This window comes from Gopherus flavomarginatus, chromosome 4 (genome assembly GCF_025201925.1).
Source record: "Gopherus flavomarginatus isolate rGopFla2 chromosome 4, rGopFla2.mat.asm, whole genome shotgun sequence".
In the NCBI taxonomy this organism is placed as follows: domain Eukaryota; kingdom Metazoa; phylum Chordata; order Testudines; family Testudinidae; genus Gopherus; species Gopherus flavomarginatus.
The window spans coordinates 28,714,949-28,855,975 of record NC_066620.1 but is presented as its reverse complement, the minus strand read 5'-3'; the positions used below and the strand labels follow the sequence as shown (position 1 = coordinate 28,855,975).

Here is a 141,027-nt window from a genome sequence, read left to right as displayed (position 1 = left end):
GAGCCAGCCCTGCTCCCGTGACAAGCAGGGGCGGGTGCAGAGCATGGCAGGGCAGGGAGATGACATCTCCTCTAATAGCGGGGTACTTTCACAGCAAAGGCAGCACCTCCCCGCAGTAGCACAGACCCACCTACTCCTCCTGCTTTCTCCTGACACCAGCACCACCCTTCCCGGCACCGCCTCATGGCAGCATCTGCTTCCAGACTCGCACCAGAAATGGGAAGTCTGGGCCGGGCCTGGCAGCAGCTGTCAGGAAATGGAAGCAGGAGACAAGACCACTCCCATTGTGCTGTGGGGCCCATCCTGGCTGGTAGAAGATGGAGGCAGTGGACACTGCCACTCCCATGGTGCTGTAGGGTTTTCAGGTGGGCTGCCCCCCCTAGGGTTGGGTTCGAGGAGAGGTTTGGCATCTTAAGGGATTAATGGGGGGTTGCTTGGAGGAGGTTTGAAGACCATCAGCAAAGGGGAAGTTGGACAGTTGCCAGAAAACAAGGGACACAAGGCAGGTGAGGTGATACCTATTACTGGACCAGCTTTGGAGTCACACAGGGTCTTCTTCATGCAGGGGAAAGGTGCTCAGAGCATCAAAGTTCAGTAGAAGGTGGTACGCTCTGCCCCAAACACCAGACATTCCCCTACTTCCTGGAATGGGGGGGCTGTCCCCACTGTCCTGTAAACAGCCCCACCATGTAACCCAGAGGTGGTTGCATCTTAGCACCAAGACACCAGTGGTCACTGCTCCAGAGGAAATGGTACATACAGGCCACTGCCCTATGTGGCCACCAGATGTCACAGACTGTGCACTGTCTGAGCTGGCCCCACACGTTACTGCCCCAAGAGCTGAGGTACACACAAGCTACTACTCAAACTGGGCACCTGGGGTCACTGCAGCAATGGTTGGGGGGGATACAGGCAGGGCACTGCCACACATGGCCACCAGGTGGCACTGCTGCAATGGTGCAGGTGGGGGGGAGATGATAAACAGGCCACTGCCTGAAGTGGCCACTACTACAATGGCATGGAGAGAAGGGGAAGGAGAAAGCAATAGGGCACTGCCACACCAGGGCACCCCGGGGAGGTCACTGCTCCAATTAGTAGAGATACACATCAGGTAGTGCCCCAGCTGGGGGTCCTACACCAGAGAGCGAGGGGGCTGGGGAGAGAAGAGAAAATCAAAGGCCACTGCCTCACTTAGCCATCGGGGTCGCTACCTAAATAGGGGACACACACACACACACACAGGGCACTGCCCCACCTGACCAGCAGGGGTCACTGCCCCAATTGGGGGATATACAGAGGGTATTGCCCCATAGGGATGCCAGGGATCAGTGCCTGCCATACCTGGCACACGGGTAGAGGGGATAGGGTGACCAGATGTCCCGATTTTATAGGGATAGTCCCGATATTCGGGGCTTTTTCTTATGTAGGTGCCTATTAGCCTTCACCCCGTCCCGATTCTTCACACTTTCTATCTGGTCACCCTGGGGGGCGGGGAGTGGGGGCTATACAAAGGGCACTGCCATACTTGGCCACCAGTGCACATCCCTAGTGGGGGAGTGATACACACCAGAAGCAGGGCTCACTGCCACAAAGGAGTTGAAAGATACCCAAGGCACTGCCTGACACAGCCACCCAGGCACCGTGCCACCTTGGGGGAGGTGAAGAATACAGCTTGGGCACTGACTCCTCTGGCTACCAGTGGTCACAGGCCCAATGCAGGGGTTGCGGGGAGTAAATACACACGGGGACTGCCCCACCTGGGCAACACGAGTCACCGAGATGAGAGTGGGATACGCAGAGGGCACTGCCCCAATGGCTGATATACATACAGAGCCCTGCCTCACCTACCCACCAGCGCTCACAAGTGCAATGGAAATAGTGGGGGTCACACAGACAACTTACCTCAGTTGCCACCAGGGGTCTCTGCAGCAATACTAAGGGGGATACATGCCAGGCATTGCTGCCCCTCGCCACCAAGAGTCACTGCTTCTATAAGAAGGCACCTACAGGACACTCCCGTGGCCGGCCAGCAGAGGTCACTATCGCTGGGGAGGGGCTATGGGAGAAGCAAAGAAAGAGCAACTAACTGCAGTGGGGAAAATCACAATCTACGAGGGAGAAAGAACGGACTCTGCTAGGACATCACACCAACTCCGGCCAGGCTGGATACCAGCAATTCGGGGCTGGAGCAGCTCCAGCTAGAGGCTGGGCGGAGACAGGTGACCTCGGTTTCTGCGCTGAGCAGGCTGCTTTGGCAGCGAGGAGGGACAAGGAACCCCCTAGCCAGGGTATTGCTGCCCAAGGAGGGGGAGATCAGCGGCAGTCTTTGGAGTAGCTGGTTCAGCAGCTGTGAGCCACACTCTTCTCCCTGCCTGAGCTCTCTAGGAGCACATTACTCTTAAGGGAGCATCCGTTCTGGCAAGAAATCAGCTCTCAATGGCTGTGGTTGTGAAACCGTCATTTCTGTAGGGTTTATCTTTATGGCCCCCGCTTTTCTGTTGGCAATCTGTCTGGTCCTCTAACTGTTTCTGTCTGCTGCAGAATTAATTTTGCTGGGTGTAAGTTAATTAGGGGAGTGGGATGTAATTGGTTAGAGAATTCTGTTACAATAGGTTAGAATTGGTTAATTACATTTCAGTAAAATGATTGGTTAAGGTCTCGCTGAGAATATTACTATATAAACTGGGGTCAAACAGGCAGTGGGCGGGGAAATTGGAATCATGCTTGCTAACGGTGGGATGGGAATAGGGAACGGGGAACAGGAACACAGGCAAGGCTCTGCAGTGTCGGAGCTGGGAAGGGGGACGTAGGGTAAACACTCTGCAGTGTCAGAGCTCATAGACTTTAAGGTCAGAAGGGACCATTATGATCATCTAGTCCGACGTCCTGCACAACGCAGGCCACAGACTCTCACCCACCCACTCCTGTAACAAACCCCTGACCAATGTCTGAGCTGTTGAAGTCCTCAACTCGTTGTTTAAAGACTTCAAGGTGCAGAGAATCCTCCAGCAAGTGACCTGTGCCCTACGCTGCAGAGAAAGGTGAAACCTCCCCAGGGTCTCTGCCAATCTGCCCTGGAGGAAAATTCCTTCCTGACCCCAAATATGGTGATCAGGTAAACCCTGAGCATGTGGGCAAGACTCACCAGTCAGCACCCAGGAAAGAACTGTCTGTAGGGATGTGGGGTAAATGCTCTGTGGTGTCAGAGCTGGGAAGGGAACACAGGGGAACAGACTCTGTCCATGTATAGATATCAGCCTGACTGGTGTGAAGGGCTTTGGAATCTGCTTGCTTGGAAACTCACCCCAGTAAACATCCCTTTGGACTTCTGGTCTTTTGCTGCTTGCTGTCTGTGTGACAAGAGCCAGGGAAGTGGGCAGGGGAAAGGAAAGCCCTCTAACAATGGCTCCTTGCTCCTCTCCCTCCAGGCTCAGGGGTCAAGGATGGGCAGGACTCCAGGCTCTGCTTGAGGGATCCTGGCACAGGGGCTGGTGGGGGAGAAAGGATTGTAGATTCTGACATGTGCTCTGGAGAGGAGGTAATAAGTGAAGGGGCATTTTTGATTCTTCCTCTACTTCAATGTCCCCAGGGCTAGAATTCTACAGGGCCTAATGAGGGGGTGAAGCCATTTGGCTAATGAGAGCCAGCGCTCCAGGGGAGGTTTGAACTCACAACCTCAGCATAGGTCCTCTCTGCACTGCTCTATAGGCAGTGTGCGCTAACCAATTGTGCCACTGGAGCACCTGTTAAATGCTTGTCTCTCAGTCCCCTAGGTTGATAAAGGCGAGGAGTCACCCCAAAACATTCTCAGTGCGGTTAAGAGCTGGTATCAACAAGCATTGTACTTGGTGGTGATGCCAGCACAGGGTGCCCGAGGCAAGCAACAGCGGGGTTCGTTGCCCAGAGTGCGTAGCGCCAATAAACACACCAGGGTGGAGAAGCAAACAACCAAGTTTATTTGAGCTCAAATAAGGTGCAAGGGAGAAATAACAATCTCAAATCCTGCACACCTAAAACAAGCAGTTTCTTCCTTTTATATCCCAGTTGTTTACTACAAAACTTTTTCTTGCTGACTAGCTGATGTCTCACTCCCCCCTCCTTTCCCATCCAGCTGCAGTATCTTTTCTCATTCAATCGTTTGTCTTCCCCCTTCCTCCCCCCTCTCCGCTGCTGAGACATGTAAACAGTATTCAAAAACGACCTCGAGCTCTCTTCAGCGGGTTACAGCAGAAAACTGGCTGTTACAACCAAAAACTAACTGTGAACACTACATTTTTGCAGCTATTAGTACATTAGGTTACACTAGGTTACACAAAGCGTTTAACATGGAGGAACAATGGTTCATTGAGGCCTGAGCAGGAGGGCTTCATCAGCACTCGTGATCGTCCACCCTCCGGAGCTACTTAGATTTATGCCTAGTGACACCAACAACTCCCTCCTTTGAGAATACTCAACAAACTTTTGGCTGAGTGTTCTCACATTTAAAGGATAACATGCGATTAAGCTCTAGGGAGCTGCAGTGCTTTACAGCAAGCAAGGAAGAGGAGAGTAACGAGACACAACACCACACCAGTGAGCAGGAGGTGAACAAAGCCTTCCCCTAGTTTCCCCAGGTTGAGTAACCAGCCCCAGAGGGAATCAGAAATAGTGGGTTCCCTTTCCTAGGCTTTCCACTGTTCAAAAGTCTGTTCGGGTGACATGATGTGCTTGTTCATATCCTGTGCATTTTCTGGGACATAAGTACAGCATTCATCCCCTATAAGGGCGCACACCGCCCTGGGAAGCCACTCTTCCACCCAGAAAGTGTCCAAGTATGTCTCCATAATCACAGATCAGATGGTATTCCTGATGCGTCTGTAAGGGCAGTGGGCCAAGTCTGGTACTCAAGATCACTCCGAATGGCCATCAGCTGGTCATTCAGGAAATCCTGAATTCCTACACATACTAGATCCCACTGCAATCCTTCCCAGCCTTAGTGATATTCAATACCATCTTTCCTTGGTGTAGTACTATAATACACCTCTTATTTAACTATTCTCAGGTACTGTCAAAAGGCATTAACATTAATAGCATAGGAGGGCGTTACATTATTAGTCACTGGAATGATTTCAATACGGGTAAAATTTCTAGTGGCAGAACAAACTCTTTGGGTACTTGTTATTTAAAATCCAATTAGAGAGAGCAATACATGCTGAAGGATTTATCCAGAACACAGGGCGCAGCCTGTAGACTAAACCCCAAAACCCAATCAATACCACATTCCCAAGCATGGATCCTACAAATGTCCTCCAGCCAGTGTATAATTCTTTGCTTCTTCACCAGGGTCAGTTCTTAATGTCCTTTCTAGTCAGGAATTCCTGGACTTTGGCAATTTCAGTGGAGCGAGTGTTTCTTTTTCTTTCCCAAAAACAATTGTGGTGCAGCATCCTACAGGGGAGAGGTTACCAGCACATCACCCTGTAATGGTATTGCTTTTTCTAGAAAAATTCAAAGGCACAATAGATCTGTCAGTGGACAAGGGAGAGGTTACTAGCACTTCACCTTGTACTTTTTCCCTGCTGTCCAGAAGGCACAGTGGAGCTAGAAGGCGAAATAGGCTAATCATCAGTAGGAGAATTCTCCCAATGTGGAGGGGTCTTTTTGCAGTGAGAATCATAGGTACAGGCAGTCAGTCTTCGGCACTTCACAGCGGTGTTGGTAGTCAGCAGGACTTAATAAGGGCCTTTCCAGCATGGAGCCAAGGCAGTCTTTCATTGGTGGACCTTTACATCAATCCAGTTTCCTGGTTCCAAGGAGTGGCAGGGCTGCTAGGGTCTTTGGGTAGTGCTTCTTTACCTGTGAGAAAAGAAACCTAACACATTTCATTAGTGCCTGGCAGTGTTTTGCAAACTTTATAGCTGCGTGGGCAAATTCAAGCCCTCCTTTTCCTGGTTGTTAGCCAAGTCTTAACTGTGAGCAGTGTCCTTGAATGGAGTCAGTGTCTTATCTATAGCCTGAGCTTGCTAGCTAATTCTTTTTTTCCAGAACGCATTCTGTTCTTTTTCCTTTTCCCCTTTTTGGCTTCTTTTAACCTACAAAGGAAACTTCCACTTTTCACTTATATACCTTTTTCCAACAATGAACACATAAACATTGCCATTATACATTACATTAGTCTTATTATTTAATGAATGTATGCCACATATACCCTTCCACTAAAATAACCTTATTACAGAGCTTTGGAGCAACAAGCCAGGACAAGCACACCCACTTTGAGGAGTTCATTTAATACAACCTCTAGTCTAATAGCTTCCCACCATCCCCAGCCCTCTGGCTAGAAATCTGAGGTAGCCAGAAAGATCCCATGTACAATATGGGGAGTGGGTTAACTTTTCATGTCCTTGCTTTCAAAGACTGTTGGTATGCAAATTTTAACAACAATTTTTAATTAAAAGAGTTGGCCAATGAAGATTCCTTCACTTACTTAAGGAAATGTATTAGACTTTAGTATATCACATTCTCCTGATTCCAAACCAGACCATCCCATAAAAACACCAAACACAACAACTCCGGCCACGAGACAAACACCATGAGACAGAACACAAAACACAAAACACAATTCCCATTGTGCCAGTAAATGCATGGTACGTTGAATGCTGTTCAGCTGGCATCAGTTTTCTCTGATTATCTGAAAGACAAAAAAAAACAACAGAGGTCTACCCCTTCTGGACAGACAATCATCACTTAAAATATACAAATACCCTTGTTGACTTCAGGCAAAACAGAGGAATTACCCCATTTTTTTTTTGGTATGTGTTTTATAGGCAGCCCAGGTTTCAGTGGATCCTACCTTGTCAGTTAGATAATTTGCATTAATACAGATGCTTTCTGGCTTGCTTTTTACTTTTAACTCCTGCTTTCAAACACTGAAAGAAAACATCACCACTTATAGTGCCCTTAGAGCCTAATAAAATTTCAATTACATAGCACTGTCTACATTCTTCAGCTAATTCAACTAAATTGTTCATAGCCAAATGATTGCAATCCAATAATTTCTTTGCCTGCATTTATTTACAAACATTTCACAGACACCAAGAACTTTCCTCTTTAGCATTTTTACAAAGTTCAACTATTGTTCCCTCCTGCAACTACAGAGTTATCTTCTCACTCTCCCTTAAATCACTTGCTTGTCTCCCAACAGCCACTTTTATCAACTCAAATCACCATTCCAAGTAAGTCCTGGGTATTTGAAATCCCCATGCTTACACTTACTGACTCCTTCCTTCCAATACACCCTCAAAGTATTTCAACCTGTTTTCCAATCTCTCTGTCTGTTACCTGCCCACCTGGGCCCGATCCTACTTTTCTCACTGAACCGTCCCTTCCATGAGCACCAACTTATTCCACTACCAGTTTAGCTAGGAGGGTGGGTCTCTCAACTAGCCCCCACCCCTCCTGGTCTCTTCCCTTAAACATTCTTACTCACAAGACTACCCAAGTCCTTCCTCGTGAGGCTTGCCACCTGGACAAAAACACATGGCCCATTGGGCAAAGGCTATTTATTTAATATAATCCAAACCCCTTTAGAGGTTTTACCCAGAGACCCATCCATCTGTCTGCTGACATTTAAACAGAAAAGAGAATTACACAGAGAGCAGAGGGAATTACAGTTTAAGCCAGGTTTTCCCACTTCTTTACACTGACCGCTACAGGGGACGGGACAGAAGGATCTCAGTTCGACCTCAGAGCTTCCTCGCATGCATGGCTTCCACTCCAAGAAATTACGAACAAGACGTTCACCAATGCCCACACTCCTAATGCCCAAATGAACAGAGCAGAAAAACAACTGTAACTGGTTAAACAGAACAGAACCAGAACCAGATAGCGTTTCCTTATCCTATTAGGGCACACTTTTAATCATGATTTTCTCAACATATAACACCAACAGCACCAAGCAAAACAAACATAAAATAACAAGAGTAAAACAAATAGATGGTGTAAATTCTGCAGGGCTCCCCCCTTCTTAATTGCTCACCATACTGTGACAAATTTCTGTTACCAATCTATCCCTTGTGTCAGGTGATCAGGCTGACACTACAGGATCATTGGGAGAAGATAAAGAAAACACACCATATAACTGAATTTTAAAGCTTCATTAGTCAGGAAAAACATTAATGCCTCAAGCCCCTTTCATACTCACACACGTACGTCCAGACTGGCCACTTCTGTGTATAATGTTCAGAGAAGGGGGAGAGGTGGATGGGAGATTATCCTGTATACAGCTTGTCCAGAATTTCCAACATGCTTCCACTCTTGGGAGGGCTGTTCTCTTACACCCTGGAATCTCCTGCGGTGTCTCTTTCAGAGATTCCAGTCCAGGTCGGCTGCCTGTGGCTTCTTTGGTGTCACCAAGCCACACCGGCTCCGGGCTCACAAAGGCACACTGTTGGAGCTTACTGGACAGTTAAGCTTTGCAAATGTAATCTCAGTTCTGTAACTTGTATTGCCTTTGGTTCGCCTCTGTCAATTTTCCTTTCTCCAAAGCCAGCTGGAGCCGAAAGCAGTTTTTCTTTGTACTTAGCATAGTCTGCGTTGATTCTTGACCTTGAACGCAGAGCAACTTTCTTTTTATCCCTGGGCCAAGATGAATTTCAAATTAACCCGTTCCTTTCCTCAATAGACAAATTTGCTCATGCTATGTCAGGGCTTTTTGGTGATTAAATGCTCCTCTTAGATGTATGATCTTATCTAGATTGAAGTACCTTCTAGTGGGCATTGTTTAGATGGATTTTCACCCATGTAAATATTCTAATTCTCTAAATACCTGCAGGTTGATGAACCATAATGTACATACATGTAATATGCTGGGGTACCCTTAGGGAGTGAGGTGGAATGTTTAGGCTGTGCCCCCACCCATTTTCCACTTACACACACAGGGAGGGTGCCCTGTCCGCGCTAGCGGCTCATAAACTAAGGATTTTTCCCTACAGAGTACTCACACAGGAGAGGCTAACGAGGATGGTCAAGACCCTCCTACACCTCCCTTCAGCAAAGAGTGTCGGCTAGTCTCTGAGAGACGGTGCTGCTTACTCTGATTGCAGCCAGTGAGATGATCAGACTGTCAGTAGCCCACATGGAAAGGAAAAGGGAAGGGAAGATGGGTACACACACTCCTAGACCCAGGTAGCTTCCTCACCGGATAATGCCAGGCCGAGTCAGCCCACCACGAGTCGGACCTCCTAAAGATCCACTAGTTACCGGGCTTGCGTTAGAGTAGTCCTGGTCACGAGCTTTTGCTTCACAGGGTACTCTGGGCGTCTTCCAGTAACAGTCACTCACACTGGCCCCCAGTACCATTTTGCATCTGATCTTGCTTTTTAGCTACAACAGGGAGAGAGTGCACTAGGACATAAGGTCTCCCCTTTCTAGACAGGTCCCTCCTTTGTCCCTGAACTATCCCTAACCTGCTTTTGAATCCTTGCACTCTTCCAGACAGGGGGAAGAACAGGAGCTACGGTGGGGGATTTTTTTACAAGAGCTCTCCATACAAACAGCTTCAGAAGCTACCCGTTCGCTGACAAAACAGGAGTAATTGGAGGATCGTGTTATAATTAAGTGATCCTTCCGGTGGCCACCTTTTCTGGTCCTCTAGTTGATATTGAGGCCAGTCTACTATACAGAACTTTTTCAGTTTATGCTTAGTCATCGGATCCAAACCAAACACCTTCCAGTTCACTAGACTGCATTCTAGGGGTGTGCACCATGCCCTCCCCACTTTACTCTGTCTCTGCCCCATGCCGCAGGAAGACACTGGGAGTCCCCAGGTCCTAAGAGACAAAGTCCAGGCAACTGGACTGTTCCTACCTTATCCAAGGGAACGGTTCCTCACCATTGCCCTCAACTGCTTCTCCACTACTCGAGCGTGTTGCACCGTTGCGCCCTCTGAGGTCGGTCAAACTGCGTCTCCACCCAGGCCCCAGGTGAAGTCACCGGTGTGCACTGGGCGTCGGTTGTCGCCGCGATCCGTTGACCACCAGGAGGGATCCGGGCAAGGCTAATTTTAGCCTCGAGCCCACCCAGGGACGCCAAAACTGTTGCAGGCACAAAGGGTGCCAGAGGCGAGCAACAGTGGTTCATTGCCCAGAGTGCAAAGCGCCAATGAACACACACCAGGATGGAGAAGCAAGCAAAGTTTATTTGACATCTCGAAGCGGTGCAAGGAGACGAACGCCTCAAATCATGCACACCAACACAAGCGGCTTTTCCCTTTTTATAAGTTTTTTTTTCTCTTTCTTCTTTCTTCCCCCACCCTCCTCCTCCTCCTTCCTCCCCTGTAGCAATTAGGTAAGCGCAGGTGCATTAAGTAATCTTGGCTGTGGCAGCTCGTTAGTAAGTTTTCCTTCTGCAAGTTACCTTGTCCTTCTGCTAAAGGTGCACAGGCCTCATCACCACTGCTTTAGACCGGTTTTAGCTGTGCTGCAACTGATAACTTACTGTTACACATTTCATTTCACAGCTGCTAGCTTTTCAGATCAAGCAGAGTTCAACATGGAGGAGCTTTGGTTCACTGCAGCTAGATTTATGCCTTGTGACACCAACACTGGGGAACGGCCATTCCTGCGGGAGCGGGGCGCTGCCTTCCCTCCCCAGTTCTGTGAGGGGAATGGGAAACGGCCGTTCCTGCGGCGACGGGGCGCTGCCTTCATTCTCAGCTCTGCAAGGGGCCTGGGGAGCAGCCATTCCTGCAGGGGCGGGGTGCTGGGTCCCCTCCCCACCTTAGTGAGGGGACTGGGGACAGGCCATTGCCGCAGGGGTGGGGCATTGCCTTCCCTCCCCAGCTCTGCGAAGGGAATGGGGAGTGGTCGTTCCTGCGGGGGCGGGGAGTTGACTTTCCTCCCCAGCTCTGAGAGGGGACGTTGGAGTGGCTGTTCCTGAGGGGGAGGGGCGCTGTGTTCCCTGCCCAGCTCAGCCAGGAGACTGGGGAATGGCCGTTCCAGCGGGGCTGGGGAGCTGCCTTCCCTCCCCAGCTCTGCAAGGGGAATGGGAAACTGCTGTTCCAGAGGGGGCAGGGCGCTCCTTTCGCTTCCCAGCTCAGGGAGGGGACTGGGTAGTGGCAGTCCAAGCGGAGGCGGAGTGCTGCTTTCCATCACCGGCTCTGCGAGGGGACTGGGGAGCGTCCGTTCCTGGGGGGGTGGAGAGCTGCCTTCCTACCTCAGATCTGAGAGGGGACTGGGCAGTTATCATTTTTGCTGGGGCTTTGCGCTGGGTTCCCTCCCCAGCTCTGCCAGGGAACTGGGGAGCGGCCGTTCCAGTGGGGGCGGGGCGTGGGGTTCCTCTCCCAGCTCTGCGAGGGGAATGGGGAGCGGCCATTCCTGCCAGTGCGGGGCGCTGCCTTCCCTCCAAAGTTCTGACTGGGGACAGGGGAGCAGGCGTTCCTTGTGGGTTGGGGCGCTGTCTCCCCTCTGCAGCTCTGCGAAGGGACTGGGGAGCGGCCGTTCCTGCGGCGGAGGGGCGCTGGGTTCTCTTCCCAGCTCTGCGAGGGGACTGAGGAGTGGCCATTCCTGCGGGGGCAGGGCACTGTGTTGCTTCCCCAGCTCTGCCAGGGGACTGGGCAGTGGCAGTTCAAGTGGGGGTGAGACGCTGTGTTCCCTCCCCGGCTCTGCGAGAGGACTGGGGAGCAGCTGTTTTTGCGGTGGCAGAGCACTGCCTTCCCTCCCCAGATCTGTGAGGGGACTGGGGAACGGCCTTTCCTGCAGGGCTGGGCACTGGGTTCCATCACTGGCTCTGCGAGGGGACTGGGGAGTGGCCATTCCTGGGGGGGTGGGGCGCTGTGTTCCCCTCCCAGCTCTGCGATGGGACTTGACAGTGGCCATTCCAGCGGGGGTAAGGCTCTGCCTTCCCTCCCCAGCTCAACAAGGGGACTGGGCAGAGACAATTCAAATGGGGGCGGGACACTGCTTTCCCTCCCCAGCTGTACCAGGAGACTGGGGAGCGGCTGTTCCTGTGGGGGCTGGGCATTGCCTTCCTTCCCCAGCTTTTCAAAGGGACTGGGGAACCGCCGTTCCTGCGGTGGTGGGGCTCTGGGTTCCGTTCCCAGCTCTGCGAGGGGACTACGGAGCGGCCGTTCCAGCGGGGGCAGGGCCTGCCTTCCCTCCCAGCTCTGTCAGGAGACTGGGGAGTGACCGTTCCAGCGGGGGCGAGGTGCTGCCTTCCCTCCCCAGGTTTGACGGTGCTGCCCATGGGAGCCATCTGAGGTCGCTCAATCAGGGTGAACTGCAAACAAAACAGGGCAGACAAATCCCAAACACTGGTGGTTATTCCAATACTTAGATTTACCAAGGCAGCACAAAACAGCTTCTATAGTACCTCACTGGTTACTTAGAATTTCAAGCCATGCAGTTTCCTTCAAGTGCCCAACCTCAGGCATCCTTAATAAACCTCTGTCATGGTATAAATCCCCACTCTGAACCTTAGCGTCCAAAAGATGGGGTACCAGCATGAATTCCTCTAAGCTTAATTACCAGCTTAGAACCTGTAGCGCTGCCACCAACCAGGATTTCCAGTGCCTGGTACACTCTGGTCCCCCCAAAACCTTGCCCGGGGACCCCCAAGACCCAGACCCTCTGGATCTTAACACAAGGAAAGTAAAACCTTTCCCTCACCGTTGCCTCTCCCAGGCTTCCCCTCCCTGGGTTACCCTGGAAGATCACTGTGATTCAAACTCCTTGAATCTTAAAATAGAGAGGAAAATTCACCTTGCCCCCTCCTTCTCTCTCCCCCTCCCAGATTCTCCCTGAGAGAGAAAGTAATCTTAACACAGAGAGAAATTAACCTCTTTTCCCCCCTTCCCTCCTTCCCCCCCCCCAATTCCCTGGTGAAGCCAGACCCCGTCCACTGCGGTCTCACACCAGAATTAAAAAAAAAAAAACAATCAGATTCTTAAACAATAAACTTTTAATTAAAGAGAGATAAACAGTAAAAATTATCTTTGTAAATGTAAAATGGAATATGTACAGGGTCTTTCAGCTATAGACACTGGGAATACTCTCCCAGCCTAAGTATACAAGTACAAATTAAAATCCTTTCAGCAAATTATAAATTTGAACTCCTTCCAGCCAAATACACATTTGAACTTCTCCCAGCCAAATACACATTTGTAAATAAAGAAAACAACCATAAGCCTAACTCGCCTTATCACCTAGTACTTACTATTCTGGACATATAAGAGACTGTATCAGGAATTGGAGAGAAACCTGGTTGAACGTCTGGTCACTCTCAGAACCCAGAGAGAACAACAACCAACAACTAACAGCACACACAAAAACTTCCCTCCCTCAGGATTTGGAAGTATCCTGTCCCCTGATTGGTCCTCTGATCAGATGACAGCCAGGCTCACTGATCTTGTTAACCCTTTCCAGGCAAAAGAGATATGAAGTACTTTTGTTCTATTAACTCTTACTTATCTGTTTATGACAACCTCTCACTTCCATGCCAAGCCTCAGTTCTGACATAACTGGTGAGCTCATCACCTCCTCCCAGACCACTGGAGACGATGGGGTTGGCATTAGTCACTGCTCTGCTTACACCTTTACTTAAGGTGGCGCTGTTGTGGCTCGATTCAGCCTGGGTGCTCAGGGTAATGGAGTTGGCATTTACTGTGGCTCTCGGAGTTGCTGTTTTTGGGCTTCCCTTTAGGGTCGGGCAATCTGGTCTTATGTGGCCAAGCATACCACAGTGATAGCATTTAACTGGTTTTTTTTCGGGGTGAAAGTTCCTACCCTGTGGGCCCCCATGAGCCACCTTATAAGAGTCGGGGCCAGGTTACCTTTAAATCCTTCCCTCCTCTTGAACTGGGGAGAATGGTGGCTAGTTTTCCCCTGGGGTTTATACCCTTCTTCAGCCCTGTTTTGGGTATGGGCATCCACAATCTCTGCAGCCCGTAGGACTGACTCAGGGTCCCTATCACACACAGCTGCTCTCACATGGTCAGGCACAATGTTTAAGAACTGTTCCAAAGTTATTGAATTCAGCAGCTTTTCAAAACTCCCATGTGCCTTTGCTCCCATAACCCACTTTTTAACAAAACCCATCAGCTTATGAGCACATTCTACAAAAGTACAATCATTAGACATCTTAAACTTTCTAAACTTAACTCTGTAAGAATCAGGAGTAACCTTGAACCGCCTTAACACAGAATCTTTAAACCGCCCATAATCCTAGGCTTCTTGTTCCCCCAATTCATTAAATACCTCCCTGGCTTTTCCAGTCAGTCTGGTCAGCAGGACAGGCATTCGCTGATCATCGGGGATCTGGTACAGATGTCAGAGGCATCCAAAGGTAGACAAAAACTCCTCTATATCTTCAGTATCATTGTAGATGGGACACATTCTTTCCCAGGTCTTCTCATGGCGGTGGGTATGTGGAGTACCAGGTGGCGATGACTTTCTCCGCTCCTCTATTACTTGAAGCTGAAGTTTGGCCGTTTCCTGTTCCATCTTTCGAGCTCTCTCCTCCGAAGCCAGTAATTCCAGACGCCCCTTCCGAGCTGTTTCTTCTCTCTCATCAGCCTCTTTCTTTCTCTCAGCAGCTTCTCTTTCTAATTCAGCTATTTTTTGCCTTTCCAGCAATCGAAGATCTGCTAGTTTCTGTTTATGCTCCAGTTGCAGTTTATCTGCTGCCTTTTTTATTCAAAATGCTTCTGCAGTTTCTGTAGTATCAGGTAAGGGCTGTGCTCCTGCCTCCTGATCACTGGCCATTAACAGATCTCTCAGTTCTTGATTTGTAGCGTCTTTCTAAAGCTTATCCCCTTTTCTGAACACAAATCCTCCAGGGCTCATTTGTCAAGACCCTCATATGCTCTTTGCTCACCCATTGCAACTGCTCTTTAACCAACCAATCTCTCAATACCAAAATTCCAATTTGGATAGCGTGGGGTTCTGACCCAAAGCTTAATTGACCTGGTTCTATGGATACTAGCATGACTACGCCACTGTGACGGTGCTGCCCATGGGAGCCAGCTGAGGTCACTCAATCAGGGTGAACTGCAAACAAAATGGGGCAGACAAACCCCAAATGCTGGTGGTTATTCCAATACTTAGATTTACCAAGCCAGCCCAAAACAGCTTCTATAGTACCTCACTGGTTACTTAGAAGTCCAAACCATGCAGTTTCCTTAAAGTGCCCAGCCTCAGGCCTCTGTCCAGACACACCTGTCAGATATGATGATGATTCCTGAAAATCTTACTTCATCATATAAAAGAAAAGGTTCTTCCAATCCCAAAGGATCAGCCACAAACCCAGGTTCAATTATAACTTAGATCTTACCCACAATACACACTATAGCCAATTCTTGTTAACTAAGCTAAAATGTATTAGAAAAGAAAAGAGAGAGAGTGTTGGTTAAAAGATTAATACACATACAGACTTGAATTCAATTTTTGAGGTTCAGATACATAGTAGAGGTGAGCTTGTAGTAGCCAAAAGTCCTTTTAGAAATAGTCCATAGGTTATAGTCCAATGTCCATATTCAGGGTGGCTCCAGTCAATGACTGGGGATCTCAATCCTTGTGGCTTAAGGTTTCTCCTTCTTGAAACCCAAAGCAGATTTGAGATGAAGAAGGATTGTGTCCCAGGCTTCTTATACATTTCTAGCAGCCTTTCAGCCTTAGAAAACAATGGGCTTAATTCCTTCTCCCAAACATCCTGGCAATTAGAACAGAGTAATTTATCCATTAAACAATTCAGATACAGGTTACCATAACCTTCAAAGAGACACATAGACAATAATACTATTTCACTCAAGTATCATCTTAAATGCTAATTTTCCTTTTTTGATCTTTAAATTAAAACTATAGCAATAGACAAGACTTGTTTGCTTACATCACAAGATCTGAGGAAACACCTCCCCTTCTACCTCTAACAATGCAGACTTGCATTTCAAAGCTCTATTCATTTAGATATCTTGCTACCCAGTTCTTAAGGTTCACTCATGGGTCAGGTCAGTCAGTGAGGTGAGTTAATTAACTCTTTCTGGCCCTGTCACCTTTCAATGAGATATTATATTATACTCATAACATCACACCAGGTCTGCGAGGGACTGGAAAGCGGCCGTTCCAGCAGGGGCGGGGCTCTGCATTCCCTCCCCAGGTCTGCGACGGGATTGGGGAGAGGCAGTCCTGCGGGGGTGGGGTGCTGTGTTCCCTCCCCAGCTCTGCCTGGAGACTGGGGAGGGGCCGTTCCTGCGGAGCCGGGGAGCTGCCTTCTATCCCCAGCTCTGCAAGGGGACTGGGGAGCAGCCGTTGCTGCGGGTGCGGGGCACTGGGTTCCCTTCCCAGCTTTGCAAGGGGACTGGGGAGCGGCCGTGCCAGCGGGGGCGGGGCGCTGCCTTCCCTCCCCAGCTATGCGATGGGAATGGGGAGTGGCCATTCCTGCGGGAGCGGGGCGCTGCCTTCCCTCCCAGCTCTGAGAGGGGAATGGGGAGCGGCCGTTCCTCCGGGTGCGGAGCACTTCCTTCCCTCCCCAGCTCTACAAGGGGACTGGGGAGCGGCCATTCCTGCGGGGGCGGGGCGCTGGGTTCCCCTCCCAGCTCTGTGAGGGAACTGGGCAGCTGTCGTTCCTCTGGGTGTGGGGCACTGGTTTCCCTCCCCAGCTCTGTGAAGGGACAGGGAAGCGGCCATTTCTGCGGGGGTGGGGCTCTGTTTCCCTCCTCAGCTGTGCCAGGGGACCAGGGAGTGGCCGTTCCTTCGGGATTGGGGCGCTACCTCCCCTCCGCAGCTCTGCGAGGGGACTGAGGAGCGGCCGTTCCTGCGGGGATGGGGAGCTCGGTTCCTTTCCCAGCTCTGCCAGGGGACTGGGGAGTGGACGTTCAAGTGGGGGTGAGGCGTTAGGTTCCCTCCCTGTCTCTGCAAGGGGACTGGGGAGCGGCCGTTCCAGCGGGAGTGGGCGTTAGGTTCCCTCGCTGTCTCTGCGAGGGGACTGGGGAGCGGCCGTTTCAGTGGAAGTGGGGCATTAGGTTCCCTCTCTGGCTCTGCAAGGGGATTGGGGAGCAGCCGTTCCAGTGTGGTCAGGGCACTGCCTTCCCTCTCCAACTCTGAGAGGATATTAGACTGTGGCCGTTCCTGCGATGGCAAGGCACTGATTTCTCTCCCCAGCTCTGCGAGGGGACTGGGGAGCGGCCGTTCCAGCAGGGGCGGGGCTCTGCCATCCCTCTCCACCTCTGTGAAGTGACTAGGCAGCTGTCGTTCCTGCGGGGGTGGGGCGCTGGGTTCCCTTCCCAGCTCTGCGAGAGGACTGGGGAGCAGCCGTTCCTATGGGGGCAGGGTGCTGTCTTCCCTCCTCGTCTCTGCGAGGGGAGTAGGGAGCGGTCATTCCTGGGCTGGCGGGGCGCTGAGTTTCCTCCCAGCTCTGTAAGGGGACTGGGGAGCGGCCATTCCAACAGGGGACGGGGCGCTGGGTTCCCTCCGAAGCTCTGTTAGGGGAATAGGGAGTGATCGTTCCTGCGGGGGTGGGGCGCTGCCTTCCGTCCCTGAATCTGCGAGGGGATTAGGGAGCGACTGTTCCTACAGGGGCAGGGTGCTTCCTTCCCTCCCCAGCTCTGCGAGGGGACTAGGGAGCAGTCGTTCCTCGGCTGGCAGGGCGCTGATTTTACTCCCAGCTCTGCGAGGGGAGTGGAGAGCAGCCATTCCTGCGGGGGTGGGGCGCTAGGTTCCCTTCCAGCTCCGCGAGGGGACTGGGGAGCGGCCGTTCCAACAGGGGCGGGGCGCTGCCTTTCTTCTCCAGCTTTTGCAGGGACCTGGGGAGTGGCCTTTCCTGCGGGGCCAGAGCACTGGGTTCCCTTCCCAGCTCTGCGAGAGAACTGGGTAATAACCGTTCCTGCGGGGGTGGGGCGCTGGTTTCCCTCCCCAGCTCTGAGAGGGGACTGGGGAGCAGCCGTTCCTGTGGCAGCGGGGTGCTGGGTTCCCCCCCCAGCTCTGTGAGGGGACTGGGTGTCACGGAGTGTGGGGGAGTCCAGTCCTGCACCCCTCTTCCTGGGACCCACAGTAACTCTCAGCCAGCCGGTAAAACAGAAGGTTTATTGGACAACAGGAATGCAGGTTACAGCAGAGCTTGCAGGCACAGTCAGGACCCCTCAATTGGGTCCTTCTGGAGTTTCAGGGTGCTTGGGTCCAGCATAGGATCCCCTGAATTCCCCTCACCCAGCCCAAAACTGAAACTGAACTGCTCCTCCTCCAGCCAGCAGATTCCTTTGTCCAGCTTCCCAGGAAAAGGTGCTAACCCCCTCCCTCCTACCTGGCTAAGGTTACAGGGTTAAAGATCCTGTCCCTCACCTGAAGACATCCCCGACTCTCCCATCCCCCACACAGACAGCCCCTACTCCATCACACTGGGCAGCTGTCATTCCTCCGGGGGTGGGGTGCTGGGTTCTCTTCCCAGCTCTGCGATGGGACTGGGGAGGGGCCATTCCAGCGGGGGTAAGGAGCTGCCTTCCCTACCCAGCTCTACCTGGGGACTGGGCAGTGGCCGTTCAAGCAGGGGCGGGGTGCTGGGATCCATCCCCGGCTCTGTGAGGGGACTGGTGAGCGGCCGTTCCAGTGGGGGTGGGGCCCTAGGTTCCCTCCAAGCTCTGCGAGGGGAGTGAGGAGCGACCGTTCCTGCAGGGGTGTTGGTGTCACTAGGCATAACCCTAGGTAACTCGGGAGGGTGGTAGACCACAAGTGTCAATGAAGCCCTCCTGTTGTAGACCTCAATGAACCAATGTTCCTCCATGTTTAACACTTCGTGTAACCTAGTGTAACCTAATATGTTAAGAGCTGTAAAATGTGATGTCAGCAGTTACTTTTCTGATTGTAACAGCCAGTTCCCTGCTGTAACACACTGGAGCTGAATTGAAGCAAGTTTCAAGGTCACTTTTAGATACAGTGTACATGTCTCAGCAGCAGAGAGGGGGGAGGAAGGGGGAAGACAAAAGATTGAGTGAGAAAAGACACTGCAGCTGGATGGGACAGGATGGAGGAGTGAGAGATCAACTAGTCAGCAAGAAATAGTTCTCAGAAAGCAACTGGGATATAAAGGGAGGAAGCCACTTGTGTAGGGGGCTGGATCTGAGGCATGTCAAGTCTCCCAGCAGTGCTTTGAGAGCTCAAATAAACATTGTTTGCTTCTCCACCCTGGTGTGTGTTCATTGGCGCTAAGCACTCCAAGCACAAACCACTGCTGCTTGCCTCAGGCACCCTCTGTGCCTGCAACAGGGGTAGGGCGCTCTTTCCCTCCCCAGCTCTGCCAGGGGATTGGGGAGCAGCCGTTACTGCTGGAATGGGCTCTGCCTCCCTCCGTAGCTCTGCGAGGGGATTGTGGGGCCGCCATTCCAGAGGGGTGGGTGGGCTGCTTTCCCACTTGAGTTCTGAGAGGGGATAGGGGTGGCTGTTCCTGCAGGGGCGGGGCACTGTGTTCCCTCTCCAGCTCTGTGAGGGCACTGGGGAGCGGCCGTTCCTGTGGGGGCGGGGCGCTGCCTTCCCTCCTCAGCTCTGCCAGGGGACTGGAGAGCAGCCGTTCCTGCGGGGGTGGGGCGTTGGGTTCTATCCCCAGCTCTGCAAGGGGACTGGGCACCTGTCGTTTCTCCTGGGGTGGGGCACTGGGTTCTCTTCCCAGCTCTGCCAGGAGACTGGGGAGCTGCCGTTCTAGTGGGGGTGGGGCGCTGCGTTCCCTCCCCAGCTCTGCGAGGGGAATGGGGAATGGCCGTTCCTGCTGGGGTGGGGTGCTGTGTTTCCTCCCCAGCTCTGCGAGGGGAATGGGGAGTGGCCGTTCCTGCGGGGGTGGGGCACTGTGTTCCCTCCCCAGCTCTGCAATGGGACTGGGCTGCGGCCGTTCCAGCGGGGGCGGGACGCTATGTTCCCTCCCCAGTTCTGCCAGGGGACTGGGGAGCGTCCGTTCTTGCGGGGGCAGGACATTGGGTTCTATCCCCAGCTCTGCGAGGGGACTGGGCACCTGTCATTTCTCCTGGGGTGGGTCACTGGGTTCTCTTCCCAGCTCTGCCAGGGGACTGGGAAGCAGCCGTTCCTGCGGGGGCGGGGCGCTGTGTTCCCTCCACAGTCGTGCGAAGGGACTGGGGAGTGGCCATTCCTGCAGGGTCGGGGTGCTGGGTTCCCTCCCCAGCTCGGTGAGGGGACTGGGTAGTGGCTGTTCCTGCAGGGGCGGGGCGCTGCCTTCCCTCCCCAGCTGTGCGATGGGACTGAGGAGTGACTGTTCCAGTGGAGGTGGGGCGCTGCCTTCCCTCCTCAACTCTGCAAGGGTAATGGGGAGCAGCCCTTTCTGCGGAGGCGGGGCGCTCCCTTCCTTCCCCAGCTGTGCAAGGGGAATGGGGAGCGGACATTCGTGCGGGGGCGGGCGATGCCATCCCTCCCCAGCTCTGCGAGAGGACGGGAGAGCGGCCGTTCCTGCGGGAGTGGTTCGCTGGATTCCCCTCCCAGCTCTGTTAGGGAACTGGGACCCGGTCTTTCCTGCGGAGGCGGAGCGTTTCCTTCCCTCCTCACCTCTGTGAGGGGACTGGGAAGTGGCCATTCCAGCGGGGGCGGGGCGCTGCTTTCTCTCCCCAGCTCTCCAAGAAGACTGGGGTGCGGTAGTTCCTATGGGGGAGAGACGCTGGGTTCCCTCCCCAGCTCTGTTCGGGTAATGGGGAGCGGCCCCTCCTGCGGGGGCTGGGCACTGTGTTCCCTCCCCAGCTCTGCCAGGAGACTGGGGAGTGGCCGTTCTTGGCGGGGTGGGGCACTTCCTTCCCTCCCCACCTCTGCGAGTGGATTGCGAAGCTGACATTCCAGCGAGGGCGGGGCGCTGCTTTCTCTCCCCAGCTCCCTGAGAAGACTGGGGTGCAGTAGTTCCTACGGGGGCGAGACGCTCGGTTCCCTCCCCAGCTCTGTGAGGGGAACGGGGAGCGGCTGCTCCTGCGGCGGCGGGGTGCTGCCTTCCACCCCCAGCTCTACCAGAGGACTGGGGAGCGGCTGTTCCTGCTGGAGCGTGGTGCTGGGTTCCCTTTCCAGCACTACAAGGGTACTTGGGAGCGGTCGTTCCAGGGAAGGCGGGGTGCTTCCTTCCCTACCCAGCTGTGCGAGGGGAATGGGGAGTGGCCGTTCCTGCAGGGGCGGGGCGCTGCCTTCATTCCTCAGCTCTGCCAGGAGACAGGGGAGCGGCCGTTCCACAGGGGGCAGGACGCTGCCTTTCCTTCCACGCTGTGCGAGCGGATTGGAGAGCGGCCTTTCCAGTGTGGGAGGGGCGCTGGGTTCCCTCCCCAGCTCTGCCAGGGGACTGGGAAGCAGCCATTCCTGCGGGGACGGACGGCTACCATCCCACCCCACCTCTGCGAGGGGACTGTGGGGCCGTTATTCCAGTGGGGGCGGAGCGCTGCTTTCCCTTCCCAGCTCTGTAAGGGGACTGGGGACCGACCATTCCTGCAGGGGTGGGGCGCTGGGTACTGTCCCCAGCTCTGCAAAGGGACTGGGGAGCAGCTGTTCCTTTGGGGTTAGGGCCCTGCCTCCCTTCCCAGCTCTGTAAGGGGACTGGGGACCGACCATTCCTGCAGGGGTGGGGCGCTGGGTACTGTCCCCAGCTCTGGGAGGGAACTGGGGAGCATCCACCCCTCCGGGGGTGGGGCACTTCCTTCCCTTCCCAGCTCTGCCAAGGCACTGGGGAGCAGCTGTTTCTGCGGGGGCGGGGCGCTGAGTTCCCTCCCCAGCTCTGCCAGGGGACTGGGAAGCAGCCATTCAGGTGGGGGCGGGGCACTGGGTTCCCCTCCCAGCTCTGTGAAGGGACTGGACAGCGGTCATTTCTGCTGGGATGGGGCGCTGGGTTCCCTTCCCAGCTCTGCCTTGGGACTGGGGAGCGGCCATTTCAGGGGGCTAGGGTGCTGCCTTCCATCCCCAGTTCTGCCAGGGGACTGGGGAGTGGCCGTTCCTTCGGGTTTGGTGTGATGCCTCCCCTCCTCAGCTCTGTGAGGGGACCAGGGAATGGCCATTCCTGCTGGGGTGGGGCGCTGGGTTCCCGCCCCAGCTTTGCGAGTGGACTGGGGAGCGGCCGTTCCTGCGGGGGCAGGATGCTGGGTTCCCCTCCCAGCTCTGTGAGGGGACTGGGCAGCTGTCATTCCTTGGGGGGTGGGCCGCTGGGTTCCTTGTCCAGCTCTGCGATGAGACTGGGGAGCAGCCGTGCTAGCAGAGGTAGGACGCTGCCTTCCCTCCCCAGCTCTGCCAGGGGAATGAGGAGTGGCCGTTCCTGCGGGGGCGGAGCGCTGCTTTCCCTCCCCACTTCTGAAAGGGGACTGGGGAGCGGAGGTCCCAGTGGCGACGGGGGGTTGGGTTCCCTTCCCAGCTCTGTGAGGGGACTGGGAAGCGGCCATTCCAGCGGGGGCGGAGCGCTACCATCTCTCCCCAGCTCTGCTAGGGGAATGGGGAGCGGCCGTTCCTGTGGCGACGGAGTGCTGCCTTCCCTCCCCAACTCTGCGAGGGAACTGGGCAGAGATGGTTCAAGCAGGGGCGGGGCGCTTGGTTCCCTCCCTGTCTCTGCGAGGGGACTGGGGAGCGGCCTTTCCTGGGCAGGTGGGGCATTGGGTTTCCTTCCAGCTCTGCCAGGGAACTGGGGAGCAGCCGTTCCTGCGGTGGTGAAGTGCTGGGTTCCCTCCTCAGCCTTGCAAGAAGACTGGGCAGCGGCCGTTCCTGCGGGTGTGGGGCACTGCCTTCCCTCCCCAGCTCTGCCAGGGGACTGGGGAGCGGCCGTTCCAGCGGGGGCGGGGCACTAGTTTCCATCCCCAGCTCTGCCAGGGGATTGGGAAGTAGCCGTTCCTGCAGGGGTGGGGCGATGGATTCCCTCCCCAGCTCTGGCAGAGGACTAGGAAAAGTCCGTTCCTGCAGTGGTGGGGCACTGTTTTCCCTCCCCAGCTCTGCGAGGGGAATGGGGAGCGGCCATTCCTACAGAGACGGGGCTCAGCCTTCCCTCCTCAGCTTTGCCAGGGGCCAGGGGAGCAGCTGTTCCTGCTGAGGTGGGGCGCTGCCTTCCCTCCCCAGCTCTGCTAGAGGACTGGGGAGCGACCATTCCAGCGGGGGCGGGGCGCTGGGTTCCGTCCCTGGCCCTGTGATGGGACTGAGGAGCGGCCGTTCCTGCGGCGATGGGGCTCTGCATTCCCTCCCCAGCTCTTCCAGGGGAGTGGGGACCGTTCATTCCTATGGGGGCTGGGAGCTGCCTTCCCTCCCCAGCTCTGCGATGGGACTGGACAGTGGCTGTTCGAGCGGGGCGGGGACTGGGTTCCCTCTCCACCTCTGCCAATGGACTGGGCACTGAGTTCCCGCGCCATCTTTGCTAGGGAACTGTGGAGCCGCCTCTCCAGCGGGGTGGGGCGCTACCTTCCCTCCCTGGCTCTGCAGGGGGAATGGGGAGAGACTGTTCCAGTGGGGGGGGGGTGCTGCCTTCTCTCCCCAGGTCTGGGAGGGTACTGGGGTGCGGCCATTGCAGCCGGGGAAGGGCTCTGGGTTCCCTCCCCATCTCTGCCAGCGGACTGGGGAGTGGTTGTGCCAGCAGGGGCTGGGCGCTGGATTCCCTCCTCAGCTCTGAAAGGGTACTGGGGAGCGGCTGGTCCAGTGGGGGTGGGGCGCTGGGTTCCCTCCCCAGATCTGCTAGGGAAATGAGGAGCGGCCGTTCCTGGCGGGTGGGGCACTGCCTTTGCTCCCCAGCTCTGCCAGGGAACTAGAAAGCGGCCTTTCCACTGGGGGCGGGCACTTGGTTCCCTCCTCAGCTCTGCTGGGAGACTGGGCAGCGGCCGTTCCTACGCAGTCAGGGCGTTGGGTTCCCTCCCCGGCTATGCGAGGGGACTGGGAAGCTGCCGTTCCAGCGTGGGCAGGGCGCTGGGTTCCCTCCCCGGGTCTGCGAGGGTACTGGGGATCGGCCGTTCCTGGGGGGGGGGGGTGGGTCGCTGACTTTCCTTCTCAGCTCTGCCAGGGAACTAGAGAGCGGCCGTTCCACCAGGGTCGGGGCGCTGCATTCCCTCCCTAGCTCTGCGAGGGGACTGGGGAGCGGCTGTTCCGGCGGGGGTGGGGCACTGGGTTCTCTTCCCGGCTCTGCAAGGGGACTGGGGAACAGCATTTCCTGCGGGAGCGGGGTGCTGGACTCTTTCCGGCTCTGCGTGGGGACTGGGCAGCGGCCGTTCCTGTGGGGGTGGGGTGCTGCCTTCACTGCCCGGCTCCGCGATGCGACTGGGGAGCCGTCATTCCTGCGGGGGCTGGGCGCTGGGTTTCCTCCCCAGCTCTGCGAGGGGACTGGGGAGCAGCCGTTCCTGCGGGAGGAAGGGCGATGCCTTCTGTTGCTGACACAGAAGGTGCCTGAGGCAAGCAACAGTGGTGTGTGCAGAAAGAGTGAAGCGCCAATGAACACGCACCAGGGTGCGGAAACAAACAAAGTTTATTTGAGATCTCAAAGCGGTGCAAGGAGACGAACGCCTGAAATCATGCAGCCCTACACAAGCGGCTTGACCCTTTTTATAATTTTTTTCTCTTTCTTCTTTTTTCCCGCCCCCTCCTCCTTCCTCCCCCTTAGCAGTTATGTAAGCACAGGTGCATTATGTAATCTTGGCCACAGCAGCTCGTTAGTAAGTTCTCCTTCTGTAAGTTACCTTGTCCTTCTGCTCAAGGTGCACAGGCCTTATCACCACTGCTTTAGACCGGTTTTAGCTGTGCTGCAACTGATAACTTACTGTTACACATTTCATTTCACAGCTGCTAGCTTTCTAGATCAAGTAGAGTTCAACATGGAGGAGCTTTGGTTCTCTGAGGTCTAGATTTATGCCTAGTGACAACAACACCCCCATGCTACTGACTGTGAACAGCCCCCCCTACGGTCTGCCCAGTCCCTCCCCCTGGCTGTGTCCCCCCCAGCTCCCGCCCTGCCTCCCCCATGCTACTGCCTCTGAGCAGCCCCCCCTATGGCCTGGCCAGTCTCTCCTCCAGCTGTGTCCCCCCCCCAGCTCCCACCCTGTCCCCACCATGCTGCTGCCTCTGAGCAGCCCCCCCAACAGTCTGCCCAGTCCCTCCCCCCGGCTGTGTCCCCTCCCCCCCAGCTCCCACCCTGTCCCCACCATGCTACTGCCTCTGAGCAGCCCCTCCTACGGTCTTCCCAGACCCCCCCGGTAGTGTCCCATCCCCCAGCTCCCACCGTGCCTCCCCACCCATGCTACTGCCTCTGAGCAGCCCCCCCTAACAGTCTGCCCAGTCCCTCCCCCTGGCTGTGTCCCCTCCCCCCCAGCTCCCACCCTGTCCCCACCATGCTGCTGCCTCTGAGCAGCCCCCCCCCACTGTCTGCCCAGTCCTCCTCCTGGCTGTGTCCCCTACCCCCAGCTCCCATCCTGCCCCCTCCATGCTACTGCCTCTGAGCAGCCCCCCCTACGGTCTTCCCAATCCCCCCCTGGTTGTGTCCCATCCCCTAGCTCCCACCGTGCCTCCCCCCCATGCTACTGCCTCTGAGCAGCCCCCCCTACGGTCTGCCCAGTCCTCCACCTGGCTGTGTCCCCTCCCCCCCAGATCCCGCCCCTGTCACATCCTCCCGCTACACTTTCTCCCTGCAGCTTGCCCCATTCCCTCCTGAGTCCCAGCTTCACCCCCTGACATCTCTCCAACCCCACCTCCCCCCATCACAGCCCTTGCCCCCCTAGTGCCCTGGCCCCTGTTCCCCAGGGTGGGCTTGAGAGGCCCCCACTCCCCGACCGCTCCACTCCCCAGAATTGGAAGCTGCTGGGGTTGAGGAAGGTGGGGTCTTGGCTGGCCCAGCTGCTTGGGCAGATCCTGGTAAAAGAGAGAAGAGCGGGCAAGGCTGATGACCTTCCCTTGTCCCGGGGGTGGGCAGGGGTCCCACAATTTGGCTCAGTGTCACCCTCCCACATACAGAGGAGACGTCAGCTCCCAGCAGGCCGTGCTCCATCTCCAGCCCTGCTGGGATGAGACCACAATCCCCCAGTGCCCCCCGCCCTGCCACTGCCATCAGCAGTCAAGCCGGGGAATCGCCCCCCTTCTCCCCTGCGAGGGCTGCAGGACTCCCTGCCCCCTCCAACACCAGCCTCCCTGCCATGTATCCCGGGGTGGGGTCGGAAAAGGGTGGATTTCTTCTTTCCATTGCCCAGATCTAGCCCTCAGCCCCGGTCTATACGGGATCCAGGGTTTGGAGCAGTTGGCTGCTTACTGAGAGCTACAAGGAGCCATCAGGAGAAGGGAGTAGATTCTCCACAGTTTTGCATCCACTCACCCTGGTACCAGTCTCACACATGGGGAAACTGAGGCACCAGGGAGGGTGATATGGCCTGCGCCACCTCCAACTGGGAGTCTGTGGGAGAGCCAGGAATAGAACCCAGGAGTCCTGGCTCCATGGGCAGCTTGGGACTCCTCCCTTTGGGGGGGCTGGGAGGTCCCGAACTGCGGCCCTGCCCCAAGGCCTGCTCCCACTCAGCCTCCTCCTGCCGAAGCCCCCCCACACTCTCCCTTCAGCCCCTCCCACACTCCACCCTCAGGCCCCCTTTGTTCCACTCCCCTGACCCCGTCCACCTGCCTCTCATGTCTCTTCCCCCAAGGCCCTGCCACTTGTGCCCCTTCGCCCCCTACCCCAAGGCCCCCACCTGCCTGCCTGGCGTTTGCACCCCTGCCCCTCTCCCCGTGGCTCCATGTGGGCAGATGGGAACTTGGGACAGGGCAGAGTGAGGATAGGGCCTTGGGGGGGAAAGGACGAGTGGGATCAGGGCCTCTGAGTGGAGCATGGGCCAGATGCCTCCCCGACCCCTTCTAGTCACAGCCCATGCCTGGCTCCCAGCATCCGCTCCTCTAACCACTAGACTGCACTGCCCTCCCAGAGTGGGGATAAGAACCAGGAGTCCTGGCTCCCAGCCGGGCTGCGGGTGGAAAAGGATGTACTGGCCATGGGCTCAGCTGGGTATCACTTACCATCAGTTTGGATGATATCCCAGTCCTGACCTCCAGACACACAGCTCTGCTGGTGACCCTCACTCCCGACCCGCAGCCCTCTGGGTTCCCCGCTGACCTCCCCAGTCACTGCGCTGCCCATGCCCCTCACTCCCGACCCGCAGCACCTGGTATCCCAGTCGTGACCTCCAGACTCACAGCTCTGCTGGTACCCCTCACTCCCGACCCGCAGCCCCCCGGGCACCTTCCAGCTCTGCCGGTGCCCCTCACTCCCGACTCACAGCCCCTGTTATCCCAGTCCTGACCTCCAGACTCACAGCTCTGACGGTGCTCCTCACTCCCGACCCGCAGCTCCCTGGTTTCCCCCCAGCTCTAGCAGTGCCCCTCATGCCTGACCCACAGCCTCTGCTATTCCATTACTGACCTCCAGACTCACAGATCTGCTGGTGTCTCTCACTCCCAACCTGCAGCCTCCTGGGCTATCCGCATAGCTCCCCAGTCACTGCGCTGCCGGAGCCCCTCACTCTCGACCCGCAGCCCCTTACTTCCGACCCGCAGCCCCTGCTATCCCAGTCCTGACCTGCTGACTCTCAGTTCTGCAGGCGGCCCTCAATCCAGATCCGCAGCCCCTTGGGCTTCCCCCAGGTCTACCGGTGCCCCTCACTCCCAACTCACAGCCCGTTATCCCAGTACTGACCTCCAGAGGCATAGCTCTGACGGTGCCCCTCACTCCCGACCCACAGCTCCTGCTGTTCCAGTCCTGACATCAGGACTCATAGATCTGCTGATGCACCTCACTCCCGATCTGCAGCCCACTGGACTCCCCGCTGAGCTTCTAAGTCACCGCACTGCCGGAGCCCCTCACTCTCGACCCGCAGCCCCTTGTATCCCAGTCCTGACCTGCAGACTCACAGATCTGCTGGTACCTCTCATTCCCGACCCGCAGCCCCTGCTAACCCTGTCCTGACATCCAGACTCACAACTCTTCTGGTACCCCTCACTTCCAACCCGCAGCCCTCTGGATTCCCCCCAGCTCTAGTGCTTACCCTCAGTCCCAACCCGCAGCCCCTGCTATTCCAGTCCTAATCTCCAGACTCACAACTCTGCTGATGCCCTTCACTACCGACCCGCAGCCCCCTGGGCTTCCCCCAGCTCTATCGGTGCCCCTCACTCCCCACCCACAGCCCCCTGGGCTCCCGGCTGTGCTCCCCAGTCACTGTGCTGATGGTGCCCCTCACTCCCGACTCGCAGCCTCTGCTGTCCCCGTCCTGAGCTTGAGACTCACAGCTCTGTTGGTGCCACTCACTTCCGACCCTCAGCCCCTGCTATCCTAGTCCTGAACTCCAGACTCATAGCTCTGTTGATGCCCCTCACTCCCGACCCACAGCCCCCCGGGAGTCCCACAGCTCTACTGATGCCCCTCACTCCCGACCTGCAATCCCCTGGGCTCCCCCCAGCTCTACAGGTTCCCCTCACGCCAGACCCGCAGACTGCTGTGCTCCCCGCTGAGCTTCCCAGTAACTGTGCTGCCGTTGTCCCTCATTTCCGACCACTGCCCTCTGGGCTTCCCCCAGCTCTACTGGTGCCTCTCACTCCCGACCCGCAGCCTCATGGGCTCCCCGCTAGGCTCTCCAGTCACTGTGCTGCCATTGCCCCTCACTCCCGACCCGCAGCCCCTGCTATCCCAGTCCTGAACTCCAGAATCACAGCTCTGCTGGTGCCCCTCACTCCCGACCTGCAGCCCCCTGGGGTCCCTCCAGCTCTACCGGTGCCCCTCACTCCTGACCTGCAGCCACTGCAATGTCAGTCCTGACCTCCAGACTCACAGCTCTGACGGTGCCCCTCACTCCTGACCCGCAGCCCCTGCAATGTCAGTCCTGACCTCCAGACTCACAGCTCTGATGATGCCCCTCACTCCTGACCCGCAGCCCCCTGGACTTCCCCCAGCTCTAGCGATGCCCCTCACTCCCGACCCGCAGCCCCTTGGGCTCCCTCCAGCTTTGACAGTGCCCCTCACTCCCGACACGCAGCCCCTGGTATCCCAGTCCTAAGGTCCAGACTCACAGCTCTGTTCGTGCCCCTCACTCCCGTTCCTCATACCCCTGGGTTTCCCACTGCTTTACTGATGCCCCTCACTCCCAACCCGCAGCCCCCTAGGCTTCCTCCACCTCTACCGGTGGCCCTCACTCCCCACCCACAACCCCCTGGGCTCTCTTCAGCTCTGACGGTGATTCTAGCTGCAGACCCACAGTGCCTGGTATCCCAGCCCTGCCCTCCAGACTCACAGCTGGGCTGCTGCCCCTCACTCCCAACCCGCAGCCCCCTAGGCTCCCTCCAGCTCTACCAGTGCCCCTCACTCCCAATCTGCAGCCCCCTGTTCTCTACTCTGAGCTTCACAGTCAGTGCACTGCCTGTGCCCCTCACTCCTGACCCACAGCCCTTGCTGTCCCAGTCCTGCCCTCCAGACTCACAGCTCTGCTGGTGCCCCTCACTCCCAACCCACAGCCCCCTGGGCTTGCCCCATCTCTAGCAGTGCCCCTCACTTCCAACCTGCAGCCCCCTGGTCCTCCACCATCTCTACTGGTGCCCCTCACTTCCGACCCACAGCCCACTGGACTCCCTTCAGCTCTACTGGTGCCGCTTACTCCCGACTCGCAGCCCCCTGGGCTCCCCGCTGAGCACTCCAGTCCCTGAGCTGCCAGTGCCCCTCACTCTCTACCCGCAGTCCCTGGTATCCCAGTCCTAACCTCCAGACTCACAGCTCTAGTGGTGCCCCTCACTCCCGACCCGCATCCCCCTGGGATTCCCCCAGCTCTACCGGTGCCCCTCACTCCCAAACCCCAGTCCCCTGGGCTTGCCCCAGCTCTGACTGTGCCCCTCACTCCCGACCCGCAGACCCTGCTATCCCAGACCTAACCTCCAGACTCACAGCTCTGTTGTTGCCCCTCACTCCCGACCCGCAGCCCCCTAGGCTCCCTCCAGCTCTATCGGTGCCTCTCACTCCTGAACCACAGCCTCCTGGGCTCCCCGCTGAGCTCCCGAGTCACTGTGCTGCCGATGCGCCTCATTCCTGACCCGCAGCCCCTCCTGTCCCAGTCCTGTACTCCAGACTCACAGCTCTGCTGCTGCCCATCACTCCCGACCCGCAGCCCCCTTGGATTCCCACAGCTCTAGCGGTGCCCCTCACTCACAATCAGCAGCACCCTGGGCTTCCTCCAGCTATGCTGACACCCTTCATTCCTGACTCGCCGTTCCTGGGCTCCCTCCAGCTTTACCAGTGCCCCTCACTCCCGAGCCACAGCTCCCTGAGCTCCCCGCTGAGGTCCCCAGTCACTGCGCTGCCTGTGCCCCGCACTTCTGACCTGCAGCCCCTGCTATCCCAGTCCTGACCTCCAGACTCACAGGTCTGCTGGTGCCCATCACTCCTGACCCGCAGCCCCCTGGGCTTCCCCCTGCTCTACTGGTGCCCTTTGTGATGGAGTATGAACTGTCTGTGTTGGGGATGGGAGATCAGGGGGTGACTTTAGGTGAGGGACAGGACCTGAGCCTGTAACCTGAGCGATGCAGGGAGGGATGAGAGTTCAACACCTTGGCCCGAGAAGGTGGACAAAGGCAGAGAGCCGACTAGAGAGGGTTTGGGCAGTTTCAGTTTTACGGCTGGGTGGTTGGAATTCAGGGAATACCAAGCTGGGGAGAAAACACTCTGAACCCCCAGAAGGACCAGATTGAGGGGTCCTGGTCGTGCCTACAAGCTCTGCTGTCACCTGCATTCCTGTTGTCCAATAAACCTTCTGTTTTACTGGCTGGCTGAGAGTCACTGTGAGTCCCAGGAAGAGGGGTGCAGGACCTGACTTCCCCACACTCTGTGACATATGGTGGCAGCAGCGGGATCTACTGCACCCCATGGATGGCACTTCCTGCAGTAAGTGACTGGGGAGCAGTAAAACTAAAGGACGATTGTAGGAGTGATTAAGCCCTGGGAGTGTGTGACCAGAGAGAAGGACTTTTGCAGTAACAGGGTCCCCCGGGGGATTGCAGTGAGTGGTCCCAGGGATAGAGGAGTCTGCAGATCAACCTTGGCAGATGGGTGGTGACCTCAAGAAGGGCTGGTGCACTAGGGGTCTCCCTGGAAACCTTGTGGAGCAGTGAGCACCCCAGCCTGGGAGTGGCCAGCAGGAAGATGTATGCCAAGCGGCTTAAGTGCGACCTGGTTGGGCTGTGCAAGCAGAGGGGGCTGTGCAGAGGGAGGTTCACAGAAGACCAGCTGATTGCCCGGCTGGAGGAGGGAGATCACTTGAATGAACTGATCACTGTCTCTGAGGGAAGCAGCCTGATAGATGCAGCACAGACACCTGTGTCTGTCCCCACTGGGAGTGGTCAGTCGGTGGCTAAGGGTTTCCTGAGACCCCACCCCCCCCTCCTATGCCTAGGGGAAGGGTCAGGAGGAGCCCAGCGAATACCAAGGGCACCGTGACACCCCCGGCCAGCAGGGGATCCTCCCGGCAAAGCTCGACCTCCAGCAGGGGATCGTCCCGGCGACGCTCGGCATCTGTGGAGCAGAAGCGGCTGGAATGAGAGAGATAGCTAAAACTGAGAGAGCTGGAGGCTCGTGAGCGACAGAGAGAACATGAAGAGAGACAAAGACAGCGGGAACTGGAGGAGAAAGTGAGAAAGAGGGAAAATGAAGAAGAACAGCATCAGTATGAGCTAGAACTGGCGAGGCTGAGGAGCAGCGGGCCCCCAGCTGCAAGGAGTGAGGGGGGCCCAGGACTGCGCGGAGCTTTGGTAGGTGCATTCTGGCTCAGTGTAAGGAGGGGGAGGACATGGATGACTTCCTGGATGCCTTTGAGATGGCCTGCGAGCTGCACCAGGTAGATCCTGTGGACAGGCTCCGGGTTCTCACTCCCTTAGAGGACTCCAAGGCCATGGCATTGTACCGCCAATTGGGAGAGGCGGAGAAAGGAAACTACAAACTATTCAAACAGGCCCTGCTGCGTGAGTTCGGGCTGACTCCTGAGATGTACCGGGAGAGTTTCCGGGGTCAGTATAAAACCCCTGAGCTCTCATATCTGCTACTAGCCGTCCGCATGGAGGGATACACCAGCAAGTGGACCAGTGGGGCCCAGATGAAGGGGGACCTGGTTAAACTGCTAGGACTGGAGCAACTGTATGAGTGGTACCCATCCAACCTGAGGCTGTGGTTGAGGGACCAAAAACCAGAGGACCCACAACATACAGGGCGGTTGGCCGATGAGTTTGTGAAGATCCGGTCGGGAGGTGGCAGGGAGGAATCCCAAAGAAACAGGCCCACCACGATGCAGAGAGAGTCTCATCCTGGGACCTCCCAAAGAGGTAATAGGGAGAATCCCGTCCCAAGGAGAACACCCAGGGACATGGCTCAGAAAGGCTGCAGCCTCAGAATAAGCCAGCTAGAGAGAGAGCATGTCTCCATCCCTGTCTCAGCTGCTGAGTTCCAGGCTGAGTTGCAGAAAAATCCCTCATTCTGGTGGTAGATTTCGCCACTCGCTACCTCGAGGCGGTGGCCTTGTCCTCTATCGAAGCAGACACTGTGGCAGATGCGCTACTGACCATTTTCAGCTGGGTGGGGCTCCCCAAGGAAGTCTTAACAGACTAGGGGTCCAACTTCATGTCAACCCTGCTCCGGTGCTTGTGGGAGAAATGTTGGATCTGGCACAGCTGGGCCTCAGCGTATCACCCCCAGTCCAACGGGCTGGTGGAAAGATTCAACGAGACGCTAAAGATGATGCTGAAAACATTTATGAACCAGCATCCCCAGGACTGGGACAAGTACTTATCTCACCTGCTGTTTGCATATAGGAAGGTACCCCAGGAATCTACTGGGTTTTCGCCTTTCAAACTGTTATATGGAAGGCGGGTAAGGAGGCCCCTGGACCTGATGAGAGACGAATGGGAGGGGAAGGCCACTCCCGATGGGGAGTCAGTGGTGGAGTATGGCCTGACCTTCCGGGAAAGACTTGCCGAGCTCATGGGCCTGGCCAGGGAGAATATGGCCCGAGCCCAGAGGAAGCAGAAGGTCTGGTATGACCGCACGGTGCGGGCCCGCGCTTTCGCCACCGGGGATCAGGTGATGGTTCTCATCCCCATGAGAAAGAACAAACTTCAGGACACCGGGAAGGGCCCTTCAAGGTTGTCAAGCAACTAAATGAGATAAACTATGTGGTGGAGCTGTCGAACTGGGCGCCCCACTGCCGGGTGTACCATGTGAATATGATGAAGCCATATTATGACAGGGGGAATGTGGTGTTGGCCGTGTGTGGACACTGGGAGGAGTAGGGAGATGATGCTTTAGTGGATCTATTTCCTGGGACAAAAGCTGGTTCCCCCCTGGAGACGATTCCCCTCTCTGATCAGCTGACCCTGGCCCAGCACGCTGAGATCACAGGGGTGCTGCATCTCTATACCGACAGCTGTTTTCCAACCAACCTAGATGCACTAATTTGATTGTCCACTTGGTGGAGACCGGGTCACATCCTCCTATAAGACGTTCCCCTTTTTGAGTCACCGGGAAAACTGCCCAGGACCTAGAAAGAGAGGTCAGGGACATGCTGGCTTTGGGGGTGATCCAGCCATCTTCCAGGCCTTGGGCCTCTCCAGTGGTGCTGGTTCCCAAAAGGGATGGGTCGATCCGGTTCTGTGTGGACTATCGAAAGCTCAATGCCATCATCGTATTTGTTGCCTACCCCATACCCAGGCCTAATGAGCTCCTAGAGAAGATGGGAGGTGCTCGGTACCTCACCTCCGAGGATCTTACAAAGGGCTACTGGCAAGTGCCACTGGACGCAGATACCAGGCTGAAATCGGCCTTTATTACCCCTCTGGGGCTCTACGAGTTTCTGACCCTGTCCTTCGGCCTCAAGGGAGCGCCAGCCACCTTCCAGTGCCTGTGAGATCAACTACTGAGGGGGATGGAGCGTTTTGCTGTGACGTATATTGACGACATCTGCGTCTTTAGCCGGACCTGAGAGGACCATGTGTCCCAGGTTAAACAAGTGCTGGACCAACTGCGGGAGGCTGGGTTAACTGTAAAGGCTGAGAAGTGCAAGGTGGGGATGTCTGAAGTATCTTATCTGGGCCATCGGGTGGGGAGTGGCTGCCTAAAGCCGGAACCAGCCAAGGTGGAGGTGATCAGAGACTGGCCTGCTCCCCAAACCAAAAACCAGGTCCAGGTCTTTATTTGGGATGGTGAGGTACTATCGAAGGTTTGTGCCCCACTTTTGAGCCATAGCTGCCCCCATCACTGAGCTGTGCAAGAAGGGGAAGCCAGACAAGCTGATCTGGACCGAGCAGAGCCAGCAGGCTCTCCGGGTGCTGAAGAAGACTCTAGTTAGTGACCCATTTCTGGCAAACCCAGATTTCTACAAGCCCTTTATGGTGTTCACCGACGCCTCAGACATGGGACTGGGGGCGGTGTTAATGCAAGAGGATGAAAAGGGGGAGAGACACCCCATCGTGTACCTGAGCAAGAAGTTGCTACCACGGGAGCAGAACTACGCGGCCATCGAGAAGGAATGCCTGGCCATGGTGTGGGCCCTTAAGAAACTGGAGTCATATGTCTTTGGGCTACACTTCACCGTGTACACTGACCACTCTCCACTGACTTGGCTGCACCAGATGAAAGGAGCCAAAGCCAAGCTCCTGAAGTGGAGCCTGCTCCTGCAGGGCTATGACATGGACATGGTCCACGTGAAGGGAAGTGCCAACTGATAGCGGACGCGATGTCCCGGAGAGAGGGGCCCTGAACTTCCCCAGATCACTGGTCAGAGTTACCCCGCTCAGTTCAGTCTCGAAGGGGGAGAGATTTGATGCAGTAGGGATTGTCTGTGTGGGGGATGGGAGAGCTGGGGAGGACATTAGGTGAGGGACAGGATTTTTAAGCCTGTAACTTGAGCCAGGTATGGGGAGAGGGTGTCAGCACCTTTGCCCGGGAAGCTGGACAAAGGAATTGGCCGGCTGGAGGAAGGGCAGTTCAGTTTCTGTTTTGGGCTGGGTGATTGGAATTCAGGGTATCCCAAGCTGGGATCCAACTACCCTGAACACCGAGAAGAACTAGATTGAGTGGTCCTGGTTGTGCCTCCAAGCTATGCTGTAACCTCCATTCCTGTGTCGAATAAACGTTCTGCTTTACTGGCTGGCTGAGAGTCACTGGGAGTCCAGGAAGAGGGGTGCAGGACTGGATTACCCCACACTCCGAGACAAGAGTGGTGCTAGGTCGCTGTCTTCACTCCTCAGCTCTGTGAAGGGACTGGGTAGAGGCCGTTCCAGCGGGGTCGGGGTGCTGGGTTCCCTCCCCGACACTGTGAAGGGACTGGGTACAGGCCATTCCAGTGGGGTCGGGGTGCTGGGTTCCCTCCCCAACACTGTGAGGGGACTGGGTAGTGGCCTTTCCAGTCGGGGAGGAGCACTGCCTCCCCTCTCCGGCTCTGCGAGGGGATTGGGGAGGGGCCGATCCAGCTGGGGCAGGGCACTGCCTTCTACTACGTCTCTGCGAGGGGACTGGGGAGCGGCCGTTCCAGAGGGGGCGAGGCACTACCTTTCCTCCCCAGCTCTGCAAGGGGAATGGGGAGTGGCCGTTCTTGCAGGGGCGGGGCACTGCCTTCCTTCCCCAGCTCTGTGAGGGGACTTTGGAGTGGCTGTATCTGTGGGGGCGGGGCACTGCCTTCCCTCCCCAGGTCTGCGAGGGAACCAGGAAGCGGCCTTTCCTGCTGGGGTGAGGCTCTTGGTTCCCTCCCTATCTCTGCGAGAGGACTGGGAAGCGGCCATTCCTGCGGAGGCGAGGTGCTGGGTTCCCTCCCCAGCTCTGTCAGGAGACTGAGGAGCGGCTATCCCTGCGGGGGTAGGGTGCTGGGTTCCCTTCTCAGCTCTGCAAGGGGACTGGGAAGAGTCCGTTCCTGTGGGGGCGGGGCGTTGCCTTCCCTCCCCAGCTCTGCCACGGGACTGATAAGCAGCCTTTCCTGCTGGGGTGGGGCACTGGGTTACTCTCCCAGCTCTGCGAGGGGACTCTGGTGCTGCCGTTCCTGCGGTTGTGGGGCGCAGGGTTCCCTTCCCAGCTCAGCAACGGGACTGGGGAGCGGCCGTTCCAGCGAGGGCAGGTTGCTGCCTTCCCTCCCCAGCTCTGCCAGAGGACTGGGGAGCGGCTGTTCCTCCAGGGGCGGGTCGCTGTGTTTCCTCCCCAGGTCTGCCAGGAGACTGGGAAGCGGCCATTCCAGCGGCAGAAGGGCGCTGCCTTCCCTCCCCAGCTCTGCCAGGGGAATGGGGAGCGGCCATTCCAGCGGGGGCAGGGCGCTAGGTTCCCTCCCCAGCTCTGCCAGGGGATTGGGGAGCGTCCTTTCCTAAGGGGGCGTGGTGCTGTGTTCCCTCCTCAGCCCTGAGAGGGGACTTGGGAGCAGCCATTCCTGCAGGGTTGGGGCGCTGTGTTTTCTCCCCAGCTCTGCGAGGAGACAAGGGAGTGGCCTTTACTGCAGAGTCTGTGCTCTGGGTTCCCTCCCCAGCTCCGTAAGGGTACTAGGTAGCGGCCGTTCCTGCGGGGGTGGGGTGCTGCCTTCCCTCCTTAGCTGTGTCAGGGGACTCGGGAGTGGCCGTTCTAGCGGGGGTGGGGTGCTGTATTCCCTCACCATCTCTGAGAGGGGCCTGGGGAGTGGCAGTTCGAGAGGGGGAGGGGCGCTGGGTTCCCGACCCAACTCTGGGAGGATACAGGGGAGGGGCAGTTCCAGCGGGGGCAGGGCGCAGACTTCTGTTCCCAGCTCTGGGAATGGCCTGGGGAGTGGCAGTTCCAGCGGGGGCGGGGCGCTGGCTTCCCTCCTGTCATAAACAGATGGTTAAGGGTTAATGTCTCTTTTACCTGTAAAGGGTTAAGAAGCTCAGTGAACCTGGCTGACACCTGACCAGAGGACCAATCGGGGGACAAGATACTTTCAAATCTTGGTTCAGAGGGGTAGCCGTGTTAGTCTGGATCTGTAAAAGCAGCAAAGAATCCTGTGGCACCTTATAGACTAACAGACGCTTTGGAGCATGAGTTTCATGGGTGAATACCCACTTCTTCACATGCATCTGACGAAGTGGGTATTCACCCACAAAAGCTCATGCTCCAAAGCGTCTGTTAGTCTATAAGGTGCCACAGGATTCTTTGCTGCTTTTTCAAATCTTGGTTCAGGGAAGTCTTTGTTGTGCTGTTTGTTTTGTTCTTTGTTAGCTCTTGCGACTAAGAGGGACCAGACGTGCAACCAGGTTTTCTCCAATCTTTCTGAATCAGTCTCTCATGTTTCAAAGTAGTAGGTATAGCCAGGAAACGTGGATCAATCTTATGTTTGTTTTCTTTACTTGTAAATGTGTCTTTTGCTGGAAGGATTTTTACCTCTGTTTGCTGTAACTTTGAATCTCAGGCTAAGCAAGGCGGGGAGGTCCCTCTAGGCTATATAAATCTGAATACCCTGTAAAACATTTTCCATCCTGATTTTACAGAGATAATTTTTACCTTTTCTTTCTTTAATTAAAAGCTTTCTATTTTAAGAACCTGATTGATTTTTTCCTTGTTTTAAGACCCAAGGGGATTGGGTCTGAACGCACCAGAGATTGGTGGGGGGTAAAGGACGGGGGGGAGGTTAATTCCTCTTTGTTTTAAGATCCAAGGAGTTTGGATCAGTGTAGCCTCTCAGGGTAACCCAGGGAGGGGAAAGTCTGGGGGGAAAAAGAGGGGAGGGAAGGCTAATTTCTCCTTGTGTTCGGATCCAAGGGGTTTGGGTCTTGGATTCCCCAGGGAAGGCTTTGGGGGAACAGGAAGTGTGCCAAACACAATATTTTTGGCAGGTGGCAGCGTACCAAATTTAAGCTGGTAATAAAGATTAAACGTGATCATGCAGGTCCCCACTTCTTGGACACTAAAGTTCAAAGTGGGGAAAGAACCTTGATACCCCCCAGAATGGACCCTGTCTGGGCGGACTCGCTGTGGGAAGCTCACGGAGGGTCAGAGGATGCTGAATGCTCCAAGGAGAGACCCAGGAGGTAAAGACTTGTGAGCTTCTTGCCCTAAAAACTTCTGCTCCAAGGGAGAGGAGGCTCCTCAAAGTCCTGACTGTTTTTGTGGGGAGCAGTTCCAGAGCATCGCCCATGGTCTCCGTGACAACTGGTGGCAGAGGTGAGATGTACTGCACCAAATGAATGGCACTGCTTGCAGTAAGTGACTGGGGAGCAGTAAAATAAAGGAGGGATAATGAGAACCAGGCGTGCTGAAGGCTCAGAGAGGGACGGTTTCAGGGAGCAGTTAACCTCTGGGAGTGTGAGACCAGCGAGAAGGACTATTGGAGTAACAGGGTCCCCCTGAGCACTGCAGCGAGCAGTCTCAGCGGTGGAGGAGCTTGCCGCTCGACCCTGAGAGAGAGAAGGATTTTTACAATAGCAGGGTTCCCCTGGGGATGGCAGGAGCAGTCCCAGGGGAGGAGGAGTCTGCAGCTCGACCCTGGCAAACAGGTGGTGACCACGGGAAGAGCTGACCCACCAGGGGTTCTTCCTGGAAACCATGGGGGAGCCAAGAGCACACAGGCCTGTCAGTCCAGAGCCACTTGGGAATGGTGAAGTGATGGCCTATCACCATCTCCTTGAGAAGGACATTATGATCCTGTACACAAAGAGGGTTACGCATGGGGAAGTTAACCAAGGCACAGTTAATTGTGAGTGGGAGGAGAAGGACATGCCTGAGGAGCAGATTCCTGACCCAGATGGGGCTACAAAAGGATCTGGGAGCAGCTAGAGCAGCAGCCAGACATCCCCGAGAGTATGGTCTCCAAACAGATGATGGTTATCATGATCAGGTTCCCCATCAGGGAATCGAAGACATATGGGATGGGAACAGAGCCTGAGAGTCCGAGAGGATCGTGAGAGAGAGCAAGAGCCTGAGGAAAAGCTGCAGGAGAAGCAGCACCAGCATGGACTGGGGGTGGTGGAGCAGAGAGACACAGGGGGCTGCCCAAGGGTCAGTGGGGAAACACACGTGGGGTGGCAAGACCCTGGGACAGAGAGAACTGTGGTGGTGCAGCCGCAGATGCTGAGGGGCTGTGGGACCTGGGTGAAGGTCCCCAGGGCGAAGCCCCCCGTTCTGCATATGGCCTGGATCCCTGTACAGACCCAGGAGGGGTCTGGCTGGCTGGTTGTTGAAGTTCTCCAGGATATTGGCTGGGAGGCCCTGTTGGGGGGTAACTGTGTCTCTTTGGGACAGGATCCAGGCCCTGCTCCTGTAACGGCCGAGGGTTTGAATTCAAATCCAGGGAACCAATCGGGTAAGATGGAAAAGGTCAGTGAAAATGCAAGTGACGTGGCTGGCAGGGGGGAAGGGCTGCTGGGCTCCGGATACCTGCCTACCTGTAACCAGCCCCCTGGGGCTGAGTGGGAGGGAGAGATGCTCCCCGCCCCCCCCGCACACCGGAGAGGGGGCTCACGCTGGCTCTGAGGCTGTGACTAAAGCAAGGAGCTCGCTGCCTGCCCCCACTCGAACCGCCACTCCCCAGACCCCTCCCACAGCTGAGGAGGGAAGCCAGCGCCCTGCCCCTGCTCAAGCGGCCACACCCCACGCCCCTCTCAGAGCTGGGGAGGGAAGCCAGCGCCCCGCCCTTACTGGAACCGCCACTCTGCAGGCCTCTCCCAGGGCTGGGGAGGGAAGGCAACGCCACAACCCCGCTCGAACCGCTACTCCCCAGGCACCTTCCAGAGCTGGGGAGGGAAGCAAGCGCTCTGCCCCCGCTCGAATCACCTCTTCCCTCACCCCTCCCAGAGCTGGGGAGGGAAGCCAGCCCCCCGCCCCTGCTGGAACCGCCACTCCTCAGGCCCCACTCTGAGCTGGGGAGGGAACCCAGCACCCGGCCCCAGCTGGAACCGCCACTCCCCAGGCCCCACTCTGAGCTGGGGAGGGAAGCCAGCGCCCCGCCCCAGCAGGAACGGCTGCTCCCCAGTCCCCTGGTGGAGCTGGGAAGGGAACCTAGCGCCCCGCCCCCGCAGGAAAGACTGCGTCCCAGTCCACTCGCAGAGCTGGGGAGGGAACCCAGCGCCCCACCCCGGCAGGAACGGCCGCTCCCCAGTACCCTCGCAGAGCCGGGGAGGAACCCAGTGCCCCACCCCCGCAGGAATGGCAGCTTCACATTCCCCTTGCAGACCTGGAGAGGGAAGGCAGCGCCCCTCCCCCGCAGGTCTGCACACAGGCCATGGCCATGGCCAGGAGCGCAGCGCAGAAGCTGCTCCAGCCCTGCAGCCTGCGGGGCAGCGTAGTGGGGCTGGGGGCAGCACGGAGCAGGCAGGGCCCAGGTGGGCGGGGGGTGGAGACACAAGTGGGGTGGACACGCTCCTGCCAGGAGCTGCCTGATTCACCCCCTGCCCGGGAGCTGCAGAAGGGGCCCGGATCATGGCTCAGCTGCAGAGCTCGGAGCCCAAGCTGGGCCCAGGAGTGAGAGGATGGAGGAGCTGCGGGTGTAGCAGAGGTTGGAGCCGAGAATTGGTTGGAGATGGGGTTGTACCACTTCCGCTTGGCGGCAGGAGGAGCCCTCCGGCTTATTTTTTTTTGCTCCGCCCCCCACATCCCAATATTTCATCTTGACATCTGGTCACTCTAGCCTGATATGAAGGAGAATGTCTGGACCAAGGGCCCAGGGACTGGCCTTTGCTAGAGAAACCACTGTCAAGATTTAGCCAATTAGGACAAGTCAGCAAATAAGAACAACCTCAGGTATCCGTAACTGCTACAGGTTGCAAATTCCTACATGCAGCAGTTTCTGCCACTACACCTGCGCAGCTCTGCTCCCCGGCTCTTCTTGGTCTCCTGCTCTCTCCTTAGCTCTTTCCCACTCTCGCCCAGGCAGTTCCAGCTCACATGGAGGATGGGACCCCCTGGCCTGGTGACTCTCTCATTACACTGCCTGGCCTGTCAGTGCGGCTATCTTGGAGCTTTGGCCTCTCCCCATTGTCCCTGGGGACTGTCAGTCTCAGGGTCCTGATTTCCCATTGATCCTTCCCCCTTCTATTGGTGCTGGGAACTAGCCAACCAACCCCCTCCCACACACACTAAGTTTTAGTAAAGGGCCAAGAGCCCCCTTACACAAGCCAGCCCCATGAGGGTCACCGATGTGCAGAGAAGGCAGCCTAAGCCGGTCCCATGGTGTAATGGGCAGCACTCAGGACTCTGAATCCTGTAATCTGAGTTCAAATCTCAGTGGGATCTTGTGTTGGCTTGTGGTCATAGGCAGCAGGTTATATACATGTGTGGTGCTCTGGCTCCAGGAATATTCAGGGCTGGGGGCCCTGCTCCAGCAATATTTGGAGTTGGGTCTCTTCCCCTGGCCCCTGCCTGGCACCACTCCCCCTGCCTGACAAAAAGCAGCATGGGCCTGTCTCCTGCCTGCTCCTGCTGCTGGAGTAGAGAGATTCTGGGCAGAACTGCTGCCCCAGAGTCCTACTGCAGGCTGCCCTGAGCCTCTCCAACGCTCCCTCTGAACCCTGATACTCTGCCCCAGTCCTGAGCCCCCTCCTGCATCATGAATCCCTCATCCTCAGCCCTATGCTCCCTCCCAGAGGGTGCACCCCTTCCCACACACTCCTTCCCACCCCCAGAGCCTGCACCTCTCACCCCTTCCTACGAGCCTGCACCCAGCACCCAAACTCTATCCTAAAGCCTGAACCTTGCACCCCTCCTGCACCCTAATCCCCAGCCCAGGATCTGAAGCCCAGACCTCCCGCCCAGAGCTTTAGGCAGGTGGGGGTGGAGTTTGGGGGGCGGAGTTGGGGGGCGGGTTCTGGGCACAACCAAAATTTCTACAAACTTGCTACCGATGCTTGTGGTAAAGCCCCAGAGCTCAACTTCCCTATCTCCAGCTGTGTAAGCGTGAATCTTTCCCCTCCTGCTGGGTGACTCACACCTCCTAGAGCCAGGTCTTTGGCTGGGATGGCCACAATGGGTTAGGGCTCTAGAACTTGCTACCCTGATAGTTGGGATTCTTGCTGCTGCACCTGATGTTCACAAGCTTGGCCCTTGTGCTTCCTACCACACTTTTCCTCTGGCCCACATGGCGCTTGAAGAAAGGCTTGGATTAATAGTCAGGGCTTGGCAGGAGGGAGGAAGAGTCCCAGGCTGGAGCCCCACACACCTTCCCTCCTCCATGCACCTAGAGCCGCTGGGTACCTCAGCAGAGTAGGTGAGTTCATGTAAATACAGTCTGGTCCCAAAGCCTCCACCCAACCCTGGTCATCAGTAGCTGTCAGGGGAGAGCTCATTCACACCTCGCTTACAAATCATCATTTGAAATTCTAAGGTTGGCCAACACTGCTGAAGCCAATGCACCCACATTGTCAGCAAACACAACAGCTGGGTGAGGAAACCCAGCTTTGTCCAGACTTTCCAAACCTATTTTACTTTCTCAGGTAAAAGTAGTTTTCATACGTTGTATCTGCTTTTGAAGTGTGTGTTAACGTTTCAATTTCCATTCAAATTTGCAACCAATGACAATATTGGCAACGCTGCATGTAACTACCTGACCACTGAAGGAGCGGGTGTTGGGGAAATTTGGGGAAGGGGGTGCACAGCCCCCCGATTTGGGAGGCGTATAGGGAATGCCCAGTTTCACTGAATTGTCTCCTACTGCAGCACCTCAGTAGGTTACATCAGAGAGGAGCTGCAGTGTCTAGGCAGTGGGATGCCTGTGCCTTTAAGAGCCCAGCCCTGATAAGCCCATGCTGAGAGGTGCTGCCTGTGGTAGGGGAAATAAAAAAGCCCTCTGCTCCCTCCACCCATGTTTGCAAACACTGGAGTCTCAGCACACTGGGATAACTGTTACCCCTCTGCCCCTGCCTGTGCCAGGGTTTAACCCTCTGGCAGCGCCTCCCTCCGGGCTTAACTCCGGTTCCTTCCCCCCTCCCTGACTTTGCCTTCAGTCCCTCTCCTAACTCTGCCTCCAGCTGCTTGACCCCCCGACCAGTCAATTTCCACTCTCTGCTCAGACCCTGGCCACCCACTCCTCTGATTTACCCTCCTTTGCCCCTTTTTAATCCCTGTAAAAAGTAGGGAGTGCTGGGTCCCATTCTCTGGAGGGAGGGCTGGGTGCCTGGCCCCTGCCTGCCTAGTGCTCAAAGTGCCCTATGATCTTGTGGATGTTTGCTGAGTGCTGCAGGGTCACCCGAAGGGGGAGAGAGACGCGGTTAGGAGGTGATGCAGCCAAGAGTGAGATGCAGCCACCTCTGGGTTACATGGTGGGGCTGTTTACAGGACAGTGGGGACAGCCTCCCTGTTCCAGGAAATAGGGGAAAGTCTGGTGTTCGGGATAGAGCGCTCCACCTGCTATTGAACCGTGATGCTCTGACCACCTTTTCCCTGCATGAAGAAGACCCTGTGTGACTCCAAAGCTGGTCCAGTAACAGGTATCACCTCACCTGCCTTGTCTCTCTGGTATTCTGGCCAGTGTCCAACTTCCCCTTCACTGTTGGTCTTCAAACCTCCTCCAAGGCCTCCCCCCACAGTCCCTTAAGATGCTAAACCTCCCCTGGAGCCCAACCCGGGGGGGGGGCACCCCACCTGAAAACCCTACAGCACCGTGGCAGTGGTAGTGTCCATTGCCTCCATCTCCCACCAGCCAGGACGGACCCCATAGCACAACGGGAGTGGTCATGTCTCCTGCTTCCATTTTCTGACAGCTGCTGCCAGGCCCGGCCCAGAATTCCCATTTCTGGTGCGAGTCTGGAAGCAGATGCTGCCATGAAGCGGTGCCGGGAAGGGTGGTGCTGGTGTCAGGAGAAAGCAGGAGGAGTAGGTGGCTCTGTGCTACTGCAGGGAGGTGCTGCCCTTGCTGTGAAAGGGCCCCGCTATTAGAGGAGATGTCATCTCCCTGCCCTGCCTTGCTCTGCACCAGCCCCTGCTTGTCACGGGAGCAGGGCTGGCTCCAGGCACCAGTGTGGCAAGCAGGTGCCTGGAGCAGCCAATTCAAAGGGACGGCCCATCTGGTATCGGGCAGCACGTCTGGGTCTTTAGCGGAAATTCAGCGGCAGGTCCCCCATTCCCTGTCTTACTCCTTGAGCTGCTGCCAAATGTCTACCAAAGAGGAAGGGAGGGAGGACTCACCACTGAACTGCCGCAGAAGAAGCAGTGTGGTTGAGCTGCCACCGAAGAGCCACAGCTTTTTTTTCTTTGTTATTTACTTACTCTACATCCTCTGGCAAAGAGTTCCACAGATTGACTGTGTGGTGCGTGAAGAAATACTTCCTTTTGTTTGTTTTAAACCTGCTGTCTATTAATTTCATTGGGTGACCCCCTAGTTCATGTGTTATGAGAAGGAGTAAATAACTCTTCCTTATTTACTTTCTCCACATCGGTCATGGTTTTATAGACCTCCGTCGTATCCCCCTTTAGTTGTCTCTTTTCCAAGATGAAAAGTCCCAATCTTATGAATCTCTTCTTAGACGGAAGCTGGTCCATATCCCCTCATCATCTTTGTTGTCCTTTTTGGAATCTTTCCCATTCCAATAGATCTTTTTTGAGATTGTGGCGACTGCATCAGCACACAGTTTTCAAGATGTGGGCATACCAGGGATTGATATTGAGGCGATATGATAGTTTCTATCTTCTTACCTATCCCTTTCTTAATGATTCCCAACAGTCCACTACACATTGAGTGGATGTTTTCAGAGAACTATCCACAACGACTCCCAGATCTCTTTCTCGAGTGGTAACAGCTAATTTAGATCCCATCGTTTTATAGGGATAGTTGGGATTATGTTTTCCAACGTGCATTACTTTGCACTTAACAGCACCGATGTTCATCTGCCATTTGGTTGTCCCGTCACCCAGGTTTGTCAGATCTCTTTGTGGCTCTTCGCAGTCTGCCTGGGACTTAACTATCTTGAGCAATTTTATATCATCTGCAAATTTTGCCACCTCACTGTTTACCCCTTTCCCCAGATCATTTATGAATAAGTTGAACAGTACTGCTCCCAGTACAGACACCTGGGGATAAGAGAGGGAAGATCCTCTTCTGACACTGGCAGACCAGGTGCCAGCTCACGCCAAGGCCCCTAGGCCTTACTGAAAAGTGACAAACGCATGGCTGGAATCTAGTCTTGCTCACCTGTTTTTTACTGTTGTTAAAACAGGCATTAGATTCATAAAAATGTGTTTAGAGTTTATGACTAGCTCATGAGTTGCTGCACGCATTATTCTCACCTATAATAGCCGTAGCCCATGTTGTAAGGTGATATATAAGCGTTGGAACTAAAGCTGTGAACCCCCTTGCTGCCACCCCGCCACCAGTCAGGAGAGAAGCATTACTAAGTGTGAAACGCTAGTTTACCAGACAACGTGTCATCTCCTTTCCAACAAGAGAAGGCCCTGACTGAGACATCAGACAGGACACTGTGGATCATCCATGGACAAAAGACTTGGTTGATTGCTCCCCCTCACACATCCACAAGGAGGCAGAGACCTGCACAAACACTTGCCCCCATCAGCTTGAGCTCTGGGGGAATGGAATAAAAATCTCTGTCAGGAAGAAACTGTTGTCCCCACCCCCGATGCTGCTTGGACTTCAGGGAGACGGCACGCCTTCTAAGCATAAGCAAGGGATCCTGGCTCTTTGGCTAGGGTTAGCCCTAAAGGACATACAGAGTTTGTGTGTTACAGCAGCTTCTACTACACCTGGGTGGCAAGCTAGAGTCAGGGTGCCCAAGGGGGCTGTCTGTGACTCCATGTTAAGGCTGTTCTAGTGCCTGAGGAGATCACACTTGATGCTTGGTGGGTGAGATCAAAGTGTGGAATACACAACCGTGAGGAACCCCACTGCCTGCCAGCCCCAGGCGCCGGGGGCTCCTGCTCTCTGGGGCTCTTGCTGCAGTAGAAAGGTACGTTTCTAGCTTTCCTGGTTCAGAGAACTGGAAGGGAAAGATAGAGAACCCACATTACATTTTTTAAACAAAGAATTCTCATGATTTGTAAGTCACTGTTGTGATTTTGGGGATTTTCCAATAGTGAGGGTGGCAATAATGAGAAGTTAAGGGTTATTATTTAGCATTTAGATTACAGTCGGTTTGGGGGGAAAAAATCAGGCTTGGGGCCCCTGTGTGCCGGGTGCAGCACGACACCTAGTGCCTTGTCTCGATCTTACGAACCAAGATACATAGAACGTCGGTCGGGTAGGGAGAAGTCTGTGTAACTCATGCAGTTGTTGATGTACACGTAATCTCAAACATTACCAACCCCCCACCCCAAGAAAAACAAAAACAAAAAAACAACCATCTCCCCAACAGACCCAGAGTCTGGAAAGCATTTGTCCCTCATACTGTTGAAAAGACTCACAGCAGAAAGAAGGAGTCCAGCCTCTTAAATAATTCTCTAGCAAGACAAAGAAGAACCTCTCACATCTGCAGACTCACAAAACACTTCCAAGAAAGCATAAGTGTATCATGTTTATCATAAAGAAACAAAAACACTAAAGACACCAGATTTTTCTGCCATTTCAAAAAAATCTGCTTGAAAGAAAGATCATCACAGTTTAACTCTTTTCTGTTTTTCTAACCAGAAGGGTCTCCCCTAAAGGAGATATACCCTTCCTGAAGGCACTGCAATACTAGATCCATGCATGGGGTAGACAAAGCAAGCCCCTGTTCTAACTAATCCTCTCCTTTCAAAAATCAAGCTAATATACAGTCTTCACATCAAAGACATATCACAGATTGTACTGAGAACAACAGACACTATGTTTTGATTTTAGTTCCAAGGAGCCAAAAAGCAATGATGACCATCTGCCACGCACACACCCCCCTGCGCCCACTCATTTCTACCTCACCAGGACGAGCTCCCAGACACACAACAAACACCATAACTAGGGAACTCTACGGGAGACTGATTCAGTTCCCCGAAATTACTCCAGTGGAAGAATTCAAAGCAAGAACCCTTAACACACAATTCTGTTCAAAGACAGGCAAGTCTTGCAGATGCCTTCCTCTTGCTGGTTTCCCCTCTAGACTCCTAATTTCCATAAACCCACCCACTGACCTGTGACTACCAATCTCTCACTGTTAACTTTTACAGCAAACCAGGGAAAAGAAAGCCTATGCAAGCGCTATTCTGCAGCCCCGATGCTCTTTTCTGCTCCTTCCCACGCAACTTTCTCAAACATACAGTCAATTGCATCAAAGCAGTTCCTCGCTATTTGGGGCACTGGTGCCCCTTAGTCCCTCTGAGGTGATTGGCTGGTTCCTTTTGGCCTTAAACGCTAGGTAGGAATCTGACTCAAAGGGCCACAACCTTCCTCCTCTTCTGCTCCTATGAACTATCCCTCATCTGGGCAAAACCTTTGAAAACACTGGTGTTTTCCCAACAGGAAAGGGATGGACAATTTCTCTTCTGTGGGGAGATGAGGGAAACCATGCAATCACCTTCTGGAAGGTATATTAAGGAGGGCAGCATAAGAACCCTCATGGACTAGATTAAGAAAGCAGCTCTTTAACTGACCTTCCAACAATGACAAACTGAAATCTGCAAGAGCAGCCTTTCAATTTAGGGACCCAAAAATAAGCTGTTGACAATAACTAACCCAAGAGTTACAAATGACTCCAAACCATACACTCTTAGGACAGACCAAACGTTAACACAAACAACAACGCAATTCTTTGCTGCTCTTCAACTGTGATAACCAAAAACTTATGAAACCAAAGAGCCAGCAGAATACACATCACAAAACAGTCCCCTGCTAGCTAGGAAGCCATCTCACTAACACAACGAGCTCAAAAAAAAAAAGGCAAAAAACCCACACAGTCATTTTCAGAGCTCTCAGTTGTTTTCATACACTAATAGAAAAGCTTGAGCTACTGATACCAGTTGAGGTAGTATCCTTCTGTTTTTTTCACAACAGGGAATAGCCTTGCCAAAACAAAGCCTCAAAAAAATTGAGTACAAACTCATAAATGCTCCTCTCCACAGAAATCTGTAGTAAAAGGCAAAAGATTTATACGAACTGAAAAGAAAAGAAAAAAAAAGAAAAAAAAGCAGGGTTTCTGCCGGGGCAACCGCGTATGCTACCACAAGTCAGGGTGACTACTCTCACAGCCCGCTAAAGTGCTAGCTTTTAGAGGAAATGGAATTGAACCGACTGACAGCCTGAGTTGGATCATGGGAACCAGAGACACAGGGAGCAAAACCAGCCCCTTGACCAGGGACTCGCTTCGCTGCCGGCAATGCACTGTGTGTATGCAAATAAGATGCTTCGGCCGTCTCCGGCGCTCAAAGGAGTCCTTTCTCCGGGCTGCCTCTGCTCCTTCCCCAGCTGGGCGGAGATTGGGATGCGGCAGGGGTGGGGAAGCTGCTCTCCTGAGACAGTCCCACTGATGGCCAGGTGCATGGAGGATGGAGCCCGGACGAGAAGCCAGAGGCACTTGGCCCACAGCTCAAATCCGGAGCAAGAGCACACACTTTGCAAAGGAACAGGAGCCAGGATCTCAGACATGAGATTCTATCTGCCGGCCGGGGTGTGACCCCGCATTGTACCTGCTGCTTGGTCTGCCTCTGCTGCAAAGTAGCTCAGGAGGTCATCTAGTCCAACCCAATCCCCAACTAAATCATCCCAGCCAGGGCTTTGTCAAGCCTGACCTTAAAAACCTCTAAAGAAGGAGATTCCAGCACCTCCCTAGGGAACCCATTCCCATGCTTCACCACCCTCCTCGGTGAAAAAGAGTTTCCCTAATATCCAACCTAAACTTCCCCACCGAACTTGGGACCATTGCTTCTTGTTCTGTCATCTGTTACCACTGAGAACAGTCTAGATCCATCCTCTTTGGAACCTCCTTTCAGGTAGTTGAAAGCAGCGATCAAATCCCCCCTCATTTTTCTCTTCTGCAGACTAAACAATCCCAGTTCCCTCAGCCTCTCCTCATAAGTCATGTCTTCCAGCCCCCTAATCAAGGGGTCAGGGCCGGCTCTAGGTTTTTTGCCTCCCCAAGCAAAAAAAAGTCTGCCTCCCCGTCCCAGCCTTAGGGTCTCCGCACCTGCCTGCTACCCCAGGCCCGGGCTTTCCCCCACACACACACCCCTGCTGCCCCAGCGCTGGGCTTCCCCCTTTCCCCTCCACCAGTGCCCTCCCCCCACCCCGCTGCTGCCCCAGCCCTGGGCTCCTCCCCAGCAGTGCCCCCTCAACTTCCTGCCACCCCAGCCCTAGGCTCTCCCCCATCTCCACCTGCACCCTCCTTCCGCCGCAGCCCTGGATCACTGGTAATTTGCTCCCAGGGCAGGTCATTCAGCAGGAATTTTGGATGTGCAAAAACACAGACAGGATTGGTTCCCACATGGTTATAGAAGTGCAGTAAAGTGGAACAAATTTCAGCTTGTGTGATTGGAAGATATCTGGATGCGTATTATAAGACTGTCCTCCATAAATGAGGAAAAGTTGAGATGCCTTTATTATTCTTTTGTTCCACTCTTTCTTTCTATGGGGAATTTCCCAATGCAATATCACTGTCTTCCTTTTAAACAAACAAACAAACAAACAAACAAACAAACAAACAAAAAAAGGCAATGGCTGTTGAAAATAGCAATTCCAGTCCTAATAACCACTGGGAAGCATTTCTTGCTCAATTTTATCCTACTTTTTCTACAGCAAGTTACAGTGGATCAGTATATTTGATTTGGGAGAAATGAAGTACCAGTTGCCCAAACTGAGCTTGAGCACTTCTGATTTTTGAGTTGTTCAAATCTGGAAGGCAGGTGCTGGGTGTGTGTGTGTGTGTGTGTCGGGGGGGGGAGGGCTGTCGGCTCTGCGGGGGAGAATGGCAGCATGTATGCGGCAGCGTGTCTGGAGCTGCACGGAGCCAGACAAGCTGGTCTGAGTGGCACAGTAAGGGGGCTGGGGTGTTGGAGAAGCGGTATGGGGTTCCAGGGGGGCAGTCAAGGAGCAGGGGGTGTTGGATGGGGCAGAGGTTCCAGGGGGCAGTCAGGGGCAGAGAGAAAGGGGGGTTAGATGGGTCAGAGCTTTGGTGGGGCAGTCAGGGGACAGGCAGCGGTTGGATAGGCATGGCAGTCCCAGAGGTTTGTTAGGGGACAGGTAGGGGGTGGAGTCCTGGGGGGGAAGTTAGGGGGGTCTCAGGAGGGGGCTGTTGGGGACAAGGAGAAGGGAGGCTTAGATAGGGGCTGAGGTTCCAAGGGACAGTTAGGGGCAGGGGTCCCGGGAGGGGGCAATCAGGGGACAAAGACCAGTGGCGCTTAGATAGGGGGTGGGGTCCTGGTGGGCAGTTGGGGCACGGCTCCCAGGAGGGGGTGATCAGGGGACAGGGAGCAGGGAGATTGGATGGGTTGGGGTTTCTGTGGGGGGCAGTCGGAGGGAGTGGATGGTGGCAGGATGGGACTTCCCTCCCCCTGGAGTGTCCTGTGTTTTGAATGTTAAAATATGGTCTTCCTGCCATTCACAGTGCAACTCTCCACTCACAGCACGCTGCCGCATGAGGCCCCCCTCTTTCTTTTCCAGTTGGTAGTGGCCAAGGGAATGCTGGGAAATGTAGTTCGTTCCCTGCTCCAGGGCTGGCTCTATAGGCAGGGAGCTAACCAAGGAACTACAGCTCCCAGAGCCCCCTATTGGTTCTCAGCTCCCATGCTGCCCTTGCAAATGGGCTGCCCCAAGCAGGTGCTTGCTTTGCTGGTGCCTGGAGCTGCCCTGCGGGGGATGACGCTCCGGCTCTCCAGCGGCAGGGCAGCCTGGACTGCAGTCCAGCCTGTGCACCTCAGGCTGCCGTGAGCGCCATCTTGTGACTGAAGCCAGAATTGCAGGGTCAGTTCCAGCTCCGCCTGAAAGCCTCAGCTGACAGGGAACATCTTGGTTCAGGGCTGGCTCCTGGCTTTTTGTGCGCCCCTCCTCCAACAAAAGGGGGGACAGGGGCTGGAGTGCCACCGCCAAGCACATGCTTGGAGCGCTGGTGCCTGATCCCAGCACTGGAAATGGAACCTAGGAGTCCTGGCTCCCAGCCTCCCTTCCTCTAACCACTAGACCCCACTCCCCCCGTTTTTGGGGAGCCAGGACTCCTGGGTTCTAGCCCCATCTCTGGGAGCAGAGTGGGGTCTAGTGGTTAGAGCAAGAGGAGCCAGGATTCCTGGGTTCTACTCTCAGTGCTGCTATGTGACCCTGGGCCTCTGTTTCTCCTCCCACTTTTTGGGTATGGAGCCTTTAAACTCTCTGGGGCATGCCCTATCTCTCGCTGTGTCTGGGCAGCGCCTGGCCCAACAGGGGTTTGACTCTGCCCCGCTCTCTGTAGGTGCTGCTGTTGTACAGATAAATAGTCACAATACTAAAAGGCGTGGCAGTGCGTGAGTGCACCACCATTACCATGCAAGGGGAAAGCCGGTACAAATTACCGGGGCCCGGTGGTCCAGAAGAGGGCCCAAGGCCTAGTTTCCCTGGCTTCATTGCCCTGTTTAGCTAGTCCACCTTGCTGGGGGGCCTGAAAAAAATTTTCACCGGGCCTGAACCTGCTTTCAGTGGCCCTGAGGGTATGGGGGGCCTTGCCCCCCTCCACGGAGCATGGGAGTGTCAATAGGCACCTATGCATGGTCCCCCCAAGCAGGCCCAAGATGGAAATAGGGGGCCTGTGCCCCCAACATGGAGAATCTGGGGTGCAACCTTGCTTAACAGGTCAGTCTGTCCTTTCTCTGACTCTCCCATTCCACCTTCAACTAGCACTTGTGGTTCATTCGTTCTTTTCCATTCCTTTCCTTCTCTTGCTTGTATGTTCTTGCTTTCTTTTTCCCCCTCTACCTTTCATGCTCTTGCTTTCTTTCCTTCTTTTTCTATTTTTTTCTCTCCCTTTATTTCTTTCTCTGCCTTCCATGTTCTTTTCACTCTCGCTCTCTCCCTGGTTATTTTTTTCACTCGCTCTTTTTTCTCACTCCCTTCCAAGCCAAGCAAGTTCTCCTCACACACACATTTTGACAGGTTTTCCTCCTGATCACTGAGTGTATTAAGCACGTCTTCAGTGGGTGTTTGGCATGCCAGGAAGCAGGCTGACCGGGTGTCTTTGTGGCTGTCTGCTGGCCACACATAAGCATGGTCCTCCCCTCCTCTTGCCCCTCCCTCAGTTGCTCTCTAGCTTTTAAGCCTTCCCTTGGAGCTGTCAGCACCAGCCGCCTCTGCTTTAGGTGTCCAGAGCAGGAAAGGTGTGTTGGGCTCCAGCCTGAGACTCTTCCACCGTCCTGCCTAGCCCTGACTATCAAGCCTGGCCCTGGCACTCCTTCCTTCAAGCGTCATGTGGACAAGAGGCAACATGTGGCTGCAAGCAAAATGGCCAAACTTGTGGTCATCAGGAGAAGTTGTGAAAATCCCAAGCAGCTGGTCAAACCACAGGACTGCAGGTATCAGCAACCAGGGTAGTAAGTTCTAGAGCCCCAACCCATTGTGGCCCTCACAACTGGGCTCTAGAGGGCAAGTCACCCAGCAAGAGGAGAAAGATTTGCTCTTACCCAGCTGGAAACAGGGAAGTTGAGCACTGTGAGCTCCAGGGGTTTGCTACAAGGTCCCACTGAGATTTGAATTTAGATTGCAGGATTCAGAGTCCTGAGTGCTGCCCATTACACCATGGGACCAGCTTGAGGTGCTGTCTCTGCACATCGGTGATCCTCACTGGGCCAGCTCATGCAAGGGACTGTTGGCCCCTTACTAAAGCTCAGTGGGTTTTTGGTTGGCTAGTTCCCAGTACCAATAGAAGGGGAAGGATCAATAGGAAATCAGGACCCTAAGACTGACAGTCCCCAGGGGCAATGGGGAGAGGCAAAAGCTCCAAAGTTAGCCCGACTGACAGGCCAGGCAGTGTAATGAGGGAGTCACCAGGGCAGGGAATCCCATCATCTTTGTGAGCTGGAACTACCTGGGCCAGAGTGGGACCCAGCTAAGGAGAAAGCAGGAGCCCGAGAAGAGGCGGGGAGCAGAGCTGTGCCAGCTAGGGAGAACCAGAGCAGATCCATGCTAGGAACTGAGCCGGAGCAGCATGAACCACAGAAGCTGCCCAGGGAGCAGATCTGTGCTGGGAGAAGAGCTGCAGCAAGCAGAGCTAGAGAGGCCAGAGGAGCAGCCCAGGGAGATGGAGGCAGAGCCGCAGCAGCACTGGGGCTGGAGGTGGGTGCAGTGAGCAGCTTGGTAGAGTGAGAGGGACCCTGGGCAGAAGGCCCACCACAAGGAGATGCGATGAATCAAGAGGCCTTGCAGGCCAGACCTTCGGAGGTGGGTGGATCATATCCCCTACATGGGGGCTGACACTGGGAAAAAGGGTCCTGTCACCTAGAGCATGTGGCCACTGCCACAGCAAGTGTCTGGCCCGTGGTGTCCTGCACACAGCCAGGACCTGGGAAGGAGGCCTGGGACATGTGAGGGAAAGACTGTGACCTGCCCTGACACTCCAGATATGCTGGTTGTGCTCTCCCTGCACCACAGAACAGGGTGATGTGTTTTCCTTTAATCTTTCCTTATGTTTTACATTAATTGCTGGGTAGTAAATTGTATTTGCTTGAAGCAATGCAATGCAATGATGAGTGGGTCACGGAAGTGCCCAGAGTGGAGAGAGTACCCCAGAGTGGGGACACTGTAGCCCTTTTCCAGTGAGCACGACAAGACTGGGGGTCAAGCCCCCCAGGATTCCTGGGCCCAGCCTTGTTGGGGTTATGAGGACTCTGCCACACATGAGAGTAGAAAGAGTGTCCTTGGGGTCAGATAGGCCTCTGGGTAAGGCGGTGGGGACTCAGATCCTTTCTCTGGCCAATTGCACCAGGGTCATGTATAAACCAGGGAAGTTCCCCACAATAGCCGGACCTGAACCCCCTGTACACTTGCCCTCTGTACTCATTGCTTCTCTGTCTCTCTTCCCTTCATCTCTGCTGGTCTCCCTCTGAGCTTTCTCAGTACCTGGCCCCACAGCACTTCCAGCCAGCCAGAGACTGCTCCTGTGGATGTGGCCTCTCTCCTGATTCCTGAGGAAAGGAACCTTTCCAGGAAATGGCCATGGATTCTGGGAATCTGCATGGGGCTGGTGGACAGCACCAGGAATCATTTGGGTCCTGGCACACAAGGCCACTTAAAAGCTGAGCTTTTAGACAGGGGCTTGAACCCTGGATCTTCAGATTAAGAGCTGGATGTTCTACCAACTGAGTTAATTGAGACCATTTTCACCATTCACCCCAAGAGCTAGCAGGTAGGCAAAAGAGAGGCAAAAAAAGTCCCAGGAACCCCTCCTCTTTTTCTCCACATCCGTTGCCTGTCAGCAGGATTCCTCCTCCTTCCTTCTGTGCCTCAGTGTGACTAAATCTCCACACCTAGACAGCTGGTCCCTCCGCTGCACCCCAATCCTCCCATGCCTGGGCCTCCCTGCCAAAGCCCTGCACCTGGCTCCATAGAATTAAGTCTCACGTGTTGCTGGGAACTCGACTTCTTGTGCCCACAGAGTCTCGGCCCTCTTCAGTAGATGACCTGACACACAATGTCCGACTTTTCCAAAGAAGTGCTTGGAGTTGTTTTTTTGTGTGTTACCATGTGGCCTAATGGATAAGGTGTCTGAGTGTGGATCAGAAGATTGTGGGTTTGAGTTCCTTGGTGGTTGTGTTTCTGCAGTTTTGCCATTGTGCTGAAAGTTCTGCTCCCTTTAGGGCTGGAACCTCTTCTTGGCTGCTCAGGCCAATGCTCTGGCTTCAGCTAGAGCCCTGGGAAGGAGTTGGGGGATGGGTGTCACAAAGGCTGTGGCAGGAGCCCCAGGTGCTTCCAGTCTAGTGTTTGCCCTTCCTGATTGGCCAGAGAAAATGGGCGGCTGCCCAGGCTAGCGTGTGCACCTGTCCCTGTGCTGGGGGGTACTTGCTACATAGTGTCTTCGGAGCCTGGGTGTTTCTCTACTTCTCGCCAGCTGGGGAAAAGCCTCTTGGGGTAAAATCTCCTGCCCCACTGCAAAAGTGAGCACCTTGAGTGGGACCAGTCAGAGGCCCCACCATGGGGGCTGGCCCTGCTTTCCTACCAACTTGTGATGTTATCCACAGAGCATCAGCAGCTGCCCCGCGTGCTCGTGACCTTCAGTGGGTGTTTGGCATGGCAGGGAGCAACCTGGCTTGGTGATTTTGTGCCTGTCTGAAGGCCACACATAGGCATGGTCCTGCCCTCCTCTAGCCCTGACCTCAGTTGCTCTGTGGCTTTTAAGCCTTCCCTTGGAGCTGTCAGCACCAGCTGCCTCTGCTCTAGGTGCCCAGAGGAGGAGAGGTGTGTGGGGTCACTTTTACAGATGCCCCTTCCCTGCACAGAGGAGCTTCCATCCCCAATCCCTGCCTGTCACTGCCCAGCAGCCCTCTGGCACCATTCCTGAGGGCTGCCCTGCCTCACTTTCTTCCTACCGTGTTGGGAAAGACAGTTCTCATTATTAAAGGTTAGGTGGGCCAGCTAGGGGCAGAAGCCTGTTCTGTGTTTTCCTACTGCAGAGCCCAAGCTCAGGAGCTCACCTTGGGTCCAGGCACTGCTGTGCTCCCAGAAAACAAGCCACCCCTGCACAAAGAGGGATGACAGGGCCTGCCAAAGCCCGGGATTAAACCAGGGACCCTTAGATCTTCCATCTAATGTTTTCCCAATTGAGCTACTTTGGCACCTGTATAATAGCATTTTGGCCTGTTGCTTCTCTGTCTGGGATGTTTTTGTCAGCAGTTGCAGACAAAAAGGACAGGAAAACAAACAGCTGCTCCACACCCCCACCGGAGGAACCCGGCACCGTTAGCTGTGGTGAGTAAGAAGTGTCTGTTGGCTGACAGGTCCTCTCCCCCGGGAGCTGGAACAGCAGCTGCCACCTCCCCCTCGGCTCCAGGCTGTGGGAAATGCTCATTGCCTGGCTGCATAGGTGGATGCTGCTCCGTATTCTGGAGAGCATCTGTATTGGTCTGTCAACCCCCCATCTTCACTGAGCCAGTCTGGTAAGGTCCCAAGTGCCCCTCCGGCCTGGCAGCTGAGAGTCTGTGCAGACATCAACCCCCCTGCCAGCCCCAGAGCCAGCAGAAGCGCCAGCCCCCCCCAGCAACACAGGAGTACTCAATGAACTCCCTGTGGGGAAATAGTTCCTTGGCGTCCTGCTGCTAGAGTGAGAGCCAGGAGAGAGCAGTGTCTGGCTCACCTTGGGGGAGAGAAGAGACCTGATGAGTGCGGATCTCCCTCAGTCTCCCCCGCAATGCTGGTCAGTTGTATTGTCACTGTGATAGTCAGTGCTTCCCTTCAGGGCCGGCCCTAGAGGGGACTGGGACAGATCCCCCGCTTTCCTCCTCAGGCCCTGTCCCCACTCCACCCCTTCCCCCAAATCCCCACCCCGTCCCGTCCCATCTCTTCCCTTCCTGCACTTTCTTGCCCCATTCCTCTCCAACCCCCACCTCTTCCCGTCCCTGCTCCTTCCCCTCCCCACCCAGTGCCTCCCGCACCCCACTGAACAGCTGATCACTGGCAAGTGGGAGGCACTGAAAGGGAAGAGGAGGAGCTTGTCAACAAGGCCTGTAGTGTGTGTGTGGGTGGAGGGAGGTGGCTGTCAATGGGTGCTGAACACCTATTTTTTCTCTGTTGGCTCTGCAGCCCCATAGCTCCCATGGAGTCGCTGATTTGGCTTCTTTCGCACTCTAGAGAGAGGAGCAGAACCAGGGCTATGGCTGATCTATGGGGCACCAGGTGAGTGGCAGAGGCGTCAGGTGCTGAGAGTTTGCCTGACCCCTCAGGGAAACAGTGTGAGGTGCTGTCCCAGGGATCTGTATGAAAGGAGCAGAAAGGATTTCCTTGGGGTGGGGAGAGAATTGAGAGTGTCTCAGGGGGTTGTACAGAGGTGTTGCCCGGGTGAGAGACTGGCTAAAACACAGGCCTCGCTGTGAGCAGGATTTGCACCTCCACAGGAGACCCCTATTGGATTTCAACTCCCACATCTTAACCACTCGGCCATCACGGCTGGGAGTGAAAAAAAATGCCCCAATGCCAGAGAAACTGATAAAGAATCACAATGAATAGGTGTGAAGTCATCTGAACTACAGTATTCCCACCGCAAACCTGGCTCCCAAAGCACGGGGGGGATTTGGGGTTTGTTCTCTTTGCTTAGCCATGTGCAGTCGCACAGAGAGCGAGTTTAAAAGTCTCCCCTCCCACAGAGCGGGAATGGGAAATGATTCTCAACTTGAAGCCTGATGTAAGGTGACCAGACTCCCGATTTTATCGGGATTGTTCCTATATTTGCTTGTTTGTCCCACGTCCTGACCGATCGGGACCCTGGACACACAGATAACTTTGTCCTCTTCTCCAGCACACAGGCATAGTCTGGAGGGATACTTGCCCCCCCCAACTCTGCCCCCTCTTTCCCCCATTGGATCCCTCCCCAAATCCTCGCCCTGGCCCTGCCTCTTCCCCAAGTAAGCAGCATTCTTCCTCCCTCCCAGGTTTGCATACGGGCCATGGCCATGGCCGGGAGCACAGCGTGGAAGCTGCTCCAGCCTTGCAGCCTGCGGGGCAGCACAGTGGGGCTGGGGGCAACGTGGAGCAGGCAGGGCCCAGGTGGGCGGGGGGCGGACACACAAGTGGGGCGGACACGCTCCTGCCAGGAGCTGCCTGGCTCACCCCTTGCCCGGGAGCTGCAGGAGGGGCCCGGATCATTGCTTGGCTGCAGAGCTCGGAGCCCACACTGGGCCCAGGAGTGAGGGGATGTGGGAGCTGGGGGTGTAGTGGGGGTTGGAGCCGAGAGTTGGTTGGAGATGGGACTGTGCCACTGCCGCTTGGCGGCGGGGGGGCCCTCCAGCTTTTATTTTTGCTCCGCCCCCCGCGTCCCAATATTTCACCTTTGACATCTGGTCACCCTAGCCTGATATGAAGGAGGATGTCTGGACCAAGGGGCCAGGAACTGGCCTTTGCTAGAAAAACCACTGTCAAGTTTTAGCCACTTAGGAGAAGTCAGCAAATAAGAACAACCTCAGGTATCAGTAACTGCTACAGGTTGCAAATTCCTACATGCAGCAGTTTCTGGCACTACACCTGCACAACTCTGCTCCCCGGCTCTTCTCGGGCTCCTGCTCTCTCCTTAGCTCTGCCCCACTCTCGCCCAGGCCGTTCCAGCTCACATGGAGGACGGGACCCCCTGGCCTGGTGACTCTCTCATTACACTGCCTGGCCTGTCAGTGCAGCTAACTTGGAGCTTTGGCCTCTCCCCATTGTCCCTGGGGACTGTCAGTCTCAGGGTCCTGATTTCCCATTGATCCTTCCCCCTTCTATTGGTGCTGGGAACTAGCCAGCCAACCCCCCACCACACACACACACTAAGTTTTAGTAAAGGGCCAAGAGCCCCCTTACACAAGCCAGCCCCATGAGGGTCACCGATGTGCAGAGAAGGCAGCACAAGCTGGTCCCATGGTGTAATGGGCAGCACTCAGGACTCTGAATCCTGTAATCTGAGTTCAAATCTCAGTGGGACCTTGTGTTGGCTTGTGGTCATAGGCGGCAGGTTATATACATTTGTGGTGCTCGGGCTCCAGGAATATTCAGGGCTGGGGGCCCTGCTCCAGCAATAGTTGGAGCTGGGTCTCTTCTCTGGGCCCTGGCCTCTGCCTGCCACCCCTCCCCCTGCATGTCACCCCCTGCTGAGCTGTGTCCCTGCCTGACAAAAAGCAGCGTGTGCCTGTCCCTTGCCTGCTCCTGCTGCTGGAGTAGAGCAATCCTGGGCAGAACTGCTGTCTGCTGCCCCAGGGTCCTAGTGCCTGCCCACCACTAATCGAAAGGCAGGCTGCCCTGAGCCTCTCCAATGCCCCCAGCCCTAAGATCCCTTATTCCTTTTTCCCAGTCGTGAGCCTCCCTACATCATGAACCTCCCATCTACAGCCCTCACCCCTGCACTCCCTCCCAGATTGTGCACCTCCTCCCCTTTCCATCCCAAAGCCTCCACCCTGCACCCCTCCTGCACCCTAATCCCCAGCCCAGGATCTGCACTGCAGACCACCCCCCCAAGCCCCCTCCCAGAGCCTTAGGCAGGTGAGGGCAGAGTTGGGGGGTGGGTTCTGGGCATCACCAAAATTTCTACAAACTTGCCACCCATGCTTGTGGTACAAGCCCCAGAGCTCAACTTCCCTGTCTCCAGCTGTGTAAGAGTGAATCTTTCCCCTCCTGCTGGGAGACTCACACCTCCTAGAGCCAGGTCTTAGGCTGGGATGGCCACAATGGGTTAGGGCTCTAGAACTTGCTACCCTGATAGCTGGGATTCTTGCTGCTGCACCTGATGTTCACAAGCTTGGCTCTTTTGCTTCCTACCACAGTTTTCCTCTGGCCCACATGGCGCTTAAAGAAAGGAGTGCCGGGGCTGGGATTAATAGTCAGGGCTTGGCAGGAGGGAGGAAGAGTCCCAGGCTGGAGCCCCACACACCTTCCCTCCTGCGGGCACCTAGAGCAGAGGCAGCCCAGCTCTGTCCGCTGGATACCTCAGCAGAGTAGGTGAGTTCATGTAAATACAGTCAGGTCCCAAAGCCTCCTCCCAACCCTGGTCATCAGTAGCTGCCAGGGGAGAGCTCATTCACACCTCGCTTACAAATCATCATTTGAAATTCTAAGGTTGGCCAACACTGTGGAAGCCAATGCACCGACATTGTCAGCAAACACAACAGCTGGGTGAGGAAACCTGGCTTTGTCCAGACTTTCCAAACCTATTTAACTTTCTCAGGTACAAGTAGTTTTCATACGTTGTATCTGATTTTAAAGTGTGTGTTAATGTTTCAATTTCCATTCAAATTTGCAACTAATGACGACATTGGCAGCGCTACATGTAACTACCTGACCACTGAGGGAGGGGGTGTTGGGGAAATTCGGGGAAGGGGGTGCACAGCCCCCTGGCTGGGGGGCATATAGGGAATGCCCAATTTCACTGAATTGAGTCTCCTACTGCAGCACCTCAGTAGGTTACATCAGAGAGCAGCTGCAGTGTCTAGGCAGTGGGATGCCTGTGCCTTTAAGAGCCCAGCCCTGGGAAGCCCATGCTGAGAGGTGCTGCCTGTGGGAAGGGAAATAAAAAAGCCCTCTGCTCCCTCCACCCATGGTTTGCAAACACTGGAGTCTCAGCCCACTGGGATAATTGTTACCCCTCTGTCCCTGCCTGTGCCGGGGTTTAACCCTATGGCAGCGCCTCCCTCTGGGTTTAACTCCGGCTCCTTCCCCCCTCCCTGACTTTGCCCTTCAGTCCCTCTCCTAATTCTGCCTCCAGCTGCTTGACCCCCCGACCAGTCAATTTCCACCCCCTGCTCAGACTCTGGCCACCCCCTCCTCTGATTTTCCCCCCTTTGCCCCTTTTTAATCCCTGTAAAAAGTAGGGGGTGCTGGGTCCTATTCTCTGGAGGGAGAGCTGGGCACCTGGCCCCTGCCTGCCCAGTGCTCAAAGTGCCCCATGATCTTGTGGATATTTGCCGAGTGCTGCAGGGTCACCCGAAGGGGGAGAGAGATGCGGTTAGGAGGTGATGCAGCCAAGGCTGCCTCACCCAACACTGAGATGCAGCCACCTCTGGGGTGAGTTACACAAGTCAGCAAATGAATTTGGAACAAGAAATGCACTGAAAGGACCGAGGCTGCTGCAGGAGGTGGAGAAAACCAGAAAAAGCAGTAGCTCTAGATCCTAGCCCTGCCCCTCCCCCACTCTACCCCTAACCTACCACTCCTCTCCCACATTTGAGGGGAGAACCCAGGAGTCCTGGTCCCCAGCCTTGCCCACACGCATATTTCGATATGGCTCCATCCAACAGCTGTCCTCACAATTGCAGGGCAGTGCCATGGGGCACACTGGGGCCTGCCTGTTTGCACAGGATGGGCAATGCCAGTGCCCCAGGGTGCGGAGAGATGATGCTAAGGGAGAAGCAGGCAGCAGACAGCTCCCATGACAGAGAAAGAAACGCTAGGGAGTGCTGTGGTGCAAGGAGTGAAGGGGGTTGGCAGGGAATGGGAGGATCTTCCCTCACAGCAGGTGGGTCTGTCTCCCTCCCAATTCCTCCCCCAGCCCAGGCTAGTCCCGGCCCAGCTACCAGGGTTAAATTTGGCCTGGATTCCCCAGCTGCTGGGGTGGGGTGTGGGGCTGGGAAGCATGAGCCTCTACTCCCCCTTACCCAGACACAGTTGCATGGACTCTGATCAAAGGAGCATGCAGCACTGCTTCCTAGAGGAAAGTGAGTCACCAGCCAGTGACAGACACATCATGGGTCTCCTCATCCTCATCTTCTTTTCCATATACAACCTGGCCAGGGGAGGGGGTGTAAACTCAGGGCAGTTGCATAGTTAACCTGTGGAACTCCTTGCAAGAGCATGTTGTGAAGGCCAAGACTATAACAGGGTTCAAAAAAGAACTAGATAATTTTATGGTGGATAGATCCATCCAGGGCTATTAGCCAGGGTGGGCAGGGATGGTGCCTGTAGCCTCTGTTTGCCAGAAGCTGGGAATGGGCAATAGGGGATGGATCACTTGATGAGTCCCTGCTCTGTTCATTCCCTCTGGGGCACCTGGCACTGGCCACTGTCAGAAGACAGGAGGATACTGGGCTAGATGGACTTTGCATCTGAACCAGTCTGGCCGTTCTTATGTCTCCATTGGAGCAGCAGTGACACCCAGTGGGCAGTCAGAGTAACGCACAGAAAGTGTTTTCCTTGAAGCAGCAGTGACACCACGTGGTCATTCAGGGTAATGCACAGAAGGTGTTTCCCTTGATACAGCAGTGACACCCACTGGTCAGATGGTGTAATGCACAGCGTGTGTCTGCCCTCTACGAGCAGTGACACCCACGGACCAGTCACAGTAAGGCCTAGAGTGTGTTTCCCACCAATCTGGGTAAGGCACAGAGCATGTTTCCCATGAAGCAGCTGTGACACCCAGTGACAGGAAGTGGAGTGACCTGGCCCCAGCCTGCTCGGCTTGCCAGCTCGGGCTGGGGGACGGGGTGCTGTGTAGGGCACCAAAATGTCTAGAGACAACCTTGAATAGATAATTTTTCCACAGGGAACGATAGCTGTTAGAATAGAGATATTCAGGCTGCCTATACAGGCTTAGACTTTAAGAACTTAGGTGTATTTTTATCACTTAGCCAGTGACAGGGGTATAAAACAAAACCAAAATCCCAGTCTGCCTCTGTCTGGGCCTTCTCTCCCTAGGAAAGTCTGAGCCCTTGTTCAGAGATGTCATAAACAGATGGCTAAGGGTTAATGTCTCTTTTACCTGTAAAGGGTTAAGAAGCTCTATAAAGCTGGCTGACACCTTACCACAGGACCAATAGGGGGACAAGATGCTTTCAGATCTTGGTGGAAGAAAGTCTTTGTTTGTGCTCTTTGTTTTGAGGGTTGTCCGCTCTTGGAACTAAGAGGGACCAGACGTCCATCCAGGCTCTCCAGATCTTTCTGAATCAGTCTCTCATGTTTCAAACTTGTAAGTAATTAGCCAGGCAAGGCATTAGTCTTATTTTTGTTTTCTCAACTTGTAAATGATCCTTGTTTGCTGAGAGGATTTTACCTCTACTTGCTGTAACTTTGAACCTAAGGCTAGAGGGGTTTCCTCTGGGCTATATAAATCTGAGTACCCTGTAAAGTATTTTCTATCCTGATTTTACAGAGATGATTTTTATCTTTCTTTCTTTAATTAAAAGTTTTTTCTTTTAAGAACCTGATTGATTTTTCCTTGTTTTAAGATCCAAGGGGATTGGGTCTGGACTCACCAGGGATTGGTGCAGAGAAAGAAGTGGGGATAGTTAATTTCTCCTTGTTTTAAGTTCCAAGGGGTTTGGATCTGTGTTCATCAGGGAACTGGTGAAGCCTCTCAAGGCTGCCCAGGGAGGGGAATGTTTTGGGGGGGACAGAAAGTGTTCCAGACACTAACTTCTGGATGATGGCAGTGTTACCAGATCTAAGCTAGTAATTAAGCTTAGAAGGGTCCATGCAGGTCCCCACATCTGTAACCTAAAGTTCAGAGTGGGGAAAAAATCTTGACAGTAGGCTAAGGCCTTTGGCTAAGCAGCAGGGGCATCCATACGCTGGGAAGTGAATGGTCACATCCTCACCTCCCAAACCCGTCACACTGAACTAAGGTGGGGTTGGGCTGTTAGGAAGACGATCCTGTCCCAGTAGTGCCCATCACCACCAGATAAAGAAACAGATCTTAAGGGAGCATCCGATCTGGCAAGAAATCCATTCTCAATGGTTGTGGTTGTGAAACCGTCATTTCTGTAGGGTTTATCTTTATGGCCCCCGCTTTTCTATTGTCAATCTGCTGGTCCTCTAATTGTTTCTGTCTGCTGCAGAATTAATTTTGCTGGGTGTAAGTTAATTAGGGGAGTGGGATGTAATTGGTTAGAGAATACTGTTACAATAGGTTAGAATTGGTTAAGAACATTTCAGTAAAATGATTGATTAAGGTCTCGCTGAGAATATTTCTGTATAAACTGGGGTCAAACAGGCAGTGGGCGAGGAAATTGGACTCATGCTTGCTAACAGTGGGATGGGAATAGGGAACGGGGACACAGGCAAGGCTCTGCAGTGTCGGAGGTGGGAAGAGGGATGTGGGGTAAACACTCTGCAGTGTCAGAGCTCATAGACTTTAAGGTCAGAAGGGACCATTATGATCGTCTAGTCCGACCTCCTGCACAGCGCAGGCCACAGACTCTCACCCACCAACTCCTGTAACAAACCCTTGACCTATGTCTCAGCTATTGAAGTCCTCAACTCGTTGTTTAAAGACTTCAAGGTGCAGAGAATCCTCCAGCAAGTGACCCATGCCCTACGCTGCAGAGAAAGGTGAAAACCCCCCAGGGTCTCTGCCAATCTGCCCTGGAGGAAAATCCCTTTCTGACCCCAAATATGGTGATCAACTAAACCCTGAACATGTGGGCAAGACTCACGAGCCAGCACCCAGGAAAGAATTGTCTGTAGGGATGTGGGGTAAACGCTGTAGTGTCAGAGCTAGAAGGGAACACAGGGAAACAGACTCTGTCGGTGTATAGAGATCAGCCTGACTGGTGTGAAGGCCTTTGGAATCTGCTTGCTTGGAAACTAACCCCAGTAAACATCCCTTTGTCTGCGCTTTGGACTTCTGGTCTTTTGCTGCTTGCTGTCTGCATGACAAGAGCCAGGGAAGTGAGCAGGGAAAGGGAAAGCCCTCTAACAATGGCTCCTTGCTCCTCTCCCTCCAAGTTCAGGGGTCAAGTGTGGGCAGGAGTCCAGGCTCTGCTTGAGGGATCCTGGCACAGGGGCTGGTGAGGGAGAAAGGATTGTAGATTCTGACCTGCACTCTGGAGAGGAGGTAATAAGTGAAGGGGCATTTTTGATTCCTACCCTGCTTCAATGTCCCCAGAGCTAGAATTCTACCTTCCCTAGGGCCAAATGAGGGGGTGAAGCCATTTGGCTAATGAAAACCAGTGCTCCAGGTGAGGCTTGAAGTCACAACCTCAGCATAGCTCCTCTCAGCACTGCCCTATAAGTACTGTGTGCTAACCAATTGTGCCACTGGAGCACCTGTTAATTGCTAATTTCTCAGTCCCCTAGGTTGATAAAGGCAAGGAGTCACCCCAAAACATTCTCAGTGGGGTTAGGAGCCGGTATCAACAAGCATTGTACTTGGTGGAGTGGATTCTTCTTAAGGCTTCCAGGCACCATTTGACCCTTTTGCTCGTCCCTGTGTAATAACAGAGCTGATAAAGACTCACTGTAGAGTCTTGCTGCAGACCGACAGATCTGAAATCACTGATAACCAGGTTTAAGCATTACTCCTGCTTTGGGACAGTGTCTCTCATCCAAGAAAGTTCCGAGTCTGCACTAGCAGTGAGGCTCCCTCACTAACAGCTGAAATCAGGGAGAGCTGTGTGAAGTGCAGGGCCCCAGGGGTGCCTGAACGGGGCGAACAACACCCCAGGACTTTTAAAAATGAGAGGGCTCTGCCTTGCCACTCTGTAATGACCGTAAGGGTGAGTGAGGGTGTTGAGGGGGCCGAGAGCAGCGAGCAGGAGGACAGGTCTTGGGGGAAGAGGCAGCGTAGGAGTGGAGGTGAGCTGGGGCAGGGGGCTGCGGGGTGCAGGGAGAGGGCTGCCCGCAGCAAGTAACGGGGGTGGGGGCATGCAGGGGAACTGCTCCCTGTCCCAGCTCACCTCTGCTCCGTCTTCTCCCCTGAGCACGCTGCCCCCGCTCTAATTCTCCTCCCCTCCCAGGCTTGCCGCACTAAACAGCTGATTAGCACTGCAAGTCTGGGAGGCAGCAGAAGTGGAGCGGTGCCAGCGTGCTCAGAGGAGAAGGCAGAGCGGAAGTGAGCTGGGGTGGGGAGCTGCTGCAGGGGGGGCTGCCTGGCTCTTTGCCATGGTCCCTGCTCCACCCCAGCCCTGCCCCTCCCTGCCCCTGCACTCACTGCATGGTCCACTCCTCTGGCTCCCAGCCACACCGCCGGCGAGTGCTGTGGGGCGGTTCCCCCATCCCCCCAAACTTGGGAGCCAGGGGAGCAGAGCAGGCTGAGGCCCCAGGCCTGCGTGTGGGGAAGCAGAGAGGGGCTGGTCCCAGGCCTCTGTAGGGGACAGGGGGCTGGTTACTTCCTGCAGGAAGTGGAGTGACCCGGCCCCAGCCTGCTATTGCACAATCCCCAGCCACGCTGCACAGCATGCCCCAAGAGGGAGTGGGGGGCCAAGCTGATGATGCAGCACGAGGAGGTCATTCTCATTGGTAGCTGTCCAGTGGCAGTGAGTTCAACAGGCCTTGGCACACGCTGTGTGGGGCAGGAGGTCCTTGTATTTGGAGCAGTGGGAGTGAACCGCGTGCAGTTGTGTCTCTGAGCACAACTGTGAATGTTATGATGTGTGTGTGGGGGTTATTGTGAGTGTGGCTGAGGGTGTGATTGTTTCTCTCTTTGGGGGTTGGACTAACATGTCCCTCTGGGTGTGTTGTGTGTGAGTGTTCTTGGGATTGTGTGAGTCCCTTTGTGTGTGTGTGTCAGTCACTTGCTGCAGAATACAAAAATCCTGCAAAGCCATTTCCTGCTGGTTAGCCCAGCAACAGACTGATTCAGTGTCACAGACGCACACACACACAGAGCAGGGCTCAGCAGAGGGCAGCAGGGACACACACGTCTCCCCTGGGCCAGCTTGGACAATTGTCCATCACTACTCGGCACAGTGCTGGTGCCCCCACACGGGGGTGGGCAGTGACCGGGCAGAGAGGGCAGATGTGCTGGATCTGTAAAAGCAGCAAAGAGTCCTGTGGCACCTTATAGACCAACAGACGTATTGGAGCATGAGCTTTCGTGCGTGAGTTCCCACTTCGTCAGCTAGATTCAGAAGGAAGCACTTTGGGAAAATCAGTCAAGGCCCTTAGCAGAGCTGGGACACAGACCCAGTGACCCCTGCACCACCCTGGGAGGGCAGTGGGGTTTAGTGGTCAGAGCAGGGAGGGGCTGGACACCAGGACCCCTAGGTTCTATCCTTGGCTCTGGAAGTGGAGGGGGTCTAGAGCAGGGGGACTGGGATCCAGGACTCCTGGATTCCATAGGGGAGACTGTTTTTCCCTGTGCTTCCCTCCTTAGAGAGCCCAGCCCAACCCCCTAGTAGAGACTGAGCAGGAGTGGGGGGAGTTGTTCTCCCACTCTGGAGTTATGATTCAAACTCCTCCCCCAAGGAATGTGACATCACAGAATCTGCCCACCCCCCCAAGACAGAGAAAACTAGTGGGGTTCGAAGGGTTCTGGCTGCACCCACCAGACAACCCTGGTCATTGCAAGAAACCCCCAAACCTACTTGCACCCACAAAACATCCTCTCAGGGTACACACTCCCTGCTAGGACAGGACCTCTTGCTCCCACCCCTTTTCTTATCACCACAAGCTGCTCCCAGCCAGGCACCACACCCCATTCACACACCTTTTGTCACTGTGTAGCTCAGTGGCAATCACTGCCCCGAAGTGACTCTGGTGCAGGCACTCCCCACACGAACTCCCCACACCGGATTCTGTCCACACACAGAGAATTCTTTCTGCCCGGCTCCTTCGGTTCCTCTCGCTGCTCTCCGTACTGCCGCCAGACACTGCTCATCTGCATAACCCCGCCCATGGACACGTGACACCTTCTGTCCTGCTGGTTTCAAGTGAGTGAGTTGCCCTTGGGGAGTGAGCAGGTCACAGCAGGTCACAGCCCCAGCCAGGGCCGGCTCCAGGCACCAGCTCAGCAAGCAGGTGCTTGGGGCGGCCAAGGGGAAGGGGCGGCATGTCGGGCTCTTTGGTAGCAATTCGGCAGCGGGTCCCTTGGTCCCTCTCAGAGGGAAGGACCTGCCACCAAATTGCCGCCGAAGAAAAAGGCAGCGCAATGGAGCTGTCATCGATTGCGATCGTGGGTTGTTGTTTTTCCCCTGCCGCTTGGGGCGGCAAAAACCCAGCCCTGGCCCCAGCACACGTCACAGCCGCAGCACACGTCATAGCACATCACAGCCTGGGGCAGGGAGATATTGATGGAGAGGATGAGGGGAGGGGGAGACCCAGCCCCATAGACCCATAAGGATAGGAGATATTGGGGTCAGGAGGAGAGGAGATGGGGTTGGCAGAGACCCAGCCTGGGGTGCAGGGAAAATGGGGTGGGGTGGAGGGAGGTGGGGAACAGAAGAGACGTGTGGAGTAGTGAGATGTTGGTCCAGGGAAACTGAGTCACTCCCAGGATATGCTGTGCACGCGGAAGCACAGGGGCAGGGAGACAGAACCAGCCCCACAGAGCCAAATAGGGATATTGCGGGCAGGGGAGGGGATGGAGGGATGAGAGACCCAGGGTCATAGAACTCCCCGGGCTCCCAAGTTTGGGGGGAGGGGGGAACCGCCCCACAGCACTCACTGGCTGCATGGCTGGGAACCAGGGAAGTGGACCAGGCTGCGGCTGGGTCACTCCACTTACCATGCAGTGAGTGCAGGGGCGGGAGGGCGGGACCAGAGCAGGGGCAGGGGCCATGGGGAAGAGCCAGGCACCCCCGCTGCAGCAGCTCCCCACCCCAGCTCCCCACTGCTCCGTCTTCTCCCCTGAACATGCCGGCACTGCTCCACTTCTCCTGCCTCCCAGGCTTGTGGTGCCAGTCAGCTGTTTAGTGCAGCAAGCCTGGGAGGGGAGGAGAATTAGAGTAGGGGCGGCATGCTCAGGGGAGAAGATGGAGCAGGGATGAGCTGGGACAGGGAGCGGTTCACCTGCACACACATCCCCCCATTACTTGCTGCAGGCAGCCCTCTCCCTGCACCTCCCCCCAGCCCCCTGCCCCAGCTCACCTCCACTCCACTGCCTCCTCTGAGTGTGCTTTTTGGTGCCCCCAACCACTTGGCACCCTAGGAGGCCGATTAGTTCGCCTAGTGGTTGCACTGGTCCTGGACACTGCCTATCAGCAGGATTCCTCCTCCTCCTCCTCAGTGAGATTAAATCTCCGCACCTAGACAGCTGGTCCGTCCGCTGCACCACAATCCCTCATGTCTGAGACCCCCTGCCAAAGCCATGCACTCGGCTCCAGAGAATTAAGTCTCACATCTCACTGGGAACTCGACTTCTTGTGCTCAGAGAGTCTCGGCCCCTCTCAGTAGCTGACCTGAGAAACACAGTGTCTGCAAAAGCAGCAAAGAGTCATGTTGCACCTTATAGACTAACAGACATATTGGAGCATGAGCTTCCGTGGGTGAATCCCCACTTTGTCAGATGTATCAGTGTCTGTCTTTTCCAAAGAAGTGCCTGGAGGGCCTTTTCTTATGTGGCCTAATGGATAAGGCACCTGACTTTGGATCAGGGGATACAGGGTTTGAGTCCCTTTGTGGTTGTGCTTGTCTAGTTTTACCTTTGAGCTTAAAGTCCTGCTCCCTTCAGGGCTGGAACCTCTTCTTGGCCACTCAGGACAATGCTCTGGCTTCAGCCAGAGCCCTGGGAAGGAGTTGGGGGTTGGGTGTCACAAAGGCTGGGGCAGAAGTCCCAGGTGCTTCCAGTCTAGCCTTTGCCATTCCTGACTTGCCAAAGAAAATGGGCGGCTCCCTGGGCTAGTGTGTAGAGCAGTTTCCCTCTTCCAAATGTGCGCCAGTCCCTGTGTTTGAGGGGGTTTGCTACATAGCACCTTGGAAGCCTGGGTGTTTCTCTGCTTCTCACCAGCTGGGAAAAAGCCTCTTGGGGAAAAATCTCTTGCCCCACTGCAAAAGTGAGCACTGTGAGTGAGACCAGTCAGAGGCCCCACCATGGGGGCTGGCCCTGCTTTCCTACCAACTTGTGATGTTGGCCATAGAGCATCAGCAGCTGCCCTGCATGCTGGTGACCTTCAGTGGGTGTTTGGCATGGCAGGGAGCAGCCTGGCTGGGTGTTTTTGTGCCTGTCTGAAGGCCACACATAGGCATGGTCCTTCCCTCCTCTAGCCCTGACCTCAGTTGCTCTGTGGCTTTTAAGCCTTCCCTTGGAGCTGTCAGCACCAGCTGCCTCTGCTCTAGATGCCCAGAGGAGGAGAGGTGTTCTGGGTCACTTTTACAGATGCCTCTTCCCTGGTACAGCTATTGCTCAGCTGCACAAAGGAGTTTTCATCCCCAATCCCTGCCTAGCAGCCCTCTGGCACCATTCCTGAGGGCTGCCCTGCCTCACTTTCTTCCTACCATGTTGGGAAAGACAGCTCTCATCGTTAAAGGTCAGGTGGGCCAACTTGGGGCAGAAGCCCATTCTATGTTTTCCTACTGCAGAGCCCAAGATCAGTAACTTATCTGGGGTACAAGCACTGCTGTGCTCCCCGAAAACAAGCCGCCCCTGCACAAAGGCGAATGAAAGGGCCTGCCAAAGCGTGGGATTGAACCAGGGCCCTTTAGATCTTCAGTCTAATGCTCTCCCAACTGAACTACTTTGGCAACTGCAGGACAGCATTTTGGCCTGTTACTTGTCTGTCTAGGATGTTTTTGTCAGCAGTTGCACAAAAAAAGGACAGGAAAACAAACGGCTGCTTCATACCCCCACCGGAGGAACCCGGCACCATTAGTTGTGGTGAGTAATAAGTGGCTGTTCGCTGACAGGGCCTGTCCCCGAGCAGTTGGAACAGCAGCTGCCACCTCCCCCTCGGCTCCAGGCTGTGGGAAATGCTCATTGACTGGCTGCATGGGCGGATGCTGCTCTGTGCTCTGGATTGCATCTGTATTGCTCTGTCAACCCCCCGTCTTCACTGAGCCAGTCTGGTAAGGTCCCAAGTGCCCCCTCCGGCCTGGCAGCTGAGAGTCTGTGCAGACATCAACCCCCTGCCAGCCCCAGAGCCAGCAGCAGCGCCTGCCCCACCCCCCAGCACCACAGGGGCACTCAATGAACTTCCTGTGGGGAAATGGCTCCTTGGCATCCTGCTGCTAGAGTGAGAGCCAGGAGAGAGCAGTGTCTTGCTCACCTTGGGGGAGAGAAGAGACCTGATGAGTGTGGATCTCCCTCAGCCTCCCCTGCAATGCTGGTCAGTTGTATTGTCACTGTCATAGTCAGCGTTTTCCTTCAGGGCTGGCCCTAGAGGGGTCTGGGGTCAAGGACAAATCCCCCCTTTCGTCCCTAGGCCCCGCCCCCACTCCACCCCTTCCCCCAAGTCCCCACCCATCCCATCTCTTCCCATCCTGCAACTTCCTGCCCTATTCCTCAACCACCCCCACCTCTTCCCATCCCTGCTCCTCCCCCTCCCCATCCAGTGCCTCCTGAACCCCACTGAACAGCTGATCACTGGCTGGTGGGAGGTGCTGAAAGGGAAGAGGAGGAGCTTGTCAACAAGGCCTGTAGTGGGTGGGGGAGGAGCTGGCTGCCAGTGAGTCCTGAGCACCTATTTTTTCTCTGTTAGTTCTGCAGCCCCATAGCGTTGCTGACTTGGCTTCCTTCATACTCTAGAGAGAGGAGCAGAACCAGGGCTATGGCTGATCTATGGGGCACCAGGTGAGTGGCAGAGGCTTCAGGTGCGGAGAGTTTGCCTGACCCCTCAGGGACATAGTGTGAGGGGGTTGTACAGAGGTGTTGCCCAGGTGATAGACTGGCTAAAACACAGGCCTCATTGTGAGCAGGATTCAAACCTGCACAGGGAAACCCTATTAGATTTTAACTCCCACATTTTAACCACTCGGCCATCACAGCTGAGAGTGACAAACTGCCCCAATGCCAGAGAAACTGGTAAAGAATCCCAATGCCCAGGCTTGAAGTCATCTAAACTACAGAATTCCCACCGCAAACCTGGCTCCCAAAGCGTGGGAGGGATTTGGGGTTTGTTCTCTTTGCTTAGCCATGTGCAGTAAGACAGAGAGCGCGTTTAAAAGTCTCCCCTCCCACAGAGCGGGAATGGGAAATGATTCTCAACTTGAAGCCTGATGTAGGGTGACCAGACGTCCCGATTTTATCGGGACTGTCCCTATATTTGCTTGTTTGTCCCACGTCCCGACCGATCGGGACCCTGGACAAACAAATAACTTTGTCCTTTTCTCCAGCACACAGGCATAGTCTGGAGGGATACTTGCCCCCCTCCAACTCTGCCCCCCCATTCCCTAATTAGATCCCTCCCCAAATCCCGGCCCTGGCCCTGCCCCCAGCTCCACCCCCTCACTGCCCCATTGGATCCCTCCCCAAATCCTCGCCCTGGCCCTGCCTCTTCCGCAAGCACGTGGCATTCTTCCTCCATCCCAGGTTTGCATACAGGCCATGGCCATGTCCAGGATTGCAGAGCAGAAGCTTCTCTAACCCTGCAGCCTGTGGGGCAGCGCAGTGGGGCTGGGGGCAGCATGGAGCAGGCAGGGCCCAGGTGGGCAGGGGGTGGAGACACAAGTGGGGCGGACACGCTCCTGCCAGGAGCTGCCTGGTTCACCCCTTGCCCGGGAGCTGCAGGAGGGGCCCGGATCATGGCTCGGCTGCAGAGCTCGGAGCCCACGCTGGGCCCAGGAGTGAGGGGATGGGGGAGCTGGGGGTGTAGTGGGGGTTGGAGCCGAGAGATGGTTGAAGATGGGGCTGTGCCACTGCCGCTTGGTGGCGGGGAGGCCTTCTAGCTTTTGTTTTTGCTCAGCCCCCCGCGTCCTGATATTTCATCTTTGACATCTGGTCACCCTAGCCTGATATGAAGGAGGATGTCTGGACCAAGGGGCCAGGAACTGGCCTTTGCTAGAGAAACCACTGTCAAGTTTTAGCCACTTAGGGCAAGTCAGCAAATAAGAACAACCTCAGGTATCAGTAACTGCTACAGGTTACAAATTCCTACATGTAGCAGTTTCTGGCACTACACCTGCACAGCTCTGCTCCCCGGCTCTTCTCAGGCTCCTGCTCTCTCCTTAGCTCTGCCTCACTCTTACCCAGGCAGTTCCAGCTCACATGGAGGATGGGACCCCCTGGCCTGGTGACTCTCTCATTACACTGCCTGGCCTGTCAGTGCAGCTAACTTGGAGCTTTGGCCTCTCCCCATTGTCCCTGGGGACTGTCAGTCTCAGGGTCCTGATTTCCCATTGATCCTTCCCCCTTCTATTGGTGCTGGGAATTAGCCAACCAACCCCCCTCCACACACACACACTAAGTTTTAGTAAAGGCCCAAGAGCCCCCTTACACAAGCCAGCCCCATGAGGGTCACCGATGTGCAGAGAAGGCTGCACAGGCTGGTCCCATGGTGTAATGGGCAGCACTCAGGACTCTGAATCCTGTAATCTGAGTTCAAATCTCAGTGGGATCTTGTGTTGGCTTGTGGTCATAGGCGGCAGCATTTGCGGTGCTCGGGTTCCAGCAATATTTGGAGCTGGGTCTCTTCCCCTGGCCCTGGCCCCTGCCTGCCACCCCTCCCCCTGCATGTCCCCCCCGCCACACTGCGTCCCTGCCTGACAAAAAGCAGCGTGCGCCTGCCTGCTCCTGCTGCTGGAGTAGAGGGATATAGGGCAGAAGTGCTGTCTGCTGCCCCAGGGTCCTAGTGCCCACCCTTCAGTAAGGGCAAGGCAGACTGCCCTGAGCTTCTCCAACGCCCTGAGCTCCCTCTGCACCCTGATCCTCTGTCCCAGTCCTGAGCCCCCTCCTGCATCATGAATCCCTCATCCTCAGCCCCTCAGCTCTGTACTCCCTCCTATCCCCAAACACCCTTCCAGAATCTGCACCTCTCACCCCTTCCTACAGCCCCAGCCTGGAGCCTGCACCCAAACTCTATCCCAAAACCTGCACCCCTCCTGCACCCTAATCCCCAGCCCAGGATCTGCAACCCAGACCTCCCCCCTAAACCCCCTCCCAGAGCCTTAGGTAGGTGGGGATGGAGTTTGGGAGTGGAGTTGGGGGTGGGTTCTGGACACCACCAAAATTTCTACAAACTTGCCACCCATGCTTGTGGTAAAGCCCCAGAGCTCAACTTCCCTGTCTCCAGCTGTGTAAGAGTGAATCTTTCCCCTCCTGCTGGGTGACTCACACCTCCTGGAGCCAGGTCTTTGGCTGGGATGGCCACAATGGGTTAGGGCTCTAGAACTTGCTACCCTGATAGTTGGGATTCTTGCTGCAGCACCTGATGTTCACAAGCTTGGCCCTTGTGCTTCCTACCACACTTTTCCTCTGGCCCACATGGCGCTTGAAGAAAGGAGTGCCAGGGCTGGGATTAATAGTCAGGGCTTGGCAGGAGGGAGGAAGAGTCCCAGGGTGGAGCCCCACACACCTTCCCTCCTCCGGGCACCTAGAGCAGAGGCAGCCCAGCTCTGTCCGCTGGATACCTCGGCAGAGTAGGTGAGATCATGTAAATACAGTCTGGTCCCAAAGCCTCCACCCAACCCTGGTCATCAGTAGCTGTCAGGGGAGAGCTCATTCACACCTCGCTTACAAATCATCATTTGAAATTCTAAGGTTGGCCAACACTGCCGAAGCCAATGCACCCACATTGTCAGCAAACACAGCAGCTGGGTGAGGAAACCCGGCTTTGTCCGGACTTTCCAAACCTATTTTACTTTCTCAGGTACAAGTAGTTTTTATACGTTGTATCTGCTTTTAAAGTGTGTGTTAACGTTTCAATTTCCATTCAAATTTACAACCAATGACAACATTGGCAGCGCTGCATGTAAGTACCTGACCACTGAGGGAGGAGGTGTTGGGGAAATTCGGAGAAGGGAGTGCACAGCCCCCTGATTGGGGGGCGTATAGGGAATGCCCAGTTTCACTGAATTGAGTCTCCTACTGCAGCACCTCAGTAGGTTACATCAGAGAGGAGCTGCAGTGTCTAGGCAGTGGGATGCCTGTGCCTTTAAGAGCCCAGCCCTGGGAATCCCATGCTGAGAGGTGCTGCCTGTGAGGGGGGAAATAAAAAAGCCCTCTACTCCCCTCACCCATGTTTGCAAACACTGGAGTCTCAGCCCACCGGGATAACTGTTACCCCTCTGCCCCTGCCTGTGCCAAGGTTTAACCCTCTGGCAGCACCTCCCTCTGGGCTTAACTCCGGCTCCTTCCCCCCTCCCTGACTTTGCCCTTCAGTCCCTCTCCTAACTCTGCCTCCAGCTGCTTGACCCCCCGACCAGTCAATTTCCACCCCCTGCTCAGACACTGGCCACCCCCTCCTCTGATTTGCCCCCCTTTGCCCCTTTTTAATCCCTGTAAAAAGTAGGGGGTGCTGGGTCCCAATCACTGGAGGGAGGGCTGGGCACCTGGCCCCTGCCTGCCCAGTGCTCAAAGTGCCCCATGATCTTGTGGATGTTTGCTGAGTGCTGAGAAGCGGGAGAGAGATGCGGTTAGGAGGTGATGCAGCCAAGGGTGCCTCAACCAACAGTGAGATGCAGCCATCTCTGGGGTGAGTTACACAAGTCAGCAAATGAATTTGGAACAAGAAACGCACTGAAAGGACCGAGGCAGCTGCAGGAGGTGGAGAAAACCAGAAAAAACAGTATCCCTGGATCCCAGCCCTGCCCCTCCCCCACTCTAAACCCTAATCTCCACTCCCCTCCCACATTTGAGGGGAGAACCCAGGAGTCCTGGTCCCCAGCCTTGCCCACTCCCATATTTTGATATGGCTCCATCCAACAGTTGTCCCCACAATTGCAGAGCAGTGCCATGGGGCACACGGGGGCCTGCCTGTTTGCACAGGATGAGCAATGCCAGTGCCCCAGGATGGGGAGAGATGATGCTAAAGGAGAAGCAGGCAGCAGACAGCTCCCATGACAGAGAAAGAAACGCTAGGGGGTGCCGTGCTGCAAGGAGTGAAGGGGGTTGGCAGGGAATGGGAGGATCTTCCCTCACAGCAGGTGTGTCTGTCTCCCTCCCAATTCGTGCCCAGCCCTATCCCAGCCCAGGCTAATCCCAGCCCAGCTACCAGGGTTAAATTTGGCCTGGATTCCCCAGCTGCTGGGGGTGGGGCGTGGAGCTGGGAAGCATGAGCCTCTACTCCCCCTTCCCCAGACACAGTTGCATGGGCACAGACCAAAGGAGCCTGCAGCACTGCTGCCTAGAGGAAACTGAGGCGCCAGCCACTGCCAGACACATCATGGCTCTCCTCATCCTCATCCTCTTTTCCATAAACAACCTGGCCAGGGGAAGGTGGGGGGTAAACTCAGGGCAGTTGCATAGTTAACCTGTGGAACTCCTTGCAAGAGCATGTTGTGAAGGCCAAGACGATAACAGGGTTCCAAAAAAGAACTAGATGAGTTTATGGTGGATAGATCCATCAAGGGCTATTAGCCAGGGTGGGGAGGGATGGTGCCTGTAGCCTCTGTTTGCCAGAAGCTGGGAATGGGCAATAGGGGATGGATCACTTGATGATTCTCTGCTCTATTCATTCCCTCTGGTGCACCTGGCACTGGCCACTGTCCGAAGACAGGAGGATACTGGGCTAGATGGACTTTGCATCTGAACCATTCTGGCCGTTCTTATGTCTTCCTTGGAGCAGCAGTGTCCCCCAGTGGACAGTCAGAGTAATGCACAGAAGGTGTTTTGCTCGGCGCAGCAGTGACACCCAGTGGCCAATCAGAGTAACACACAGAGTATGTATCCCTTGGAGCAACAGTGACACCTCGTGGTGATTCAGGGTAATGCACACGCGGTGTTTCCCTTGATACAGCGGTGACACCCACTGGTCAGGTGGCGTAATGCACAGCATGTGTCTGCCCTCTAGGAGCAGTGACACCCATGGACCAGTCACGGTAATGCACAGAGTGTGTTTCCCACCAATCTGGGTAAGGCACAGAGCATGTTTCCCATGGAGCAGCAGTGACACCCAGTGAACAGCAGGGGTGGCATCAGACTCTTCTCCTTTAGTGCGGGACTGAGACGAGCTAGACAAAAAAAATTGGGGGGCTGTGCCCCCCATCACCTGGCCCCACCCTTCACGGGGGCCATGACTCTGCTCCTTCTCAGTTAAAGGCCAGGCTCATCTCCTCTCCCCCGGGCTAGGGTTTACAGCAATACAAACTTTATTACAATAAAATAGTTAACAGGGTTTACTTTAAATATTCTAAATCTGTCCAAATTTTAGTACTGAATCCAAAGTTCTCTTAAAGATCCCATCAGTAACCAAAACCTAAATGAAAAATTGAAACCAAAAACAAGGCTTAATTTAAAACCCGAACATTAAGAAAAACTTTTTTTGTGAAAATAAAAACTAACAAATGCTGTAAATTAATAATTTCAACATTTTATCAAAAAAGTGTGCTAGAGCAGAATGATAAAATAACATCAAATAAATAAGCATGACCATTAAAACCTCCTATAAAGGAACTGAATCCTTGAATACTGGTCAGATCTGTATAAAATATGCAGAACTATGTCAAAACTGGTGTTGTAGGACAGCCATTCGAATCCAGAAAATGTCAATTAAAAGCTCCATTCCAACTAAAAAACCAAAACAACCCAATAAACCAAAATGGTCACAGCCTGAAACAAACCTACACAGAAGCAAAATTAAACCTGTACCAACACAGGAACAAACGATGTGCATTTCTAATTCTAACTTCTTGTTTCTCCCAGGAGGAAGGTGTTTTGCACCCCAGTAACCAGGCTGTCACTGCAGCTTTCCTTTCACAAAATAAGATTTTTACCAAATATAAATTGCCCTCAAATTTCTCTAAGAGAAATTGAAATTGTATCTTTGCACAAATAGCCCAAGTGTGCAAGTCCATCCCCTCAGAGCAGCCCCACACCCTGAGGCCAGGGGAGAATCCCAAATGGTTTGTGCATTTGTAACCCTGGGGCCTGAAGCTGATGAGAGAAAGGGAAGTGAGCCATCTTGGAGCTTTCCGATACCACCTGCGAGGAGCACAGGGATTTGGCTGCGTGACATCCTGGCTAATTTTCACCTTGTTGTCTACCAGCAGGATCCACTGGAGAGCTCGGGAGTGACTTGACCATGGCAGCACCCTATTTACATATTAAAAGCTGGCATTTTGGGGCCAATGGGGTGAAATGTGAGTACTTTTGGGGTTGGGACCCACATGAGAAGGGATGTGGACAAACTGGAGAGAGTCCAGCAGAGGGCAATAAAAATGATTAGGGGACTGAGACACATGACTTACGAGAACCTACAGGCCATATCCTGTATGTTAAGCTAAGGCAAAGTTAGCATATCTATATTGTGACCTTTTACTCAGAGAGGAAAATCGACCTTTATCATGTTACCTAAATAGATAAGTACCCATACCTGCCCATGACCTTTACCTAGACCAATCGACAATGGAGAATGGCATAGGGTTTTTTTTCAGTGTTGTACCCACAGATTTAACAGGTACACTACAAGGTAACTTATGTGCATATGTACATGTCATCAACAAGCACAAACATACTAGCCTATGAAGTAAACGTACCCTAATGTTCTGTGGGTGAGGAATGAAATTTGGGCATAGGAGGAAGGATTTCCGACCCTTGTGCCATATAAAAGAGGTAACCCACCTTGCTAGAGCACTTTGCTCTATCATTCTGACTTACTTCCTCCACTCTCTCTCTATGTACTATCAGCAGGCTGTACTTGTTCTTAAACTTTAAGTTTCAAGGGAACTAGGCTAAGTTCGGTTTCCCTACATTTTTAGTCTTTATTAGGTTTTGATTTTAAGTTTAACATATTCAAGTAAACTCTAAGTAACACTAGCTTTTTCTAAGCACTTCATCTTTCACTTAAGAATTGAGAAACCTGAACTGCAAGGCTGGTCCTGTGTCTCTTACCACCAGGTTATCAAGGAAGGCTGTGAGTATATTAACCAAAACTTTGTTGTATATAATGCCATATGTATCTTTTGAATAGCAGTAATGCAAATGTAACTTTGTAACTCAATTAAATTAAATAAAATGTAAGCTAATCAATTAAATTTTCATCAAATTATCCAAATTAATATTATTAGTACACCCTACATCAGGCTACATGGGACAGAGAGTTGGAGTGCAGAGGGATGAAGGCACTGGCTCTGGGGGTGCAGACTCTGGGGTGGGGTTAGAATGAGACATTCAGGGTGCAGTAGAGGACTCAGAGTGAGGATAGAGAATTGGGCTGTGAATGCTCTGGAATGAGGCCAGGAAAGAGAAAATTGAGCTGCAAGAGAGAAATCAAGCTGGAGCAAAAAGCAGAGAAGAAGTGTGCCATTTGAGCTGCAGAGGAAAGAAAAAACCTCTGCCTATCCCCTCTCACCAAAGCATCTAAGAATCAGATGACAGACATCTCTCCCCCACTGCAACAACAATTCAAGTTGACCTAGACTGAGAAAGGAAATCTTCTTCTTTGCAGCATTAGCAGACCTGGACTGAATCATAACACCTCACCCTCTCCCCTAACCCTCTCCAATCTGGTGTTCTTAGCGTGGGATACGGGAGGGGCTCCTCTCTTCTCCATTTGGGACATGGTGGGATGAGAGAAGTGACAGGGCTTTATGGGAAATAATTATTTGCCTGATTCATGTGCAAGTCCTAGTCCTTGTTAACCCAAACAAACCGTTTATCCTGCATGCTGATGCCAGTTTGGAGCGTCTGGGAGCAGTCCCGTACCAGGAAGTGGAAGGAAAAGTAAATCTGTAGGCTTTGCCAGCTGAGGACTGTCTGATAGCGAAACTCACTATCCCATCCACCAGCTGCAGTTCTTGGTCTTGAAATGGGCCATCACTGAGAAATTTCGAGACTACTTGTGTGGTGCTCAGTTTCAGGTGTGGACAGAGAACAATCCACTGACTTCTGTGTTAACAGGGGCTAAGCTGGATGCTACACAGAAGATATGGGTGGCTACTTTTGCTAGCCATAACTTCGCATTCAATACCAATGAGTTGGTATAATAGGGAATGTGATTTATCGGGACCACCAATTCTTGGCTGGGGGTAGGATGTAAGCAGGGTTGCTATGAACCCTACCCTGCCATCTGTTGGCGATCTGTTGTAAATTCCTTTTGAGGCAGATGTCATTTGCATGGTTCCACCCACCCCTATTTGCATGATGGGGGTGCCTGTCCAAAGGGTCATTTCGGCTGCTGTGGGATCCCCAGTCTCCTTCTTATTAGGGCAGGGGTAATAAAGTGCAGTTATTCCGGTGATATAAATCAAGGACAGTAGAACGGTACTTAGCAGTTCATGATTTTGGAACTCACCCGAACTTACATAAATCTCGTTAGGCAAGGGACATGGGTTCCAAAGCATAGTGAAATAAGAGAGATTGAAAAAGGATGTTTGTATTTGCTAGTACAGATTTCTTGTGAAATCTCTAAATGCAAGTTTTAGGTCTTATGTTTCTCTCTAGTTTAAAAATAAAGCTTTTTTAGTTCTAATACATATTTGCATCTATACCACAGATAAAAAGTCATTAATGACTAAATGTCATTTTTAGATATACATAAACTGCTGGGCTGGCATCTCATTTCCACACTAAAAGCTGTAAACAACTCTGTAGATGGATAAAATGCTCCTTATGGCTCAAACGGCAAGGAAACTTTGCAGATTGCACACTGGGAGATCAGCTGTGGGACACAACTTTTGTGTTACACGAACTACCTCTGCAACCAAATTCTTAGTCACAGGTCAGCTGGAGGGTTTATGCAAATTCTGGACTCTGGGACCAGAGCTGGGGTTGGCCGGGGAGGGGGGAGTTTTTGTGGCACATGCACCCCCTCTGCAACACCAACCTTTGCTACCTCACTCCATAACACCACACACGCAGCAGACTTTTACCTCTCAGGAACCAAAGGATACCCTGAAAGAGATTGAGTGGTATAAACTTAAGGCAAACGACTGCAGCACTAACAACAACTCAAAGAGATTTAAAAACGTCTCTGTCTTTACACACCAGGGACGGCAGAAAGGAAACCTGCAGGCACAAGCACGAGCTAGCAAGAACCAAACAAACATCCATCCCCAACCCCCACAAACTTTGAGTCTTTGGAACCCAGACCCCTTAATGGGTGAGTACTTTTCAGGCGAGGGAGAAACTCTCAGGCCTCAAATGCCAGGTACAGTTACTCTCTCCTTGATCCAGAACGAACAGGAAAATACACTGCATTACTCCTGCCCCAATAACAAAGAGACTGGGGATCCCACAGTAGCTGAAATGACCGTTTGGATAAGCACTCCCATCATGCAATCCAGAGTGGGTGGAACCATGCAAATAACATCAGCCTCAAAAGGCCTTTACAACAGATCACCAGAAGATGGCAGGCTAGAGTTCATAGCGACCCTGCTTAACCTACGGTGGGAAGGAGCAGAAAAGAGCATTGGGGCTGCAGAATAGTGATTGCAAAGGCTTTCTTTGCCCTGGTTTGCTGTAAGAATTAACAGTGAGAGATTGGTAGTCAGAGGTCAGCATAATCTCCCCAAATGGAAGGGCACTGTTCCCGGAGAAGGGTCCTGGAGAGGGTTTTCCTTGCTGGTGCAGGCCATCCACCTCCCCAAAAGGCGGGAGCTAGGTCGACGGAAGAATTCTTCCCACCAAAGCGTGGACTGATGTAGTCGCGCGGATTTACGTTCCCCGTGCAGACCAGGCCCGAGGGTTGGAGCGTCCCGAAGAGTTAAGTCAAAACAGCTCCATCTGTCAGGGGTGCGCAAAAGGGAACCCGCTCCTGGGCGACGTGGCCACGCCGCCCTAACCCCCATTGTAGCTAAGGGCATTCGGGGAGGCGTTGGGCCTAAAGCGATGGAATGACCTCCTCCAGCACAGGGTTGTGACAGCCTGGTCTCCGTAGCACAGACAGGGAGGCCACCAAGAGACAGGAACAGACAGCAAAAGCCAAAGCGGCCCCAGGGCAGGGGGCGAGGCTGCCTGGTGGATGAGGGGACCGGGCAGGACAGGTCTTTTGGACAGGCCGTCCTCCCGTCAAAGGAGGAAGAGCCCAAGAAGGAGGGCTGGGCAAGAAGCTACAAGCAGCGAAAGAAGCAGAGCAGGTGGGCGGGCAGCTCTCCTTAGAGCAAAAGAAGGCATTGGTCCAAGGCCCCCCACAAAAGCAGACTAGAGAGCAGATCAGCTGCAAAAGACCAGGGAAAGTCAAGAAAGCACAGAGCCTTGGAAGCCACAAGTAAAGTTTCAGAACTGAGCTTTGCTTTCTCTCCCTTAGCCCCATTATCAGCAGCAAAGATAAAGGTGCTAAGAGTTACAGGGCCTGAGGAAGAGAGCAGTCATAAAGACAGGAGAGCAAAACTGCTTTTGTCAAAACTAACCAAACACACAGCTACACGCTAGACCAAGCATCCCCAGCCCACTGAGCAGCACTCCCCAAGGCATCTCGTTTTCCTGTCTTTTCAACCAATTGCCAGTGGAGAGCACGGACACAGTCCCCCACTACCACAAATTATGCAGTTGAGTTTCCCACATTTGGGGAAATTGCAGGAGTCAGCACACCCACAGTGCAATGGAGGAGCCTCACCCTGGGAAAACCATCTCTGTGATCATGGTATCTCCCCTACCAGGTAAGTATGAAGTCCTACTGCCCAGCTGCCACCCGCCCTCGCTCTCCCCAGACTTATAAGACACGGGAGGGACCGCCGCACCCCAAGCCCCCGGCCTCGCCCACACCGGCCCCCACTGCCGACAGCTGCCCCGCCGCATCCCTGAGGCCCCTCCCTTCTCCATGCCAAGCTCGCGGGGCCAAAGTCGGGCCCTGCCGTGCAGCCTGTCTCTGCTCCCACAATGCTCTGCTCGCACACAGATCTGCATTCACGCTCACGCGGCTCCGCCCCTCCGCTCGGGCCCCTTCCCCTGCCTGCCCGGGACAGGGCTCTTGCATGCCCTGGAGTTGAAGCCGGGTCCCGTCCAAGGCATCCAGGCTATCAGAGAGACGACATGGACCAGCTGCTGCTGGGGAAAGAGTGCAGCTTGCATTTTGCTGCTCTCTCTCCCCACCGGAAGTTGGTCCAATACAAGAACGACCTCCCCTGCCTTGTCTCACGTCAGTTTTTCCTCAGTGCAGAAGGTCGGGTGTTGTCAGCCACTCTCCAGAAACTGGAAGGCCACTCCATCCCTTTTGTTACCTGCCAAGTGAGGCTGAGTGCACTGGCAGGCAGCGCCGTCGGAAGAAGTGGAAGATGGACAAATGACCAGGGAGGAGTATAAAACTATTGCTTGAGCAGGCAGGAGCGAAATCAGGAAGGGCAACTCAGGCTTGGAGTTGCAGCTAGCAAGAGATGTTAAGAGTAACAAGAAGAAGGGTTTCTTCAGGTATGTTAGCAAGAAGAAGAAAGTCAAGGAAACTGTGAGCCCCTTACTGAATGAGAGAGGCAACCTAGTGACAGAGGATGTGGAAAAAGCTAAGGTACTCAATGCTTTCCCACACCCCGCCCCCGTCTTCATGAACAAAATCAGCTCCCAGACTGCTGCACTGGGCAGCACAGCATGGAGAGGAGGTGACCAGCCCCCTGTGGAGAAAGAAGTGGTTTGAGACTATTTAGAAAAGCTGGAGCAGCACGAATCCGTGGGGCTGGATGCACTGCAGCCGAGGGTGCTAAAGGAGTTGGCGGGTGTAATTGCAGGGCCATTGGCTATTATCTTTGAAAACTCATGGTGATCGAGGGAGGTCCCGGATGACTGGAAAAAGGCTAATGTAGTGCCCATCGTTAATAAAGGGAAGAAAGAAGGTGGATGCGGGGAACTACAGGCCAGTCAGCCTCACCTCAGTCCCTGGAAAAATCATGGAGCAGGTCCTCGAGGAATCAAATTCTGAAGCACTCAGAGGAGAGGCAAGTGATCAGGAGCAGTCAGCATGGATTCAGCAAGGGCAAGTCACGCCTGACTAACCGAATTGCCTTCTGCGAGGAGATAACTGGGTCTGGGGATGAGGGGAAAGCAATGGACGTGTTATTCCTTGATTTTATCAAAGCTTTTGATACAATCATCTCCCACAGTATTCTTGTCGGCAAGTTCAAGAAGTATGGGCTGGATGAATGGACTATAAGGTGGAGAGAAAGCTGGCTAGGTCGTCGGGTTCAACGGGTAGTGATCAATGACTCCACATCTAATTGGCAGCCAATATCGAGCGGCGAGCCCCAAGGGTCGGTCCTGGGGCCGGTTGTGTTCAATATCTTCATTAATGTTCTGGAGGATGGCGTGGACTGCCCTCTCAGCAAGTTTGCAGATGACACTAAACTGGGAGGAGCGGTCGATACGCTGAAGGGTAGGGATAGGATACAGAGGGACCTAGACAAATTAGAGGATTGGGCCAAAAGACACCTGATGAGGTTCAACAAGGACAAGTGCCCAGTCCTACACTTAGGACAGAAGAATCCCACGCACTGCTCCAGACTAGGGACCGAATGGCTAGGCAGCAGTTCTGCAGAAAAGGACCCAGGGGTTACAGTGGACGAGAAGTTTTCTATGAGTCGACAGTGTGCCCTTGTTGCCAAGAAGGCTAACGGCATTTTGGACTGCATACGTAGGGGCATTGCCAGCAGATGGAGGGACGTGATCGTTCCCTTCTATTCTTCATTGGTGAGGCCTCATCTGGAGTACCGTGTCCAGTTTTGGCCCCCACATTACAAGAAGGATGTGGAGAAACTGAAAAGAGTCCAGCCTAGGGCAAGAAAAATGATTGCGGGTGGGGTGCGGGGGCTGGAAGACATGACTTATGAGGAGAGGCTGAGGGAACTGCGATTGTTTAGTCTGCAGAAGAGAAGAATGAGGGGGGATTGATCGCTGCTTCCAACTATCTGAAAGGGGGTTCCAAAGAGGATGGATCTAAACTGTTCTCAGTGGTACCAGATGACAGAACAAGGAGCAATGGTCCCAAGTTGTGGTTGGGAAGGTGGCGGTTGGATATTAGGAAAACCCTTTTTCACGAGGAGGGTGGTGAAGCATTGGAATGGGTTCCCTATTCCAATGGAGGTGGTGGAATCTCCTTCCGTAGAGGTTTTCAAGGTCAGGCTTGACAAAGCCCTGGCCGGGATGATTTAGTTGGGGATTGGGTTGGACTAGATGATCTCCTGAGGTCCCTTCCAACCCTGAGGCCTGGTCCACACTACAGCGTTAAATCGATTTAAACCGCGTTAAATCGATTTAACGTTGTACCCGTCCACACTACAAGGCACTTTAAATCGATTTTAAGGGCTCTTAAAATCGATTTCTGTACTCCTCCCTAACAAGAGGAGTAACCCTAAAATCGATATTACTATATCGATTTAGGGTTAGTGTGGACAGAAATCGAAGTTATTGGTCTCATTCTTTTACTGTAGTTACCCAGAGTGCACAGCTCTGGAAATCAATGGTAGCGTAGGACCATGGACGCACACCACCGAATTAATGTACCCTAGTGTGGACGCATAAAATTGATTTTATAAAACTGGTTTTAATAATTTCTATTTTATGCTGTAGTGTAGACGTAGCCTGAGAGTCCATGATTTTTAAGCTGTTACCGTGCATCAGGGCGAGCTGCAGCTCAGTGAACTCCAAGGATCTGAGGCGCGCTACTTTGCAGCAGAGGCAGACCAAGCAGCAGGTACAACGCGGGGTCGCACCCCGGCCGGCAGATAGAATCTCATGTCCGAGATCCCGCCTCCTGTTCCTTGGCAAAGTGTGTGCTGTTGCTCCGGATTTTAGCTGTGGGCCAAGTGCCCTCTGGCTTCTTGTCCGGGCTCCGTCCTCCATGCGCCTGGGCATCAGCGGGTCTGTCTCAGGAGAGCAGCTTCCCCACCCTCGCCGCATCCCAATCTCTGCCCAGCTGGGGAAGGAGCAGAGGCAGCCCGGAGAAAAGACTCCTTTGAGCGCCGGAGACGGCCAGAGCATCTTATTTGCATACTCACAGTGCACTGAGCGCAGCGAAGCGAGTCCCTGGTCAAGGGGCTACTTTTACTCCCTGTGTCCCCGGTTCCCATGATCCAACTCGGGCTGTCAATTGGTTCAATTCCATTTCCTCTAAAAGCTCTGCGGTTTAGCGGGCTGTGAGAGTACTCACCCTGACTTGTGGTAGCATACGCGGTTGCCCCGGCAGCACCTCTGCCCTGTCTTCTATATACTCTGTTTTCTCTTCAGTTCGTATAAATCTTTCGCCTTTTATTAAAGATTTCCGTGGAGAGGAACATTTATGAGTTTGTACCCAACTTTTTGAGGCTTTGCTTTAGCGAGGCTGTTCTCTGTTGTGAAAAGAACAGAGGGGGGGTTACCTGAACTGGTGTCAGTGGCTCGAGCTTTCCTATAAACAACTCAGAGCTCTGAGAATGACTGTTTGGGATTTTCTGTCCTGTTATTTTATTTTACTTTGAGCTCATTGTGTTAGTGAGATGGCTTCCTATCTAGCAGGGGACACTTTTGTGATGGGTATTCCACTGGCTCTTTGGTTTCGGAAGTTTTTGGTTATCACGGTTGAAGAGCAGCAAATAAATGCGGCGTTGTTTGTGTTAAGGTTTGGTTTGTCCTAAGAGTGTATGGTTTGGAGTCATTTGTAACTCTGCCGTTAGTTATTGGCAACAGCTTGTTATTGGGCCCCTGAGTTGAAAGGCTGCTCTTGCAGATTTTAGTTTGTCGTTGTTGGAAGGTCAGTTAAAGAGCTGCTTTCTTAATCTAGTCCGTGAGGGTTCTTATGCCGCCCTCCTTGATATACCTTCCAGAAGGTGATTGCATGGTTTCCCTCGTCTCCCCACAGAAGAGAAATTGTCCATCCCTTTCCTGTTGGGAAAACACCAGTGTTTTCAAAGGTTTTGCCCAGATGAGGGATAGTTCATAGGAGCAGAAGAGGAGGAAGGTTGTAGCCCTTTGAGTCAGATTCCTACCTAGCGTTTAAGGCTAGAAGGTGCCAGCTGATCACCTCAGGGGGACTAAGGGGCACCAATGCCCCAAATAGTGAGGAATTGCTTTGATGCAATTGACTGTATGTTTGAGATAGTTCGGTGGGAAGGAGCAGAAAAGAGCATCGGGGCGGTGGAATAGCGCTTGCATAGGCTTTCTTTGCCCTGGTTTGCTGTAAGAGTTAGGGTCCACACTACAGCGTTAAATTGATTTAAACAGCATTAATTCGATTTAACGCTGTACCCGTCCACACTACAAGGCACTTAAAATCGATTTTAAGCGGTCTTAAAATCGATTTCTGTACTCCTGCTCAATGAGAGGAGTAACCCTAAAATCGATATTACTATATCGATTTAGGGTTAGTGTGGACGGAAATCGAAGTTATTGGTCCCATTCTTTTACTGAGCTACCCAGAGTGCACCGCTCCGGAAATCGATGGTAGCCTGGGACCATGGACGCACACCACCGAAGTAATGTGCCCTAGTGTCGATGCGTAAAATCGATTTTATAAAACCTGTTTTTTAAAATCGATTTTATTAATTTTGATTTTACTCTGTAGTGTGGACGTGGCCCTGAGAGATTGGTAGTCACAGGCCAGTAGGTGGCTTTATGGAAATTAGGAGTCTAGAGCGGAAACCAGCGAGAGGAAGGCATCTGCAAGACTTGTCTGTCTTTGAACAGAATTGTACGTTAAGGGTTCTTGCTTTGAATTCTTCCACTGGAGTCATTTCGGGGAAGTGAGTCTCACGCAGAGTTCTCTAGTTACGGTGTTTGTTGCGTGTCTGGGAGCTCGTCCTGGTGAGGTAGAAATGGGTGGGCGCAGGGGTGTGCGTGCCTGCGTGCCAGTGTCAGTATTGCTTCTCTGCTCCCTGAAGCTAAGATCAAAGTGTAGTGTCTGTTCTTATCAGCTTAATTCTGTTTAATGGACACCTGCACACCCCTGTCCTGATGATAGAATCTCCTGTGGCTATTTTTGAAAAAATTGATGCTGTCCTAGAGATTTATTTTTCTTCTGAGGCTGCTTTGCATACAGATACAGCTGATTTGCATATGTACTGTTCTGATGCTACTTTGGAGGAAAATTCTCCCTCTCTTTCTTCTACAGACACACTATTGTGGATAGCTGCTGCTCCTGCGCACTCCAGTGCCAGGAAAACCCAGCAGAACCCTGCTCCAAAGACCCGAGCCACCAGCAAGGATGGAAACACCAGAAGCCAGCGGAAAAAAAACCCCACTGGACACCTCCTCTGGAAAAATAAGCAGCAGAAAACCAGCTCTTCGAGACCCCACTTCCAGAAGGAAGGAGGTGACTACAGCTTCCCTGAGGAGGGGCACCAGAAGAACCTCACCTGCTCCTCCGGTCCAGGATACTGAACACCGGCCTACTGCTCCCGAAACGGACGATACTGGAGGAGTCCCCCCGAGGATCCAGGTCCAGGATGCTAATCGTCCCCCCGCTGGGAAGGATGCTGCTGGAGGAGCCCCCCCATCGACCAAGAACCAGGACTCTGATGGCCCCCCCGCTGGGAAGGATGCTGCCGGAGGAGCCCCCGCAACAACTGAGGACCAAGACGCTGCTCACAGCCCCACCTGGAGGGATGACCAGCAGCTGCGGGGAGGCTACCTGTCTATACACCTACCCTGGGAAGACTCGTCTGCGGAGCACCAGCAGCTGCAGAGAGACTACCCCCCGCTGCCGGAGGAGGAGATCCCCACTAACCAACTGCTGCCCGGGTCGAGTAAGTGCCCCACTACACCCCAGCCCTTGGCCCCCTGGGAGGACCCCCGCCCAGCCCCGCTACGGGGGGATCCCTAGCCTGAGCCGCTGCTGCGGGCGCTACCTAGGGATTCCCACGGCGTGGAGACGCCGAGGAGTCCCTGCCCCACGCGGCTGCTGCCCACGGGGAGTCTCCACCTTCCGCCTCAGCGGTGCAGCGTGCGGCTGCTGCCCGAGCCGCCGGGGAATCCCGGCCCGACTCTCTGCCTGCCGCTGCTCGGGCGACTCGGGGGACCCTGCAGCGCGCCGCCGGGGTCGCCCGGCGGCTCCTGTCCCGCGGCCATATCGCAGCTCCCGGGGGGGCCCCGCGGCATGCCCCGGCTGCCGGTCACCGAGCCGCTGGGGGACTCCTGCCCCGCTCCCCGGCCTCTGCCGCCGGAGCTGCCGGTGAACTCCGGCCCCGTGCCCGGGCTGCCTCTCTCTGGGCAGCCCGGCGAACCCCGTGGCGCGCTCCTGCCGCCGATGTTTGGGGTGCCGGGGGGCCCATGCCCTGCGCCCTGGCTGCTCCCTCCCAAACTGCCGGGAGACCCCGACCCCGCACCTCACCTGCTGCTGCCTGAGCAGCCCGGGGAGCCCCGTGGCGCGCCTCTGCAGCCGCCGCTCTGGTCCCCGGGGGACTCCTGTCCTGCGCCCAGACTGCCGCCTGAGCAGACTGAGGAGCCTCACCATGTGCTCCGGCCACTAACGCCTGAGCCGCTGGGGGATCCCCTCCCCATGCCCCCGCCGCAGGTACAGCCTGGGGAGCCCTGCTATATGCTCTGGCCCCTGCACCTGGAGCGGCCCGGGGAACCCTGCCCCGTGTCCCGAGTACCGCTGCCAGAGGAGCCCCGTGGCACACTCCTGCCGCCCCTGCTCTGGCCGCGGGGGGATCCCTGGCTGCCGTGCCCCGGGCCGCCCGGGGAGCCCTGCGGCGCGCCCTGGCCGCTGCTGCCCGGTCCGCCGGGGGACTCTTGTCCGGGACCCCTCCCGCCGCGACTCGCGGCGCCTGGGGAGCCCCTTGATGTTTTTCAGACATCAGAAGTGCGCCCCTTCACGACCACGCCGCTCCAGATCCCACAAGACCTCCCCGCCGCCCACCGGCCACCCCAGCCGCCAAGAGACGCCTCCCCCGTCCTCCTGCGCTCGCAGATCACGCCCCCCACACCCCAGCAGCTACGAGATGACTCCCCTGCTCCACTGCGGTCGCCGGACACACCTGCTGCACCCAGCACCGCACGCCGCCGAGGAGTAAATCCCCCGACCCGCTACAGTACACCTGCACCCCCCAGGAACTCCAGCCGCCGGGGGGAATCCTCAGTGCTCCTGAGACTCAGCTACCACCGAAGGACGCTGCCCCCCTCGCCAGCTGTGCACCAGAAAATGACCAGGAAGGCCCCAACGCCCCACAAGATGGCTGCTTCGCCCCAGACACCATCTACCTCCAATACCCCCTCACTGCAGATGCGCTCATCTGCCCCATCTGCCTGCCGCCTCGACGCTTTCATCTCCTCGGAGGGGTCACCAGACACCTGAAGAGGTGCCATGGCCGTCCACCGCCTTCAGCTGTGCCCGCTGCAGCCTGCCCTTCGAGTGTCAGAGGAAATGCAAGGCGCACCAGGCCAGCTGTACGAAAGCCAGCAAAAAGACGACTCCGGTCCCCCGCCATCCTGTGCCCCAGCCTGCTGCTCCTGTGCCGAAAAGAAGCAGAGGGACCGTGCTGACCGCTGCCCAGAAGCCCACCCCAGTCCCGGAGCCGGCGGACCAGAACCCTGCCGTCGGAACGACAAATGCTGCAACGGGAAGCGTTGACCGAGCCCCTACCAACAGGGGTCCTGTCACCTCCTCCCAGGTCGCCCGGAAGATCTCCGAACTGAGGCACCTAAGTGCCCCCTCCAACCTACACGAAACCGCCCCAAGAAGGGCCAGTGCTCCACCACGCGTGGCCATCCGAAACCCCACCCCTAGAGTCACCAATACTGGCTACCGGCCCGCCCTCCGAGCTCCAGCCACAAGGGGAGCCAGCGCAACTCCTCAGCCCACCTTGCGAACTCCACCTGGCCGGGGGACAGGGGCCACCCCTCAGACCGCCCCACGCACTGTTAACATCAGAGGCCCCACCGCTACGACCAGACCACAGCCCCAGACCCCCACCGTCAGAGAGTCCGACGCGGCCCCTACAGGCACCAGCCCACTCTCTGCCAATAGAAGACCACCCACTCCCACAGCGACCCCCCGGGCGATGACCACACGCGAAAGACCGGACCCTGACGCTGCACCCGCCGAACCAAGCCGGGCTCCACCAGCCAACAATGCCACTACTCCACCGACACCTATGCCTCGGGGACCAACCAAAAGATCCCCCGAGCCGCAAGGGAGACGACCCACCGGCCAAACCGCGAACCCACTACCCGCGCGGACCAAGGAACCAGAGGACCAGCAGCCAACGATTAGGCCAGCCATGCCCTGGCAGGCTGCCTGGATCGAGAAGCTCCGAGCGACAGCCTCATTTGAAGAATTCGACCAGCTCATCAATGAGCTCACCTGCGAACTCTCCACAGAGATCGTCTCCAAGAGGACGCCAAACCAGGAGGCCGCACGGCCTACCTCCAGAAGGCCCGCTCCAAACCGCGACGCCACCACCCAAGGAGCTGGACGAAGAAACTCCAGCCGCCGCTACGACCCGGCAGCAGCCTCCCAGATCCAGAAGCTGTACAGAACCAACCGCCTCAAGGCCATGAGAAAGGTCCTCGACGGTCCCTCATCCTACTGCACGATCCCGCCCGAGCGCCTATACCGCTACTTCCTGGAAGTATTCGCTGACAAGCCCAGGAACGATGTGCAGCGCCCAGAGTGCCTTCACCCGCTGCCCCGCATCACCAACGCAGATGGCCTAGAGGCTGATTTCACGCCCAAAGAGGTGATGGCCTGGCTCTCCAGGACCAAAAACACTGTGCCCGGAAAAGACGGTATCCCCTACAGCCTCCTCAAAAAGCGGGACCCCGGCTGCCATGTGCTCTCCGGCATCTTTAACCTATGCCGGTGCTTTGGCCGGCCATCCACCTCCTGGAAGAAGGCCATGACGGTCCTGATCTACAAGAAGGGTGAGCGAGACGACCCCAGCAACTGGAGACCCATCTCCCTCTGCTCCACAATGTACAAGCTATACGCCAGCTGCCTGGCAGCCAGAATCACGGAGTGGGCGACGACGGGGGAGCCATCAGCCCGGCCCAGAAGGGCTTCATGCCATCAGAGGGGTGCTACGAGCACAACTTCCTGCTCCAGACCGTCCTCCAGACGACCAGGAGGGCCCACAACCAGTGCGCAATAGCGTGGCTGGATCTGGCCAACGCCTTCGGGTCCATCCCCCACCATCACATCTTCAGCACCCTACGGGAGTTCGGGATGCCGGAGACCTTTCTCCGCCTGATCCGGGAACTCTACAAGGGCTGCAGCACCACCATCCGTTCGGTAGAAGGCGAAACCGCAGAGATCCCGATCCGCAGCAGCGTGAAGCAGGGCTGCCCCCTCAGCCCGATCATCTTCAACCTCGCCATGGAGCCGCTCCTGCGGGCAATCTCCGACGGCGCCGACGGCTTCGACCTACACGGCGAGAGAGTGAACGTGTTGGCCTACGCAGATGACCTAGTCCTGATCGCGGACGACCCCGAGAGGCTCCAGGGCATGCTCAACACCATCGGGAGAGTCACAGAATGGACGGGACTCCGCTTTAACGCCAAAAAGTGCGCGTCCCTCCACGTCAACTGCAAGAAGAACTCAGTGCAGGCTACAGACTTCCTCATCCAGGGTGAATCCGTCGTCCCCCTGGCCGAGGGGCAGGCGTACCAACACCTCGGCACGCCGACGGGCTTCCGTGTCTGGCAGACCCCCGAGGACACCATCCAGGAAATCCTGCAGGACGCCGCCAGGATCGACGTTTCCCTGCTGGCTCCGTGGCAGAAAATCGATGCCCTCAACACGTTCCTGATCCCCCGCATCGCCTTCATCCTGAGAGGATCCGCCGTAGCAAAGGTGCCCCTCAACAAGGCAGACAACGTCATCCGGCAACTGGTGAAGAAGTGGCTGTCCCTGCCCCAGAGAGCAAGCAACGAGCTGGTCTATATTGCTCACCGGCACGGTGGCGCCAACGTCCCCCGCATGGGAGACCTCTGCGATATCGCGGTCGTCACACATGCCTTTCGCCTCCTGACGTGCCCGGATGCCGTGGTAAAGAACGTCGCGACGACCGCCCTGCGCTCCGCCACTGCAAAGCGAATCGACAGAGCTGCCTCTGGCCAAGATATGGCCAACTTCCTGAGCGGCTCCATGGACGGTGACTTCGCCCGAGACAGAGGCGACATAGCCTCACTGTGGACCCGTGCCCGCAATGCCACGCGCCGACTGGGGAAACGACTAGGCTGCCGCTGGGTATGGAGCGAGGACCGACGGGAGCTGGGAATCCTGATACCGCGGACCAAGACGGAGGACAACACCGTCATCAGCCCTGGAGCCAGAGGCACGCTGGAGAGGTCGCTGAAGGCCACCGTACACGCGCTCTAGTTGGGCACGCTGACGAAAAAACTAGACCAGGGCAAGGTTTTCGAGGTCACCAGCAAGTGGGACTCCAGCAACCACTTCCTCCACTCAGGCAGCTTCATCCGCTTCGCTGACTGGCGCTTCATACACCGCGCCCGACTAAACTGCGTCCCGCTCAACGGAGCCGTCCGCCACGGGAACCGAGACAAGCGCTGCAGGAAGTGTGGGTACGCCATGGAGACCCTGCCCCACTTCCTGTGCAGCTGCAAGCCCCACGCCAGAGCCTGGCAGCTGCGTCACAATGCCATCCAGGACCGTCTGGTAAAGGCCATCGCTCCGCACCTGGGAGAAAAAGCCACCAACCGCACCGTCCCTGGCACCGACAGCCCACTGCGCCCGGACATTTTCGTCATGGACGAGGCTCGAAAAAAGATCATCCTCGTTGACGTGATGGTTCCTTTCGAGAACAGGACCCTGGCCTTCCGCGAGGCCCGAGCCCGAAAGCTCGAAAAATACACCCCCTTGTCGGACACTCTGAGGTCAAAGGGCTACAAGGTCTGTACCGACGCCCTGATCGTTGGGGCCCTGGGCGCCTGGGACCCTTGTAATGAACGCGTGCTTTGGGCTTGCGGGGTAGGCCGTAGCTACACGCAGCTCATGAGACGCCTGATGGTCTCGGACACTATCAGATGGTCCAGAGACATCTACACGGAGCACGTCACCGGTCACCGCCAATACCAGGAGTAAGCGGGCGTGACTCCGTGCACCCGAAGGGGGGAGGAGATTTTCACACTCCCCCGTTGGACTCTATCCCCTGAGCCCTGAACCCACCAAACCAAACTCCACTATGTGAGGGTCGCCCTATCCTCATCACCCAGCTCGCTCCTTTATTCCCACGACTATCTGTAACCTGTTTGTATGAGCGATGTACACTCACTGCCTCTTGACTGTATCTTGATCTCACCCACCGTTCACCCCGCATTGGGGACATGACAGACTGTATATGGTATATGCTGCCCAATACCAAAATACTGACCCCCCCCCCCGTAGTCTGTATGCTATCCCCGATGAAACAATAACTGATGCTTTAAACTCTCTGTATCGTTTATTTTCAAATATTCACTAATAAACATTAAAATCTGTTCTTATCAGTTTAATTTCTGATAGGTCCTTGTTGTGAGGACTGTATATTAACTTGGTTTTTCAAAAAGAGGGGGGTTAGAGAAGAAGCTTGTTTTGTCTGTCCCATGCATTGACTTGGTATTGCAGTGCCTTCAGGAACAGTGTATCTCCTTTAGGGGAGAACCTTCTGGTTAGAGAAAAACAGAAAAGAGTTGAACTGTGCTGATGGTTTTTTCAAGCAGATCTCTTTTCAATAGTAGCAAAATCTGGTGTCTTTAGCATTTTTGTTTCTTTATGATAAACACTAATACAGTTATGGTTTCTTGGAAATGTTTTGTGAGTCTGCAGATGTGAGAGGTTCTTCTTTCTCTGGCTAGAGAATTATTTAAGAAGCTGGATTCCTTTTTTCTGCTGTGAGTCTTTTCAACAGTACGAGGGACAAATGCTTTCCAGACTCCGGGTCTTTTGGGGAGGTGGTTGTTTTTTTGTTTTTGTTTTTCTTGGGGTGGGGGATTGGTAATATTTGAGATTAGGTGTATATCAAGAACTGCATGACTTACACAGACTTCTCCCCATCCGACCTACGTTCTCTGTATCTTGGTTGGTAAGATCGAGACAAGGCTCTAGATGTTGTGCTGCACCCGGCAGACAGGGGCCCTAATCCTGATTCCCCCCCCTCCCGAACCTACTGTAATCTAAATGCTAACTAATAACCCTTAACTTCTCATTATTGCCACCCTCACTATTGGAAAATCCGCAAAATCACGACAGTGGCTTACAAATCATGAGGATTCTATTTTTTAAAAAAAATGTAATGTGGGTTCTCTAGCTTTCCCTTCCGGTTTTCTGAACCAGACAAGCTAGAAACTTACATTTCTAGTGCAGTCAGAGCCCCAGAGAGCAGGAGCCCCCGGCACCTGGGGCTGGCATGCAGTGGGGTTCCTCACGGTTGTGTGTTCCACACTTTGATCTCACCCACCAAGTATCAAGTGTGATCTCCTCAGGCACTAGAACAGCCTAACCATTTAGTCACAGAGAGCCCCCTTGGGCACCCTGACTCTATCTTGCCACCCAGGTGTAGTAAACGCTGCTGTAACACGCAAACTCTGTACGTCCTTTAGGGCTAACCCTAGCCCAAGAGCCGGGATCCCTTGCTTATGCTTAGAAGGCGTGCCGTCTCCCTGAAGTCCAAGCAGCATCGCGGGTGGGGACAACAGTTTCTTCCTGACAGAGTTTTTTATTCCATTCCCCCAGAGCTCAAGCTCATGGGGGCAAGTGTCTGTGCAGCTCTCTGCTTCCTCGTGGGCGTGTGAGAGGGAGCAATCACCCGAGTCTTTTGTCCACGGATGATCCACAGCGGCTTGTCTGATGTCACAGTCAAGGCTTTCTCTTTTTGGAAAGGAGATGACGCTTCTCCTGGTAAGGAAGCATTTCACACTTGGTAATGCTTCGCTCCTGACTTGTGGCGGCAAGGAGGTTTACAGCTTTAGTGCCAACGCTTATAGATCACCTTACAACATGGGCTATGGCTATTATAGGTGAGAAGAATGCATGCAGCAACTCACGAGCTTGTCATAAACTCTAAACATACTTTTATAAATCTAATGCCTGTTTTAACAGCACTAACAAACAGCTGAGCAAGACTAGTTACCAGCCATGCGTTTGTTTGTCACTTTTCAGTAAGGCCTAGGGGCCTTGGCATGAGCTGGCACTTGGTCTGCCAGTGTCAGAAGAGGATCTTCCCTCTCTTAGCCCCAGGGGTCTGTACTGGGAGCAGTACTGTTCAACTTACTCATAAATGATCTGGGGAATGGGGTAAACAGTGAGGTGGCAAAATTTGCGTATGATACGAAATTGCTCAGGATAGTTAAGTCCCAGGCAGACTGCAAAGAGCCACAAAGAGATCTCACAAAACTGGGTGACGGGACAAGCAAATGGCAGATGAACGTCAGTGCTGTTAAATGCAAAGTAATGCACACTGGAAAACATAATCCCAACTCTCCTTACAAAACGACGGGGTCTAAATTAGCTGTTACCACGTGAGAAAGAGATCTGGGAGTCGTTGTGGATAGGTCTCTGAAAACATCCACTCAGTGTGCAGCGGAGTCTTGGGAATCATTAAGAAAGGGATAGGTAAGAAGACAGAAACTGTCATATCGCCTCAATATCAATCCATGCTACTCCCACACCTTGAATACTGTGCGCTGTTGCAGTCGCCCCAATCTCAAAAAAGATATATTGGAATGGGAAAGATTCTGAAAAGGACAACAAAGATGATGAGGGGATATGGACCAGCTTCCGTCTAAGAAGGGATTAATAAGATTGGGATTTTTCATCTTGGAAAAGAGACGACTATAGGGGGATACGACGGAGGTCTATAAAACCGTGACCGGTGTGGAGAAAGTAAATAAGGAAGAGTTATTTACTCCTTCTCATAAGGCACGAGCGGGTGGGGGGCATGTCACCAAATGAAATTAATAGGCAGCAGCTTTAAAACAAACAGAAGGAAGTATTTCTTCACGCACCACACAGTCAACCCGTGGAACTCTTTGCCAGAGGATGTCGCGAAGGCCAAGACTATAACAGGGTTCCAAAAAGCACTAGATACCTTCATGGAGGATAGGTCCATCTATAGCGCTTCGCCAGCGGTATCTCTAGCTAACCCCAGTTTGCCAGAAGCTGGGCATGGGCGCCAGGCGATGGAGCACTTGAGGATTCCCCGTTCTGGTGTAGAACTGATAAATGAAATTGTTTTCAATTGTTCACTTTATTAATGTAACTTCTGTTCACCATTCACTACACTTGCCTATACTGTCACTTCTGTTCCATATTGTAATTCAAACCCCATTTTAAAACACTCACTCCATTTTGTAAAAGCTTCCTCCAACCTTCATTTTTGCAAACCCTGCTGTAATCTTATTAGTTTAGTTTAGATGTGTGAATGAGGTATGTATGAATGATGGAATCAACCTCCAGCCCCAGCCTGTCCTGATGAGATAAAGTTCAAATACCAACGGCTGAAGACCTAGGCAACAGCCCTAAACAAAGTAAGAAGCATCCACCCTAAAAAGAAAAGGACAACAGAACAACAGAAGATCAAAGCCAGGTCCAAGGCTGAAAGTCACGCCTGCAATTGATGGGTGATCAGTCTAAACCCAGAGGCAGTGTGACACAGCAAGACCTATAGACTTTGAATCCAAACTAAAAGCCTATAAAAAAGAATGGTGAGATGAGAGACTCTGGGTAACATTCTGCTGCCAACATGGAAGGACATCAGTGCCTGCCCAACAGAGATCCAGCTTATCCTTGTGCCCGGCTTTCTTGGCCAGTTAGCTGCCACAAGCTACGAATCCAAGCTGCAAAATCAAGCCATGAACTTCAGGACTGGTAACTATGCAGCAGCTGCAGAACACCTGATGAATGTGGGTGTGTGTGTATGAATGTGTGTATGTGTGTGTGTATAGGTATTAGGTATAATGTGAATGTGTGTGTGTGTGTGTGTGTGTGTGTGTGTGTGTGTATAGGTAATAGGTATAATGTATGTGTATAAGAATTAAGATATTAGTTATTAGTCATAAATTGTTATCATAATAAATGTGGCATCTTTGTCTTGTCCCCTTTAAAAAGATCCTGCTGGTTTTTTTTACTGGTCTAATATAATTGGTATAACACTGGTCATTCCTTCTGGGGCACCTGGCATTGGCCGTGGTCAGAAGACAGGATACTGGGCTAGGTCTTTAACTTTGACGGGGAGCTGGGAAGATGGTAAATCAGACAGAACCCGTTCGACAAACCTCTTCATTTCTTTGTTACTGCCTGACTTCTTTATTCATTTCCTTTTCCTTATTTCCCAGCAGACTGGCTAGACACCAGATTTGGGTGCTAGCAGAGGGACCTGACGAGCTCCTTCTTTTCGGCAGCGTTGAACATGCCAGGGCACAGTCAGATTCTGGATGCTCATCTGAACGTAACGCCTAGCGCTCAGCTTTATTTCTGTTTCTTTGCTCATTTGGGCCATCGATCCAGGCGGCCTGCCAGGGTGTGGCTGGCCTATCTTTCGGTCACTGACACGTAGGATCCCTGCATTAGGAGAGATGGCTAATTAATGAGACCACAAACCTTGGAAATCAAATGAAACCTGAAGTCTGTAGAAGACCCTGAAAGGCCCTTGGGGAGTGGAGGGCAAGCTGAGGAAGAGTTCCCTGCACAGCTTCTCTCTCCATTCTCGTTTTCCTGTCCTGAACGCAAAAGCCGGGAAGCAGCTCTGGGTAGGGAGGGGATACCATACGCGTGCAGTGGTTAGACAGGAAACAGCAAGGAACTGGACTGGTACGGAGTGAAACTGTAAGCCTCTTCTGTATGCCTGATGACTGCATGTTTGAGAGAGTTATGTGGGAAGTGGAGGCTTTGAGTGGGCTTTCAGAGGAAATGTAATGGAAAGGCAGCAGAAAGTGGAATCCCAGGTTTTTAAACAATCCTCTGATAACACACCAAAAAGCTCAGGTCTAGTTACTCATTCAAAATTAGAAGAAAGTTACAGCAAGATTTCATCATAAAGGAAGTCAAACCCTAAAGATTTCGGAACACAACTGCTGTAAGGAGCCACGAGGGAAGCAAGACAAAGTCAACCTTGTCACAGAGAAACCCAGTTAAACAATTTCTCTCTTTTGAAGCAGCATAATCTCCCCAAATGGAAGGGCACTGTTCCCGGAGAAGGGTCCTGGAGAGGGTTTTCCTCGTTGGTGCAGGCCATCCACCTCCCCGAAAGGCGGGAGCTAGGTCAACGGAAGAATTCTTCCCACCAAGGTGTGGACTGACGTAGCCGCGCCGATTTACATTCTCCGTGCAGACCAGGCCCGAGGGTTGGAGCGTCCCGAAGAGTTAAGTCAAAACAGCTCCGTCCGTCAGGGGTGCGCAAAAGGGAACCCCGCTCCTGGGCGACGCGGCCACGCCACCCTAACCCCCAGCGTAGTTAAGGGCATTCGGGGAGGCGGTGGGCCTAAAGCGGAGGAGGGAAGTGATCGTTCTCTTCTATTCGACATTGGTGAGGCCTCATCTGGAGTACCGTGTCCAGTTTTGGCCCCCACACTACAAGAAGGATGTGGAAAAACTGAAAAGAGTCCAGCCTAGGGCAAGAAAAATGATTGCGGGGGGGGTGCGGGGGCTGGAAGACATGACTTATAGGAGAGGCTGAGGGAACTGGGATTGTTTAGTCTGCAGAAGAGAAGAATGAGGGGGGATTGATCGCTGCTTCCAACTACCTGAAAGGGGGTTCCAAAGAGGATGGATCTAAACTGTTCTCAGTGGTACCAGATGACAGAACAAGGAGCAATGGTCCCAAGTTGTGGTTGGGAAGGTGGCGGTTGGATATTAGGAAAACCCTTTTTCACGAGGAGGGTGGTGAAGCATTGGAATGGGTTCCCTATTCCAATGGAGGTGGTGGAATCTCCTTCCTTAGAGGTTTTCAAGGTTAGGCTTGACAAAGCCCTGGCCGGGATGATTTAGTTGGGGATTGGGTTGGACTAGATGACCTCCTGAGGTCCCTTCCAACCCTGAGGCCTGGTCCACACTACAGCGTTATATCGATTTAAACCGCGTTAAATCGATTTAACGTTGTACCCATCCACACTACAAGGCACTTTCAGGCGAAGTTATTGGTCTCATTCTTTTACTGTAGCTACCCAGAGTGCACCGCTCCAGAAATCGATGGTAGCCTAGGACCATGGACACACACCACCAAATTAATGTGCCCTAGTGTGGACGTGTAAAACTGGTTTTATAAAACCGGTTTTAATAATTTCGATTGTATGCTGTGCCTAGGGCAGCGTCCACATTACAGAGTAAAATCGAAATTAATAAAATCGATTTTATAAAACAGATTTTATAAAATCGATTTTACGTGTCCACACTAGGGCACATTACTTCGGTGGTGTGCGTCCATGGTCCCAGGCTACCATCAATTTCCGGAGCGGTGCACTCTGGGTAGCTCAGTAAAAGAATGTGACCAATAACTTCGATTTCCGTCCACACTAACTCTAAATCGATATACTAATATTGATTTTAGGGTTACTCCTCTCGTTGAGCAGGAGTACAGAAATCGATTTTAAGACCCCTTAAAATCGATTTTAAGTGCCTTGTAGTGTGGACGGGTACAGCGTTTTTAATCTTTTCCACAATCTAGTTTAAGCAGGGTCGCTATGAACTTTACCCTGCCATCTGTTGGTGATCTGTTGTAAAGGCCTTTTGAGGCTCCTGTCATTTGCATGGTTCCACCCACCCTGGATTGCATGATGGGAGTGCTTCTCCAAACGGTCATTTCAGCTGCTGTGGGATCCCCAGTCTCTTTGTTATTGGGGCAGGAGTAATGCAGTGTATTTTGCTGTTCATTTTGGATCAAGGAGAGAGTAACTGTACCTGGCATTTGAGGCCTGAGAGCTTCACCCTCGTCTGAAAAGTACTCATCATTAAGGGGTCTGGGTTCCCAATGGCCAAGGCTTCTGGGAGGCTGGAATGGATGTTTGTTTGGGTGCTGTTGGCCTGTGCTTGTGTCTGCTGGTTTGTTTCCTGCTGTCTCTAGTGTGTAAAGACAGAGGTGTTTTTGAATCTCTTTGAGCTGTTGTTACTGGTGCAGTCATTTGCCTTAAGCTTATGCTATGGGATCTTTTTCAGGGTGCGTTTTGGTTCTGAGAGGTAAAAGGCTGCTGTGTGTGTGGTGTTATGGAGTGAGGTGATTGCAGAGGTGATGCATGTGCCACAAAAGTTGTGGGGGCCTGCCCTGCCCCCCCCCAGCACTGGCCCTAGAGGCCAGAATTTGTGTAAACCCACCTGCTGACCTGTGACTAAGAATCTGGTTTCAGAGTGTGTCACAAAAGCTGTGTCCCACAGCTTAACTCCCAGAATCTGCTCTGCAAATTTTTTTTGCTGTTTGAGTGGTGGGGAGTCTTTTTCCCAACTATGGAGTTGTTTTTAACTTTCCATGTGGAAAAGAGACCACAGCCTCACTGTTCAGGAATATCTAAAAGCTGCATTTAGTCACTAACCATTTTTTATCTATGCCTAGTTTTAAACCTGGATTAGAAGTATAAATAAACTCTATTTTTAAACTGGAGAGACACAAAGAATACAGAAACTGCATTGAGAGATTCCCCAAAAATCCATAACACTAAATACAAATATTCCTTTCTAATCTCTCTTATTTCACCATGTTTTGGAACCCATGTCCCTTGCCTAACGAGATTTATGTAGGTTCGGGTGAGTCCCGAAATCATGAACCGCTAAGTTCCGTTCTACTGTCCTTGATTCAGATCACCGGAATAACTGCACTTTATTACCCCTGCCCTAATGATCCTTTGGACAAGCACCCCCATCATGCAATCCGGGTGGGTGGAACCATGCAAATGACAGCAGCCTCTAAAGGCCTTTACAACAGATCACCAACAGATGGCAGGGTAGAGTTCATTCTCACCCTGCTTACATCCTCCCCCCAGCCAAGCATTGGTGGTCCTGATAAATCACATTCTTTATTATACCAACTCATTGGTATTGAATGCCAAGTTATGGCTAGCAAAAGTAGCCACCCATATCTGCTGTGTAGCATCCACCTTAGCCCTTGTTAACACATAAATCAGTGGATTGTTCTCTGTCCACACCTGAAACTGAGCACCACACAAGTAGTCTCAAAATTTCTCAGTGATGGCCCATTTCAAGACCAAGAACTGCAGCTGGTGGATGGGATAGCGAGTTTCGCTATCAGACAGTCCTCAGCTGGCAAAGCCTACAGATTTACATTTCCTTCTACTTCCTGGTACGGGACTGCTCCCAGACCTTCCACACTAGCATCAGCATGCAGGATAAGCGGTTTGTTTGGGTTAACAAGGACTAGGACTTGCACATGAATCAGGCAAATAATGATTTCTCGTAAAGCCCTGTCACTTCTCTCATCCCGCCATGTCCCAAATGGAGAAGAGAGGAGCCCCTCCCATGTCCCAGGCCAGGAACACCGGTGGGAGGTGGGGGGTGGAATGAGGTGTTCATGACTCAGTCCAGGTTTGCTAGTGCTGCAGAGAAGAAGAGTTCCTTTCTCAGGCCTGGTCCACACTACACAGTTACATCGATTTAAGCAGCATTAAATCGATTTAACGCTGTACCCGTCCACACTACCATGCACTTTAAATCAATTTAAAGTGCTCTTTAAATCGAATTCTGTACTCCTACCAAACGAGAGGAGTAACGCTAAAATCAATATTACTATATTGATTTAGGGTTAGTGTGGATGCAAATCGACGTTATTGGCCTCATTCTTTTACAGTAGCTACCCACAGTGCACTGCTCCAGAAGTCAAAACTAGCCTCGGACCACGGACGCATACCACCGAATTAATGTGCCTAGTGTGGACGCGCACAATTGACTTTATAATATCTGCTTTATAAAATCGGTTTAAGCTAATTCATATTTATCCTGTAGTGTAGACGTACCCTCAGTCTAGGTCAACTGGAATTATTGTTGCAGTGGGGGAAAGATGTCTTTCATCTGGTTCTTAGATGCTTTGGTAAGAGGGGACAGGCAAAGGCTTTTTTCTTCCCTCTGCAGCTCAAATTGCACACTTCTTCTCTGCTTTTTTGCTCCAGCTTGATTTCTCTCTTGATACTCAATTTTCTCTTTCCTGGTATCATTCCAGAGCATTCACAGCCCAATTCTCTATCCTAATCCTGAGTCCTCTAGTGCACCCTCAATGTCTCATTCTAACCCCACCCCAGAGTCTGCACTCCCGGAGCCAGTGCCTTCATCCCTCTGCACTCCAACTCTCTGTCCCATGTAGCCTTATTTAGGGTATACTAATAATATTAATTTGGATAATTTGATGAAAATTTAATTTATTAGCTTACATTTTATTTAATTTAATTGAGTTACAAAGTTACAGTTGCATTACTGCTATTCAGAAGATACATATGGCATTATATGCAACAAAGTTTTGGTTAATATACTCACAGCCTTCCTTGATAACCTGGTGGTAAGAGACACAGGACCAGCCTTGCAGTTCAGGTTTCTCAATTCTTAATTGAAAGATGCAGTGCTTAGAAAAAGCTGGTGTTACTTAGGGTTTACTTGAATATGTTAAACTTTAGAATCAAAACCTAATAAACAAAGAATAAAAACTTAGGGAAAAGGAGCTTAGCCTAGTTCCCTTGAAACTTAAAGTTTAAGAACAAGTACAGCCTCCTGATAGTAGATAGAGAGAGAGTGGAGGAAGTAAGTCAGAATGATAGAGCAAAGTGCACTAGCGAGGTGGCTTACCTCTTTTATAGGGCACAAGGGCCGGAAATCCTTCCTCCTATGCCCAAATTTCATTCCTCACCCACAAAACATTAGGGTACGTTTACTTCATAGGCTAGTATGTTTGTGCTTGTTGATGACATGTACATATGCACATAAGTTACCTTGTGGTGTACCTGTTAAATCTGTGGGTATAACACTGAAAAAACCCCTATGCCATTGTTGATGGGTCTAGGTAAAGGTCTTAGACAGGCATGGGTACTTATCTATTTAAGTAAAATGTAAAGGTCGAGTTTCCTCTCTGAGTAAAAGGTCACAATATAGATATGCTAACTTTGCCTTAGCTTAACATACAGGATATGGCCTGTAGGTCCTCATAAGTGATGTGTCTCAGTCCCCTAATCATTTTTATTGCCCTCTGCTGGACTCTCTCCAGTTTGTCCACATCCCTTCTCATGTGGGTCCCAACCCCCAAAGTACTCACATTTCACCCCATTGGCCCCAAAATGCCAGCTTTTAATATGTAAATAGGGTGCTGCCATGGTCAAGTCACTCCCGAGCTCTTCAGTTGAGCCTGCTGGCAGAGAACAAGGTTAAAATTAGCCAGGATGTCACTGAGGGCTGGTCTACGCTATGGGGGAAAATCGATCTTAGATACGCAACTTCAGCTACGTGGATAACATAGCTGAAGTCGAAGTATCTAAGATTGAATTTCCCGTCCTCCTCACGGCTCGGGATCGATGTCCGCGGCTCCCCCTGTCGATTCCGCAACTCTGTTCGGCTTGGTGGAGTTACGGAATCGATATAAGCGCGTTCGGGGATAGATATATCGCGTCTAGATGAGACGTGATATATCGATCCCCGAGCAATCGATTGCTCCCTGCCAATATGGCGGGTAGTGAAGACATACCCTCAGCCAAATCCCTATGCTCCCCGCAGGTGGTATCGGAAAGCTCCAAGATGGCTCACTTCCCTTTCTCTCATCAGCTTCAGGCCCCAGGGTTACAAATGCACAACCAGTTGGGATTCTCCCCTGGCCTCAGGGTGTGGGGCTGCTCTGAGGGGATGGACTTGCACACTTGGGATATTAGTGCAAAGATACAATTTCAATATCTCTTAGAGAAATTGGAGGGCAATTTATATTTGGTAAAAATCTTATTTAGTGAAAGGAAAGCTGCAGTGACAGCCTGGTTACTGGGGTGCAAAACACCTTCCTCCTGGGAGAAAGAAGAAGTTAAAATTAGAAATTTACATCATTTGTTCCTGTGTTGGTATAGTTTAATTTTGCTTCTGTGTAGGTTTTTTTCAGCCTGTGACCATTTTGGTTTATTGGGTTGTTTTGTTTTTTTTAGTTGGAATGGAGCTTTTAATTGACATTTGCTGGATTTGAATGGCTGACCTGCAACACCAGTTTTGACATAGTTCTGCATATTTTATACAGATTTGACCAGTATTCAAAGATTCAATTCCTTTACAGGAGGTTTTAGTGGTCATGCTGTCATAACATATTCCCAGATTTGGACGTTAGCGTCCAAAATATGGGTGTTAGCATGAAAACCTCCAAGCTTAGTTACCAGCTTGGACCTGGTAAAGCTGCCACCACCCAAAAAATTAGAGTGTTTTGGGGCACTCTGGTCCCCCCAACAACCTTCCCTGGGGACCCCAAGACCCAAATTCCTTGAGTCTCACAACAAAGGGGAATAAACCATTTCCTTTCCCTTCTCCCTTCCAGGTGTTCCCTCCCTGGGTTCCTGGAGAGATACACAGCAGCAAGCTCCGTGAATCTAAACAGAGAGACTCCACCCTCCCTATTTCCAGTCCTGGACACACAAGTACCGAGAGCCAATCTCTCCCCCGCCCCCCCTTCTTCCAGAGGGAATGCAAAGTCAGGCTAGTAAATCTAACACACAGAGATTTTCTTTTCCCCTGACTTCTTCCTCCCACCAATTCCCTGGTGAGCTACAGACTCAATTCCCTGGAGTCCCCCACTAAAGAAAAACTCCAACAGGTCTTTAAAAAGAAAGAAAAAATACATAAAAATGGTCTCTCTGTATTAAGGTGACAAATGCAGGGTCAATTGCTTAAAAGAATTATGAATAAACAGCCTTATTCAAAAAGAACACACTTCAAAACACTCCAGCAAGTACACACATGTAAATACAAAATAAAAACCATATAAATCACTATCTTATCTTTTGTACTTACAACTGGGAAACAGAAGATTAGAAAAGCAGGAGGCAGAAAAATCCTCTCATAGCCGAGAGAGTACAGGCAGAAGACCAAGAACAAAGGACTCACACACAAACTTCCCTCCACCCAGATTTGAAAAAGTCTTGTTTCCTGATTGGTCCTCTGGTCAGGTTTTTCGGTTACTCCTTTCCAGGTAAAAGAACATTAACCCTTAGCTATCTGTTTATGACACATGCTTATTTATTTGATGTTATTTTATCATTCTGCTGTAGCACACATTTATGATAAAATGTTGAAATTATTAATTTACAGCATTTGTTAGTTTTTATTTTTACAAAGTTTTTCTTAATGTTTGGGTTTTAAATTAAGCCTTGTTTTTGGTTTCAATTCTTCATTTACGTTTTGGTTACTGATGGGATCTTTAAGAGAACTTTGGATTCAGTACTAAAATTTGGACAGATTTAGAATATTTAAAGTAAACCCTGTTTACTATTTTATTTTAATAAAGTTTGTATTGCTGTAAACCCTAGCCCGGGGGAGAGGAGATGAGCCTGGCCTTTAACTGAGAAGGAGCAGAGCCATGGCCCCCATGAAGGGTGGGGCCAGGTGATGGGAGGCACAGCCCCCCAATTTTTTTTTGTCTAGCCCATCTCAGTCCCCCATTAAAGGAGAAGAGTCTGATGTCACCCCTGCTGATCACTGGGTGTCACTGCTGCTCCATGGGAAACATGCTCTATGCCTTACCCAGATTGATGGGAAACACACTCTGTGCATTACCGTGACTGGTCCCTGGATGTCACTGCTCGTAGAGGGCAGACACATGCTGTGCATTACGCCACCTGACCACTGGGTGTCACTGCTGTATCAAGGGAAACACCTTCTGTGCATTACCTTGAATGACCACGAGGTGTCACTGCTGCTCCAAGGGAAACATACTCTGTGTGTTACCCTGATTGGCCACTTGGTGTCACTGCTGCGCCAAGCAAAACACCTTCTGTGCATCACTCTGACTGCCCACTGGGGGTCACTGCTGCGCCAAGGGAGACATAAGAACGGCCAGACTGGTTCAGATGCAAAGTCCATCTAGCCCAGCATCCTCCTGTCTTCTGACAGTGGCCAGTGCCAGGTGCACCAGAGGGAATGAACAGAGCAGGGAATCATCAAGTGATCCATCCCCTATTGCCCATTCCCAGCTTCTGGCAAACAGAGGCTACAGGCACCATCCCTGCCCACCCTGGCTAATAGCCCTTGATGGATCTATCCACCATAAACTTATCTAATTTTTTTTTGAACACTGTTATAGTATTGGCCTTCACAACATCCTCTTGCAAGGAGTTCCACAGGTTAACTATGCAACTGCCCTGAGTTTATACACCCTCCCCTCCCCAGGTTGTATATGGAAAAGAGGATGAGGATGAGGAGAGCCGTGATGTGTCTGTCACTGGCTGGTGCCTTAGTTCCTCTAGGCAGCAGTGCTGCAGGTTCCTTTGGTCTGTGCCCATGCAACTGTGTCTGGGAAACGGGGAGTAGAGGCTCATTCTTCCCAGCCCCACTCCCCACCCCCAGCAGCTGGGGAATCCAGGCCAAATTTAACCCTGGTAGCTGGGCCAGGATTAGCCTGGGCTGGGGTAGGGCTGGGGAGGAATTGGGAGGGAGACAGATGCACCTGCTGTGAGGGAAGATCCTCCCATTCCCTACCAACCCCATTCACTCCTTGCAGCATAGCACCTCCTAGAGTTTCTTTCTCTGTCATGGGAGCTGTCTGCTGCCTGCTTCTCCCTTAGCATTGTCTCTCCCCATCCTGGGGCACTGGCATTGCTCATCCTGTGCAAACAGGCAGGCCCCGGTGTGCCCCATGGCACTGCTCTGCAATTGTGGGGGCAGCTGTTGGATGGAGCCATATCAAAATATGGGAGTGGGCAAGGCTGGGGACCAGGACTCCTGGGTTCTCCCCGTACATGTGGGAGGGGAGTGGAGGTTAGGGGATAGATTAGGGAAGGGGCAGGGCTGGGATCCAGGGATACTGCTTTTTCTGGTTTTCTCCACCTCCTGCAGCTGCCTTGGTCCTTTCAGTGTGTTTCTTCTTCCAAATTCATTTGCTGACTTGTGTAACTCACCCCAGAGGTGGCTGCATCTCAGTGTTTGGTGAGGCACCCTTGGCTGCATCACCTCCTAACCACGTCTCTCTCCCCCTTCGGGTGACCTTGCAGCACTCAGCAAACATCCACAAGATCATGGGGCACTTTGAGCACTGGACAGGCAGGGGCCAGGTGCCCAGCCCTCCCTCCAGAGAATGGGACCCAGCACCCCCTACTTTTTACAGGGATTAAAAAGGGGCAAAGGGGGGCAAATCAGAGGAGGGGGTGGCCAGGGTCTGAGCAGGGGGTGAATATTGACTGGTTGGGGGGTCAAGCAGCTGGAGGCAGAGTTAGGAAGGGCAAAGTCAGGGAGGGGGGGAGGAGCCGGAGTTAAGCCCAGAGGGAGGCGCTGCCAGAGGGTTAAATCCTGGCACAGGCAGGGGCAGAGGGGTAACAGTGATCCCGGTGGGCTGAGGCTCCAGTGTTTGCAAACATGGGTGGGGGGAGCAGAGGGCTTTTTTATTTCCCCTCTCACAGGCAGCACCTCTCAGCATGGGCTTCCCAGGGCTGGGCTCTTAAAGGCACAAGCATCCCACTGCCTAGACACTGCAGCTCCTCTCTGATGTAACCTACTGAGGTGCTGCAGTAGGAGACTCAATTCAGTGAAACTGGATGTAGTAAGTGAAGGCCCTGATAAAGGCCCAGTATGAGGCCTGAGGCCTGAACTAAAGTAATGGTCAAGACTTTGCTAACATAAAGCAAAGTGAAGCTGTGAGCCAGAGGCAGGCCCTGCTCACAGAAGCTGGCAAGGAAAGGGCTGGTGCTGCAAGAAGATACGTACCTAAAAGGTACTGAACACTAAAGATCAGAACATTCACATACTTGCACATTCCACACAGATAACAAGGAACAGGCCGACCCATCCCAATGATAGGGGCAAAAGGGTAATATGATGGATAGAGTTGTTTTGATCGAGCCAACATGTACAAGGTGAGAGGCGGCACTTTACTATGTAGAGGGGTTGTACCTTGCTGCGTGGAGGGGCTGCACCTCAATATGTCAGGAGTAATGTGTAACTTGTTTGTACCTGTGTATAAAAATGTATCCCTGGGGCGATGTCTTTGTCCCGCCTAGGGGGCAGTGGAAAGTCCCGCCACTGACTGAGCCGGGTCCATTGCCAAGAGGCACTTTCTCGTAGTATGCCCTGAGTTAGGCTCAGAAACCTACAGGGAACTGCAATTGTGTCCGAGGTCGCAATAAACCTGGCCGACGTGCCTTCGTACCTTACTAGACTCTGTGGTCATTGGGGGTTCTCTTTGGGTCTGCTGTGTCAGCTATCTGCGCAGAGCTGGGGCAGCACACAGAGGGAACACACGCACGCAGCCGAGTGATACCAACAAGGAGAGAGCAGAGCAGAGCACCACACCGGTAGCCTCTGACAACAACACCTCTGACAACACTGGTGACCCCGACCGCTGATCTGGTGAGTAAGCGAGCTGTCCACCGTAAGAATCGCAATCTAACATGACAGAAAACCTCGAGCTAGGGAACCCCCTTATCCCCTCCCTTTTAATCCCCATGGAGTTTTATAACTCATGGACCCGCTGGATTGCCAGTAAGGGGGGTCCATATGAATTGAGGAATGGGGAAACATGGACTGGCATATGTAGAGCGATGGTAGAAACCGAGGCTCTGAAAAATAGTAATAAAAGTAAAAAAGCAAAAGTAACAGTAACAAAGAAAAAGTTAAAAGAATCAAAAGAAGCTACACAGCCCTGGAATGCTCCCACCACCCTAGCAGGGTGGCAAGCAGCCCAGAGACAACCAGTACAGGAACAGAGTAAAACACTGAAAACAACTGTAAGGAACCTACAAAAAATACATGTGCCGTTCCCTATTATAAATATTGGTGGTAAACAGCAGGCTTCAGGTAGCTATCCTGTGCCTGAAGAATGGGGACAGAAGTGGAAAGAGGTGGTCCTAGTAAAATTAAAACATGAAACTGGGTCCACTGCATTGCAACTATCACCTTATGATAAAAGCCGGGTTCCAGTTAAACTTAAACCGGAACCTAGACTGGTGCCTGTCAGAACGGGACAAGTAAGTGCACAGAAGGAAAGAGAAGCAAACAATACTCTCATTGAATTGGTAAATCAAATGAAGGAAAAAATGGAACAGTTCACAGAGCACATTAGGAGACAGGAGCTGCGACTCGATCGCAGGGGAGTGAATACAAAAGAATTTCAAAGTAAAAAACTAAAATTAAGCGGGTTAATACCTAGAATTGATGCATTAACACATGGAGCTGCCCAAAAACAGTTAACTGCAGCAAAAAAGGGCACTCCCACTATCCATTTGGCATGCACACAAAAGCAACAGACACTGGGGGAACAAATTCAGGTTTTACAAGAGCAGGTAACTACCGTCAATCTCCTCTCAAAGCCAGGATAAAAGCCAGGGGCGCAATCCCCAACTGTGCGGATTCCCAATTGCTTTGACCCATGGAACCACACTCCGCGCTCATATCTGAAAATAAAACTTTTTTTCTCATATATTTTTACATACCAGTTAAGTTTTGTCCTTTATATGTTTTCTCAGTTTGCTAAACTTGCTGCTGCTGCCTGTACTTTGAAATGCCTTGATAGAGTTAATCTCTCTTGGCTCAGGTCTCGCTACCTATCTAGGTTGCTCTTCACCCCCCCCCTTTTCCCCCGCCTCTCCTCACTTCTGCTCTCTCCCTTTGTTTTAAAAGTTAAAAGTTATAGTTTTTACAGAAACCTCCAAAAGATAAAGCAATTAAAAACAGAACAAAACAAGAAACAAAAAGAAAACAAGGTAAAAACTTTAAATCCAGTAAATTAATTATTTTAACCCTTCAGGAATGCAACAGCTGGAATTATTCCTAACTTTCTTGAAGATATGGTTGCCAAGCAACAGAAATGCACTCTCTGCTTCTAATCCTAACCACTAACTGATATTTGAAACATGGGCTTTTCTTATTCCATACAGCAGAGTTTTAAAATAATGTTAAATATAAAGTAATGCAAAATTCCTTGTTACCAAATTAATACAATACATTTGGCAAGTATTAATATATTTTTATCAAATTCCTGCTACAAGTTTTCAATAAGGTAATAACTTGTTTATTCAAATGTTTAACCCTTTTTAATTTTATTTTTAGTGGTGTTATTTTGTATAATTATGAATAGAATTCTGGCGCCATTTGTTTTTAATTGTAAGTTTGTCCTGTATGTCCTGTGTGTGTGTGTCTTGTGTTTATGTTGTATGTGTCATGTGACAATTTTTTTTAAAATTATTTTTATTTTTATTTTTATTTTTTGTTGCAACAAATGTCAATTTTATACCCTCTTAAAATATATATATATGAAATGTGGTACCACACTATTTTAAAATCACGGTTGGTGTATATTCATAGTATTATTAACACCAATTTTTTGTGCAAAGTTCAAAAGGTTTCAGTTACAAATATATGTACATATATTTCTGTCTCAACAAATAATGCAATTGCAAACAAAAAGAATTCTCTTTTATCAATCACAGTTTTGTTTTTTAAGTTTTTTTTTAAATTGCTATTCAAAGAAAAAATGTAAGGGGAAACCTCAACATTAAGGTAAAGATAATATTAACAAAATGTCAGTTTCTTGTTTGGGCTTTTTATAAATTTGTTTGCACTGTTAAATATAGTTATAAGACTGTCATAACCAAAATGTTTTAAAATAACAATTTATGCATGAAGCTAACCAAACAATTTCAACAGGTTTCCACGTTTTTAACAGGTTTCCACATTTGGCTCCCAAACATAGCAAAGCATTTTGAAAGTATACCCTCAAATACCCTCAAAGTATTTGCATGTATCTGTATTTAACATTTATTTTGGTTTAATGTTATAGTTGGTTTAATTTTATATGCTTGTGTTTTGTTTTATGTTCATGGGGAGCAATGGTTGTTAAAGTTTGTGCTTCTAAACAGTTAACAAGAGTAAAATTGGTATCACAAGGAAATTAACTCTAACTCTAAAAAGCTTGTTGAAGTTATGTTACTAAAGACAAAGTGTTCAGCAAGGGAAAGCAGTACCCCTTCTCATGAAAGATTGTGAGCATTTATTTTAGCTGTTAAGCATTACATTTAGTGTTAAATATTAGCAATGCACCCCAAATGAAAGTGAATGTCTATACAACAATTGCAAAAGTATAGCTTATGTTATAAAAGGCTCGGTCCCTATTACATTGTTCTTATTACACTGTAAACAAATTAAGTTAAAACTGTGTATTAAGTTTGGGTTACTGAAAACCCAAACAAACAAAAAATTTTACTATGTTAACTATCAAAAGTTGTTTAAGTTGCATCCCACAGACCAAAGATGCCAGAAAATATCACACCCTGAAGACACCAAATAATAACTGTATACAGTGAAGAAACCTCCAAGCAACAGGGGGCCTAGGGAGCAGTGGAAAGTCCCGCCACTGACTGAGCCGGGTCCATTACCAAGAGGCACTTTCTTGTAGTATGCCCTGAGTTAGGCTCAGAAACCTACAGGGAACTGCAATTGTGTCCGAGGTCGCAATAAACCTGGCCGACGTGCCTTCGTACCTTACTAGACTCTGTGGTCATTGGGGGTTCTCTTTGGGTCTGCTGTGTCAGCTATCTGCGCAGAGCTGGGGCAGCACACAGAGGGAACACACGCATGCAGCCGAGTGATACCAACAAGGAGAGAGCAGAGCAGAGCACCACACCGGTAGCCTCTGACAACAACACCTCTGACAACACTGGGCATTCCCTATACACCCCCCAGCCAGGGGGCTGTGCACCCCCCTCCCCGAATTTCCTGAACTCCCCACCCCCCAGTGGTCAGGTAGTTACATGCAGCGCTGCCAATGTTGTCATTGGTTGCAAATTTGAATGGAAATTGAAACGTTAACACACACTTTAAAAGCAGATATAACGTATGAAAACTACTTGTACCTGAGAAAGTAAAATAGGTTTGGAAAGTCTGGACAAAGCCGGGATTCCTCACCCAGCTGTTGTGTTTGCTGACAATGTTGGTGCATTGGCTTCGGCAGTGTTGGCCAACCTTAGAATTTCAAATGATGATTTGTAAGCGAGGTGTGAATGAGCTCTCCCCTGACAGCTACTGATGACCAGGGTTGGGGGGAGGCTTTGGGACCAGACTGTATTTACATGAACTCACCTACTCTGCCTAGGTATCCAGCGGACAGAGCTGGGCTGCCTCTGCTCTAGGTGCCCGGAGGAGGGAAGGTGTGTGGGGCTCCAGCCTGGGACTCTTCCTCCCTCCTGCCACGCCCTGACTATTAATCCCAGCCCTGCCACTCCTTTCTTCAGGTGCCATGTAGGCCAGAGGAAAAATGTGGTAAGAAGCACAAGAGCCAAGCTTGTGAACATCAGGTGAAGCAGCAAGAATCCTAACCATCAGCAGGGCCGGCTTTAGGCCGATTCGCCTGATTCCTGGAAATTGGGCCCTGCGCCTAAGAGGGCCCCGCGCTTTAGGCACCTTTTATATTTTTTTACTTACCCCGGCTGCGGTCTGCTCCGGGGTTTCCATGGCCCTGCTCCCCTGACCAAAGCGCCAGCGGGAGCTTGGCTGCCCCACAGCCCTGCTCTCTCAGCTGGAGCTGTGGCCGGAGCACCGAAAGCTCCGCGGCCCCATCTGGAGCTCCGGCCAGAGCGCAACAAGCCCCCTGCCCCCAGCTGGAGCTCCGGGCCCTTTAAATAGCCCCCAGAGCCCTGGGGTAGCAGGGGGCTCTGGGAGCTATTTAAAGGGCCAGGGCTCCAGCTGCCTCTGCCACCCCATCCTTTAAATAGCCGCCGGAGCACCACCGCCCCCATGCATTCCCAGGGCTCCTACAGCTATTTAAAAGGTCTGGGGCGGGGTAGAAGCAAGAGAGCCCCAGGCCCTTTAAATAGCCCCCAGAGCCCTGGGATAGCAGGGGGCTTGGCGGCTATTTAAAGGGCCGGGGCTCCTGATGCCTCTGCTGCACCCCCTGCCCTGCCCGCACCAGCCCCATCCCCCGCTGCCTGCAGCCAGCTCTGCACCCCCTGCCCACAGCCAGCCCCACCAAACCCCCTGCCTTCTCTCCATCCAACCCTTGCCACACACCCCTGCCCGCACCAGCCCTGCACTGTTCGCCCTGCCCTGTCTCCAGCCAACCCCTGCTGCACCCCCCTACCTGACACCAGCCAGTCCCATACTCCTGTCTCCAGCTCTGCCAACCCCTGCTGCACCCCCCTGCGGCCCTGCCTGAAGCCAGCCCGCCCCACACTCCCCTGTCTCCAGCCAGCCCTGCACCCCTTGCCCTGCCTGCAGCCAGACCCTACCTCCAGTCAGCCCCTGCTCTGCCTCTAACCAGCCCCATGTCCACTGCCGCCCTGCAGTTCCCAGGCCATTAACCTGCACACCTGCTTCAATGAGGGGGGCAGGAAGCAGTGGGGACCCACACATGTGCACACCCCCAGGGAATGGCGGGGACCCACACATGTGAAACAGCAGTCGTTAATAACCAATCAACAGCATATATGATGCAATGTACATAATAAACAATTTTATTATTTATATAGTTATGGAAAGTAAATAGTACGTGGAAGGCTTTTTTTTTTACACTTTTTTCTTTTTAAGTCATCCCTGCCAGGTCCCTGCAGAAAGTGCTTGAATTGGGCCCTGCACTTCCTAAAGCCGGCCCTGACCATCAGCGTAGCAAGTTCTAGAGCCCTAAACCATTGTGGGCACCTTAGCCAAAGATGTGGCTCTTGGAGGTGTGAGTCACCCCAACAGGAGGGGAAAGATTCATTCTTACACATCTAGAAACAGAGAAGTTGAGCAGCGAGGCTTTACCATAAGGTCTCACTGAGATTTGAACTCAGATTACAGGATTCAGAGCCCTGAGTGCTGCCCACTACACCATGGGACCAGCTTAGACTGCCTTCTCTGCACATCGGTGACCCTCATGGGGCTGCTTGTGTAAGGGGGGCTCTTGGCCCTTTACTAAAACTTAGTGTGTGTGTGGGGGGGTTGGTTGGCTAGTTCCCAGCACCAACTCCAATAGTGTTCCCCTGTGCAGGTTCCAATCTTGCTCACAGCAAGGCCTGTGTTTTAGCCAGTATCTCACCTGGGCAATACCTCTCTGCAACCCACTCAGACACTCTCAGTTCTCTCCCCACCCCAAGTAAATCCTGTTCTGCTCCTTTCATAGAGATCCCTGGGGCACCACCTCACACTGTGTCCCTGAGGGGTCAGGTAAACTCTCCGCACCTGAAGCCTCTGCCACTCACCTGGTGCCCCATATATCATCCATAGCCCTGGTTCTGCTCCTTTCTCTAGAGTGTGAAAGGAGCCAAGTCAGTGACTCCATGGGAGCTATGGGGCTGCAGAATCAACAAAGAAAAAATAGGTGCTCAGCGTCCACTGGCAGCCAGCTCCCCCCACCCTGCCCACTACAGGCCTTGCTGACAAGCTCCTCCTCTTTCCTTCAGCACCTCCCACTTGCCAGTGATCAGCTGTTCAGTGGGGTGCAGGAGGCACTGGGTGGGGAGAGGAAGGAGCAGGGACGGGAAGAGGTGGGGGTGGGAGAGGAATGGGGCAGAAAGGTGCAGGATGGGAAGAGATGGGACAGGGGTGGGGGGGGGTGGGGGCAGGGCCTGGGGACAAAAGGAGGGATTTGTCCCGGACCCCAGACCCCTCTAGGGCCGGCCCTGAAGGGAAACGCTGACTATCACAGTGACAATACAACTGACCAGCATTGCGGGGAGACTGAGGGAGATCCGCACTCATCAGGTCTCTTCTCTCCCCCAAGATGAGCCAGACACTGCTCTCTCCTGGCTCTCACTCTAGCAGCTGGACAACAAAGAGCCATTTCCCCACAGGAAGTTCATTGAGTGCCCCTGTGGTGCTGGGGGAGCTGGCGCTGCTGCTGCCTGTGGGACTGGCAGGGGGGCTAATGTCTGCACAGACTCTCAGCTGCCAGGTCGGAGGGGGCACTTGGGACCTTACCAGACTGGCTCAGTGAAGACGGGGGGTTGACAGACCAATACAGATGCTCTCCAGAGCACGGAGCAGCATCCACCCATGCAGCCAGGCAATGAGCATTTCCCACAGCCTGGAGCCGAGGGGGAGGCGGTAGCTGCTGTTCCAGCTCCTAGGGGACAGGCCCTGCCAGCCAACAGACACTTCTTACTCACCACAGCTAAGGGTGCCGGGTTCCTCCAGTGGGGGTGTGAAGCAGCCGTTCATTTTCCTGTCCTTTCTGTGTGCAACTGCTGACAAAAACATCCCAGACAGAGAAGCAACAAGCCAAAACGCTATCATAGCCCTGCCAAAGTAGCTCAGTCGGGCAAGCACTACACTGAAAATCTGAAGGTCCTTGGTGCAATCCCAGGCTTTGAAAGGCCCTGTTTGTGCAGGAGTGGCTTGTTTTCTGGGAGCATACCAATGTCTGCACCCAAGATGAATTCTTGAGCTTGGGCTCTGCAGTAGGAAAACACAGACTGAGCTTCTGCCCCTAGTTGGCCCACCTCACCTTTAATGATGTGAGCTGTCTTTCCCAACGTGGTAGGAAGAAAGTGAGGCAGGGTAGCCCTCAGGAATGGTGCCAGAGGGCTGCTGGGCAGTGACAGGCAGGGACTTGGGATGGAAGCTCCTCTGTGCAGCTGAGCAAGGGCAGTACCAGGGAAGGGGCATCTGTAAAAGTGACCCAACAATACCTCTCCTCCTCTGAGCACCTAGAGCAGAGGCAGCTGGTGCTGACAGCCCCAGGGGAAGGCTTAAAAGCCACAGAGCAACGGAGGTCAGGCCTAGAGGAGGGCAGGACCATGCCTATGTGTGGCCTTCAGACAGGCACAAAAACACCCAGCCAGGCTGCTCCCTGCCATGCCAAACACCCACTGAAGGTCACCAGCATGCAGGGCAGCTGCTGCTGCTCTGTGGATAACATCACACTATAGATACCCCCTTAGGATATATCTACATTGCAGTGTAAGCCCAGGGTTAGCAGAAGTCATTTCAGCAGCCCCAACACATAGACATAAACCAAGAGGGAAAGACCCATCCCCAAATAAGCTGGGCAGTGTCCTTCTCCTTATGGTTTGTATGTCCAGCAATCAAAAGTCCTTTAACCTGACCCCCCGCCGGCACTCCACTCACAGCTCTTGTCCTTAGTCAGTGCAAGCCCAGAGGTGCCTCTGTAGAGTTCACCTGCCATCCTGGGTGGAAAAGGGGGAAAATAAGAAGGCACCGTGCTCACTGTGTTGTCTAGGAACTCACTCATCCCTCCACTGCCACCCTGCCCTAAAGTTGGTTTAACATCTAAATTTTAGTACTGGGACCCCAGCACACTTGGCCCGGGAACCCTTGGCCCCTGCCTAGCAAGTGCTATTAAATTGAGAGACAGTCCCTCAGTCAGGTCTGCCAAACACAGTTGTGTTGCCCTTGATTCACACAACAAGGATAACAACCCTTTATTTCTTCTGTCCCAATAACAAGGGGACTGGGAATCCAACACCAGCCAAAAGTGATCATTTTGGCAAGCAACCCAGCATATTTCCAACATACTGTAAAATCCATATGCAGACTCATACATGAAACCTTGCAAGAAAATCTTCCTGAGGGGGGGTCTGAAGCACCTGCTGCTGGAGGGAAGGAGGGAGCTGTGCATTGGGATTGAGGGGCACTGGGAACAGGAGGGGCCTGTGCTTTGGGATTGAGGGGCACTGGGAATAGGAGGGGACTGTGGGTTGGGATTGAGGAGCAGTGTAAAAAGGAGGGGGCTGTGGGTTGAGACAGAGGAGAAGGGTGAAGAGGAGTAGGCTCTGGTTGGGAGTGAGGAGCAGTGTGCATAGGAGGGGCAGTGGATTGGGACTGAGGGGTACTGGGAGTAGAGGGGACATGGGTTTAGGCTGAAGAGCATCATCATTTGGGGATCCAGCAGGATAGAGGAAGGCCGAAGGTGATTCTAATTCCTTAGAGATATTCTGTTTTGTTTTCTGTATGTGCGTGTGCATGCAGGGGAGGAACATGCTGTGTGCCCAGAGGCCTTTATTGCTCCAGGCTGAAAGGACAGAGAGGATGTCAGGAAGTTGCCCCTTCCAACCCACACACACAAAGGCCCTTCTTAGGAAAGGCACAGTCTTGAAGAGAAAAAGTAACACCAAAGAGGACATCAGAAGAACAATGTTTAAAGATATAGTGAGTGGTTTATTACCTGACCAGGGACTTGAACCCTGGACCATCAGTTTAAACATCCAACACTCTACCAGCTGAGTTAGCCAGGCTCACAGCAAAAGAAGTACAAGTTATGCAGAGGAGAAACTAGTCAAGAAAAAGGGAAATGGATACAATATGGGAAACCTGCTGCTCTGTCTCTCTTCCCAGCCCTGGCCTGGCCTGCTATTAGTGCAGGTTAAAAAGACAGGGAAATATTGGCATCTATCAGCCTTTCATAGCTGTACAAGACTCAGGCACAGTACAGAGGTGCCCATCTGCAAGTGCCGAATGGTTGGATTGGCTAATGCAGCTTGTAGACGTGCAGGGCACACTGGGATATACAGCCAAGTGTCCATCACCATCATTATTTCAAAGAGATAATGATAATGATGGGAAGGTTCACAATTGACTCAGTAGTTGCATACAAAGGTGCACTTTTGGCAGTTACATTGGGAAATTCTGGCTCCTTCTCAGGCTCAGGTTGGCCACCCCGGTCTAGATGTAGAAGTTACAACATTGAAACTTGAAAGAGGGACCAATTTCCCCATCATTTCACACCTTTACATCCAAACATGATGACTTTCTGAATGAACCCTTCTTGCTCAGCCAGAAGATCTTGGGGTGGGTGTAGGAGTCACTGAGTAACATTCTCTGCACTCTCTTATGACTCAGGTCAGAGCAGAGGTACCTAGTGATCTAGTCTGGCTGTAAAATCTATATATCAGCCCCAAATATGGTGTGAAATTAATCCTCAGAATGGCTGTTCCCCATCCAAACCCCAGCAAAGGGCTCTCCAAGGAAGGGGGCTGTTGAGGAAGGAAAGAAGAAAGATGTCCTTCTCTCCCTGGAGGAACTGGGCTCTGTGCTTTGGACAGAAAGGAGAGGAAGGAAATGGCCACACGATGGCAGCAGAACCTAAGAAATGAAACACAACAGCCTTCTGAGCACGTTGCTTCTGAACAGTGAACGAACTGACTCTCATATCATGAAAAGCCAAAAAGCCATTTCTTTGTATGACAGGGAGAAAAGAGTTCCAATAATTACTGCCCATTTACTTTTGAATTATTTTACATTATAAAGAAAATTGTAACAAAATTAGTCTGAACATAAGCTGCCTGTTATTAAAAGCCTGTTCCCCAATTCAGTTCCAACTGCCCTGCTAGAAACACCCCCAAGTCCCTGCTCACCCCAGGAAGAGGAAAAAGAGAAACCGCCACTGGGCACTGCCCTTGGTTCCAGGCTGCTGTCCTGGGGTGTGGGTGGGGACTGATTGTTTGTTACTGAGGAGGGAGCCAGCAAAGGCCTCTGGTGCTTTGCTCCTAGCATCTGCCCAGCCCAGGCTGTCCTCTGCCTCAGCTGCTGCTCCCGGCCTGCTCTAGAGTCAAACAAGCAGGGCTCCCAGGGGAACAGAGGCTGGGACAGGGCAGCAGCCTGGGTTGGGCTGGGAAGGTGCTGGGAGTTCTCATTCCCTGAGAACTGGTCCGGCTCCCTTCTCAACAGCAAACAAACCAATTCCACATCCCCTCCCCAGAAAAATCAGCCTGAAGCCAAGGGCAGCAGGGCACGATTGCCTCTAGTTCCCACCAAGGCAGGAGAGAACCCAGGGCCTTTCTAGCAGAGCTTATGGAACTGACGTGGGGAAACCAGCCTTTAATAACAGGCAGCTCAAGTTGAAACTAAGTGTTTTTAATGATTTCTACAACATTAAATAACCCTTCAATCGTAGTGTCACCATCCATAAAATTGCTTCAGCCTTACAGGTTCCCAAGTGCAAAACTAAACATCTCTTCAAATCCAAGGAAGTGGAGATCAGTCAATGTTCAGAGTCATCCCACATAAAAGAACCATGGTGTGGTACATACTGGCCCCATCATGTGGCCATCGCCTTTCCCTCCTCTCTGTTAAAAGTTTTAGTATTTTGCACAGAAACTTTCTTCCCTCAGGAGAGACCTGGGACCCAGGGCTGCCAGCCAGACAAACACCTTTAAGAGGAAGCATAATCTGTAAAAAAATGATCTCCCTCCTTCAGTTCAGTGACACCTTGAAATGTTACTTATCAGGGCAGAGCCGGAGGATTGAAAGCAGCTACATCAAGCCCCTGTGTAGCTAGCAGGAATGAACACAAACACTCCCTTATATCTGAAGAGATGTTTAGTTTTACCCTTGATAAAATACAAGGCTAAAGGGAAAGGTGATGGTGGTGTCAGTTATAAAGAGTGAAACATGAAACAATCATCATAGTTATGCCCATAGCAATTGTAAATATTTCTAAATTCTTCTTATTATCATCAGTGTATTATTTTCTCTGTCATCCAGACATTGACTAGACCTTGACCAAGAAATTTAGAACTTGACAAAATAATCAACTACCCCTCTTTAAGGTAATGGACTTGACACCCACTCGAGTGTCTCCATGCAGGTTCAAGTACTAACAACAGTGGCACCGTACAGCCATAGCTTTTAATCAGGGCAATACATTGATACAAATTCCCGTTAAATCATTTCTCAGCCAGAATCCATCGCCCACATTCCTTAAGACACTGGGCCACCATGTGGACGTTTCATTTCCCGCCTCAATTTCACACAGAGGCACAATTTCCTTTGCACAGATCCAATAACAGTAAAACCTCCCTGTGTCTCTTGTCTGAGCCACGGAATTTGATTCCAGTGAACCTTCTCTCCTGCAATGGCAATAGTCAGACAGAGGGGACGTCGCCACCTTCACCACTGGCAGTGAGATATTGGCTTAGCTCTTTCTTTCTGCTACTGGTGTTAATCCATGAAACATCAGGGATGGAATGCAAGGCTGAGCTCACACACCAATCCCCTGAAACATTTCAGTGCCCCAGAGAAATCCTGCCCCCAGCTATTGGCATGATATGGTGGAGATTCGAATAGGAAAGGGACTGTCTGAATTGTCAGTGTGGGGAATGAACAACAATCTATAGCAATGTCATTAGCCACAAACACACTAATCATGCTCCAGCTGGAAGGGAAATGGGCAGGAACTCTTGCTGTTCACCATGGACACACTCACACTAATGCACAGCCGTGAGTGTGCTGTGGGAGTTGGTCTGAGCCATTTGAAGTGACAATTCTGTGAAAACAGAATCATCGTGTAGTGCAGCAGCTGTCCATCAAGTAGTTGTGGCCGAGTGGTTAAGGCGATGGCCTCTGAGGATGGCTGTGCTTAGAATACTGCTGTAGCACTGTGGAGTAGACAGCTGCTACAGCGAGGGGAGGGGTTTTCCATCCCTGTAATAGCTGCATTGGCAAAACAATCTTTCCTTTCATTTAGCACTATCTAACCATGGCTTAGGTCAGCTTAATTATACTGGTTCTGGGGGGTTTCACACCCTGAAAGACGTACTTGTTACAGGGTTTATCCCATCACCTTCCCATTCCCTGGTCCTTCTCACGTGACCAAAGAGCAGCAATGCATGAAGCTCAAAGGTGCAAACAATTCAATGTTTGTTGGGGTAAACTTCCAGCAAGCAATGATTCCAGTTTCCTTCCTCAGGATCCCCCTTCCCAGCTCTGACACCACAGAGGCTTGCCTGTGACCCCGTTCCCCTTCCCTGTTCCTATTCCCCCCCTTAGCAAAACATAATTTCAATTCCCGTACCCTAATTCCCATTCGCATTCCCCCCCTTACTTCCTGATTGACTGCAGACTATATAGTAAAACTTGAGTTCTGCTTAGCTCTATCTTAACCAATCATTTTACTGACCAATCCTAACATATTGTAACATGATTATCTAACCAATTACACCCCACCACCTTAATTGGTTTACACAAAACAAATTAATTATGCAGCAGACAGAAACAGTTACAGAACCAGACAGAGATTATACAGACAAGCAATAGGAAAGTGGGGACTACAGTGACAGAACAACAAAGAAATGAGGATTTCACACCCCAGCTGTTAGTAAGTGAATTGTTCCCAGACAGGATGCTATCATAGTAGAGGTTGTGGGTGCTGGTTGCTTAACTGTCTGGCGCACAGGGCAGGATTTAGAGGTTCACCATTACTCTCTCAGAATGCCAGCACCCATCTTTTGTTCACTCAAAAAGCGAACAGGGAGATTCCAACACTGCAGAACTCATGGAGTTCCAGGAAACGTGTAACTTTAGGTCTGGGTGAGTGTGACTAACAATCAGCTGTGCTGTAGAAGGTCTCTAGGAGTTGAAAGAGATGTGCCATCTTGACCTCCCTAAAGAGTTCATCAACTATTAATGAAAACTAAGGTTGATAAGTCACATTCTTTGTAGTATCAGGATGGTGGACTGGTCTAAAATGCTAGTTATAATTTTCTTTTTTTCCAATCCATTGAGTGTTCTGGTCTCTGCATGGAGACGTGGTTTCAAATCCTACTCCTGACATGACCATTTAATTCTATCTGCAGAAAATGGCCTCACTTTAATCTCCTTTGCAACAATAGAACACCATTTCCTTAGCTTTTCTCTTTCAGTAGTTGTGAGAGAAGTTCCAAACCAGAGGGAAACAGGGCCTGTTCTCTCGACCCATCAGTTTTTGTCTTCCTTCATTCCAAGCCATTTCCTCAGATACATCCATATTTCCCACACTTTTATGAAACTTTAGAGTCATCATTTAATTGCCACACAACTGTACTTCTGAAGTGAAGTGAAACACAATATTTTTTGGATATTCTTGCAGAAGAGTTTTGTTTTCTGACCTGGAACTGAACAGGGGCTACCCGAGGGGGACAATGCTACTCCCTTTTCTTTGCTCATCCAAAAAACATGAGTTTGTGGTGCCCTTTGTTTCCCTGTTCTTCAAACACCTGTCGGGGATGGACTAGGGAGACTTGGTCCTGACTCTCAGGGTCCCTCCCTGCCCTACCTTTCTGTATGATTATATTGTGTGGGTTTGTGCTGTGTCGCTGTTCCAAGCTGAGCTGTTTTGCACAGTGTTACTTTGCACTCTGACACATTGTTTCGTGTTGTGTGGTTTTTGCACCACGTTGTGTTGCACTGGTTTGAGCTGAGCTCTTTTGCAGTGCGTCATTTTGCCCCATGGGGCATTCATTTGCATGGTGCTGAATTGTCGGGCTTTGCACTCCTCCGTGTTGTCACTTTGTGCTGTGGAATATCAGTTCACGCTGAATTAGATGTTAGATTGGGGTGTTTCCACTTTTGTTGTTGTTTATATTGTATTGCGATGGCATCGAATTATAGATCTGTACTGCTGCAAGGGCCCTGGAGAGGTCATGAAATCCAGCCCTCTCTGCTGAAGCAGAGCCAAGCAGAGAAGATGCATTGGGGGCATGTGGGATCAAGTGCCCACAGCAGTCGGCCCAGGCAGGGAGCAGAAGGAGGGAACCAGAGCCAGAGCAGGTTGTCTATGGGACCAAGTATATGCAGAGTATCCTTGACAGAGGTTTGTTCAACCTGTTCTTAAAAGCCTACTAGGACAGAGACTCCACAGACACCCTTGGGAGCCTATTCTTGAGCTTAACTACCCTCAGAGTTAGAAAGCTGTTCCCAATATCTAACGTGAATCTCCCTGGCTGTAGATTAAGCCCATTCCTTCTTGTCCTACCATCAGTGGACATGGAGACCAAATGATCATTGTCCTATTTATAAAGACCAAATTTTTCCCTCTGCAATCATCCGTTAACTGGTTATTATCCCCTCTTCTTGCCTGGGGTATAATGGAAGAGGAGAAAATACTCTCTTAACATAGGATGCAAATGTCAGTTTGTTCTCTCTTCATGTTCTAGTGAAGCTCAGAGAGAAGAAGAAACATGACCTGCCAAAGAGCATAGAGAGTCTGTTTCAGCTGGATCTGTGAGTATTAGCAGAAAAGTGACACCTAAGGGCTGTCGCTACCACCCACCATGGGGCTTGAATTTATGATGATGGGATTAAGAGCATCATGCTCTACCAACAGAGCTAGCTAGATTTAAAGTCAGTCAACTGCCCAGTCGCCGTGTAGAAGGTGCCCTATAAAAACATAAGAACGGCCGTACTGGGTCAGACCAAAGGTCCATCTAGCCCAGTATCTGTCTACCGACAGTGGCCAATGCCAGGTGCCCCAAAGAGAGTGAAGCTAACAGGCAGAAATCAAGTGATCTCTCTCCTGCCATCCATCTCCATCCTCTGATGAACAGAGGCTAGGGACCCCATTCTTTACCCTTCCTGGCTAATAGCCATTTATGGACTTAGCCACCATGAATTTATCCAGTTCCCTTTTAAACATTGTTATAGTCCCAGCCTTCACAACCTCCTCAGGTAAGGAGTTCCACAAGTTGACTGTGCGCTGTGTGAAGAAGAACTTCCTTTTATTTGTTTTAAACCTGCTACCTATTAATTTCATTTGGTGACCCCTAGTTCTTGTATTATGGGAATAAGTAAATAACTTTTCCTTATCCACTTTCTCAACATCACTCATGACTTTATATACCTCTATCATATCCCCCCTTAGTCTCCTCTTTTCCAAGCTGAAGAGGCCTAGCCTCTTTAATCTCTCCTCATATGGGACCCTCTTCAAACCCCTAATCATTTTAGTTGCCCTTTTCTGAACCTTTTCTAGTGCTAGAATATCTTTTTTGAGGTGAGGAGACCACATCTGTACACAGTATTTGGGATGTGGGCGTACCATGGATTTATATAAGGGCAATAATATATTGTCAGTCTTATTTTCTATCCCCTTTTTAATTATTCCTAACATCTTGTTTGCTTTTTTGACCACCTCTGCGCACTGTGTGGACATCTTCAGACAACTATCCACAATGACGCCAAGATCTTTTTCTTGACTCGTTATAGATAAATTAGCCCCCATCATATTGTATGTATAGTTGGGGTTATTTATTCCAATGTGCATTACTTTACATTTATCCACATTACATTTCATTTGCCATTTTGTTGCCCAATCACTTAGTTTTGTGAGATCTTTCTGAAGTTCTTCACAATCTGCTTTGGTCTTAACTATATTGAGTAGTTTAGTATCATCTGCAAACTTTTCCACCTAGCTGCTTACCCCTTTCTCCAGATCATTTATGAATAAATTGAATAGGATTGGTCCTAGACTGACCCTTGGGGAACACCGCTAGTTACCCCTCTCCATTCTGAGAATTTACCATTAATTCCTACCCTTTGTTCCCTATCTTTTAACCAGTTCTCAATCCCTGAGGGTGTTTATTTGTGAGCTGAGGTTCTCTATCTGACATTTGACTTCTTTCCTGGTTTGTTATGTCTCCAGCAAGCAAACCGGAGCTGTCACAAGGCTGGTTAGATGCTGCTTTCTAGACCAGAGAGCTGGGCTTGATTTAGCATGCTGCCGCCATCAGCTGGTCAGAGGAACCAGGGAGGAGGGTGGAATTTAGGATTCTCCCACCAAGGGGAGGTGCTGTTGGACTCATCTAGTGGGGGAGAGTCTGAGTCTGAGTCCCCCACATGACACACACACATTTTCACAGGGAATCAGATCCGCTGGAGAAAAACTCATAAGAAGCCCAGACCCAGGAGTGTCAGAGAAGGGAATCATTGTTTGCCTTAAGAGGTGGATGAGGGAAACCTGCAGGTCCTTAGATCCCTCTAGCGCCTGATGGAATCAATTTTGGGGAAAGTCTGAGGAAGCCGAGGAGGACAAGGAGAGGGAAAAAGGCCTTGCAGCTGTTGTGCAATCACCATGCTCTCAGCAGAAGGGTCCAGGGGGCTCAGCACTCAGAACTCACAAGATGGCAAAGCTCAGAGCCCCGTTCCACGTTAACCACTGACACAGGCTAATCCTGCTGCAGATAGAAGGCAAACTGGGAGTGATTCTTTGCTGTTCAGCCATGGAAACAGTGACCCAATTGCACCGCAGTGAATGTCCTGGGGAAAGCTGGACTTCACAGGCAGGTGGAAACACTTAGAACTCCCCACCCCACTTCTGCGGCCAGGTTGAGGTGTTGAGCTACTCACAACATCCCACACCATGACCTTGCAGCAGGGGATTGCAGCACCCCCACCACCCAATGCAGGGGAGAGGGCTGAGTGTATCTCTGCACTCTGAGTCCAGGGAACAAACTCTCTCTGCCCCACCCATAGAATCTGGCTCTGCTGAAAAGTGACCCCTATGAACAAGTAACCTCTAGGAGAGCAGGCCTGGCCCTCAGAGAGGGGAATGGGCTTCTTATGAAGCTTATAGGTCACTGTCTGCAGTGAGAACAGGAGGGCTCTGAGTGTAACCCACAGCAAGCACAGCCTGTCTGGGGCTGCAGCTCAGTGGCAGAGCATATGCTTTGCATGTATGAGGCCCTGGGTTCAATCTCCAGGCTCATTTTTTTCACCCTGCTCTTTGCTCATGCCCAGAGGGGATGTGGCCCACCAGTCTCCCTGCACCAGTTTCAGTCCTGCTCAGTGAGGGGCAAGTACCAGTTGCATAGAAGGTCTGGAGGGTTTCTGCTCCGAAGTCACCTTGGTACTTTTAAGATTCCCTCTCGCTGTGCTGCTTGGGACAAGGGTAGATGAGAAGGGCGAATCCTCTAGCAGTGGAGGGAAAGGTCCCAGCTGCTCAGACTGAGAGGCAAGGAAACAGAGGGGCAGTCAGTGCTCAGAGAGGAGACAGGTCAGTGACGTACACCCAACAGGGGACACTGTCTTTTGAGTATCACAGGGGTAGCTGCATTAACCAGGATTTGTAAAAAGCGAGAGTCCTGTGGCACCTTATAGACTAACAGATGTACAGGAGCATAAGCTTTGAGGGGTGAATCCCCACTTCATCAGATGAATGGAGTGGGAATTCTGTGACTGGCTAGCCAACTACAACAGCAATTTCTCCTTCCTTGGCTTTCACACCACAACTGCTAGAAGAGGGCCTCATCCTCCCTGATTGATCTAACCTCCTTATCTCTAGACTGATTCTTACCAGCATATTTATACCTGCCCCTGCAAAGTTCCGCCACATGCATCCGACGAAGCAGGTATTCACCCACGAAAGCTTATGCTCCAATACGTCTGTTAGTCTATAAGGTGCCACAGGACTTTAGGTCTTTTTGAGGTGAGTGCAGCTTGCTTGGGAGGTGCTGACGATAGATAGAAAAAAGATCAATGACAGATGAGACCAGAGAAAGGGAAGGGGAATGGTAGCCCCACAGAAGGTCCTGGGTGCTCAGATGCCCCAGTTATTGCACCCTGGCCTATCGTAGAGAGAGAAAAGACACCGAGGGACCCAGCCCCCCTAACAGTGATCCCATGGACAAGAACCTGGTTGTTAGTGGGGTGAAGGTTCCCTCTGGGCAAAGTGGAGCTGAAATCCCTCAGTGTCCTGGAATTTACGCAATGGAAGCTTCAAACCCTGCATGGGTGTGGGCTGAGGTGCATCAGCAGAAGGTTGGGCTGGACAGGGGCGGCAGGTTTGTATAATTTTTGATGGTGCCCAGAATGGGACCAAGTCCTGCCCCCCGCTCCCCACACCTGCCTAAGGCTCTGGGAGGGAGTTTGGGTGTGGGAGGGAGAGGGGCTGGGCTCTGGGAGAGTTTGGGTGCAGGTCTGGGCTCAGTCAGGGGGTTGAGGTGCAGGAGGGTGTGCAAGGGGCAGAGTCCTGGAAGGAGTTTGGGTGCAGGTGTGGGTTCTGGGTTGGGGCAGGGGGTTGGGGGTACAGGAGAGGATGAATGGTGCAGCATTTACCTCAAGCATCTCTCAAAAGCAACCCGCACCCTCCTCTGGCAGCAGCCCCTAAGCAGGAGGGCTGGGGGCATCTCTGAGCACTGCTGCCCACAGACTCCAGCCCTGCAGCTCCCATTGCCACAGTTGGCTCTTGGGGCGGGGACAGCATGTGGAGACCCCACACACACAGTTGTTCTTCCCGCAGATGGGGGGCAGCAGGTGATCTCCCCTGTTTGGAGGAATCTCTCTGGGCCCCACCATTAGGTCTCCATCCTTTCTCCCCCTAACCACGCACACCCCTCCCCTACCCGTTATCAATGTTTTAGAGTGACCCCTCCCTCCGTTTGTAGGATACAGAGTCTCTGTGACAGAGATTGACTGCGGCTCCTCTCTGCACGGCCCCAGTGGGGAGGGAAAGAGACTGGGGGGGCGGGGGAGATGGGCAGAAGGAGTCAAATGGGGCTAAACCAGAATAGAGGAGATTTTCTTCCTGTTAAAACATACTGGAGTCTCATCACTGAAAAGCCGCATCTTGAATTAGGTTTGAACCAGCTGCTTTTCAATTACCAGGCAAAGGTGTGAACCACAGAGACTGGGAACTGCCTGCTTCCCAAATCCATCTAAACAGCATCTGCAATGGTGCAATTGGTTAGTGCAGAAGGGCAAGCTGCTGGGATTATAAATTCAGGCCTTATCTGGAGCACTGGATTCTGTTCCCCATGTACCTTCCCCAGCTTGTTCCTCTTAGCTGTGTAGTTTGCTTTGCCTAATTCCCATGGAAAGTGCCCTGCTAGGAAAAGGAGAGTAAGTTCTAAAATGTGGAAGTAGGTGCACAGCTTGGAAACATCCCCCCTGTGCTGCCATTAGTTCCAGGAGATTGGTCACTGGCAGGGCAAATTGATTTCTCTGCTGCTGAGAAAGCTGCCAGGACAGGTCTGTGGGCACCAGAGCTCCCTGCTTCTTCCAGCGCACCCCTGGCTCCTTCCCTGCCCCAGTCACCGATGTAGGAGGGTCCTATATGCACTGAGCCTAAAACTTTACCAAGCCTTCTTAGTGCAGTTGACAGTATGTCAGTCTCATAGTCTGAAGGTCATGAGTTCAAGCTTCAGAAGTAGCAATGGTGTTTGCTCTCTGCCTCAGATTTCCCAAAGGAAATCAGAGAAAAAAAACTAGAGGCGAGTGGTTTCTAGACACCCTCCCAGCCATCTAACACACACACAGAGACTTTTCTATGGCCTTATCTTTTCCTTCTCTGTGCCATTTGTATTCTCCATAGAGCAAAATAAAACAAAAACATGCAAGTCCAAGCCTAATACAGTATGAAACTCAATACAGATCAAATCTCACCCTCAGAGATCTTCCAATACGCTTCTTTTGCAGACTAGACTTATTTCTTGTCTGGGCCAGTCTTTTCACCAGGTGTAGTCCTTGTTCCAGCTCAAGGTAGCTAGGGGATTTCTCATGACTGCACCCACCTTTTTTCTGTTCCATCCCCTTATACAGCTTTGGTACAAGGCAGGAATCTTTTGTCTCTCTCCTGGGGAAAAGCCCCAGGTTTAAGACGGATTCCTGTACCAGGTGACATGGTCACATGTCCTGTGAGACCCCAAGCCTTCGTTCTTCCTGGCCTGACTCACAGATAGTGAAGGACAGAGCCATCTCCAGTCAATTGTCCTGGTTAATGGGAGCCATCAAGAGTCGAAACCACTATTAATGGCCCACACTTTGCATCATTACAATAGGACCTCAGAGTTATATTTCATATTTCTAGTTTCAGATACAGGAATTATCGATTCGTACAAATAGGATGAACACACACAGTAGATTATAAGCTTTGTAATGATACCTTACAAGAGACCTTTTGCATGGAGCATATTTTAGTAACTTTATATTCACACTCATTAGCATATTTTCATAAAATCCTATGGAGTTCAACGTCACAGCAGGGAAAGGGTTTTACTGCGGCACCTGGGAGCAGTTGAGTTTCATGTTCAGGCCGTGGTATGAGTTCCTCCAGGTTTCTCGTAAGCATACAGGGACCTTCGTGGGTGCTCTCAATACAGGAATGGCCCAGATACACTAAAGTGACGGGAATTGCATTTTCCTTTTTAATTTTTTGTATTTCCAATGACATTTCTGTATAACTGTGTTTTCTCCTGGATTTGATATTTAACTAAAGAAAGAATAAGGCCTCAGGGCGCCAGATGGAGGAGCAGGCTGGGGCTAGGACTGCTAAGAGAGCAAAAGTAGCAAGTTTTCTGTATTGTTTCCTGCCCTTATTTTCATGACTAATTTCTCTTCTGCATGAAATTTGCCATTTGTACATGTGAGCCTGGCTGGTTCAGTTGGTAGAGCATCAGGCTTTTAATATGAGGGTCTACAGTTCAGGTCAGTGAAAAAGACAGTTCTCCCTGTAATATCTTCCAAGATCTTCAGAAGGCATCTCTTGAGGACACTCCTTGACTTCAGCTTCTCCTTTTCAGGACTTGGCCTTTCCTAGGAAGGACCATGTATTGCATAGGACGGAAGGGTCAACGTCCTCACATGCCCATTGGCCTCTCAGTCTGGATTAAGAAAGGCCTCTGAGAGCTGCAGCAAACTGCTGCATGACAACTTGGTGAGCAAATGCAGGGTTGCTCACACGGGGTCATCCTCATCAGAACTCAGCAGAGGTCTGGGTGTTCCCTATTGGTCCTATGGTGTAAGGGCCAGCACTCAGGACTTTGAATCCTGCAATCTGAGTTGAAGTCTCAGTGGGATCTGAGAGCAATTCCTGTGGCACCTAACCCTACTGGGTCTTCCAAGGCTCTGTCTTGCTTTCTCAAAGGCCATGAAAGTCTGTCTTTTGCCCGCTAGCTGTTGTGACTTGAGCACAAGAGGGGACGTTTGATCCAGAAGCCTGGCTGTGCCTGGAGTCCTGTAGGTAGGGATGTGAGCTGCATTTCCTCTGAGTCCTGAAGCTGGGCTGCAGCCTGGCCTAGGAGGCAGCCCTATTGGTTGACCTACTGGCCCAAAGTCACCTGGGCAGCGTTGGTGTCCCCAGGAATGCTGAAGGGCCTAAGGGAGGGTGGCTCAATACTCCTCCCTATCAGTCAGGGCGAAAGAGGAGGGCTGCAAGAGTGGGCAGGCTGATGAGCTGGGCCTTCTGCCGTTCGGTTGGGGATGAGATAGGGTACGCTAACTGGGAGAGGAGGTTGCTGGCCTGTGAGGAAAGGCTCAACCAGTGGCATAAGTGGACCTTGTCATTAGCCTACAAATTTGTGATGCTCAAGACCTATCTTTTGGCTGTGGGGAATTTCCTCAGCCATGTGTTTCCCCCTGCCCCATGAGTGCTGCTGAGATCGAAAACGATGGCCTTCCACTTCCTGTGGGGCAATAGGACGTCCCTACCTAGTCAGGAGACATGTGGTTTTTCTGCCGTATTAGAAGGGGGGTTGGGTTTGGTGGGCTTTGAAGCCTTGTACGGCTCTACTTTTTTGTGTTTCAATTTTCAGTGGTGGCTGAGCTAGAAGGCAGGTCAGGCCCAAGGGAAATGGCGGGGCAACCACAAAGAACGCAACTGACTCTTCCGATATGGTTGTATTATTTTTGCCCCACTGGGTGCAGCACCGGGTATGGGATGGCTGATGTTGAGGGAAGGGGGAGGCGCCCCTTCTAGTGTTATTCTACTCTCACCTTACACCCTACACGATTTTCAGTGGGTGGCTAGGTGGAAGGTTCTTGCAGGATGGCTTCATCCGCAACAGTGGCTGCCCTCACAACAGCGGCAGCCACAGCAGCTAGGCCCCCTCACCTCTTTTGGCTCAATCTGAACAGAGGTCAATGTACCATTGGGTGAGACAGGCCAATTTTAGGGAGCTTCCTCTGAAAGTGAGCAACTGTCCCCAGAACTTATTGACAGGCACTTTAAAGTATTTGCAAATGTGCATGGCCGGCCTGTGCAGAGCAAAGGCTGCCCAGGGGCACTATGTCGGGCTCTGTCACCGCTTGAGACAATGGACCATCTTCAGCCACCAGGTGACCCAGGATCTAAGGCAGGAATGGGGTGAGGAAGCAAGTCAAGCTGAGCAAGGCAGCCAAAATTCAACTTGCCTTCATGGGCTCTCACAATGATGCCATTTTTGTGTGCCAGGGCTGACAAAAACACCCCAGACAGAGAAGCAGCAGGCCAAAAAAGCAGCAGGGTATTCTGTCTGCTATCCAAGACCCATAAACCTGGAAATCCTGGATGCCCCATCATTTCAGGCAATGGCACCCTGACAGCAGGATAATCTGGCTGTGTAGACTCCCTCCTCAGGCCCTCTGCTACCAGCACTCCTAGCTATCTTTGAGATGCCACTGACTTCCTGAGGAAACTACAATCCATTGGAGATCTTCCAGAAAACACCATCCTGGCCAGTATGGAGGTAGAAGCCCTCTACACCAATGTTGCACACAAAGATGGACTACAAGCTGTCAGGAACAGTATCCTCGATAATGTCACGGCAAACCTGGTGGCTGAACTTTATGACTTTGTCCTCATCCACAATTATTTCACATTTGGGGACAATGTATACCGTCAAGTCAGCAGCACTGCTATGGGCACTCGCATTGCCACATAGCATGCCAACATTTTTATGGCTGATTTAGAACAACACTTCCTCAGCTCTCATCCCCTAATGCCCCCACTCTACTTGCCCTACAGTGATGACATCTTCATCATCTCGACTCATGGAAAAGAAAACCCTTGAGGAATTCCACCATGATTTCAACAATTTCCATCCCACCTACAATGTCAGCCTGGACCAATCCACACAAGAGATCCACTTCCTGGACACTACTGTGCTAATAAGCAATGGTCACATAAACACCACCCTATACTGGAAACATACTGACCGCTATACTTACCTACGTGCCTCCAGCTTTCACCCAGACAACATCACACAATCCATTATCTACAGCCAAGCTCTAAGATACAACCACATTTGCTCCAACCCCTCAGACAGAGACAAACACCTACAAGATCTCTATCAAGCGTTCTTACAAGTACACTACCCACCTGCTGAAGTGAAGAAACAGATTGACAGAGCCAGAAGAGTACCCAGAAGTCACCTACTACAGGACAGGTCCAAGCAAGAAAGTAATACAACCCCACTAGCCATCACCTTCAGTCCCCCAACTAAAACCTCTCCAGTGCATCATCAAGGATCTACAACCTATCCTGAAGGATGATCCCTCACTGTCACAGATCTTGGGAGATAGGCCAGTCCTTCCTTACAGACAGCCCCCCAACCTGAAGCAAATACTTACCAGCAACCAAACAACATAAACACTAACCCAGGAACCTATCCTTGCAACAAAGCCCATTGCCAACTCTGTCCACATATCTATTCAGGGGACACCATCATAGGATCTAATCACATCAGCCACACTATCAGAGGCTCATTCACCTGCCTATCTACCAATGTGATATATGCCATCATGTGCCAGCAATGCCTCTCTGCCATGTACATTGGCCAAACCAGACAGTCTCTACATAAAAGCATAAAAGACACAAATCAGACATCAAGAATTATAACATTCAAAAACTAGTCGGAAAACACTTCAATCTTCCTGGTAATTTGATTACAGACCTAAAAGTCGCCATATTACAACAAAAAACCTTCAACAACAGACTCCCACGAGAGACTGCTGAATTGGAATTAATTTGCAAAGTGGACACCATTAAATTAGGCTTGAATAAAGACTGGGAGTGGATGGGTTATTACACAAAGTAAAATTATTTCCCCGTGTTTATTTGTCCCCCTACTGTTACTCACACCTTCCTGTCAACTGTTGGAAATAGGCCATCCCGATTATCACTACAAAAGGTTTTTTCTCCTGCTGATAATAGCTCACCTTAACTGCTCACTCTTGTTATAGTGTGTATGGCAACACCCATTTTTTCACGTTCTGTGTGTGTGTGTGTGTGTGTGTATCTATATCTATATCTCTTCCTGCTGTATTTTCCACTGCATGCATCCGATGAAGTGGGTTTTAGCCCATTAAATCTTATGCTAAAATAAATTTGTTAGTCTCTAAGGTGCCACAATTACTCCTTGTTCTTTTTGCAGATAAATTAATGGAGATTAAGTCCATGAATGGCTATTAGCCAGGACGGGTAAGGAATGGTATCCCTAGCCTCTGTTTATCAGAGGGTGGAGAGGGATGGCAGGAGAGAGATCACTTGATCATTGTCTGTTAGGTTCAGTCCCTCTGGGGCACCTGGCATTGGCTACTGTTGGTACATAGGATATGGGGTTGGATGGACCTTTGGTCTGACCCAGTATGGCCATTCTTATATTCTTATGAAGGGAGGGGCAGAACACTGCAACAGAGTTTCTGTAGTGTAGTGGTTATCATGTTTGCTTAACACACAAAAGGTCCCTGGTTTAAAACCAGACAGAAACATGATGGCTTCCTTTCCCCAGCTCTTACTGGCCTGTCCCTGCTGTTGTAGGAGCAGCAGTCATTTCTATGCAATGTATAACCTGTATGCTCAATAGGTGTGTTATACTTCCCCCCTTCCTGCTTTTGTCTCCTCTCCCTCTCTGAATACCTGTGAAGTGGTTTTCCCCCTCCCCATCCTGGAATGCCTGTGGGATGAATGGGCTGGTTGAACAGCTAGAAGAGCAGAAGAGCTTCCAAGTAGACAAGGTGTCTGGGACTCTAATTAGGCAGCACTCACACACCCAGAGCATGGACACTGCCCAAAGTGGAGCGTGACCAACCAGATGCAGCCAAGTCATCTCTAGTCGCAGGCAATTAGGTGCAGGTCCTTAAAAGGAGAAGGGGCCACGTGCTCAGGAGTCACTCACAAGCTTGTACCTCCAGTGAATGCCCTTTGCCCGACTGCCTGGCCAGTGGTTCTCTGCGTTGTATTTCATTGTGCCTCAGGAAGACTTACCTTCATCGCACCGTCCATAGCTGCACTGTGGGAGACTTACCTTGCAGAATCCTGACATCTCCAGTGCTGTGCCTGTCCTGGGAGCATGAGTATGCAAGTGTGAGTGTGACACCCTCACTTCTTCTTTTGAACTTATCTGTCAGTATAATAAACCTGCTGCTTTCTGCCAAAGTCTGGTGGGTCATTAGTCCTCCCTATGCTTACTAGCTGGCCCAATTTTAGGTAACAGCTGCTATAAACTCAATCCCTGCAGGATAGAGGGTGGTGAAATGAGCTGGGAAAAAGCCTTGGCATCAGCAGGTGAAAGCTAGAGGACCTTGGCCAATCACCTTTTGAAGCCTTGTGGCTTAGTCTCCTCTGCCCTTGGAGGTTGGCCTATGGTGGCCGGCTCTTCCTGCTGGCTTCCTTTGTATGACTTGCCAAAGGAGGGAGTGAGGCAGGAATGGGGAAAAAGAGGAAAGTCTAGCCGAGGAAGGCAGGGCAGAAGCTAAGCCCATTTGTTCTGCAAAGCCTGAAAAGCCTGGGGAGGTACGGTTGGCTGCTGGAAGGTAGAATCCTGTGCCTACCTCTTGGCTTCCCAGAGATGGCTACTTGCATCCCAGGAGAAGAAGGATGTTTATGGGTGAAAGGAAAACAAGCAAAGCTCTGGGAGGAAATTTGGGTGTGGGATGGGGGCCCTGCGCTGGTGGAGCTGGTTGGGGTGCAGGAGGGGTGGCACTTACCCCGGGCACTGCAGCTCCCAAAGTGACTGGTACACACAACCCTGCGGCAGCAGGTCCTAGGTGGGCCGTGCCAGGGGGTCTCTGTGTGCCGCTGCCTGCAGGCGCTGCCCCCAGAGCTCCCATTGGCTGCAGTTCCTGGCCAATGGGGGCTGTGGAGTTGGTACTTGGGGCAGGGGCAATGAATGGAGACACTCCCCCCGCCCCAGGGGATGCCGGGACATGCTGGCCATTTCTGGGAGTGACACGGAGGGATGGATGCAGAGTGGGCAGGGAGCCACCTTAGTGCTGCTGGCACATGTCTGCACACCCATTAGGGGAGGAGGGCAGAGGTCGTCCATGTGCTGCCTGGGGTAGGGGCAGTGCACAGAGCTGCCTCCCCTACAGGGTCTATTACAGGAGGGGAGAGGGGTCTTTTGGCCTGTAAGGTGCAGCAGGTCGGACTAGATGATCACATTGCTCCCTTCTGACCTTAAAGGCTCTGAGTCTAAAAGGGAGAGGGAAGTAAAGGAAGTTTTTTAAAAAAATAAACCAAACATTGTAATACCAGGATAACTCCACCTGCTCGTTGTATAGTCCCACCCCTTTCTTCCTCCGTTGTGTGTTGAATGACCTGCAGAACAATGATTCTCTCATTCCATTGCTAAACTGATATAATGTGACTGAAATTAAACTAATTCCCAACAGAGAAAATGTCACAACACTGCACTGGCTGGTAATCAAAGCCAGGTCAACTGCTTGGAGGGCAGCTATGCTCACCACTATACCACCAATGCATCTGGGGGACCTGTCACTTATGCTTACCCAATGAGGCTAGACAAGCATTGAGGAGATTTTCTGCACATTAAAATGAACTGGATTCTCATCACTAAAAAAAATCATCTCCATCTTCACTTGGGTTTGAACCATCAGCCTTTCAATTAGCCACCAAAGTTGTTAATCACAGGGTATGTCTACACTACGGGATTATTCCGATTTTACAGAAACCAGTTTTTGGAAACAGATTGTATAAAGTCAAGTGCACACGGACACACTAAGCACATTAGTTCGGCGGTGTACGTCCATATACCAAGGCGAGTGTCAATTTCCGGAGCATAGCACTGTGGGTAGCTGTCCCATAGCTATCCCATAGTTTCTGCAGTCTCTCCCACCCATTGGAATTCTGGGTTGAGGTCCCAATGCCTGATGGGGCAAAAACAGTGTCGTGGGTGATTCTGGGTAAATGTCGTCACTCAGTCCTTCCTCCGTGAAAGCAATGGCAGACCATCATTTCGCGCCCTTTTCCCTGGATTGCCTGGGCAGACGCCATAGCACGACAACCATGGAACCCGTTCAGCCTTTTTTCACCATCACCGTATGACTACTGGATGATGCTAACAGACGAGGTACTGCAGCACTACACAGCAGCATCCCCTTGCCTTTTCAAGTTAGCAAAGATGGTTACCAGCCATACCGTCCCATCTGCTGCTTTGCAAGTTGACAATGACAGTTACCAGTTATACTGTACCGTCTGCTGCTGTCATGGGTGCTCCTGGCCGGCTTCGGTGAGGTTGGCCAGGGGCGCATGGACAAAAATGGGAATGACTCCCCAGGTCATTCCCTTCTTTGAGTTTTGTCTAAAAAGAGAGTCAGTCCTGTCTAGACTATCAGGCAAGCCTACTAAAGAACCAGAGAGGCAAACGGCCACTCTGGGTGAGAGCCCCAGACATCCCGCAGAAATGATGAGCTGCATGCCATTCCAGGGGGTGCCCCTGCAACAACCCCACCCGTTGCTTCCCTCCTCCCCCACCCCTCCTGGGCTACTGTGGCAGTTATCCCCCTGTTTGTGTGATGAAGTAATAAGGAATGCATGAATTTGAAACAACACTGACTTTATTGCCTCTGCAAGCAGAGCTCAAAGGGGGTCAATACCACTGAATTGCGGCCACACTAACCCTAATCTGACATGGCAAAAACCAATTTCAGCACTACTTCCTCGTCGGGGAGGAGTACAGATATCGGTATTAAGAGCTCTTTATATCGATATAAAGGGCTTCATTGTGTGAACTGGTGCAGGGTTAATGCGATTTAATGCTACTAAATTAGATATAAACTTGAAGTGTTGACCAGGCCAAAGAGAGCAGCAGGTTTTCCCTACTGTTTCCCACGCTTGTTTTCTTGACTAGTTCTCCTCCATACCAAGTTGCTCTTTTACTTTGTGAGTCTGGCAAGCTCAGGTAGCAGAGCCCCAGACTTTTAATTTGAGGGTCCTGGGTTCAAGTCCCTGGTCAGGTGATAAACTACTCCCCAATATCTTAAACTGTCTCTCTGGAGTCCTCTTTGACATAACTTTTTCTCTTCAGGATTTTCCCTTTCCTCAGAAGGGCCTTTTTGTGTGTGGGTTTGAAGGGGCAACTTCCTGACAACCCCTCTGTCCTTGCAGCCTGGAGGAATAAAGGCATCTGCACATATAGCATGTTCCCTCCCTGCACACACACACACACACATAGAATATCCCTAGGAATTAGAATCACCTGTTGCTTTCCCCTTTCCTGCTGGATCCCCAAATGATGATGCTCTTCAGCCTAAACCCATGTCTCCTCTTTTCCCAGTGCCCCTCAGTCCCAAACTTCATTCCCTCCTATGCACACTGCTTCTCACTCCCAACCAGAGCCTACTCCTCTTCACCCTTCTCCTCTGTCCCTACCCACAGCCCCCTCAATCCCAAGCCACAGCCCCCTCCTATTCCCAGTGCCCCTCAATCCCAACCCACAGCTCCCTCCTTCCCTCCAGCAGCAGGTGCTTCAGACCCCCTCAGGAAAATTTTCTTGCAAGGTTTCATGTATGAGTCAGCATGTGGATTTTACAGTATGTTGGAAATATGTTGGAATACTTGCCGAAATGATCACTTTTGCCTGGTGTTGGATTCCCAGTCTCCTTGTTATTGGGGCAGGAGAAATAAAGCGATGTTATCCTTTTTGTGTGAATTGAGGGCAGCACAACTGTGCTCAGCAGAGCACGACTGAGGGACTCACGCTCAGTTCAGTAGCACTTGCTAGGCAGGGGACAGGGGCTCGAAAGCCAGATGGGCTGGTGCATGGGTCCTAATACTAAAATTTAGGGGTTAGGACAGGGTGGCTGTGGAGGGATGAGTGAGTCCCTAGACAACATAGTGAGAATAGTGCCTTCTTATTTTCCCCCCTTTCCACCCAGGATGGCAGGTGAACTCTACAGAGGCACCTCTGGGCTTGCACTGACTAAGGACAACAGCTGTGAGTGGGGTGCAGAGAGGGGATGGCTCATGTTAAAGGACTTTTGGTTGCTGGACTTATGAACCATAGGGAGAAGGACCCTGCCCAGCTTATTTGTGGGTGGGTCTTTTCCTCTTGGTTTATATTTATGCGTTGGGGCTGCTGACATGACTTCTGCTAACCCTGGGCTAACATTGCAATGTAGACATACCCTGAGAGGGCATCTATAACATGATAAAAGCAGTGTGGCCCGGCTGGCCTGGATCATCTGATTTGGACTCCTGGGGCTCAGGTTGTGAGGCTAAAAACTGCAATGTAGACATTTAGGCTCAGACTGGAGCCCAGGTTAGGAGACCCTCACCCCTTGTGGTGTCTTGGAGGCTGGGCTCAAGCCCAAGTATCTGCACTGTAATTTTATAACCCTGCAGCACAAGCCCCACAAGCCTGAATCAACTGACCCAGGGTTTCAGAATAGTGACTTGGGTGTGTTTATTACAGTGCAGACATAATACTGCACTATGTCCACGCTGCAATGAAACACCCAGGGCTGTCCCATTCCAGCTCAGGCTCCCGAGGCTTTGGCTGTGGGGTGGTAAATTTGCAGTGTAGATGTCTCAGCTCAGGCTCAATACTGGGCTCTGGGCCCCCTCAAAGTTGGGAGGGAGTTTAGCAAGCAAAAAAAACCGCAATGAAGTATTACCCTGGACTCAATGGCATTTCTCCATTGGTCTGTCTGCTTTGGGGCAGGGACAATAGCACATCCTGCTGCATTCATTATTTCATAGGGTGGTTTAGCATTTTCATTCTCAGACACTGGGCACAAAGCAGGACTCAACCCTTGGCATAAACTAAATGAGCTGGCCACAGATTTTGGCAGCCGCAATGAGCATTTGGTGTGAGAGCTCAGACCTGCCCCTGTCCCAGAGGGAGGGGGTCATCCATGAGGGGACTGGACCACTGACCTACCAGCTCCTAACTCCCAAACGTGCAGTAACTCTGTTATCAGTGCCTGTGTGTGTAATTTAAACCATAATAAAACCCACACTGGGCTAGACCAAAGGTCCTTCTGACAACAGGCAAGAGCAGGTACCCCAAAAGCCATTCAGCAGGGCACCACTGGCAGTTATTATCCCTGCCTCAAAAGCAGACAGACCAATGGAGAACTGCCATGAGTCCAGGGTAATACTTCCCTGCGGTTTTACCATTTCCACTTGCTAAACTCCCTCCCAACCTTCTGGGCTCCTAGACCTATCCTAGTGTTATGTCTACACTATGATTAAAACACCCAGGTCACCTGTCTCAAAGCCCATGTCAGCTGACTCAGGGTTATGGGACTTGGACTGCAAGACTATAAAATTACAGTGCAGACATATGGACTTGAGCCCAACCTCTGAGACCCCACGAGGGGTGAGGGTTTCTGAACCCAGGCTTCAGTATGAACACAAATATCTGCACCATGGTTTTTAGCCTCTCAGCTTTAGCTCCATGAGCCCAAGTCAGATGACCCAGGCCAGCCATGCTGCCATCTTTATCCCGGGAGAGATGGATTCTAAGGATACGTTCCCATTGCAGTGGAAGCCCAGGTGTGGCACGCTGTGCTTAAAGCAGCACCCTGCAAGCCCCATATTCACCACTCTCGTATAGTGATGATACGTTTGAACAAAGTTTGCCTGGTGAGGTATCATTTCAAAAATCTTGAACTGTTCATCTGTTGAACCTTAATGTCTTCTTGCATTCTATGTGCTCACATTGGTTTGGGAAGTTATGAAGTTTGCTCTGTGTGCATTACAGAAATATGTTATGAGGTTGGGAAATGCCCACCACCAGCCTTTCAGGTGCAAAAATGGAGGAGCCAGACTCACTGCTGGCCCATTAAAGGTGGCTACAGTCCCAAGGACTAACCCAGGAACCTTGTACGATGCAGACTTCACCGAGATAATACAGCAACAATGGACACTGCTTGACTCACATCATAGCAAAGGAGCTTTCTAGAAAGTTGGAAGAAACTATGAAAGAGGGGAAGAGACATCATGACTTGGCATCTCTCCCCCACAAATCAACAGCTGGAAACACACCTGGATGACAGAACTGATTCATAAATCAGAAGATAATAATAATAATAATACATTCAAACCAAAGTCCCCAAATAGCTAGTACTGGTTTTTCAGCTGAAAATTTTCAGTTTGGGGAATTTTGTTTTCACAGTCAGACCTTGCCAAGAGAAGCAGGGAGAAAATGTTTGAGTTGCCTCCTTCAGAACAGCTTAGCCTAGATACTCTAGCTGTGGGTCACTGTCATGGCCATGCTGAGAACTGGGGTATTTTAATAATTTGGGGAGGTCTCAGGCTGTTTGGGGGAGATTATGAGGCTGTTACCTTTTGAGATAAAAGCTAAGACATACAGGGCTTGAGAATTTTATTTTTAGAAATCTGAGATTTAGACATTGTATTTAAAGCAAGGTGGTTTCTGAGCAGGCTTTTGTTTGCAGGAAGCAGCATTGTTTGATCTGTCATTGTACCAAAGGGGGAGATGGTTGTTTAGAAAGGGGAAGTGAAGACTAAATGGCATCCGATGAGAATGAGATTTGAACCCATGTGTGCAGAGGACAATGGATTAGCAGTCCATCACCTTAACCACTCAGCCACCTTATCTGAGGTGTCAGGAAATGGACAGGATGAGAAATCTAAGGCCAGCAGAGACAGGGACACTAAGGTGTTTTTAAATACTAAGCGGAAGCAGGGGCTGAATGAGCTCCCCCCTCACACCTAGTGACCAGCTGTGGGAAAGGCTTCAGGAACAGACCGTGTTTGCATAGACACACCTACTCTGCCTAGGTATGCAGCATCATGGGACCGCTTCCCCAAAATGACCAGTTTTAGCTGGTGGCGGGTTACAAATCACTTTAGCACTGAGTGGTATGAAATGTTATTATCCTTCCTGCATGAGTGAAGGGCAGCAGAACATACTTAGTCGGTCCTGATGGGTGAGGAATAGCTTTTATTGGACTGCATAGAAGTGATTCAGAACATCACCCTAAAGCAGGGGTCCTCAAACATTTCACACTGTGCCCTCTTATCCATGGCTGTGGGCCCTCGGAGCCACAGTTGAAAACTGGGGCTGGGAGTGGGGTGTTGCTTGCTGAAGAAAGGGGTGCAGACAGGGGTAAGGGGGTCAAGGCCGAGCTGGCAGTCAGGGGCCCAGGCTGAGAGTGTGGTTGGAAAAGAGCTGGGACAGAGTCAGGCTGACTGGTGCTCCCTCCATGGGGGCTGGCTCAGCCCCTGAGGTGCCCCTATGAATCTTCCTCTTTGTTCCCCTAGGAGTC

At 52.5% G+C, this 141,027-nt stretch overlaps 1 protein-coding gene and 11 non-coding genes across 12 annotated transcripts; 7 read left to right on the top strand and 5 right to left on the bottom strand.

Moving 5' to 3' along the window:
* Positions 1–41,079: 41,079 nt before the first annotated feature.
* Positions 41,080–41,151, top strand: TRNAQ-CUG (transfer RNA glutamine (anticodon CUG)). The gene has a single exon. It is a non-coding gene; the product is annotated as a tRNA-Gln (tRNA).
* A 5,350-nt stretch (positions 41,152–46,501) lies between these two features.
* LOC127050395 (U2 spliceosomal RNA) lies at positions 46,502–46,700 on the bottom strand. Its single transcript, XR_007774211.1, has one exon. It is a non-coding gene; the product is annotated as a U2 spliceosomal RNA (small nuclear RNA).
* Positions 46,701–47,826: 1,126 nt separating this feature from the next.
* Positions 47,827–47,941, bottom strand: LOC127050403 (U5 spliceosomal RNA). The gene has a single exon (XR_007774215.1). It is a non-coding gene; the product is annotated as a U5 spliceosomal RNA (small nuclear RNA).
* Positions 47,942–58,315: 10,374 nt separating this feature from the next.
* On the top strand, positions 58,316–58,387 carry TRNAQ-CUG (transfer RNA glutamine (anticodon CUG)). The gene has a single exon. It is a non-coding gene; the product is annotated as a tRNA-Gln (tRNA).
* An 11,324-nt stretch (positions 58,388–69,711) lies between these two features.
* TRNAF-GAA (transfer RNA phenylalanine (anticodon GAA)) lies at positions 69,712–69,784 on the bottom strand. Its single transcript has one exon. It is a non-coding gene; the product is annotated as a tRNA-Phe (tRNA).
* A 2,738-nt stretch (positions 69,785–72,522) lies between these two features.
* On the top strand, positions 72,523–72,594 carry TRNAQ-CUG (transfer RNA glutamine (anticodon CUG)). Its single transcript has one exon. It is a non-coding gene; the product is annotated as a tRNA-Gln (tRNA).
* Positions 72,595–81,574: 8,980 nt separating this feature from the next.
* Positions 81,575–81,738, bottom strand: LOC127050427 (U1 spliceosomal RNA). The gene has a single exon (XR_007774238.1). It is a non-coding gene; the product is annotated as a U1 spliceosomal RNA (small nuclear RNA).
* Positions 81,739–85,260: 3,522 nt separating this feature from the next.
* On the top strand, positions 85,261–85,376 carry LOC127050402 (U5 spliceosomal RNA). Its single transcript, XR_007774214.1, has one exon. It is a non-coding gene; the product is annotated as a U5 spliceosomal RNA (small nuclear RNA).
* Positions 85,377–86,886: 1,510 nt separating this feature from the next.
* LOC127050398 (U2 spliceosomal RNA) lies at positions 86,887–87,082 on the top strand. Its single transcript, XR_007774212.1, has one exon. It is a non-coding gene; the product is annotated as a U2 spliceosomal RNA (small nuclear RNA).
* Positions 86,915–89,331, top strand: LOC127050224 (serine/arginine repetitive matrix protein 1-like). The gene is made up of 2 exons (XM_050951944.1): positions 86,915–87,772; positions 88,822–89,331. Exons 1-2 carry the CDS (start codon positions 87,473–87,475, stop codon positions 89,320–89,322), a joined length of 801 nt encoding a protein of 266 aa, XP_050807901.1. The 5' UTR covers positions 86,915–87,472; the 3' UTR covers positions 89,323–89,331.
* Positions 89,332–93,422: 4,091 nt separating this feature from the next.
* On the top strand, positions 93,423–93,616 carry LOC127050393 (U2 spliceosomal RNA). Its single transcript, XR_007774209.1, has one exon. It is a non-coding gene; the product is annotated as a U2 spliceosomal RNA (small nuclear RNA).
* A 46,658-nt stretch (positions 93,617–140,274) lies between these two features.
* TRNAS-GCU (transfer RNA serine (anticodon GCU)) lies at positions 140,275–140,356 on the bottom strand. The gene has a single exon. It is a non-coding gene; the product is annotated as a tRNA-Ser (tRNA).
* Between the last annotated feature and the right edge of the window lie 671 nt (positions 140,357–141,027).

Bases quoted from the DNA above. Each gene is read 5' to 3' on its own strand.
- LOC127050224 (XM_050951944.1), top strand. From the start codon at position 87,473: ATGCTAATCGTCCCCCCGCTGGGAAGGATGCTGCTGGAGGAGCCCCCC. The intron at 87,773-88,821 runs GTAAGTGCCCCA...GATGTTTTTCAG, and splicing joins CCAACTGCTGCCCGGGTCGA to ACATCAGAAGTGCGCCCCTT.